We start from the raw sequence: 144,179 nt of genomic DNA, 5'->3' as shown, positions 1-144,179 counted from the left end.
CGGTGCTGGTAGGGGGGGTGGTGGCTGTACCTGTTGATGCGGTGGGCACAGATGGGCCCGCCACCGCAAGAGAGCTCCCATCAGAGGAGTCGCTGTCACCTATCCCCGCCGTGGAGCTCCCCTCGCCCTCCGTCCCACTGGTGGCTTCAGACTCCATTGCTCCACCCTCCAGGGACAAGGGGGATGCAGCTCCCTCCTGCTCCGGTGCCAATGCTCCTCCGCCTGATGATGCTATTGCACACAAGAACATGGAGACCACAAAAAGGGGGCGGGAGACAGGAGAAAGACATGTTCATTGCATACAACACCACTACCGTTGGCGGACACAACAGACACAGCAGCCCTCTGCACTACCAAGATTGCCCTGGCCTAGGGGAACCCACTGCCCACCTCCCCCACCCAGACGCTTCATAATGCGCGCAGAGTCAGCTGAATGAGAGTGTACTCACACCCTTGTGGCTGCTGTGATGCCCTCAAGTGCCCATCCAACTCCTGATACGCCACCGCCAGGATCCAGAACATCAGGGGGGTCATGCTGCGACAGGCACCCCTCCCACATTGGGAGGCCATCCCCAGCTGGGCCTCCGCCGTCTTCTTGCTCCAGCGCCACAGGTCCTCCCATCTTTTATGGCAGTGGGTGCTCCGTCTGTGGTGGACCCCCAGGGTCCGGACGTCCTTGGCGATGGCACGCCAAATAGCCATCTTCTGGTGGGCGCTGACCTATAGGAATAGTACAGGGGGAAAGGAAATTCTTTACCCGTCCGGTCCGTCATACTCATTGGCCCCCGTTCCCACCCTTGCCCTGACGCACATACACTCACCGTCCGCACATGCAGGCCTCAGCCCGACCCCCCATGTATCTTCCATCCACACCACTCAAAACAGGCATTGCCCATGCAGCATGCTCACAGTGTACTCACCTGTTTGTCTGGAGGACCGTACAGTTGCGTGTACTGGGGGAGGACCCCATCCACTAGTTTCTTCAACTCCTCCGAAGTGAAGGCAGGAGCCCTTTCACCACACACTGTAGCCATCGTTGCTTCCAGACACAGGTCACAGCAGCACTTGCAGTGTAGGTCCTCTCCTGTTGAAGGTCAGGTATCAAGTGAGTGTACAGACAGAAAATGGCGGTCACGTCCGCGGCGGTGCGTACCGTCACCGCCGGCGTACATTGTTATTGGCTCCTCGGACCCATAGGGCCCAATGTTAACCAATGCAGAATTGCGTCACGGTCTTCGACCGCCCACCGCGACGGTGTAGAACGCCAGCACAGTTACCTCATATCCCCTTGTACCACCTTACAGGTCAGCCACCATTTCAGGGTGCCACATGGCATAAATAATAACTGCGCCACACCAATGTAGGCCTTGAATACACACAGTTACAGGCACATTGCGGATTAATAATTGTGTGCAAATTACATTTTGTGATACCTCAGTGTTGGATGACTCTCTGCTCGCTGTTCTCCTCCATAGGGCACGTCCACTGGGGCAGGTGATGAGATGGCGGCATCCTCCGGTGTACAGACCGCTGGTGGACCTGTTGACAATGGAAGAGAGACACATCATAGTCACCTACAGACTTGATCGTGCAACAATCCAGGAACTATGTGCCCAGTTGGAGCCAGACCTGATGTCAGCAATCCGCCATCCCACAGGGATACCCCCTCTAGTGCAGGTCCTGTCAGTACTCCATTTCCTGGCAAGTGGTTCCTTTCAAACAACAGTGGCCATTGCATCAGGGATGTCCCAGACAATGTTCTCTAACCGTGTTGTGCAGAGTGTTGTCTGCCCTGCTGAAACACATGCGCAGCTACATAGTGTTCCCTCAAGTGGAGGATTTGCCCACAGTGAAAGGTGACTTCTATGCCCTGGGACATATCCCCAACATCATTGGTGCCATTGATGGGACACATGGGGCATTGGTACCCCCCGCAGGAGTGAACAGGTGTACAGACACCGGAAGAGCTACCATCCTATGAATGTGCAGATGGTGTGTTTGGCAGACCAGTACATCTCCCGTGTGAATGCCAAGTTTCCTGGCTCAGTGCATGACGCTTACATTTTGAGGAATAGCAGCATCCCTTATGTGACGGGGCAACTCCAGAGGCACCGTGTGTGACTAATAGGTGAGGCCAAGCACCCTATACAGTGTCTGGGCATGGGGTTGTCCCTAAGGGTTAGTGTGTGTCTAACAGTTGTCCCTCGATATTTGGAAGTGACTCTGGTTACCCCAACCTGTCATGGCTACTGACCCCAGTGAGGAATCCCAGGACAAGGGCAGAGGAACACTACAATGAGGCACATGGGCGAACAAGGAGGGTGATTGAATGAACCTTCGGCCTCCTGAAGGCCAGATTCCGGTGCCTCCATATGACAGGTGGTTCTCTCTACTACTCACCAAAGAAGGTGTGCCAGATCATCGTGGCCTGCTGTATGCTGCACAACCTGGCTTTGCGACGCCAGGTGCCTTTTCTGCAGGAGGATGGTCCAGCTGGTGGTCTTGTGGCAGCTGTGGAGCCTGTGGACAGTGAAGAAGAGGAGGCAGAAGAAGAGGATATCGACAACAGAAACAACATAATCATGCAATACTTCCAGTGAGACACAGGTAAGAAGATATCACTGCCTCCCATATCTCATACCCTTATTGGAGCTAGCATAAGTCTGTCATTTGCACTGAGTGTATGGACACTGACTTGTCACTTTGCCTTTCCATTTCACAGATGTGGGTCACACTTTGTGCCCTCTGCTATATTTCCTCCAGGCCTACAGCTGTGTTACATCGGTATGTGCACAAGTAAATTGACATTGCTATATTCAATATATCAGTATCAATCATCTCACCTTTGCTTTTCAACATCTACATGATATCTTTACCAGAACTGATCAATGATTTCCATCTCACATGCTACAACTATGCAGATGACACACAAATACTACTTAAATTAGAATGCCCCAAAAACATTGAAAACTCACAAATCTTCAGTTGCCTCAGAGCCATTGATCAGTGGATGACCTGGAGCCATCTCAAACTAAATACCTCCAAAACAGAAATACTCATATGTGGTGACTGGAAAAATTATGACACTCTGTGCGTCTGGCCTGATGATCTCGGACCACCTCCTCAATTATCCAAGGAAGTTAAAAACCTAGGAATCACCATGGATTCCAAGTTAACTATGAATGCCCAAGTGGACAAATTAGCACGAACAAGCTTCATCACCTTGAAGACTTTACGACGCATCTTCCCCCACCTCGGATTTCCACACAAGGTGCAAGCTACTACCTCGCTTGTACTATCCAAACTGGATTATGCCAATGGCCTCTACCACGGATCATCTCTATCTGTTATGAAAAAACTACAACGTATCTAGAATTCCGCAGCCAGGCTACTATTATATGTAAAGCTGCAAGCCCACATCTCCTCTGCCTTGGGAGCACTACACTGGTTACCCGTTGCCAGAAGATGCACTTTCAAGCTGCTTTGTATCACCCACAAAGCTATACATGGAACAGGACCGCTTTTTATCAGAAACAAAATAACCAAATACATCCAACAAAGAAACCTCCGCTGAAGATTGGCACCCCGCCTTAGAACACCACCATACAAGAAAAAGACTATGGGGGTGATTCTAACCCTGGCGGTCGGTGATAAAGCGGCGGCCAACCCGCCAACAGGCCGGCGGTCCAAAAAATGGAATTCTGACCCTGGCGGCAACCGCCAACACAGCCCGCCACATTAACACTCCGACCGCGGTACAGACAAACAGCGCGGCGGTCACCGCCAACAGGCAGGCAGCAGACAATGTACCGCCCACAGTATTACAACTCACCAATCCGCCACCTTTTCCGGGGCGGGAGCCCCGCCGATAAAAACACGGCGGAAACAGACTACGGACGGGAAAACGCTCACCAAAACACACTCCACGAGTACGGAGGACAGCATGGAACCCGAATTAAACATCCTACCTGCACTCGTCTACCTGCTCATCTACCACGAGTACGAACTCCGGCGCAGACGACAACGGTGAGTACTGCACCTACGACACACGGGAGGGGGGAGGAGGAAAGGTTACGGGCACACACATATGCGACCCCCACCCCCCCAAACTACAGGGAGTGCAGAATTATTAGGCAAATGAGTATTTTGACCACATCATCCTCTTTATGCATGTTGTCTTACTCCAAGCTGTATAGGCTCGAAAGCCTACTACCAATTAAGCATATTAGGTGATGTGCATCTCTGTAATGAGAAGGGGTGTGGTCTAATGACATCAACACCCTATATCAGGTGTGCATAATTATTAGGCAACTTCCTTTCCTTTGGCAAAATGGGTCAAAAGAAGGACTTGACAGGCTCAGAAAAGTCAAAAATAGTGAGATATCTTGCAGAGGGATGCAGCACTCTTAAAATTGCAAAGCTTCTGAAGCGTGATCATCGATCAATCAAGCGTTTCATTCAAAATAGTCAACAGGGTCGCAAGAAGCGTGTGGAAAAACCAAGGCGCAAAATAACTGCCCATGAACTGAGAAAAGTCAAGCGTGCAGCTGCCACGATGCCACTTGCCACCAGTTTGGCCATATTTCAGAGCTGCAACATCACTGGAGTGCCCAAAAGCACAAGGTGTGCAATACTCAGAGACCCGGCCAAGGTAAGAAAGGCTGAAAGACGACCACCACTGAACAAGACACACAAGCTGAAACGTCAAGACTGGGCCAAGAAATATCTCAAGACTGATTTTTCTAAGGTTTTATGGACTGATGAAATGAGAGTGAGTCTTGATGGGCCAGATGGATGGGCCCGTGGCTGGATTGGTAAAGGGCAGAGAGCTCCAGTCCGACTCAGACGCCAGCTAGGTGGAGGTGGAGTACTGGTTTGGGCTGGTATCATCAAAGATGAGCTTTTCGGGTTGAGGATGGAGTCAAGCTCAACTACCAGTCCTACTGCCAGTTCCTGGAAGACACCTTCTTCAAGCAGTGGTACAGGAAGAAGTCTGCATCCTTCAAGAAAAACATGATTTTCATGCAGGACAATGCTCCATCACACGCGACCAAGTACTCCACAGCGTGGCTGGCAAGAAAGGGTATAAAAGAAGGAAATCTAATGACATGGCCTCCTTGTTCACCTGATCTGAACCCCATTGAGAACCTGTGGTCCATCATCAAATGTGAGATTTACAAGGAGGGAAAACAGTACACCTCTCTGAACAGTGTCTGGGAGGCTGTGGTTGCTGCTGCACGCAATGTTGATGGTGAACAGATCAAAACACTGACAGAATCCATGGATGGCAGGCTTTTGAGTGTCCTTGCAAAGAAAGGTGGCTATATTGGTCACTGATTTGTTTTTGTTTTGTTTTTGAATGTCAGAAATGTATATTTGTGAATGTTGAGATGTTATATTGGTTTCACTGGTAATAATAAATAATTGAAATGGGTATATATTTTTTTTTGTTAAGTTGCCTAATAATTATGCACAGTGATAGTCACCTGCACACACAGATATCCCCCTAACATAGCTAAAACTAAAAACAAACTAAAAACTACTTCCAAAAATATTCAGCTTTGATATTAATGAGTTTTTTGGGTTCATTGAGAACATGGTTGTTGTTCAATAATAAAATTAATCCTCAAAAATACAACTTGCCTAATAATTCTGCACTCCCTGTATGTACACACCAATGCAGAGCAACAATGCACAGTGACACCACCCAAACCCCCCTGAAAAATGCAAAGACATAATTAAATTGTGAACCAAAATTTTATATAAAAAATAGACTCTGATATGTATCGGCAACTATGCAAAATATCCATAACAAAATAATACTATACACTCTGCCATGGAGAACCGAGGCAATTAGTCCGCTACATCAAAGTCAAATGGAACAGTCCGTGGGCTACAGTGTAGCGACACAAGGGCAAAACCCACACAGGAGACCTGAGTCCTTTGGAGAGAACACTGCAGGGGCATCTGATGAAAATACTACAGGCACCTCAGGGGGAAGGGAAGGGGGGGGGGCACCACAGCCACATGAGTCCACGACGCAAGATCCACGAAGGGGCCACCATGCCCACTGTGCCATCCTGGGGAGTGCAAAGCCACAGTCTCTCAAGTCTCTACAGTGGGTGGGTTGCCCACTGTACCATCCTGGGGAGTGCAAAGCCACAGTCTCTCAAGTCTCTACAGTGGGTGGCATGCCCACTGTACCATCCTGGGGAGTGCAAAGCCACAGTCTCTCATGTCTCTACAGTGTGTGGGTTGCCCACTGTACCATCCTGGGGAGTGCAAAGCCACAGTCTCTCAAGTCTCTACAGTGGGTGGGTTGCCCACTGTGCCATCCTGGGGAGTGCAAAGCCACAGTCTCTCAAGTGGATAACAGTCTCCACTGGTCAAGGAGGAGGCATGGTGGGCACAGTGAACCATAAACAGTGCTTGAGATGAAGGGGCCCAGCGGAGCGGTGCTTGAGACGGCGGGGCCCAGCGGAGCGGTGCTTGAGATGAAGGGGCCCAGCGGAGCGGTGCTTGAGACGGCGGGGCCCAGCGGAGCGGTGCTTGACAGGAAGGGCCCAGCGGAGCGGTGCTTGAGATGAAGGGGCCCAGCGGAGCGGTGCTTGAGACGGCGGGGCCCAGCGGAGCGGTGCTTGACAGGAAGGGCCCAGCGGAGCAGTGCTTGAGATGAAGGGGCCCAGCGGAGCGGTGCTTGTCAGGAAGGGCCCAGCGGAGCGGTGCTTGAGACGGCGGGGCCCAGCGGAGCGGTGCTTGAGACGGCGGCACCCAGCTGAGTGGTGCTTGACAGGAAGGGCCCAGCGGAGCGGTGCTTGAGATGAAGGGGCTCAGCGGAGCGGTGCTTGAGACGGCGGGGCCCAGCGGAGCGGTGCTTGACAGGAAGGGGCCCAGCGGAGCGGTGCTTGAGACGGCGGGGCCCAGCGGAGCGGTGCTTGACAGGAAGGGCCCAGCGGAGCGGTGCTTGAGACGGCGGGGCCCAGCGGAGCGGTGCTTGAGATGAAGGGGCCCAGCGGAGCGGTGCTTGAGACGGCGGGGCCCAGAGGAGCGGTGCTTGACAGGAAGGGCCCAGCGGAGCGGTGCTTGAGATGAAGGGGCCCAGCGGAGCGGTGCTTGAGACGGCGGGGCCCAGCGGAGCGGTGCTTGACAGGAAGGGCCCAGCGGAGCGGTGCTTGAGATGAAGGTGCCCAGCGGAGCGGTGCTTGAGACGGCGGGGCCCAGCGGAGTGGTGCTTGACAGGAAGGGCCCAGCGGAGCGGTGCTTGAGATGAAGGGGCCCAGCGGAGTGGTGCTTGAGACGGCGGGGCCCAGCGGAGCGGTGCTTGACAGGAAGGGCCCAGCGGAGCGGTGCTTGAGATGAAGGGGCCCAGCGGAGCGGTGCTTGACAGGAAGGGCCCAGCGGAGCGGTGCTTGAGACGGCGGGGCCCAGCGGAGCGGTGCTTGACAGGAAGGGCCCAGCGGAGCGGTGCTTGAGATGAAGGGGCCCAGCGGAGCGGTGCTTGAGACGGCGGGGCCCAGCGGAGTGGTGCTTGACAGGAAGGGCCCAGCGGAGCGGTGCTTGAGATGAAGGGGCCCAGCGGAGCGGTGCTTGAGACGGCGGGGCCCAGCGGAGCGGTGCTTGACAGGAAGGGGCCCAGCGGAGCGGTGCTTGAGACGGCGGGGCCCAGCGGAGCGGTGCTTGACAGGAAGGGCCCAGCGGAGCGTGCTTGAGATGAAGGGGCCCAGCGGAGCGGTGCTTGAGACGGCGGGGCCCAGCGGAGCGGTGCTTGACAGGAAGGGCCCAGCGGAGCGGTGCTTGAGACGGCGGGCCCAGCGGAGCGGTGCTTGACAGGAAGGGCCCAGCGGAGCGGTGCTTGAGATGAAGGGGCCCAGCGGAGTGGTGCTTGAGACGGCGGGGCCCAGCGGAGCGGTGCTTGACAGGAAGGGCCCAGCGGAGCGGTGCTTGAGATGAAGGGGCCCAGCGGAGCGGTGCTTGACAGGAAGGGCCCAGCGAAGCGGTGCTTGAGACGGCGGGGCCCAGCGGAGCGGTGCTTGACAGGAAGGGCCCAGCGGAGCGGTGCTTGACAGGAAGGGCCCAGCGGAGCGGTGCTTGAGACGGCGGGGCCCAGCGGAGCGGTGCTTGACAGGAAGGGCCCAGCGGAGCGGTGCTCTTCTGCACGGCGGGCCCTGTTCAGCGGTGCCTATCTTCACGGCGGGCCCTGTTCAGCGGTGCTCTTCTGCACGGCGGGCCCTGTTCAGCGGTGCCTATCTTCACGGCGGGCCCTGTTCAGCGGTGCTCTTCTGCACGGCGGGCCCTGTTCAGCGGTGCTCTTCTGCACGGCGGGCCCTGTTCAGCGGTGCCTATCTTCACGGCGGGCCCTGTTCAGCGGTGCCTATCTTCACGGCGGGCCCTGTTCAGCGGTGCTCTTCTGCACGGCGGGCCCTGTTCAGCGGTGCTCTTTTGCACGGCGGGCCCTGTTCAGCGGTGCCTATCTTCACGGCGGGCCCTGTTCAGCGGTGCTCTTCTGCACGACGGGCCCTGTTCAGCGGTGCTCTTCTGCACAGCGGGCCCTGTTCAGCGGTGCACATCCAGTAGGTTCAAGGGAGCCAGACCTGGCCTGGACTCCGTGCTCAGACGCCCTCCGGCCGTGATGTTCCTGGGCCCTTCGGTGACGGAGTCCTGGGCCCTTTGGTGTCCTCCTTTACAGCTGGGATGTGGCATGTGGGGCCCACCTGCTCCGCGCTCCTGCTGGCTGACGTCTCCGCCCTGCTGCCCTTACGCTCCTTAGATGGGGCTCTCGGGCCCTTGCCTCCCCTAGACGTTGTGGCTGGTGGAGTGGGCGAACTCTGCTCCTTGGGGGCAGCCGTGTCAGTCTTCCCACGGCGGCCCTTGTGTTTCCTAGTCCTCTTGCCGGGGGGGGGGGCTGGATGTGTCCTTGCTGCTGATGGAGGTGTCACTGCTGGCAAAGGGTGGACTCCAGAACCCATGCACAACAGTGACACCCGAAGTTGGGCTGGTGGTGGCTGTGGTGCTCTTGGGACTCTTTGCAGATGGAGGGGGTAGGTCATCAGAGGGGAAGAGGTCAAGATTAGCCAGGAAAACTTTTTTAGGGCCAAGGTAAAAGGTAGGAGAAGTGGAGATGGAAGTGGAGGAAGAGGATGTGGTTGTAGGAGAGTCAGGTGTGCTGTCATTGGGTGAAGGTGCAGGTGCTGTAGGCTGTTGTGAGGTGGATGTCTGTTGGGTGGGTGTCTGCCTGCGTTTGTGTGTCTTGGAAGGGGTGGTGACAGACACAGTGGGAGAGGACACAGGGGACGTGTAAATGGCAGTGGGGGTGGTGACTGCACGCGTGCGGACTGTACAGGAGTGTGTGGTGGTGATGGAAGCACTGGCTGATGTTGGTGTGCATGCAGGTGTGAGTGGAGACGTCACAGGGAGGGAGGAGGGAGACGAGGAGGAGGGGGACACAGGGGTGGTAGTGACTGTTGTGATGTCTGCATCTGTGTGTTGCTTGGGTGAGTGTTTGTGGGATCTGTGGTGCTTGTGTCTGGATGAGCTGCCCTTGGGTGTTGAGGTGTGTGCAGGCTGGTCAGATGGTGTGGATGGGATAGGCTGAGGAACAGGAGACAGAGACAGGGTGGAGGCAGTCAGAAGAGGGAGGCTGGAAACAGGGACAATGGCTGCCGTCAGTGCTGAGGCCAGAGCATTGAACGATCGTTGATGGGCAGCCTGACCCGAATGAATGCCCTCCAGGTAGGCATTGCTCCGATGCACCTCCCTTTCTACCCCCTGGATGGCATTCAAAAGGGTAGTCTGCCCAACAATGAGTGTCCTGAGGAGATCAATGACCTCCTCACTGAGGGCAGCAGGGGTAACAGGGGCAGGGGCTGAGGTGCCTGGGGCGAAGGAGACGCCCGCCTTCCTGGGTGAGCGGGCATGGAGCGTAGGCTTAGGGGCTGCTGGGAGGGCGGGGCTGGTGCGCTGGGTGGCGGCTGTACCTGTAGAGGCGGGGGGCCCGGATGTTGCCGCCACCGCTAGGGAGCTCCCATCCGAGGACGTGTCGCTGCTCTCACCAGCGGTCCCCGTCGTGGTGCTCCCCTCGCCCTCCGGCTCACTTGGGCCCTCGGTGTCTGTTCCTGTGCCCACCGGGGCCTTGTGGCTTGCAGCTCCCTCGTGCTCCGATGCCAAATCTCCTCCGCCTGATGATGCTAATGCACACATGCACAAGAAGATGAAGAAGAAGGGTGGGGGGAGAAAGAGAAGACCTGGTTGAGTGCATGCAATGTCAACACCGTTGGCGGAGAGGACAGACACAGGAGCCGCATGCACTAAGCCGCGCATTCGGGGCACACTACTCAGTACTTCTGACTCGGACAACAGGTCAGGAGACGACAAACGCGCACATGTGTGAGGCTGGACCATCAATAGCTGGACTTGTCACCCTACGGAGGTGGGGGCCGGGAGCACAGGGCCATGCCTAAGGGAGAGGACTACACTACAGAAAGCGCCCTGGCCTAATGTAACCCCCAACCCTCCTCCCCCACCCAGACGCCTCCACTGCGCAGAAAGATAGCTGAATGTGCTGATACTCACCCCCTTGTGTCTGCTGTGATGCTCTCAAGCGCCCATCCAAATCAGGGTAGGCCACCGCCAGGATCCGGGACATCAGGGGGGTCAGGGTACGACTGGCACCCCTCCTAGGTTGGGAGGCCATCCCCAGCAGTGACTCGGCAGTCTTCCTGGTTCCGCGGCGGATGTCCTCCCACCTCTTGCGGCAGTGGGTGCCCCGTCTGACGTGGACCCCCAGGGCCCGGACTTCCTTGGCGATGGCACGCCAAATCCCGACTTTCTGATGGGCGCTGACCTATGTGACATGTACAGGGTGGGAAGGAAACATTCATCAACTTACTGCATGTTAGATGTCATTGGCCCCCCCTCCCCAACCTTGCAATATAGCACATGCTCTCATCTGTCGTGCGTTGCACTCCTCATTCGCCCCCCACCCCACCAACTTACATCCACCCCACTCCACACAGGCATCGCCCATTCCATGTGCACCCGGTGTACTCACCTGTTGGTCTGGAGGACCGTAGAGTAACGCATACTGGGGGAGGACCCCATCCACGAGCTTCTCCAACTCTTCAGACGTGAAGGCAGGGGCCCTTTCCCCAGTCGCAGCAGCCATTGTCACTTCCAGACCGAGTTCACAGCAGCACTTGCAGTATAGGTCCTCTCCTGTGGATGATCAGGTCTCGAGTGATTAAGCAGATAGAAAATGGCAGTCACGCCCGCGGCGGTGCGTACCGCGGCGGTGCGTACCGCGACCGCCGGCGCACATCGTCATTGGCTCCTGAAACCCATAGGCTTCAATGTTATCCAATGCGGCTCCGTATAGCGGTCTTCGACCGCCTACCGCCACGGTGTGCTCCGCCAGCGCAGTGACCTCACATCCCATTGTCCCACTTCACAGGTCAGGCAGCCGCCATTTCAAGGGCCCACATGGCATAATCTCTACTGCGACACACAGGCCTAGGCCTGGCATTGCCACACATACACGCCTTTCAATACCTAGATAACCGTGTGCCATGCAAGCAGTGGTGAACGTACCAGTGATTATCTTGACTCTGTGCTCCATGTTGTCCTTCCTAGGCACCGTCCGCTGGGATTTGCGAGGAGAAGGATGAATCCTCGCGTGTACCGACCGCTGGTGGACCTGTCGACAATGGAAGAATGCCACATCATACTACGATACCGACTTGACCGTGCCACTATCCATGAACTGTGTGCCCAGCTGGAGCCAGCCCTGATGTCCCCCATCCGCCAACCCACAGGAATTCCCCCTCTGGTGCAGGTGCTGTCAGTCCTCCATTTTCTTGCAAGTGGCTCATTCCAGACAACAGTGGCCATGTCATCTGGAATGTCTCAGCCAATGTTTTCTAAGGTTTTGTCTAGAGTGTTGTCTGCCCTGATGAAACACATGCGGAGTTACATTATATTCCCAGAGGAGGTTGATTTGCCCACTGTGAAGGGTGATTTTTATGCCCTTGGACATATTCCCAACATAATTGGTGCCATTGATGGGACCCATGTAGCCTTAGTCCCCCCAAAAGACGATGAGCAGGTGTACAGAAACAGGAAGAGTTACCATTCTATGAACGTCCAGGTGGTCTGTTTGGCTGACCAGTACATCTCCCATGTGAATGCAATGTTCCCTGGTTCAGTGCATGACGCGTATGTGATGCGTAATAGCAGCATCCCTTATGTGATGGAACAGCTACAGAGACAACGTGTGTGGCTAATAGGTGACTCTGGTTACCCCAACCTGCCTTGGCTATTGACCCCAGTGAGGAATCCCCGGACCAGGGCTGAGGAACGGTACAATGAGGCCCATGGGCGAACTAGGAGGATCATAGAAAGGACCTTTGAGGTTCTGAAGGCCAGGTTTAGGTGTCTGCATATGACAGGGGGATCCCTGATGTACTCACCAAAGAAGGTGTGCCAGATCATCGTGGCCTGCTGTATGCTTCACAATCTGGCATTGCGACGTCAGGTGCCTTTCCTGCAGGAGGATGGTCCAGATGGTGGTGTTGAAGCAGCTGTAGAGCCTGTGGAGAGTGAAGAGGAGGAAGACTCAGAGGACGACCCAGAAAACAGGGACAGAGTTATCCAACAGTATTTTCAGTAGCACACAGGTAAGAATCACACACGCCATTTTAATTTTCCTGAATGCCTCGTGCTTCTCAACTTTGTCTATGACCCCCCAGTTATTTGAAACTGATGTTTGATTCTCCCTTCCCTTTTCAGTGCTGTATGACCCACTGCGTGACTTCTGCTTGGTTAGCCCATGGACTAATGCTTATTGATCTCGGTATGTGTTCAGCACAAAGTTTACAGAACATAATTGATCGGTAATGTGTTTTACATTTGTAAATAATACAGCCTGACTCCAGCATGATTTCAGTGCATTGCGTGATTTATTTTTGGTGCTAGATGATGGTACATGATATTCACACGGTGATGGGTGGGGGTGGAGTAATGTCCATGGCAGAGTCCAGTTCTCAGTCTCACAGGTGCATTGTCCATATGCCTGTGGAAGGATGGAGCAGGGGCAGTTCAAGGTTGGACAGGGTGGCAATGTGGGACAGTGGGATGACTTCAGGGGGTATCTCATGCTGGCGGGGGTCTTGACATCCTACTCTGTCTTTTTTTTGGATCTCAGGCTCCTCTTGCGGGGTGGTTGTTCTTCAGCAGGAGGTGGGGTTCTGGTGGCCTGTCGTTGTGGTGGGGCCTCCTGTCCACTAGCGCCGGCGGAGGTGGTAGGCTGTTCCTGGTCCAGGCTAGTGACAGGGGCCCTGTGTGGTGCCACATGGTCCCGCAACGTGTCTTCTATCCGGTGGAGGGCCTGGACTATGCTCCCCATGGCGGTAGAGATGTTGGTGAGATGATTGTTGAACCCCATGTAGCGTTCCTCCTGTTGTGCCTGGATCTCCTGGAACCTGGCCAGTACCGTCGCCATCGTCTCTTGTGAGCGGTGGTAGGCTGCCATGATGGTGGTGAGGGCCTCTTGGAGAGTCGGTTCCCTGGGCCTCTCCTCCCCCCCCCTGTCGCACAGCAGCCCTCCGAGTTGCCCTGTTTCCCCCGGACTCTGTCCCCTGGACGGTGTGCCCACTACCACTGCCCCCAGGTCCCTTTTATTGTTGGGGTGGTGGGTTAGCCTGGGGGCCCTGTAGTGGCAGACACACCGCTGATTGACCTATCCTAGAGACAGAGCCATGGGCCCGCTGGGTGGGAGCTGTGCTGTTGTTCCCAGAGGGGGTTGGGTCTGCTGTGGCCTGTGTGTGGGGAACCGACTGTCCAGAGGTCCCTGATGGTCCGGGCTGGTCGTCAGGTTCCAGGTCGACAGAGCTGCTGTCATCACTGGGTGCCTCTTCCGGGGGGGGGGGGATGGACATTTCTGGACCCTCCTGGCCGGTGTGTTGGCGTTCGGGTCCTGCATGGGGTAAGAGAGTATGGTTATTGTTTCTGTGTGTGCTATTGTGTGCGATTTATGGGTGCCCTTGTCCCCCAGTGCTGTCATCCCCTTGGGGGAGGTGTTGTGGGGGTGTTTGGGGGGGGGGGTATGTGCAGTGGTCATGCTTAGGTGATGGGTGTCCATAGTTTGTGGTGGCATGCAGGGGTTGGTGTTGGGTGGGTTGTGCTGGGGAGACATTCTCAGGGAGGATGTGTGATGGGGGGTTGGGGGTGAGGGTGGTGGTGGGGGTTGGCATGCTGGGGGGGATGAAGTAGTTGAGATTGTACTTACCAGAGTCCATTCCTCCGTGTACTCCAGCGAGGCCATCAGGATGCAGGATGTTTAGTACCTCTTGCTCCCATGCTGTGAATTCGGGTGGTGTGGGTGGGGGTCCCCCGCCAGTCTTCTGCACTGCGATGTTGTGTCGCGAGACCATCGAGCGCACCTTTCCCCGTAAGTCGTTCCAACGTTTGCGGATGTCCTCTCGATTTCTGGGATGCTGTCCCACCGCGTTTACCCTGTCCACGATCCGCTGCCATAGCTCCGCCTTCCTGGCTATAGTGGTGTGCTGCACCTGTGAGCCGAAGAGCTGGGGTTCGACTCTTATGATCTCCTCCACCATGACCCGGAGTTCTTGGTCCGAAAAGCGTGGGTGCCTTTGGGGTGCCATGGGGTGGTGTGGATGAGGTGTGGGGTGGTGTATATGGTGAAGAGTGTGTTGGTGTGTGGTGCTTTGTGCTTCTATGTGGTGTGTGTGATGGTGTAGTGTGCCTCTGTGTGATGTAGCTCTCTATTCTGTGATGTGTCTCTCTCTCCTTCGTCTCTGATTTGTGGTCGTAGGGGTTTGTGGGTGATGTGGGTGTGTGTTTTATAGTTGGTTGGATGTGTGGGAGTGTTGTTTGTATGTGTGTCAGGTGTGTGTATTTCAAATTGTCCAATGTGGCTGTGTTTTGGAGCTGTGTGTGTATTTTGAGCGCGGCGGTGTGTCCCGCCAATGGAATACCGCGGTTGAAAGACCGCCGCGTGGATTCGTGGGTCAGAATGGCATGGGCGTGTTTGTGTTGGCGTGACGGTGGAGGTTTGGTCATCTCCAGTTTTCCGCGGCCCGCTGATGAGGCGGCCTTCCTTGGATGTCGGGATTTTGACGGTTTCGCCGTTGTGGGTCAGAATGACCGTGGCGGTTTACCGCGGCCGCAGCGGTAGAATGGCGGACTTCTGACCGGCGGTAAGGGCCTTTTACCACCGAGTTCAGAATGACCCCCTATAGGTGGTACATCCTTCTCTGTTCAAGCAGCAAAACTATGGAATTCATTACCCCCAACTATAAGAGCCACAGATAACTTTCTTGTCTTCAGAAAACTATTCAAGAGTTAGCTCTTTCCTTCGTTACCACCATATTCAAACAACTATGAACTGCATATGCCTATGTTGATAAATATTTTTTTCAGATTATGTGTATATTTCTAGTTATGTATAGTTTCTTTAGAAAATAAGTACCGCTAATATGTCATAACAATAAAATACACACACACTCTTTAAACCTGTTTGACTAAGTATATTTTACCCATGGTTCTAATTATGTATTGTATTTGCATATGTGTGTGTATTCATGTATGTCTGTGTATGTGTGTATGTATATATGTATATATATGTATGTATGTATGTGTATATGTTGTTTCTGTGCTTGCCATGTTCGTGGGTCATTGCATTGCTCCTGGGTGGGTTGTTATACTAGATATCTATGAAGTGTAGTCATTATTTCCTGATACTAATCCATCATTAATTCTTGTAGAGTTTCCAGAGTAGCGTGCTACTCACCGAAAAGCGCTTCAACGCCTCGTCAGGGGTAGTAAGCGCTATATAAATACGATTACAATACAATATTCCATGGTTATTGCAATTACACGTTTGTGAAAGCACAGACTGACTCCAGATTGTTTTGTGATTTAAGTGTGTTCATTTCTGTGCAAATAAGTGAAGGGGGTTGTTAAATGGGCAGGGAGGATGGTGGAGGAATGTCCATGGCAGAGTCCAGTCTATTTGTTTCACAGGTGCATTGTCCAAAGGGGCATAGGAAGTGAAGCAATGGCAGTTGAAGGATGGACAGGGTGACAAAGTGGGACAGAAGGGTGACATTCAGGGGGGTCTCATTTCCTGGCGGGGGTCTTGGCAATGTTCTCTGTCTTGTTCCTGGATCCCAGGGACCGTTTGCGGGGTGGTTCTCCATCTGCAGGGGGTGGGGTGCTGGTGTCATGTTCCTGTGGCGGTGACTCCTGTCCACTAGTGCCGGCTGGGGTGGAGGGCTGTTCATCATCTAGGCTAGTGTCAGGGGGCCCTTGGTGTGCCACAGCGTCCCTCCTGGTGTTGACAATGTCTTGCAGCACCCCTGCAATGGTGACCAGGGTGTTGTTAATGGACTTCAGGTCCTCCCTGATCCCCAGACAGTGTTCCTCCTGCAGCCGCTGGGTCTCCTGAAACTTGGCCAGTACCGTTGCCATTGTCTCCTGGGAATGATGGTAAGCTCCCATGATGTTGGAGAGTGCCTTGTGGAGAGTGGGTTCCCTGGGCCTGTCCTCCCCCTGTTGCACAGCAGTCCTACTAGTTTCCCTGTTTTCCTGAGCCTCTGTCCCCCGAACCGTGTGCCCACTGCCACTGCCCCCAGGTCCCTGATTTTCTTGGGTTGGTGGGTTTGCCTGGGTTCCCTGTAGTGGTGGACACACTGCTGCGTGACGTGTCCTGGGGACAGAGGTATGGGCCCGCTGGGTGGGTGCTGTGGTGGTTTTTCCTGAGGGGGAGGCTCTGTGGTGGCTTGTGCCAGTGTCAGGGGAACCGACTGACCCGAGGTCCCAGATGGGCCGGGCTGGTCATCTTGATCCAGTAGTGCAGAGCTGCTGTCATCACTGTGGGTCTCTTCTGTGGGGGGACTGGATATGTCTTGTACCTCCTGTCCGGTGACATTGGGTAGGGGTCCTGCAGCGGTGTAAAGGCATGATTATTGCATCTGTGTGTGCCATCATGTACAATGGGTGAGTGACCCTGTACTCCAGTGCCTGCATTCTTGGCTTGGTCCTTGTGTGATATTTGGTTTGGGGTCTGTGTGGGTATCTGTAGTGGGCATGCTTTGGTGTTGCATGCAGGGCTTGGTATTGGGATGGGTGGGTTGTGATAGTGGGGCATATGTGAGGTGTTGGAGTGATGGGGTTAAGGGTGAGGGTGGGAGTATGTGATGGCATGCAGGTAGGGTGGGGGGGATAAGGTAGTAAAGATTTGACTTACCAGAGTCCAGTCCTCCTGCTACACCTGGGAGGTCCTCAGGATGCAGTATTGCCAAGACTTGGTCCTCCTGTGTTGTTAGTTGTGGGGGAGGAGGTGGGGGTCCACCGCCAGTCCTCTGTACAGCAATCTGATGTCTTGAGACCACTGAACGTACCTTCCCCCATAGGTCGTTCCACCTCTTCCTGATGTCATCCCTAGTGCTTGGATGCTGTCCCACTGCGTTGACCCTGTCAACAATTCTTCACCATAGCTCCATCTTCCTTGGAATGGAGGTGTGCTGCACCTGAGATCCGAATAGCTGTGGCTCTACCCGGACAATTTCCTCCACCATGACCCTGAGCTCCTCCTCAGAGAACCTGGGGTGTTGTTGAGGTGCCATGATGTGGTGTGGGTGATGTGTGTGGTGGTGTGTTTTGTGATGTGTGAGGGGATGTGTTGGTGTGTGTTCTTTGAGGTGCGTGGATGTTGTGTAAGTGATGGTGTTGTGTGTCTGTGGATGCTGGTGTTGTTTATGGTGGGCTGCAATTTAAAAAAAATATTGCTTTATTTAAAAGCAGTCACAGACATGGTGGTCTGCTGACCCCAGCAGGACACCATTCCCTGTGATTTTAGCGATTCCCAATGGGTCACAAACCGAGACATACCTCATTGATATTCATGTGGTAGGTCTGTTTGCAACCCTCTGGGAATCGTGAATGAAACTCAAAAGAGTTTCATACATTTCAAATAGCAATTTCTTAATAGCAATTTTCAGGAATCTGCAATTACGAACTCAGTATTTCATGCTTTCGTGTATGTGGCTCTTAATATACTGATTCAAAATGTGCTGTTCAGAAATTGTAAATACAAGTGCATAGTGTCATTTCAATGAATGCTCTTGGAAATAGAGCAATATAGACTAAATAGCAAATTCTAAAAAGGTTTACGCCCTAAATGAGCTGCAAAATCATTAAGAAATAGGGCAGCATCCCAAGTAGAAACGTCACAAGAAAGTTCTGTTTCACCACTAAAATAAAGTGTTTTTATAGGAAATCTTCCCATAGAACATAACTAAAACTGCAAAATCATCATGGTGTGACAAAAGAGTTATAATTTCAGAAAATCAGTGCATGGTTCTATTAACCCCTTAACTGCTTGGCCTCTCTAACTGTGCTGAGCCCTTTGTGGCTATTTGCAGGAGTTTGTACTTAGGTCTCCCATACCTTTTTGTCCAAACAAGGTATCCACACCAAATTTGCATCCATTTTTTCCAATATCCTGGGTATTCTAAAGGTACCCATGGTATGTGGATTCCTCTTGAGAGGGGTTGAAAAAAAAGGCAAAATATGGCTAGATTGTGAGTTTTGGGGGGAAATTGGAAAACAAGTGCTGCGGATAAAAGTGTTTGGTTCTTTTCCTAAAAAATATCACCAACAAACGGTTTGCTGTGCTAAGGTCAATGTCTTTCCAGCTTCCAGGAACATGCAGAGCTGAATCAAAAAACCTTAGTCAGGGCTGGAAAAATCCACTCGATAACTCCCATTGGTGAGTCTTATTTGATCAGGTCGAGCTATTTTTAATTCTTACTCATCCCCTTTTATGGTGAGTTGACACTGAACAGGTGTTGTGTTGAGTTGAGTTGAAAAGTGGAGGGGCAATAAAAGATGCCTTTAAATCTTGTTCTATTTTCACATTTGATCTGTGTTCACAGACAGAGGTCAAAAGTCAGTTTTTCTTACAAATAATTTTCCTTCTGACTGCAGAGTTCCAGGACTTTGTAAGGTGAACTGTGTGACCTGCTGCTTAGAATATAAAATAAAAGGATATAGGGTGCCCAGTTTTTCCTAACACACAACATTTAAATGCCTAAGGCAACTGTGCAAACATTTCAAAATATATTTCAGTAGTTGTGAAACCCTTTTTTAAATTTCTGAGTGACGAAACAAATATTTTAATAGGATGAAAAAAATCAGAATACTTTATGTGATATGTTTTCTGAAACTCAATTTTCAAAGATTGTTAATACATTATAGAGTTTTATCAGTAAAGCTGCAAGTTAGTGGAGAGGTTTTTAGACATTTCTTAGAAAGGTACTGTGTATAGATTACAATATGTTACCACATTATGGTTTAGTAATATATTTATTAAAATTGAGTGTTTCAACAAACTGAGAAACACTCCTGCCCTGATGGCAGAGTTGTTAGTAAATTAAAAGAAGTCCTAGGTTATGTGGACTAGACGTCATGGGTATGTGGGCTAGATTCTTGTGATGCATGGAGCTAACATTAGTCTACTTATTTGAACAAAAGAGTTTTTTTTACTGCAGAAATGCTGAGCTCACATATTTGAAGGTGCAATCAGATGTGAGAATGAAGAAAAAGGTGACTGTGAACTATTTGCTTGGATCACACAATTTGAGACCCGTTTACTGGTCAAGTACAATATAGCCAGGTCGAGTAGATTATTTAAGTTACTCGACCTGCAGGTCTAGTAACATTTTTATGATTTTTCGAGCCCTGTGTTTTTTACCACAGTTATGGCATTTTTCAAATAGGTAGCCCATTTTCTTTTTTTTTGTGCTTTCAACCTACTTCCAGTTTGTGGTGGAAACCAGTGGGAAATCTATGGGTGATCCAAGAAAAGTATAGATTGCTGAAACGTAGACAATATTCCAAATTCTGCATGGTGTCATATGAGTAGATTGCTCAAGGTTTTTCTAAAGAAACTAACTGTTGAAATAAAAAGAAATATTGAAAATGAGTAGGGAAAAAACAGCATTTTTGACAGAATTGTCAACTGTACATTTTTGTCACAATGGCCGATTTACAAAATCAATATACCATTACACCTGTGAAACCCTTCTGGTTGCATGAATATATAGGGTTTTAAAAATCTGAGGTACCTAGTGCCAACAACTAAGCTGCACCATACAGTGGTTTTTCATTGTGTGCAAAGTGTAGACCAATTCATTTGTGGAAAAATGCATATTAAAAAAATGGGCATCAAGGAACCTATGTATTTCTGAAATGGGCACAAGATATGGTGTTTGGGAGCTGTGGTTATTTGTATGACTCTGACTTGGTGAGTACTCATATTAGCATGTGATTTAGAGGGCATTTTTAAAAATATCTTCTTTATACAGTGGCTTACATTTGGAAGGCACAAATGCAGAGAATTCCAATTGGCAATAAAAAATGTTCTACTGTGCTCCCACATGCCTTCTGATCAAAATGGTACCTCACTCGTGTGGGAAGGCCTAGTGCCGTGACACGAAAGGGACAAAATACTATATGGACACATCATAATTCTTAACTGAAACCTGGCCCTTTTTTCCACTGTGGATTTTAGGTCCTAGCACAATTGGCACATAGGGAAACCTAGCAAAACTGTACCTTTTTTACAACTAAACATCTGTGGGAATCCAGGGTGCAGTGACTTGCGTGGCTCAGATTTTGAACACTTTCCTCACATTTCTGTGATGGAAAGTTCTGGAATCCGTGGGGAGCCAAACTTCATTACACTCAGTATTCCCCCAAGTCTCCCAATAAAAGTGGTACCTCACTTGTGGGTGAACCCAGTGCCCGGGAAAGGAAAGGGCCCAAAACATAACATAGACACATAAAATCTTTCCACTGAAAGCTGACCACTTTTTTGCAGTGTGGGTAGCTGTGGATTTTGAGTCCTAGTTTAGCCAGCACCTAGGGAGACCTATTAAATGTACACACTTTTAAAAACGAGACACCAAGGGGAATCCAGGGTGGGGGGACCAGCATGTAGGGTTGTTACCTTTCTAAGAGTAAAATACCGGCCAATTGTTGTTTGAGTCTGCAAATGCCAGGAAATAACTACTAAAGAGGCTTTAAACAAAATTGTATATATTCATTTGTAACATGACTTTTCTGCCTTTGTTTACTTTAATCATTAGTCAGGAATCGATAACACAGCCCTAGAGCACAGGCAAAAGTGCTTCCTATATATATATATATACATATATATATATATGATGTTTAAAGTATGTAGCAATAAGGACTGAAAATGCTGGCTTTAGGTGATTTTGATTATTTTTGTACTGGACAGGACATTAAAATACTAGTGCCACTGGTAGAAAACTGGCCAGATGCCAACCCCATCTGCATGGCTCTCCCAAGGTTTTCTTACACAGAATCCCTTATAAGCCTAAAACTATGACTAGAACACATTTTCCTCACATTCCTGTGACGAAATCTTCTGGAATCTGTGGGAACCACAAATTTCCTACAAACCAGCATTCTCAAAGTCTCCTGATACAAATGCTACCTCACTTGTGTGGTTAAGCGTAGTGCCTGTGAGAGGAAATGGCCCAAAACGAAACATAGACACTCACGTTTTTCCACAGAAAACTAACTGTTTTTCAATGTCTGTAGCTCTGGATTTTGGACCCTAGCTCACGCTGTACCTAGGGAAACCAGCAAACCTATACATTCTTGAAAACTAGAAACCTAGGGAAATCCAGGATGGGGGACTTGCATAGCTCCCACCAGCTATTTTTGTTACCTAGAATCCCTTGCAAACCTCAAAGTATGACCAAGACCACACATCAGATTCCTGTGCTGAAAAATTCAGGAATCTGTGGGAAACCCCAGATTTCTTACCACCTAGCATTTCTCCAAGTCTCATGATAAAAATGGTACCTCACTTGGGTAGGTAGACCTAGTGCTTGTGACAGGAAAAGGCCCCCATGCAACATTGACACATCATATTCTTTCATGGAAAAATTACCCTTTTTTGCAGTGTGGGTAGCTGTTGATTTTGGGCCCTAGCTCTGCTGTCACCTAGGAAATCTAGTAAACCCTTATATTTCTTTAAACCAGACAATCTTGGGAGTTCATGGTAGCATGATTTCACGACTTGCATGGCTCTCACCAGGTACTTTTACCCAGAAGCTGTTGCAAATCTCAAACCTTGACTAAAACACACATTTGCCACATATTCCTTGGAGGAAAAGTTCTGGTATCTGTGGGTAGCCACATATTTACTACCACTCATCATTCTTGCAAGTCTCCTGATAAAAATACTACCTCACTTGTATTGGTAAGCCTAGTGTCTGCGGTACGAAATTGATGGCTTCCTGAAGAGTCCAGACCTTTCTGTCAAAGAAATGTGAGAATGAAATGTATATTTAGCCAAATCCAGGTTTACAAGGGCTTTTTGGTAAAATCACCTAGGAAGATTCATGCAAGTCATGCACCCTTGAAGTCCCCTGGTTGTCTAGTTTTCAGAAATGTGTGGATTTGGTAGGTTTCAGTGGTTGGCAGCACAGATAAGCCCCAAAATCCACAGCTACTCAGAATGCAGAAACTGAGTGGTTTCAGTGAAAATGTTTGATGTGTCTATTTTATATTTTTAACTCTTCTCAATCATGGGTTCTAGGTCCACCCACAAAAGTTGGATTCAGTTTGGATCTGGAGACATGTGGGAATGCTGATTTGTTGTCAATTTGTGATAACAACAGATTACAGAAATTTCCAACACAAAATGTAAATAAATGGGTAATTTTAGTCATAGATGCACTTTCAAGTTTTGTAGGGCATTATGGGAAAGTAAGAAGAATCAATGCAAGTTACACCACTCTGGACAACTCTGGGTGTTTAGTTTAAAAAAAAACAGAGGAGTTGTTACTAAGGGCCATATTTAGATTTTGGGGGACAGAGATAACCTTGTCAGTCTGGCATAGGACATAACGTCTTCCATGTTGAGACTACTCTGCCCACCAAATTAGAAATGACCGCCACATGGTAATTTCAAAAACTTTGGCGGGAGCCACTGTCATGGAAGTTCCTTTCAATGCATTTTTACATTTGATGTACTGCTCAAGAAGCATGATGAGCCGTCCATAATTTGTATTACATTTTCATAAACAAATTCCAAACCTGGATTTTCTTCGCCATGATAGTCACATCCCATGCTGAGTGGGGGGATTAAACAGTTTTCACTGCCCCTTATAGCAAGGGATTTCCAGGAGGTGACAGGGGGTGAAAACTAACATGTATGTAGGAGGCTGGCCTGGCTTATAGTGGCTACCTTATGGTACTTACACCTTGTGCCAGGTCCAGTTATCCCTTATTCGTAGATTAGAGGTGCTCTAGCAGCTTAGGCTGACAGAGGTAGCTATAGCAGAGCAGCTTAGGCTGAACTAGGAGACATGTAAAGCTCCTACTATACCACTTATATCACTTAGCACTATGTCACAAGAAAACACAATACTCAGAGTTACTAAAAAAAAAGGTACTTTATTTTAGTGACAATATGCTAAAAGTATCTTAGAGGATATACTCCCTTAGGAGGTAAGTAAAATACACAAAATATACACACAAACCAAAATCAGGTAAGTAAACAGTTAGAAAAGTAGTGCAAACACTGTAGGACACAATATAATGCAATAGGAGACAATAGGCCTAGGGGCAACACAAACCATATACTCCAAAAGTGGAATGCATACCACGAATGGACCCCAGGCCTAGTATAGTGTGTAGAGGGTCACTGGGAGTGTAAGAAAACACTAAGGGTGTCCACGATACCCCACCCCAAGACCCTGCAAAGTAGGAGTAAAGTTACCCTACTACCCCAGAAAGACAGTAAAGTTGAGATAGGGGATTCTGCAAAGACAACAACTGACTGCAAATCACTGAAGACGGATTCCTGGACCTGAGGACCTGCAAAGGAAGGGACCAAGTGCAAGAGTCACGCAAGTGCCCAGGGGGGGCAGGAGCCCACTAAACCCCGGACGAAGGTGCAAAAGGGCTACCTCCAGGTTGAAGAAGCCAAAGATTCTGCAACAACGGAAGGTGCCAGGAACTTCGTCTTTGGTCAGAAGATGTCCCTCGGCGTGCTGGAGGATGCAGAGTTGTTTCCACGCAGAAAGACCACAAACAAGCCTTGCTAGCTGCAAGGATCGCAGTTGAAAGTTTTGAGTGCTGCCAGGACTCAGGAGGGACTAGGAGTTTGCCCCTTAGAGGAGCAGACAGAGGGGGCGCTCAGCAACACAGAGAGCCCATGCAGAAGCAGGCAGCACCTGCAGAAGCATCTGAAGAGGTGTTCAGAAGATCTGAGCACAACGGTCGACTCAGCACAACAAAAGAGGGTCCCACGAAGTCAGAGTCCAACTCAGCGAGTTGGGCAATGCAGGACAGAGTGCTGAGGACCTGGGCTAGGCTGTGCACAAAGGAAGTCTGGCAAAAGTGCACAGAAGCCCTATCAGCTGCAGTTCACGCAAGTACACAAGATTACTGTCTGGCGTGGGGAGGCAAGGACTTACCTCCACCATATTTGGACAGAAGGGGCACTGGACTTTCGGGGACACTTGGACCCAGCTCCTGTGTTCCAGGGACCACGCTTGTCAGGATGAGAGGGGACCCAGAGGACCGGTGATGTGAAGTTTGGTGTATGCATTGGCAGGGGGAAGATTCCGTCGACCTACGGGAGATTTCTTCTTGGCTTCCAGTGCAGGGTGAAGGCAGACAGCCCTCAGAGCATGCACCACCAGGAAACAGTCGAGAAAGCCGTCAGGATGAGGCGCTACAATGTTGCTGGTAGTCTTCTTGCTACTTTGTTGTGGTTTTGCAGGCGTCCTGGAGCAGCCAGCGGTCGATCCTTGGCAGAAGTCAAAGATATAAGTGCAGAGGAACTCTGGTGAGCTCTTGCATTCGTTATCTGATGATAAACCCAAAGGAGAGACCCTAAATAGCCCTCAGAGGAGGATTGGCTACAGAGAAAGGTAAGCACCTATCAGGAGGGGTCTCTGACGTCACCTACTGGCACTGGCCACTCAGAGGGGTCCATTGTGCCCTCACACATCTGCATCCAAGATGGCAGAGGTCTGGGACACACTGGAGGAGCTCTGGGCACCTCCCCTTGGGAGGTGCTGGTCAGGGGAGTGGCCACTCCCATTTCCTTTGTCCAGTTTCGCGCATGAGCAGGGCTGGGGGGAATCCCTGAACCGGTGTAGACTGGTTTATGCAAGGAGGGCACCATCTGTGCCCTTCAAAGCATTTCCAGAGGCCAGGAGATGCTACTCCTCTCAGGCCCTTCACACCTATTTTCAAAGGGAGAGGGTGTGACACCCTCTCGCAGAGGAAATCCTTTATTCTGCCTTCCTGGGCCAGGGCTGCCCAGGCTCCAGGGGGGCAGAAACCTGCCTGAGGGTTGGCAGCAGCGGTAGCTGCAGAAACAAAAAACAGAGAGTTAGTTTGGCAGTACCTGGGCTCTATACTGGGGCCCCGGGGATGCATGGAATTGTCCCCCCAATACCAGAGTGGTATTGGGGTGACAATTCCATGACCCTAGACATGTTACATGGCCATGTTCGGAGTTACCATTGTGACGCTACATATACTTATTGACCTATATGTAGTGCACATGTCTAATGGTGTCACCGCACTCACAAAGACCGGGGAAATTGCCCTGAACAATGTGGGGGCACCTTGGCTAGTGCCAGGGTGCCCACACACTAAGTAACTTTGCACCTAATTTTCACTAAGTGAGGGTTAGACATATAGGTGACTTATAAGTTACTTAAGTGCAGTGAAAAATGGCTGTGAAATAACTTGGACGTTATTTCAGTCAGGCTGCCGTGGCAGTCCTGTGTAATAATTGTCTGAGCTCCCTATGGGTGGCAAAAGAAATGCTGCAGCCCATAGTAATCTCCTGGAACCCCAATACCCTGGGTACCTAGGTACCATATACTAGGGAAGTATAAGGGTGTTCCAGTGTGCCAATAAGAATTGGTAAAATTAGTGACTAGCCTGCAGTGACAATTGTAAAAGCAGAGAGAGCATAAACACTGAGGTTCTGGTTAGCAGAGCCTCAGTGATACAGTTAGGCACCACACAGGGACCACATACAGGGCACACTTTATGAGCACTGGGGTCCTGGCTAGCAGGATCCCAGTGACACAGGCAAAAACAAACATACATACAGTAAAAATGGGGGTAACATGCCAGGCAAGTTGGTACTTTTCTACAATGTATATCCAACTGTCTAAATTAGATGGGTGGACATAGTGGTCACCTTCAGATAACCCTTACTCAATTGGGCCATAGCCATGCCAGGAACGAGTACTCTTTGTAAATTGGGTGGGCAGACCATTATCTTGGCAGTAAAGATACTGTGTCAGCGATGCAATAGAGCATCCTTATCCCTCACAGATATAAATCTGGCAATACTTTCTTAAAGGTCACCCACCATTTACATTGGTTGGTTTTGGCACCTCTATTAGTGCTAGATTCAAAGAACAGATTAATCACAGCATCAGAATATTGAAACCAAGTCCACCAAAGGTGAGTGATAAACCCACTTCAAGGCACCAACCGCTTTATCGTCTATCAAACTGCCATTCACACACCACACTCAAGACTTCCATACCACCAGCCATGGACCCATTCCAACAGATCAGTGTACTCACAGCAACATACCACTGCCATTCAAGGGCCCATCACATTCATTTGCCACAGGATGGAATCCACATTCAGAACAACCTCTCTGCCAATCACCAATCAACTTGTATACAAACACACCACAAACAAACTTCAATTAACACTTTTGTATTGAAGGTTGGTGCCTCCACAAACATCGCACATTAGTAAAACATTTGGCCACGTTTTTACTACCTGTGAAGTATCTGCTCATGTTGATATTCTGAACATTACTGAACGTGTGCCTAGTGAACCTTTACTAGTGGCTCACATGAAAGCCACATGATGCTCAGGGAGATAAGGCTTTCATGCGCCTTTAGCGACCTCATTTTTTCTAAACCTCTTCCAGTTTGTGGGTGCAAGACTTCCATGCAAGGCCTACAGTCCTTGATCATACCTTTGAAACTAAAGCAAAGTACCCTAAAGGGCTTGTCCTAAACTATGAATATCATTTGTTTTTGACATACAGGTAGTCAGTGACAATGCAGCATATGTCCCGTCCACTGTTATGTGCAGTGCTGTGACTGTAATGTTATATGGCAACCTGAACATCTACTATGTTCTGACACAGGATGAACATGGCAAGCAGATCACCTATGTCACCCATACATATAACGTTAACTGCAGAGTTCTCTGTAATGTATTGTGTGTTTGTGAAGTGTCATACCACTCGGGTGGAGGTATTCTGTTGCCTACCCAGGAGCAGTCAGGGCTGATCCATGGATCATGGCCAAGTGTTCAGCTTTGTGCAAAATGCAGTAATCTTAGAGACAGTGCCGATGTCTAGGGACAGGTCATTACACCCTTTCAGAGGAAGTTATGATGAGTCACTTCTCCCTGCTCTGATGCTGCATATGCATGGAACGTGTGGGAGTATGAGTTAGCTAAGCTAAAAAGTCTGGAAGGTTTCTGAAATCTGAGACGGCCTTCGGTTGCTAGCTACTTGAAGCTCAAGAAAATATATCTTCATAGCACTCACTGGGCCAAATCCAACTCCTTCCAGTTTGTGGATGCAAGTTGCTGTAGTCTGAGACTGCCATGCAAGGCATACAGACCTCAAACTGATTGAGCATATTTACTTGGAAACTAAGGAAAATGTGCTGGGAAAGACTGCCTAAATTCCCTAATGAGCACTTCAGGAACTACTTATGATTTTATGTTTTGCCACACAGGGTACTCCGTGACTATGTGGCTTCTAGGGGAGTTCCATGTATAGTCATAAGCGCTGAATAGTTCCGCCTGCCTGCGGGGACCCCGGAGCACTGTTCTGAAAATGTCTTCTTAAGTGTTGATGTTCGCCTTACACCAGGAAGGCCTTCAAAGTCACTTAAGAATGTCCATATGCAGCCTAAAGGAGAGGCTACAAGGGCCAAAATTCTTAATCTTACTTGGTTGAAAAAAGAGTACTGTAAAGTAGATATGCATTCAACATGCATAAATATTTTTAAGATTTCGCAGATACAATCTTTCACAAACCTTTTTGCAATGTTATATAAGGATGAAGGAATGCAGGGCAGTGTAGCCCATAGGCTGCCATTATACAGAATCAAAATAAAGCTGTGACTTTAAGAGCAGATGGTCCTCCCATATCCCATCATGCTTAGCAAGAGGCAGTTACCTCAGTTCTTTTTTCCGGCTCCTTCTGACAGAACCCTGAAGCATTTAGCTTTTTATAGTTTTTTTCACAAATATTCACAAACATTTCTGATCAAATCATTCTGATTACACTTTTACTTGACACTTTTCATCTTGCTTGACTATTTTCTATCTTTTTTGTAAAATCCTGACAGAAATTTAGGGCATTTTTCCATCTAAAATGCCTTCACTTTTTGACAAGTGTCCTCGCTGTGGCAGAAAGAAGGCCAAAACAGACCCACACGAGGTCTTTATTATCTGCCTTCCAGCTTCACATATACCAGATGCATCTGAGATATGTAAAAACGTCTCCAGACGCACCCTGTGTGTCAGGTAGAAAATTCACCTCCAGGCCAAAGAGGACAGCAGACAAAGAAGACAGTCTACCAGTAGGGCCTTACAGTGAGGAACATTGCTGTCCAGGAGTTTGTCGATGTCAAGTAGGTCACCAAGGAAGAGAAGGAGGATTTACTCCACATCTGAATCCTCTTCCTCTCTTGTGATATTAACATCTTATCCTCAACCATCTCCTCCTCCACTTACGACAATTCCTTTGCCGCTTTCTCCACCTCCACCAGCTCCTCCTGCTCCTTTGGCGCCTCCTTTGATACCGCCTTTTGAACTGGCTCTTAAAACTTCTGTAGGATCCTCAAGACATTCGCATCATCAGTCTTCTAGTCGCTCCTCTAGATCTAGACACCACCACCATCATGACTCTAACAACAGATCAACATCTCGCTCCCATCGTCTGCATTCCTCATCGTCTAACAGAGACTATTCTCCAACTCTGACTCTCCTTCGCCATGAATCTCTCCAATTGATGACGTAAACACTTTTCAGGAAGTCCTTGTCCGAGGTGCTACTAAAGTTAACATCCCTATGGCAGTACCTACGCTGACAACATCAGTTATCTTCAAAACACTACACCAATGGGCTTCTGCAAGACCCTGGCTTCTGCTGGTCCCAGGTCTTCTAGAACCGGTGATGGACCTATTCTTGACACCAGCCACAGCCAAAACTGTGCCTTTTAGACTACAGAAGAAATATCGTCCTACAGAACAGGATCCTTTATTTCTAAGGGCAGACCCAACACCAGATTTGGTAGTTATTGTCGCTGCCAAGAATCTACATTCGACTTCTCCTTCATCCTCCTCTCCGCCAGACAAGGAAAGTGAAAAGCTAGATGCTGCAGGCCGCAAAGTTTGTTCAACATCGGCCACTTCCATTAAGACAGCTAGTGCCACGGCCCTTTTGGGCAGTTATGATCGCACTCTTTGGGACTCTATCATCCAATTCGCTGATCATCTTCCCAAAAATAAGAAAGAGGATTTTCTTGAAATCATTAACAAAGGTGCCATGGTTTCTAATCAGGCTATAAGTGCAGCAGCAAATTCTTCTATTTTAGCTGTGCATGGATATTGTCATGGAATATCCCTGAGAAGGCATTCATGGCTACATCTTACTTCTCTCAAATCAGAAGCACAGCAAAGAATACAGAACGTTTCATATACGGGTTCTGCTCTTTTTGGGTCTCACACGGATGATGAGATGTCTAGAATGAAAGCAGAACTAGACACTTTTAAGGCTGTAGGCATTGAAAAAATGAGAGAGCAGCGAAAGTCTTTCCATCCCTACCTCCGCAGGTTTTTCTTGCAGAGAATCCAAACTCTGCAATGGGTGCCACCTTGATCTCAGCAGCGACAGCACCAGAGACCGTATCAAACTCAACGCAAACAGATATGGGGTCGATACACTCCAGAAACCGCCCAAGGAGGACATCAAACATCTGCGTCTAAACCCTGAATACTTACTTGCCCTTCTTACGTTACCCACTCCAGTAGGGGGAAGTATTTTGCATTATCTGGAAGAGTAACCACACATAACATCAGACACCTGGGTTTTGAATGTTGTGCAGAATGGCTATTGTCTCAGGTTCACCAATCTTCTGCCTTTTATTCCACCAAAGCCATCCAGATTCCATCTCAATGCTCTCAAGGTAGAGGTCAAAATCCTATTACAAAAGAAGGCGATAGAACCAGTTCCCACAGATCAATGGGGAAAAGGAATTTACTCAAGGTACTTCCTAGTGCCAAGAAAGGACAAGCACGAATTCAGACCCATTCTCGATCTAAGAATAGCCAACAAATGGATTTGGAAGGAGAAGTTCAGAATGCTGTCTTTGCATCAGATATACTCCCAGCTTCACCAGCGAGATTGGCTCTGTTCCATAGATCTTCACGATGCTTACTTCCACATTCCCGTTGCCAGGAAGCATTGGAAGTTCATAAGATTTCTTGTGGGGCAAGACCAGTACAAATTTGCAGGTCTCCCTTTCGGCCTCAAGTCAGCACCCAAAACGTTCTCCAGATGCATGGTGGTGGTGCCAGCCCATCTTAGAAAACATTGCCTCTTTGTCTACCCCTATCTAGACGATTGGCTCGTAAGGCATCCACATCTCAAGAGGCCCAACTGCCTTTAAATTGGACCTACCAACTTCTTCCACAATTGAGCCTTCAGGTCAACCTCACCAAGGCAACGCCATCACCTGTCCAGAGATTGCACTACTTAGGTGCCACCATCGACACCGTTCAAGCAAAGGTGTTTCCTTCGGAGGAGCGACGTTCATCGATCCTTCGGAAATGTCAAGCTCTCTCTCTCTCTCTCTCTCTCTCTCTCTCTCTCTCTCTCGCTCCTCATTCAATGGCAAGAATAGTCTTGTCTCTCCTAGGGTCGATGGCGTCTTGCATCTACCTCACTCCCAATGAGTGCCTCCACATGAGGCCCTTGCAGGAGTGCCTGGAAAACCAATGGAATCAACTGATGGGCAAATGGGAGGACAAGATTACTCTCTCTCCACATGCAATTCAATCCCTCAAGTGGTGGTGTTCTCCGAACAATCTTCTGAAAGGGATGCCATTCCACCAAAAGGTTCCCACACAGACGATAGTCACAGAGGCATCATTACTCAGATGGGGTGCCCATATGGATCTTCTACAGATTTAAGGCTCTTGGTCTCGGAAGGAGAGATTGTATCACATCAGTCTCCTAGAGCTACGTGCAGTCCATCTCACACTCAAAGCCTTCTTTCCAGCATTCATCACAAATACTCTGCTTCTTCAAACCGACAATACGGCCACCATGTACTACTTGAACAAGCAGGGGGGAACCAGATCCAGGACTCTATCTCTGGAGGCTCAAACAATCTGGAACTGGCTTCTGGCCAGGAACTTAAGAATAACAGCGACTCACCTCTCTGGCATAGAGAATGTTCAGGCAGACGCTCTCAGCAGAGCGATAGACAAAAACCATGAATGGGTTCTGCACAATGACATTGTATACTACATCTTCTCCATGTGGGGCACCCCTTCTATAGATCTATTCGCAGCAGCGGAAAACAAAAAATGCCTAGACTTCCCCTCCAGGTACTACCATTCAGGGCTCATTCGGGAATGCCCTATGGATAGACTGGTCAGGAAAATTTCTTTATGCTTTTCCGCCACTTCCCCTGATCCCGGCAGTCCTGATCAAACTGTCCAACTCCAAAACCAGGATGATACTCATCGCTCTGGAATGGCCACAGCAGTGGTAGTTTCCGGACCTTCTTCACCGGTCACTCCGTCCACATCTCAGACTGTCAATGCAGGCCAGACCTTCTCACGAAATTCGGAGGTCAGGTGAGATATCCCAACTTCTTGTCATTGAATTTGGCAGCATGGCTCCTGAAGCTAGTGCAGTATGGTCACCTCAACCTTTCATAAGACTGCACAGATGTTCTAAGAGAGGCAAAGCGACCTTCTACCAGATCAGCATATGCCTTAAAAATGGAAAAGATTCTGCATGTGGTGTCTGGACAAGAGCATAGATCCAACAACATGCGGAGAAGATGCTATTCTTTCATATCTATTGCAGCTAGCAAATCACCTGCCAGCTCTTACCGCACACAGGAAAAGTCCTTCACAAACCTCTTTCTTTAAAATTTCAGTCATTAAAGACTTCCTAAAGGGGTTAAAGAAGATTTTTCCTCCTACTAGGCGTCCTTCTCCTCCATGGGAGCTTAATGTAGTTCTCACGTCTAATGCAACATCCTTTTGAGCCATACACAAGGCATCTCTACAACATCTCACTTTGAAAACTGCCTTCCTTGTAGCAATTACTTCAGCTCGCAGGGTTAGTGAGATCCAGGCCCTGTGTGCTCAAGAACCGTACACAATTTTCCATTCCTCCAAGGTTGTAATGAGAACACATCCAAAATTTCTACCCAAAGTTATCTCTGACTTTCATGTAAACAAGATTATCTCTTTATCAACTTTCATTCAAAACCCATCTATTCCTGCAGAGAGAACACTTTACTCTCTAGATGTGAAGAGGGTTTTAAAATGTTATCGAGACAAAACTAAATCATTTCTCAAGTGACACCAGCTGTTCATTAACTAAGGCCCATTTTGACCAGGCCTGGCCACCTCTAAGCAATCTCTGTCCAGATGGATTGTTTCATGTATTTTGCTCTGTTACCAGCTAGCCAATAAGTCACTTGATGCAGACCTAAAGCACATTCCACTAGGGGCAAGGCAGCCACGGCTGCATTAATGAGAAACATTCTGTTAGCAGATATTTGCAAAGCTGCTACATGGGGGCCTGTCCACACCTTTACTAAGCACTACTGTCTTGATTCTGATGCTAGGCCAGATGCTCAAGTAGGACAGGCTTCTATTAGAAATCTCTTTGCATGAATAAATATTACTCTATTGTTCTGTGTACTCCACTGCTGTCAGGGGGATGGGCTTACTAATCTATTCAGCGATTACGATTATACATGGAAATCCCCTACGAGAGAAGGAATAGTTTATTACCTGTAACTCCAGTTCTCTCGTAGGGGTATTTCCATGATAGGCATAAGTGACCCTCCCTCCTACCCGGTAGAATAGACATAATAATCTTAATAATAATAATGATTGATAATTCACAGACTCCTTCATCTCAGCAAGTAAAGCCTAAAAAAAGAACTGGGATAACTGCCTCTTGCTAAGCATGATGGGATATGGGAGGACCATCTGCTCTTAAAGGCAGAGCTTTATTTTGAATCTGTATAATGGCAGCCTATGAGCTACACGGCCCTGCATTCCTTCATCCTTATATAACATTGCAAAAAGATTTGTGAAAGATTTTTTTTGCTAAATCTTTAAAATATTGATGCATTTGTATGCATATCTACTTTACAGTACCCTTTTTTCAACCAAGTAGGATGAAGAATGTTGGTCTTTGTAGCCTCTCCTTTAGGCTGCATATGGACATTCTTAAGAGACTTTGCAGGCCTTCCTGAAGAAAGGCAATCATCAACACAAGAAGAAAATTTCAGAACAGTGCTCTGGGGTCCCCGCAGGTGGGCAGAACTATTCAGTGCTTATGGCTATCATGGAAATACCCCTACAAGAGATCTGGAGTTACAGGTAAGAAACTATTCCTTATGTTCCATCCACTATTATGTGCAATGTGATGTCTATAATGCACTTGCATTTGGCAAACAAAACACCCCCCACACACATTCCGGTAAGTGTTTAAAGATGTTGAGCAGGCATTAAACAAGTCAATAATTTCCTCATATAGAGGAAATAAATTCTACAGCTGCTTGTTTAGTGACCTGTGAAAGTTAGGTATCCATGCACAGCCACACAGCAGCTCCACCTCAGTCAGTTTCCCAATACTTTACTTTTGTATGGTACAACAAAAAGCAAGCAGAAAAACACAGGGCTGGCTAAGATGATCAATGGGGATAGGAACAACAACTCTCCTGCCTCTTTCCTTGCTTAGAGAACAGTTTGCAACAACAACATGGTTGAGTATTTTTAGTTGTTGTAGGAATGAGGTCAACAGTGTCAATCCTGCAGTCTTCTCATGTCCTCTAGAGCGCATGAAGTGGACGCTGCTGCTTCTGTAGCAGTAGGACTTTCAATGACGGTCAACTGAAAGTCAAGGAAAGACATTAGACTTGCAGTGGTGATCTTTCGATAAACAACATACGCATTGTATGTTGCATCTAGATCAGATGGGTAACCAGCTTCTTATACCAAGTGCGAGTTTTACAAATCACATTATATGGATGAAGAACTCGGTCTTACGTAGCCACTGTGCCAATGTACTTGTTGTAATCAAGTATACAGGTGGGCTTTCAAACTTCGGCAGTCTGATTCCAATTCGTGACAGGTGAATTGTAGTGAGTAGGTACACATCACACCAATCGTTTGTTGGAATGCAACGCAGTGATCTGTGATTTTTTTAGTTTCTTACAAACGAGGTCCTGCGGGAATCCTTTGCAGCGACAGCTAACTCTACTACATGCCACAGTACCTGCAATATGCAGCTCACTGAACAGCTCTATTCCTGTATAGAAGTTGTCCACATAAAGTTCATAACCTTTGTAAAGGAGTGGCTGCACAAGCTCCCCTACATTCTTTCGAGGGACTCCTAGCGTGAGAGGGCAACCTACAGGGTTTCAAATGGAATCCTTATACACTCTCAAGATGTATAAATAGCCAGTAGAGCTCTCATACAGCATGTTACAACTTGATGCCTTAGCCAGCTCTTTTGCTCACCATACACTGCCTGAAATTGTTTGGCACGCAAATTTGTTTGCTGCACAATTTGCTCTAGTAAGTCAACATCCAAAAAGAGATGGACTTAGTCAATCGACAAAAAATTCCTTGTTACATCCAGCGTCGTCAGTGAACAGTGGAATTTGGGGATGCACTAAATTGAGAGGCTGCCAAAAGAGCACTACATTTGTGCTTGCTGCTGCCCATGCCTACTCTCTGCGTTGGTCTACACTGCTACGGTCGCTCTGCTGCACAGACTGTGGTTGTGAAGAAACAGCATGACTGCCATTATCAGGTCCCTCAGAAATGTTGGAAAATGAGTCATTGGATGGAAGTTCGCAGACTGGAACATCACTTCCAGATTGTGCTCCATTTTTCTCTCCCTTGGATGCTGCCTCGGTATCTGATCCTGCCTCACATCTGTCTTATATAACCCGAATTATGGCCTGCGCAGCACTGAGACGCCATTTCCGCTAACTGGCTAAAACTTTCCTTCTAAAACACTGACCTATATGGAATGCAGAAGTATTGCTCTAAATCAAGTTAGTGGGTGTGTACATGTGAAATATGTGTGCAACAGTAAATAAACACAAAATTACTTATCTTGTTCACTGATTCTGTAGGTTCTCCAAAGACTCTAAAAAAGGCAAAAAAGGCACATTATTACTTCAGATTGCCGCACACCAAATACCACAGCCTACTTTTGTCATCGCTTATGCAAAACTTTATTTTTGGGCAGTTGCTGCGGCTTTGCCAGTGTAAAACTATTGTCCCAAATTTCAAAATCTACCTTTGATCTCACTGGAACTATGCTTTGGGAGAGTATTGAATTATAGGGCAGTGTTGACTAAATCATACATCACGGGGTCCCTTGCTTGCTGCATCACTGGATTCAAGCTAGCCTGACTGATGAGGGGAGATACCCTGAAACCAGTCTCAGGACGGTTGTTTCCAGTCTAGGGAGGACCTTGCTTGGCAGTTCAGGATGGACTGTTCCCATGGGGAGCATGGTCAAGACTGATTTGCATAGGGCCGGGTCCAAACTGGGGTGGCGAGCAAAATAACAATGGATTAAACCCAGATCTGTGACTGGTGATGAGTGTTTGAAAATGTTCAACACTCCAAAATATATAGCATAATGCAGCACTTTTTTATAGTATTGCTACATTATTTTGCAATTTCAAACATGATAATACTTCCTGGGCAAAGATTTTACCTCATTATCACCAGTAAAGCTACCAAATACAGAAATAAGCAACTCAGAGATGACCAGTCAATCTTTCAGCAGAGCTTTCCACTGCATGTGAACACTTGTCACCACATTTTTAGTAACTTTTGGTCTGTTTGAGATTATTTTTCTGCAAAAATCTCCCTCTTACCTGTTCTAAAATGTTGGCATGTATGTGCACGGTGGCTTTTTTCATATATGTGTTTTCTACTGCGGTGTTGCAATGGCCCCACCAGGGGAAAACACACATTTCTGATGGATACAACTACCTGTGGATTCCTCACCTAATGAATACTCCCATGGCGCCAGCATTCGACGGAAATCTTCTTCCTAGCTTCTGCACGTCGACGAGGACGTCACATTAGCCCACGCGACGCCGTCAGACGTCATACAGGCAATAAGAGGTCCTCGCCGATGTGCCGACGTCAGTTCCCTTTTTTCCGTGCATTCGAAACGGTTATCTTCGAGGGAGCTACTGTTACTTTCGTGGTTACAATATATATTTTCTGCTGTGTGAATTTTCTCTGCGGTTATTATGTCTCAGAGGAAGTCGGGTTTCAAGCCCTGTCGCGAGTGTGGGGGTAAGATGTCCGTTACTGACCCTCACTCCGACTGTTTATGGTGCTTAAGCTCCGATCACGACGTCGCAACATGTGATTCATGTCAACACATGAATCCGAAAGCCCTAAAAGAACGAGAGGCTAAACTCTTCATGGCGAAGTCAAAAAGGAAGGAGAAAAGGCATCATAGGAAGTCCTCCTTGCCGAGGTCTCATCGGCGTCATCGACACTCCCGGCGCCGTAGGGATTCACGGCATCATTCCAGCAAGGAGTCTCGTTCGAGGTCGCCTTCGGCTCGGTGTCGAAAGACTTGGGAGGTCAGTCCCACGGTCACGCCACACCCGTCGACGCCGTTGCCTTCTCCGGCTTCGCTGACTTCACCTGGACAGACTTCGTCAGTGATTGAAGTGATGCAGCCTCAGGTGTTTTCTCCGGCGTCGCAGACGTCGAGGCTGGCGTCGGGGTCGCCTTCCATCCAGGCACCCCAGTATCCGGCTTTTCCTGCCCCTGGAGCCGATAATACCGCATTTTTAGTGCGATGTATACCATCTTTCAGCAGATGGCTCCAGGCGGTGCTCCAGCTGGTCCTTCGGGGCCGTTGGCTTTTACCTTGGGTGCTCCGGCGCCGTTACGGCCGGCACCCTTTATGCCCTTTCTCCCTTTAGGGAATGTGGGCTCGGCGCCGGTGTCGACTCCGGTGTCCGCTCCGGTGGCTCCAGAGGTTTCGGCCCCGGAGGTTTCCATCCCGCCGACTTCGGGATTTCGTCCAGTGACTCCGGCAGGACCATCGGAGACTCCAAGACGTGACTCTCTTCGTCCGGCTCCTACCTCGGTGCCGAAGCTGCCTGTGGCGCCGGACATGGCGTCGGATGGATCCGGAGATCGGCGCCGATCCTCGACTTCGGTGGATGCCATGTCGACGCCGCGTATCGAAGAAAGGCTGCATTCTAGAAGACGTGCTCTCCGTCTTTTGGAGGAGCAAGAATACCAACGAGTCTTGGAGGAAGGAGAGATTGAGGACTCTGGTGAGGGTCTTCATGGTCTGGATACAGCCAGTGGGCTGGATACTTCCCCTGAGTGGGACCTGTCATCTCCAGGGGAGTATACGGAGGAGGCAGCTACCTTTCACGCTGTGGTAAGGAAGGCAGCTAACTTTCTGGAACTGCCTTTGCCGGTGGTGGAGGCAAAACAGAATTTGTTGACTGAAGTTCTACATCCGGCCTCTACTGCAGCGGAGCCTCTTTTACCATTCAATGAGTCTTTGCTTGATCCGGTGTTGGAGGTGTGGAAGAAGCCAGTATCTTCCTCGGCTGTTCATAGGGCTGTGGCCAGGAGGTATTGGGCTGCGCCATCTGACCCTGGCTTTCTGTCCAGACACCCTACGCCGGAGAGCTTGGTGGTCCAGGCCTCCTGTTCTTCTAGATCTGCACCTGGATTCTTTCCGACGGTGCCGGGGGACAGAGACTCCAAGAAGTTGGATTCACAGTCCAAGAAGATATTCTCGTCCTGTAGTATGGCGTTGAAGTCCTCCAATGCGACTTGTATCTTGGGGAGGTACATCTATGCTCTTATGGACGACATAACATCATCATATACGGAGCTTCCCCAAGGACTTTTGAACATTGTTTCGGATGCCCAGGCTGCCGCAACCCAGATCATCCAAACTGGGTTGGATACGACTGACTCAGTGGCTAGGGCGATGGGCACGGCTGTGGTGGCGAGGAGGCAGGCTTGGCTCCGCAACTCAGGGTTCTCTGCGGACGTGCAGTCGACCCTGTTGGACCTCCCGTTTGATGGGGACAAACTGTTTGGAGCCAAAGCGGATTCGGCCTTGGAAAGGTTTAAAGAAAGCAGGGCCACAGCCAGGTCACTAGGACTGCAAGCCCCTTCTTCTGCCTCCTCCAGATTTTTTAGGAGGTTTCGTGGATTTGGACGTGGCTCTTCCTCCTCTTCCTTTCAGGGGAGATTCCAGCAACCTGCCTCTTCTCTCACCTTTGAATCAATTAGAGGGAGGGGCAGGGTCCGCACCAGGGGAGCCTCTCAGCAGCACTCTGCCTCTTCCTCGTCCTCTGGAGGGGTGCAGCAGGGGAAGCAGCCTTAGGCTTCCACCAGTCCCACTCACTCCTCTCCTGTAGGGGGAAGGTTACGACACTTTCTTCACAAGTGGCAGACTATTACATCGGACACTTGGGTTATCAGCATTGTGGGGAAAGGCTACACCCTTCCCTTTCGGGAGTTTCCGCCCCCCATCCCGCCCCGCCCATCGTATTGTTCAAAAGAACATCTCCTGTTGCTAGAACAGGAAGTTCAAGTCCTCCTATTAAAGGGCGCGGTGGAGTTGGTCCCAGAGCAGGAAAGGGGTTGAGGTTGTTACTCGAGATACTTCCTGATTCCCAAGAAGGATGGTCGGTTGAGACCAATCCTGGACCTGAGGATCTTGAATTGGTTCCTCAAGCAGGAAAAGTTCAAGATGCTGACCCTAGCTCAGGTGCTTTTGGCGTTGAACAATGGAGATTGGATGGTGTATGTCGACTTGCAGGATGCTTATTTTCATATCCCGATACTCAAGTCGCACAGGAAGTATCTCCGGTTTGTGGTGGGGTCACGGCACTATCAGTTTGCGGTCCTTCCGTTCGGTCTTACTTCAGCACCCCGAGTCTTCACAAAGGTGATGTCGGTGGTTGCGGCAGTGCTCAGAAGGAAGGGGATAGCAGTATTCCCTTACTTGGACGACTGGTTGATCAAAGCCAAGTCCCCGGGGCTTGTGTCGCATCATCTGCAGTCAACAACCCAGTTGTTGTTCGACCTGGGCTTTTCGGTGAACGTGCCCAAATCTCACCTAGAGCCCTCTCAACGTCTCCTGTTCATAGGGGCAGTACTGGATACAACATTGGATCGAGCCTTTCCTCCGCCTCAGCGGATTCAAGATATTCGGGAGTTGGTTCCAATGTTTCGAAATGGAGCGGTCATTCCAGTCCTCAAGGTCCTTCGTCTGCTCGGTCTGTTTGCCTCCTGCATACTGTTGGTCACGCATGCTCGCTGGCACATGAGGGCTCTTCAGTGGTGCCTCCGAAGGCAGTGGTCTCAACACAAAGGAGATCTCGAAGGTTCTGTCAAAATCTCCAGAGATGCTGCTACGGACTTGAAGTAGTGGATTGCGGGCAACAATCTTTCACAAGGGAAGCCGTTCGTGCAGTCACCACCAGTGACCACGGTAATAACGGATGCTTCCACTCTAGGGTGGGGAGCTCATCTGGGGGATCTGGAGATCAAAGGGCTTTGGTCTCCAGAGGAACAGATTTTTCATATCAATCTGTTGGAGTTGCGGGCTGTAAGTCTGGCTCTCAAGGCCTTCCTCCCATCCCTTCGCGGTCAGTCTGTTCAGGTCCTAACAGACAATACTACCGCGATGTGGTATATAAACAAACAGGGTGGAGTAGGGTCGTACCTTCTCTGCAGAGAAGCTCTTCGACTATGGTCCTGGCCGGAGTCTTGAATGTACGAGCGGACAGTCTCAGTCGCCATTTCTCGGCCGACCACGAGTGGCGTCTCCATCCAGATCAAGTTCGGTTGATCTTCCAGATGTGGGGGTTTCCTCAAATAGATCTGTTTGCCACTCGGGAGAAGGCGCATTGTCCGTTATACTGCAGTCTCTAGTATCCGGTGCAGGGGGCTTTGGGGGACGCGTTTCAGAGAAGCTGGTGCGACCAGTTGCTTTACCCGTTTCCCCCCATACCCTTGATTCCTCGAGTATTGTGGAAGATTCGCCAAGACCGGGCCCTAGTAATTTTAATAGCTCCGGATTGGCCAAGGAGGGTGTGGTATTCCGATCTTCTCCAACTCTCAATGTGCCCTCCGCTCCGTCTCCCTCTCAGGGCAGACCTCCTCTTGCAGTCGCAGGGGCAGGTTTTACACCCCAACCTCCAGAGCCTGCACCTTCATGCCTGGAGATTGAACGGGGCAACCTGAGTTCCTTCTCTCTCCCACCTGATGTAGTGGATGTTATCCTAGCGGCCAGGCGACACTCCACTAAAACTATTTACGCTAATAGGTGGTCTAAATTTGTGGTATGGTGTGGAGAGAGACAGATTGATCCCTTACGTGCTCATTTGTCAGATGTTTTATCTTTTGCTTTGTCTCTAGCGCAGAAAGGTTGTGCATTGGCTACTATTAAAGGTTACTTGTCTGCCTTGTCAGCCTTCATTTGTCTGCCAGACCAACCATCGCTGTTTAGATCCCCTATTGTTCTTAGATTCTTGAAGGGTCTTCTAAATAATATCCTCCAAAACCATTTGTTATGCCTCAATGGGATTTGTCCTTGGTCCTGACTTTCCTTATGGGGTCCCCTTTTGAACCTATGCAATCTTGCCCCTTAAGGTACTTAGTTATTAAAACAGTTTTCCTGGTGGCATAACATCTGCAAGGAGAGTGAGTGAGTTGCAGGCTTTATCTGTAAAACCCCCTTATACAACTTTTTATGCGGATAAGGTAGTGTTGAGGACCAAGGCTGCTTTCCTTCCGAAGGTTGTTTCACCCTTCCATTTGGCTCAGACAATCACTTTGTCCACGTTCTATCCCACCCCTCATCCTTCAAAGGAAGAAGAGAGACTACATCGCTTGGACCCAAAGAGGGCGTTAAGCTTCTACATTGACAGAATGAAGGATTTCAGACTGGAGGATCAGCTGTTTATCGGATACGTGGGCAAGAGGAGAGGAAAGGCAGTCCACAAGAGAACACTCTCCAGGTGGGTTGTTCTTTGCATTAAAATCTGTTACTCTTTAGCAAAGAAGGATCCTCCTGATGGTATTAGAGCTCATTCCACCAGGGCTAAGTCTGCCACTTCGGCTTTGGCTAGGGGTGTTCCTGTGGTCGACATCTGTAAGGCCGCAACTTGGTCGTCCCTTCACACTTTTGTGAAGCACTACTGCTTGGACTCTGAGGTCAGAAGGGACGGCCATTTTGCGCGGTCAGTGCTGCAGGATTTCTTGGTTTGACCATACAGGCACCCACCACTGAGTGCGGTACTGCTTTGGGACTCTATTCATTAGGTGAGGAATCCACAGGTAGTTGTATCCATCAGAAGAACGAGTTACTTACCTTCGGTAACGACTTTTCTGGTGGATACATTAGCTACCTGTGGATTCCTCAAAGTAAAATGGCCCAATAGGAGAGCAGGCCGCATATCATGGAAAACCATCTCCTAGACAATTTCACTATTTTTTTGTCTTTTTTTCATTTTCCATATGGGTGCAATTGTGGACCCCTAGGGGAAAAAAAACAGTTTACTTTTTTTTTTTAAATGTTCCCCCCCAGGGTGGTCGGCCTGTAGACTTCGAGGGCTGACTCTTCCCCCGCCCCCCCATAAACACTGGTCTGTTATGGACTAGTGATTTTCCTGGCTGTGGATTGCAGCTCAACAGCAATTCACAGCTAGGAAACAGTTTTCGGAAGGCCTCATTGGCAAGTGGAGACTCTTCCCTTTCCACCGAGGCCTTCCACAAATGTGGGGAGGCCGTTTTGCCAATTTTCACTACCAGAGCAGGAGACAGCACTTACCCGTTTCTGGTAACTACTCTGGTGGGGAATCTGTGATATCATCATACTTTTTGACGCTCTGTGTCACAGACAAGCAAGAAGGGGCACAAGGGGCTGATTCTGAAGCAGTTATGTACCCTGTCCGGACCTTTGTTAAAAAAAAGGAATCCTTGGTGCAAGCAACTGACCTGTGTCGACCAATGGCTGGCAGCCACAGTGGTGAGGATTAGTGTTATATTGCCTTATCAGCTAAGCACTCTTCCACTACATAAATTAAACCCCTATATGCTAATGTCATCCGGGGGCACTAGTTATGAAACAACAGTGAACTGTTGTGAATGAATATAATACATTGAACCAGTGGAAGGGACCTTAAGTGATCACAACATTACTGAGCCCAGATTGGAAAGTTTCCTTCCAGAACAGCAACACCAACAACAATGGAAATAAACAAACATGATTTTGTTTGACTGTGTGTTTCAGAAATATAAACAGTGAACTGCATGAGTGGGCACTGGGACACCCACCTGTGGGCCTAGAGAGATTGGGTCACCGGGACCTGTGGTTATCTCTCGCCGGGGGGCCCAGTGACCAACATGCCCCTCCTGGCCAAGCACGGCCAAAGGCTGTGCACAGCGTGGGGCTAGCAGCCTGTGGTAGGTTGAACACAGGGCCTGGTTGCAGGCTTGGCCATCCAGGAAACACCCCACCATGCACCAGTCCATGAGGGCGGAAGTTGGCTTTACATATGATAACAAAATATTACTTTATGTTTAAAAAAAAAACTAGAAATTCACTGAACAAGCCACACATTAAAGTAATAGTATAGTTAGATGAGAATTTCAACAACATAAAGTTCGAAACCACTGAAATATACCAGTCATAGTTGCCTCTGGTAACTGTAACTCATGCCCTAAAGTAACTATAACTCACACCCTCCCCATTCGCAGCTAATTATCAACTCATGATATATTCTATGACATCATAGATAATATCACTGCAACATTTACAATTGAATTATTGATAAGAAAACTGTGCATGCAAAAGATGGCGCCTGAATGAAGGCTGCCTAGATTGATATATGCTAAGGATGCCTCTGTGAAATAGCCATTAATGAAGGATGCAAAGGATTTTGCTCTATTGAAGATAGTTTGACATAAGGTATGCTTAGAATGATGCTATGATAGAGAAAGGCCATGATAAGTTATGCAAAAGATTGAGCCTCAGTGAAAAAACCTGGAATGAGGTATTGAAAGAATGGTGCATAATTGAAGATAACCTACAGTGGGGAATACAAAGAATAGTGCATCATTGAAGATAACCTAGATGAGGTTATGCAAAGGATGATAATTTAATGAAGATAGCCTGTTTACACTGGTTTTGGCAGACAGAACTGCCTTTGGGCATATAGTAAGCACTGACAGTATAATGATGCATTTTCATCTATTATAACAATTAGTGTGTCAGACCTCAAAGGAAGTGGCTACTTCAGATTGTTAAGGAAGCGAATCCTTCATCTTTTCTGAGTTTGAAGAGAGAGATTTGTAATAAGTGCTCTCTGCAGTAAAAAAAGCTCCACTGACTAGCTTGCAGAGGTATGGAGCAGACTTTAACAGCATGAAGGTGACTTGTCTCAACCCTGTCAGTGATCTTTAGCTAGATGAATGATTCCAACACTAGCTGATACCCCATTTTCATAGCCCCATCCTGGAGCATCACCCATCTTAAAGTGATTCCATCAGTCACCAAAGTAACAAGAATAGTCTCCTGTCTATGACCACTTTTATCGCTTTGATATTCGTTAGTCCTCTCTTCTGGAGGCAGTGCTGAGCAGTCTCTACACAGGATGCACATGTGGCTATTGCGAAAAGGGTCCAAGAAGAGGAACAGCACCATAGCTAGCTGTTCTTGCTCAATTTTCTTGTTTTTCTAAATTGATTCAGTTTGTGTTTTGTCCTCTTTGCGGCACTGACTCCACCAGTGGTTGTGTAGCTGACGATTTGTTTCGAACCACGTTAAGGATGCAAGAATCCTTCTTTTCTGTTTCTCAGTAATCATCCTTGAAGCAAACTATGGGACACTACTGAAATATCTTAGGTGTCTGACGAGCCTTCCAAGTTTTGCCTTTGATGTGAGTAGAACAGAACCTACCGGATACCCTGAACACTGTTTACGGGGTTCACTATTGCCTCTGTTGCTTTGAACAGCTATTTAAAAGAAATCTAAGGAATGGCCTTCATGGCATGTTAGGTTGTGTGGACTATACACTGAAGACACTTAGATGACTGTGTTACTACAAATTGTTAAGTCCTTGATTAATGGGGCTTAGTTGACTGAACATCAAACCTGAAAAGACTTTTGTGATGACTGTTGGGATGGAGAAAAGGGAGTCTGGATCATTGCATGGTTGTTTTGTGTGACCCTTATTAATTGGATCCAACTAATTGTTGAATCAGAGGTGAACAACTAAGGGGTCTTGATTAACTGTAAAGTTAATGTGAAACCAGCAAAGTTAATTTAAGGAGCCTGGGCACAGTTGTTGTATTGTATGTTGCTTCCCTATGAATTGTGCTGGATTCCTCTGCCTCGACCTGAGATAAAACATCTGCTTACATTGCCTCGTCTGGGCTATGTGAAAACCCCACATGCTGAAGATCCACTTTTGCATGTTTAAAGCATGTGTAAAAATACGGGTTTCTGATGGATACACCTAACTGTGGATTCCTCACCTAAAGAATTCTCCCCTCGCGCCAGCCCTCGACGGAAATTTCTTCTAGCTCTGCACGTCGACGATGACGTCACAATCGCCCGACTCCACGCGACGCCACATGACATCATCCAGGCAATAAGAAGCCCTCGTCGACGTGCAGACGTCAGTTCCCTTTTTTCCGTGCCCGAGTAACGTTTAATTCTTCGAGGCTAACAGGGAGCTACTGTTTCCAACGACGGTTACGATGTCGCAGCCAAGAAAATCCAGCTTCAAACCTTGTAGCCAGTGCGGGGGTCGAATGTCGATTACCGACCCCCACGAAAATTGCCTCTGGTGCCTTAGTTCCGACCATGAGGTCGAGTCATGCGGCTCATGTCAGCGCATGAATCCTAAGGCACTTAAAGAGAGGGAGGCGAAATTGTTCTTGGCTCGGTCCAAGAAGAAGAAGGAGAGGCGTCATCGGAGGGAGTCTTCTTCGAGATCCTCGAGGTCTCGTCACCATCATAGTGACTCTCGGCGCCGTCACGGATCTCGGCGCAGATGGAGCAAGGGACGGTCCAGGTCAAGATCGGCTTCTCCGTCAGCTCGGCGTCGTCCGACGTGGGAGATAAGACCGACCGTCACCCCTCTGCCTCCTATGACCCCGAGGTCACCCGGGTCGGTCTTTGAGGTCGAGCCTCCCCAGAGGCCAGAAGGTTCTCCTGGCCAGGAGTTACCTGGACCTTCCTCAGCATCTATGCCGGCGCCGGTGCAGCAGCAGCAATATCCGGCTTTCCCGGCTCCGGGAACGGATCCTGCAGCGTTTTTAAACGCAATGTTTAAAATTTTTGCTTCCATGACGCCGGGTGGAAGTCATGCAGGTCCGTCTGGCCCTCTGGCTTATGATTTGGGTGTTCCGGCGTCTTATAGTTTGACGCCTTTCACCCCATTTTTATCTGCTGCACCTGAAGCGGCGCCGATGCCTATGACGTCGCCCAGGCTGACTACACCTGCTACGGCGCCATTGGATTCGCCTCGGATCAGATCGACGTCTAAGAATCCTATGGAGTTGGAGCTTCCGGTTTCAGACGGATCCGAGGTTCGGCGCCAACGAAGATCTTCGGCGTCGGCCGACGCCTTATCGACTCCAGGCTTGGAGTCAAGGCTTAAATCAAGACGTCTGGCTCTTCGACTTTTGGAGGAAGAAGAGTACGCAAGACAACACCTGGAGGAAGGTGAAGTTTTGGAGCCCTCTGGTGACTTCCAGGGACTGGATACAGCCAGTGGCTTGGACACTATCCCGGAATGGGATCTAGCTTACCCTGGAGAGATCACGGAGGAAGCTGTTTCATTCCACGCAGTCATTCGGAAGGCTGCAGACTTTTTGGACCTTCGCCTTCCTACTGCAGAGGTCAAAAGAAATTTATTGACAGAGGTTTTACACCCGGCTTCTGCTTCTGCTGAGCCTCTTTTGCCCTTCAATGAGGCTCTGCTGGACCCCATTAAGGACATCTGGTTGAAACCTGTGTCCACCGCTGCGGTCAACAGGACGGTGGCTCGTCGCTATAGGGCGGCGCCTGGTGATCCGGTGTTTCTCTCTAGACAGCCAACTCCGGAGAGTCTAGTGGTGCAAGCCTCTTGTTCGTCCAGATCCTCTCCTGGCTCGTTTCCTGGGACACCTGCGGACAGGGAGTCAAAAAAGATGGACCATACTGCAAAAAAGATCTTTTCATCTTGCAGTATGGCCTTAAAATCTTCCAATGCAACTTGCATACTGGGGCGTTACATCCATGCCCTTATGGAAGAGGCGAAGGGCCACCCTACTTTGTCTCAGGAGATGTTGCATCTGTTGGCGGATGCTCAGGCTGCTGCGACTCAGGTGATCCAGTCGGGATTGGATACTTCGGACTCGGTGGCTAGGGCTATGGGCACGACCATAGTTTCTAGACGGCAGTCTTGGCTACGGTCATCTGGCTTCTCGTCGGACGTGCAGGCCACACTTCTTGATCTTCCTTTTGATGTGGAGAGGCTCTACGGCACAAAGGCTGACTCTGCCCTGGAACGTTTTAAGGAAAGCAGAGCGACTGCAAGATCTTTGGGACTCCAGTAGACAGCCTCATCCTCCTTTAGAGGTTTTCGGAGGTTTAAAGGATTTGGACGTGGTTCCTTTCATGGAAGATTGCAAGGACCACAACAATCTGCTTCTACCCTGCCATACAGATCCTTCAGGGGCAGGGGCAGAGTCCGTACGAGAGGAGCCACCTTGCAGCACTCTGCCTCTTCCTCTTCCTCGGGAGGGGTGCAGCAAGGAAAGCAGCCGTAGTCCTCCTCCACTCCCTGTCCACTTGTCTCAGGTAGGGGGGAGACTTGCCCATTTTCTTCCAATGTGGGAGATTATAACATCGGACTCCTGGGTCATCGACATTGTGAAGAAGGGGTGCGCTCTTCCCTTTCGGGAATTCCCTCCTACCTTCCCTCCCCGCCCATCCTTCTGTTCGGAAGACCATCTTCTCCTATTACAGCAGGAGGTATTATCCCTATTGGAAAAAGGTGTGCTAGAGTTGGTTCCTGAGCAAGAGAGGGGTCAGGGTTGTTATTCAAGATACTTCCTGATTCCCAAAAAGGATGGTCGGGTGAGACCGATTTTGGACTTGAGGATTTTGAATTGGTTCCTCAAGCAGGAAAAATTCAAAATGCTGACCCTCTCACAGGTTCTTTTGGCGTTGAACGAAGGAGACTGGATGGTGTCGGTCGATTTGCAGGACGCGTATTTTCATATTCCGATCCTCAAATCGCACAGGAAGTATCTCCGGTATGTGGTGGGATCGCAGCATTATCAGTTTGCGGTCCTCCCTTTTGGTCTTACTTCAGCACCTCGAGTCTTCACAAAGGAGATGGCGGTGGTAGCAGCAGAGCTCAGAAGCTGGTGCGTCCACAGGCAGTGGTTTCAGCACAAAGGGGATCTCGAGGATTTGATAAAGATCTCCAGAGACACTGCAGTGGATCTTCGATGGTGGGCAGCGGTTGACAACCTGTCTCAAGGAAGGCCGTTCTCGCTGCCACCTCCAGTGGCCACGGTGGTAACGGATGCTTCCACTCTAGGGTGGGGAGCTCATCTGGGGGACCTGGAGATCAAGGGCCTTTGGTCTTCAGGGGAACAGAGGTTACACATCAATCTGTTAGAGTTGCGGGCAGTACGTCTGGCTCTCAAGGCCCTCCTCCCTTCCATTCGCGGTCAGTCAATCCAAGTTCTGACGGACAACACGACTGCGTTGTGGTATATAAACAAACAGGGAGGAGTGGGGTCGTATCTTCTCTGCAGAGAAGCTCTTCGTCTCTGGTCCTGGCTTCAGGAACACAAGATCTGCTTGATTGCACATCATTTGGCCGGAGTCCTGAACGTGCGTGCAGACATTCTCAGTCGACGCAGCTCGGTCGATCACGAGTGGCGTCTTCATCCAGATCTAGTTCTGGGTATCTTCCGGATGTGGGGATATCCACATATAGATCTGTTTGCAACTCAAGAGAATGCGCAGTGTCCGCTATTTTGCAGCCTCCAGTATCTGGTGCAAGGAGCTTTGGGGGACGCGTTTCAGATGTCCTGGAAGGGTCAGTTGCTTTACGCGTTTCCCCCCATACCCTTGATTCCTCGAGTTCTCAGGAAGATCCGCCAAGACCGAGCTCAAGTCATCTTAATAGCTCTGGATTGGCCGAGAAGGGTGCGGTATTCGGACCTACTCCAACTCTCTCAGTGCTCTCCGCTCCGTCTCCCTTGCAGGGTGGACCTCCTCTCGCAGTCGCAGAGGCAGATTCTACACCCCCACCTCCAGAGCCTACATCTTCATGCCTGGAGATTGAACGGGGCAATCTGAGTTCCTTTTCTCTCCCTCCAGATGTGGTGGAAGTTATTTTATCAGCCAGGCGACACTCCACCAAGTCAATCTATGCTAATCGTTGGGCTAAATTTACAAGCTGGTGTGGAGAGAATAGTTTAGATCCCTTAAAAGCTGGTTATCTGACATTTTGTCATTTGCACTCCATCTGGCACAGAGAGGTTGTGCGATTGCTACTGTTAAAGGTTATCTGTCTGCACTATCTGCTTTTCTGTGCCTTCCTGATCAACCATCCTTCTTTAAATCACCAATTGTTTTAAAGTTTCTAACGGGACTCACTAATAAGTATTCACCCACACCATTCATTATGCCTCAGTGGGACCTTAACTTAGTCTTAACTTTTCTTATGGGGGGCCCCGTTTGAACCTATGCACTCTTGTTCTTTACGGTTCCTAGTATTCAAAACTGTTTTCCTGGTGGCCATAACATCTGCCAGAAGGGTTAGCGAGCTTTAGGCTCTCACTGTGGAAACCCCATACCTTTCTTTCTTTAAGGACAAAGTGGTGTTGAGGACCAAGGCGGCTTTCCTACCGAAGGTTGTTACACCCTTTCACCTGGGGCAGTCAATTACTCTCTCTTCCTTTTACCCTCCACCTCACCCATCCAAGGAGGAAGAGAGGCTCCACCGGCTGGATCCGCGAAGAGCACTGAGCTTCTACGTCGCCAGGACGAAAGAGTTCAGACACGATGAACAGCTCTTCGTTGGATACGTGGGGAAGAGGAAAGGTAGAGCGGTCCACAAGAGAACGCTATCCAGGTGGGTCATTCTATGTATTAAGATCTGCTATTCTTTGGCGAAGAGAGAGCCACCTGTGGGGCTTTGTGACCATTCCACCAGAGCCAAAGCAACTTCATCGGCTTTGGCTAGAGGTGTTCCTGTGGCTGACATCTGCAGGGCAGCGACCTGGGCATCCCTCCATACTTTTGCCAAACATTACTGTTTGGACTCTGAGGTTAGGAGGGATGGCCATTTTGCTCGCTTGGTGCTGCAAGATTTCTTGGTTTGACCATTCGGGCACCCATCACTGGAGGTTATACTGCTTGGGGACTCTATTCTTTAGGTGAGGAATCCACAGGTAGGTGTATCCATCAGAAGAATAAGTTACTTACCTTTGATAACGCTTTTTCTGGTGGATACAGTAACTACCTGTGGATTCCTCACGGTCCCACCCGCCTCCCCGTTGCCTGACAGGTCAAGCCAAGATCTCTTTGGGTGTGCATCCTTGATCTTGTATATATATGTATATAGCTGTTTCATGTATATAGTTGTGATGACTGTATATACTTTTCCTCTGCAAATTAACATAGTTGAAGAGGACATTTTGGACTTGGATTATACATACATATATATATTTCTCTCTCGAATTGAGCATTCATAACTGTTATTTATAATGAGTTTTATAATAAATGTTCTATTTTCATTCATTCTGGATGAATGTGTACTCTTTAGGTTTAACCTGTTTGCCTCTATGGCACGTAACACATGGTGATAACTGACGTCTGCACGTCGACGAGGGCTTCTTATTGCCTGGATGACGTCATGTGGCGTCGCGTGGAGTCAGGCGATTGTGACGTCATCGTCGACGTGCAGAGCTAGAAGAAATTTCCGTCGAGGGCTGGCGCGAGGGGAGAATTCTTTAGGTGAGGAATTCACAGGTAGGTGGATCCATCAGAAACCCGTATTTTTACACATGCTTTAAACATGCAAAAGTGGATCTTCAGCATGTGGGGTTTTCACATAGCCCAGACGAGGCAATGTAAGCAGATGTTTTATCTCAGGTCGAGGCAGAGGAATCCAGCACAATTCATAGGGAAGCAACATACAATACAACAACTGTGCCCAGGCTCCTTACATTAACTTTGCAGGTTTCACATTAACTTTACAGTTAATCAAGACCCCTTATTTGTTCATCTCTGATTCAACAATTAGTTGGATCCAATTAATAAGGGTCACACAAAACAACCATCTGGGGATCCAGACTCCCTTTTCTCCATCCCAACAGTCATCACAAAAGTCTTTTCAGGTTTGATGTTCAGTCAACTAAGCCCCATTAATCAAGGACTTAACAATTTGTAGTAACACAGTCATCTAAGTGTCTTCAGTGTTTAGTCCACACAACATAACATGCCATGAAAGGCCATTCCTTAGATTTCTTTTAAATAGCTGTTCAAAGCAACAGAGGCAATAGTGAATCCCGTGAACAGTGTTGAGGGTATCCGGTAGGTTCTGTTCTGTTCTACTCACATCAAAGGCAAAACTTGGAAGGCTCGTCAGACACCTAAGATATTTCAGTAGTGTCCCATAGTTTGCTTCAAGGATGATTACTGAGAAACAGAAAAGAAGGATTCTTGCATCCCTAATGTGGTTCGAAGCAAATCGTCAGCTACACAACCACTGGTGGAGTCAGTGCCGCAAAGAGGACAAAACACAAACTGAATCAATTCAGAAAAACAAGAAAATTGAGCATGAACAGCTAGCTATGGTGCTGTTCCTCTTCTTGGACCCTTTTCGCAATAGCCACATGTGCATCCTGTGTAGAGACAGTTCAGCACTGCCTCCAGAAGAGAGGACTAACGAATATCAGAGCGATAAAAGTGGTCATAGACAGGAGACTATTCTTGTTACTTTGGTGACTGGTGGAATCACTTTAAGATGGGTGATGCTCCAGGATGGGGCTATGAAAATGGGGTATCAGCTAGTGTTGGAATCATTCATCTAGGTAAAGATCACTGACAGGGTTGAGACAAGTCACCTTCATGCTGTTAAAGTCTGCTCCATCCCTCTGCAAGCTAGTCAGTGGAGCTTTTTTTACTGCAGAGAGCACTTATTACAAATCTCTCTCTTCAAACTCAGAAAAGATGAAGGATTCGCTTCCTTAACAATCTGAAGTAGCCACTTCCTTTGAGGTCTGACACACTAATTGTTATAATAGATGAAAATGCATCATTATACTGTCAGTGCTTACTATATGCCCAAAGGCAGTTCTGTCTGCCAAAACCAGTGTAAACAGGCTCTCTTCATTAAATTATCATCCTTTGCATAACCTCATCTAGGTTATCTTCAATGATGCACTATTCTTTGTATTCCCCACTGTAGGTTATCTTCAATTATGCACCATTCTTTCAATACCTCATTCCAGGTTTTTTCACTGAGGCTCAATCTTTTTCATAACTTATCATGGCCTTTCTCTATCATAGCATCATTCTAAGCATACCTTATGTCAAACTATCTTCAATAGAGCAAAATCCTTTGCATCCTCATTAATGGCTATTTCACAGAGGCATCCTTAGCATATATCAATCTAAGTAGCCTTCATTCAGGCGCAATCTTTTGCATGCACAGTTTTCTTATCAATAATTAAATTGTAAATGTTGCAGTGATATTATCTATGATGTCATAGAATATATCATGAGTGGATAATTAGCTGTGAATGGGGAAGGGTGTGAGTTATAGTTACTTTAGGGCATGAGTTACAGTTACCAGAGGCAAGTATGACTGGTATATTTCAGTGGTTTTGAACTTTATGTTGTTGAAATTCTCATCTAACTATACTGTTACTTTAATGTGTGGCTTGTTCAGTGAATTTCTAGGTTTTTTTTAAACATAAAGTAATATTTTGTTATCATATGTAAAGCCAACTTCCGCCCTCATGGACTGGTGCATGGTGGGGTGTTTCCTGGATGGCCAAGCCTGCAACCAGGCCCTGTGTTCAACCTACCACAGGCTGCTAGCCCCACGCTGTTCACAGCCTTTGGCCGTGCTTGGCCAGGAGGGGCATGTTGGTCACTGGGCCCCCCGGCGAGAGATAACCACAGGTCCCGGTGACACAATCTCTCTAGGCCCACAGGTGGGTGTCCCAGTGCCCACTCATGCAGTTCACTGTTTATATTTCTGAAACACACAGTCAAACAAAATCATGTTTGTTTATTTCCATTGTTGTTGGTGTTGCTGTTCTGGAAGGAAACTTTCCAATCTGGGCTCAGTAATGTTGTGATCACTTAAGGTCCCTTCCACTGGCTCAATGTATTATATTCATTCACAACAGTTCACTGTTGTTTCATAACTAGTGCCCCCGGATGACATTAGCATATAGGGGTTTAATTTATGTAGTGGAAGAGTGCTTAGCTGGTAAGGCAATATAACACTAATCCTCACCACTGTGGCTGCCAGCCATTGGTCGACACAGGTCAGTTGCTTGCACCAAGGATTCCTTTTTTTTAATAAAGGTCCGGACAGGGTACATAACTGCTTCAGAGTCAGCCCCTTGTGCCCCTTCTTGCTTGTCTGTGACACAGAGCGTCAAAAAGTATGATGATATCACAGATTCCCCACCAGAGTAGTTACCAGAAACGGGTAAGTGCTGTCTCCTGCTCTGGTAGTGAAACTTGTCAAAACGGCCTCCCCACGTTTGTGGAAGGCCTCGGTGGAAAGGGGAGAGTCTCCACTTGCCAATGAGGCCTTCCGAAAACTGTTTCCTAGCTGTGAATTGCTGTTGAGCTGCAATCCACAGCCAGGAAAATCACTAGTCCATAACGGACCAGTGTTTATGGGGGGGGGGGAAGAGTCAGCCCTCAAAGTCTACAGGCCGACCACCCTGGGGGAAAACATTTTTTTTAAAAAAGTAAACTGTTTTTTTTCCCTAGGGGTCCACAATTGCACCCATATGGAAAATGAAAAAAAGACAAAAAAATAGTGAAATTGTCTAGGAGATGGTTTTCCATGATATGCGGGCTGCTCTCCTATTGGGCCTTTTTTCTTTGAGAATGTATGTTTTCCCTTGGGGGGGTAATTGTGCACTGCCTACTGGAGAAAACACACATTTCCAAAAAAGTATAAAAGAACTTTAGATGAGGGTTGGCCCTGAGGACAAGGGTCAACCCCCTTGGGGACTCACCTTTAAAAAAAAAAAAAAATGTGACGTCATCGTCGACGTGCAGAGCTAGAAGAAATTTCCGTCGAGGGCTGGCGCGAGGGGAGAATTCTTTAGGTGAGGAATCCACAGGTAGTTACTGTATCCACCAGAAAAAGCGTTACCGAAGGTAAGTAACTTATTCATCTTGACACGGATTAACAGATGTTTGGAGTTATCCAGTGGTATTTATAATATCAATCTTGTGAGGACAAAAAACTGCATGGACATTCTGAAATCCAGACCTGTGATCATGGGGTTAAACAGAGGTCTGTACTAATTCCATTGGTTCACTGAGCTGAATCTCTCGCATAATATTCATTTATACAATATTGATTCCCCAAAAATGTCTGAAAACAAATAATGTTTACAAAAATATAATTTTCCTATACTTAACTAACAAACACATAAATATCGGTAACCAAAGCAACACCGTCAGAAATATCTATTTTTACTTATATTGATAACGCAATTACCGGAAACAAAAATATTGCCATCATTAAATAAAGATATAAAAGCATAAAAACATTGGAACATTAAATGGCGACTATATAAATATTGTTAAACATCAATGCTTTTAAAGCAAAAGCATACATATAGCAATATTTTACATACAAATTTAAGAATAGGCATATAAATGTCGATCAGTATACTAACAACATTATAACAATTAAACATTATAAAAATAAACATATTTACCCAAAAATAAAAACAAATTTTAAATAAATACAGAAATATATTTCTAACATTTAATAACATTTAAACAAAAAATTAATGTATTTTTATTTTTAAAAATAAACAATATATCGACAGTAAAACAAATATACTAACTACTGTATAATTTAAGAACTTTATAAAATAAACACTAATTAGAGTTTACCATATAAGGCAATAACTGGAAAAAATCAACCTATAAGAACACTAACCAACAAAAGCACAGTACAAACAAAATTAACCAATAATATTAGGCATCCAATTTAGCTAACAATATAAAAGGCACACAATATATAACTAATTACTATGCCAACATCTATCATCTGCAAAAGCTGCAAGAATATGAGCCTCTGCCAAATGTTTCAAAGAAAATTGACTATGAGATGAGGAAAACAATACACAACTACCTTTAAAAGTAAGTAAAATATAAAATAATAATAACTTATAGACCAGTTATTGCTAGTAGTAAAATAAAACATTATCTCACTACTAAACACTGTACTACTTTTATGTCCCTTAATATAGATACCACATAACCAGTTACTGCATGTCGAGAAAATACCAAACTGCACACAAACAACATAACTTATACACCCAAACAAAGACTAGCAAAATGTAAATTTTAAAACTTTACTAAACAAAAACTCACCAGAAAACACTTTAAAATGAAACCGACTACCTCTGTCAATTAGCTGCCAGCCAACAAGTCTGTAAAATAAAACTAAATTTTCTCCAACAGAAAAGGACGCACCTGAATCACATTACAGAAACCCCAACAGAAAAACATAAAATATAAATAGCAATTTCCAGCATAGGTAGACATGTAAGTATAAATAAGCAAACAAAAGAGATACTTTTACATGTTAATGATAAACCTATTTATTTTTTTACACATATAACCATTTATATTACACTATTTTCAAACAAAATGAGACAAAGAGCAAGATACATCACCTCAGAGAAAGGGAAACAACCGCTCTCTCACATGGGCTGCACTTGCAGTGAAGAAATTACAAGCACAGAAACAGTGAACTGCAAATGTAGTAAACATTACACTAATGCATAGTATGGGCCACAACAAAAGATGATGATGTTACTAATGTAACGGAACACAACCATCCTCCAAATGTCACAGAAATCAAAGTAAGGTATGTACTACAAGATATAAAAGAAGCAAGTACCAGTGCTCAAGAGCCCCCAACTAAAATATAAAAGATGTACTACCTAAAGTCCTTGAGCACACAAGAGGCCAGCTACCACTTTTACCCACCTTAAAATGGTTAGTAGCATGAATTAAAAAGCCACCACTGACACCTCTTTCCTACCCCTAGAACATAGCAAGACATCCAAATTCCTGAATACTGAACTATCACACACAATGAGGAACTCTTCCTTTTTTATGATAACCTAAACAACAAATAGTGTATCATAATATTTTCTACCACAGATAATTCACTAAAATTAACCCAGTGTCACACATGGATGATGGATGGTACATTCAAAATGTATCCCAAACTTTTCACCCAAATTTACACCATCAATGATTAGCACCAAAATACTAAGGTACCATTTCTATATGCCCTACTACCTAATAAACAAGGTTTCAACTCTTAACCCTAAATAAAAAATAAAACAAACTACACCCCACATTAAATAATGACAGGTTTCAAACAAGCCATGATTCAATCTGTTCTAAACTTTTAGCCGCCATACAAGGCTGTAGACATCACTTTAATCAAAGTATTTGGAGATACCTCCAACACTCTAGAGTAAACAACAAACAACCAATTTGTATATGAAATTAAAATAATTATAGCGTATGTCTCTGTCACAGACGTAGCTAACCAACACAATTTACTGACAGAAAGTACTTTCGACCAACAAAACCAACACAAACTAAGTACACTAAAGGACTATTTTGAAGACACTTTGATTGGCAGACTGCATCCGTGAGGATGCTGATGCCAACCCAAATTCTAAATACCATGGTAAAATGTCTTCGACAGCACAATGGCACAGGAAGCCAAAACTAACAACACAGTGGAAGGATGACATAATGCCTTCAAATCCACACTAGGCAGAACCCAACCTACACTACACAAATTAATTGAAACCCTGCAAAAAGAACAAACAAAGCTACCAAGAACTATGAATGGAACAATCAGTAGCCCAAATTAAAACTAACCAAACAAACCAGTAGAATATATAACGTGCTACAATGTAAAGTAAACGTTTTGTCAACATCAAAGGACTAAGTTAGCTAGAATCAATAGGCAGTACTCTGTTGTAAACAATGAACTTAACTACACAACACCCAAAATACCAACATAAAAATCCAAGCCAAGACCAAAACAATAACTTTTAACTAATTAATAAACAAATTATGTTTTACACATCAGTATTAAAAATAAAACAGAAATAACAAATTAAACTGATGAGTAAAATAAATGTGTATATTAACAAATAAAAAAAATAAAAAAATACCAAGTACCACAATGCATATTACCAACAAAATTGCATAAATCCAAATAAATAAACCATATAAAATATAAATTAATATGCAACAATCACCAATTACACAGAAAGCATCAATTACAATTTCTTAAATAAATGTCATTTCCTACCCAACAATAAATGACTTCAAAATACTTGCACTTCAGTAGCTGCAGATCTTTCTTCATAGCAGTGTATTTAAAAATATAATCCACCAAAAAATGAGAAAGTAAATGTAGATAAACTCCCTCAAAGAATGCAGAAATTACAGATGCCTTCTAGTAATAAACTGAAGCATTAAAACCTTGAAAGTTATAAAAAGAAAAAAACACTCTAGGAAAACCTAAAAATAAAAGGAAATCAAAAATAAAAATATTGGTTTCCTAGACACCAAAAATATTTTCTTCAACAACGAAAGGGAAAAACCAAATGTCCATAAAACAATTTCTGATCCGTAAATGTGTAAAAAGAAGACAAAGTACCCACCCACAAGGAACAGTACATTCAGACATCAAAATTACATATTAATTAAGGTAAACAATGCACATCATATAACAAATATACAATAGATGAGAATGATATCTCAACATATACAACCTATAACTAATGAAAGTAGCAAATAAAACACGGAAACTACTAATAAACTTAACAAAAACACAAAACATCACTTTAGCTACTAATTACTACTACTCCCTATATCTTGCTTGCCCTCAAAACCGAAAAAAAAACATTCTGCTCTGAAAAATGGTAGCACCTTACCACAACTTTCTTCCTGGAAAATGAGCCAAAATCTAGACAAATAAACTAGAAAAATGAAGTTAGCAGGGAAAAAGTGACTACTAAGTGAAATAAAATAAAACATTATTCTAGAAACCAATGGGGATTAAATATAAAAACATGTATGAATTGTATTGAAAATGCTAGACTATATTAAAAATGTTAAACATGTTCAAATATTTTATAAAATACATGCACCACTTATGTAAACATTGAAATAAAAAATATTACTACAACAATAGTATTGTTTAAAACATGTTTAAAAATTATAAAAAATTATTTCTAAAAATGTATGTGTAACAGCTTTGTCATTGTAAAAAACGTTAACAAATAAAAACATTTTAATAATGTTTAACTGCACAACACTGTCTATATATAATTCACATTATTTTTTGTATTAAACAAGTGAAATGTTTGTACTATATAGTAGTAGTAGTACAAAAACTTTATTCGACTTTCCACAAGTCATAAAAGTATCAAATATTCTACATTTCAATATACAATAAATACAATAAATAAGCTAAAAATATTTAATAATTTACAATAATAAAAAGATCCATAAATGAGAAATGTTTAAAATTCTTTAAGGAAAATGGCCTAAAAACTAACCATTGGGTGGACTAGATAAAATTACATTGCTGCCCCCATGCGCTTTCTTGTGTTTAATACAGAGCATAGAAAATTGGCCAGGATTCCGCACATCTCAATTGAGGATAGCACCTGGAGGCTGGCATACGCGGTGCGACACTGGGGGAGATTGATTAACCTTAGAAGAGGGGCTACTAAGCGCTTTCTTTGCTTGGCATAGAATTTACTAAATAAAACCACGTGAATTGTGGTTTGGAGTGCCATTGCATCGCATGGACAAGGCTTCAGGGTGGTACTCCAGTCATTCATAGTTGGAAAGGTCACTAGACGATGGAATATGTCTAGCCTCAATCTGGTGAGAACAAAACGATGGCGGGGGATTATCACATTCGTCAAATAAGGCTGAATGGCCTCTGTTGACAAAATTATTTGATTATAAATGACGGTAGGCTTTTTTGATTCGACTTCCCATCGTAGATCTTCTAGATGTTTTAATGCCAAAGCAGTCAAGTCCTTCCTAGAGATTTCCCCCAGCGAGGCTGGGTTTGTGTAATAGGCTTTATTGCCCATGTTATCAAAGAAGGTCATAATGTATCGTAGCCAGGGCACCCTTGCTGCGTATATGGACTCCATACAGTCAGTCAGAATGGCCTTATTTAGTTCAGTATGTTCCGAGGTCCAAACTTTGTGCCATAGCAATAAGGGTTGGATCTTTATCAAGTCAGTAATAAAGGGGAGCCCCAGTTCTGAGTGGATAATGTATGATGATGTACCTTTTGGTACCATCAATAGATGTCTCATAAAATCGTTTTCAGCCATCTGCACCAGATTACAATTGGTGTATCCCCAAATTCCAGACCCATACATGGCAGCTGGGGTGCACTTGGCTTTATAAATTTTTATCATATTTGGCGGGGTGATGCCCCCTATCCTTTTGGAGAAAAGCCTTAAAGCCACCGTTGTTTTAATAAGCTGAGCTTTTTTCATCTTCCTGCAGTTAGCCCACGAACCCTGTTTGTCAAACATTATGCCCAGGTAAGAAAAGGTTTGCGCAATTTCTACTCTCCCATCTGCGGTAGTAATATTATAGGACTTGCCGCGTTTCCCGCCACAGTTCATAATGAACGTTTTTGAGCGATTGACAGTGAGACCCAGTTGTGACATGAATGTGATACAGGTAGTTAGGAGTTTTTGTAGGGCTAACGGGGTCCTGGCCATTAAAACTGCATCATCTGCGTAGAGTAAAACCGGAACAGCACGTTTGCCTATTTGGGGTAGGTCTTTACAGTTACTAGCCAATACGTTTTCTAAATTATTTATATACATTGAAAACAAAAACGGGGCAAGAACGCAACCTTGGCGCACGCCTCTATGTATGCCGAAAGGGCGAGTACTTTCCCCCTTCTGATGGATACAACTACCTGTGGATTCCTCACCTAATGAATTCTCCCATGGCACCAGCATTCGACGGAAATCTTCTTCCTAGTCTCTGCACGTCGACGAGGACGTCACTCTAGCCCACGCGACGCCGTCTGACGTCATACAGGCAATAAGAGGTCCTCGACGACGTGCCGACGTCAGTTCCCTTTTTTCCGTGCATTCGAAACGGTTATCTTCGAGGGAGCAACTGTTACTTTTGTGGTTACAGTGTATTTTTGCTACGTAGTCTTTCGCTGTGGTAATAATGTCGCAGAGAAAGTCTGGATTCAAGCCTTGTCGTGAGTGTGGAGGCAAGATGTCAGTGACGGATCCTCATTCCGACTGCCTTTGGTGTTTGAGCTCCGACCACGACGTCTCGACTTGTGATTCATGCCAGCACATTAATCCAAAGGCCCTCAAGGAACGTGAGGCGAAGCTGTTTATGGCGAAATCGAAAAAAGAGAAGCATCACAAGAAGTCTTCTTCGCCAAGACATCGGCGTCATCGAGACTCCCGGCGCCGTAGAGAATCTCGGCGTCATTCAAGCAAGGAGACTCGTTCCAGGTCTTCGGATCGGCGCCGAAGGACATGGGAGATCAGTCCCACGGTTACGCCTCATCCTTCGACGCCATTGCCCTCTCCGGCGTCTCCGACTTCACCTGGACAGGCATCGGTGATTGAGGTATTGGAGCCTCAGGTGTTATCTCCCGCGTCGCAGACGTCGAGGCCGGCGTCGGGGTCGCCTCCGAGACAGGCACCCCAGTATCCGGCTTTTCCCACCCCTGGAGCCGATAGTTCCGCATTCTTGAATGCGATGTATGCCATCTTCCAACAGATGGCTCCAGGGGGTGCTCCGGCTGGGCCTTTGGCCTTTTCATTGGGTGATCCTGCGCCTCTTCGGCCGGCACCCTTTATGCCCTTTCTCCCTTTTGGGAACGTGGGCTCGGCGCCGGTGTCGGCGCCGGCGGCCGCTCCGGTGGCTTCAGAGGGAATCCCGTCGACGTCGGTATTTCGGCCTGTGACTCCGGTGGGTCCATCTGCTTCGACTGCTCTTTCGTCGGCGCCGAAGTTACCTGTGGCGCCGGACGCGGCGTCGGTGGCTTCTGAAGATCGGCGCCGATCTTCGACTTCGGCGGAGGCATTGTCGACTCTGCGTATTGAGCAACGGCTTCATTCGAGGAGACGTGCTCTCCGTGTATTAGAAGAGCAGGAGTACCAACGAGCCCTGGAAGAAGGAGAGCTAGAGGACTCGGGTGATGGGCTGCGTGGTCTGGAGTCGGCCAGTGGGCTGGACACTTCCCCTGAGTGGGATCTTTCGTCCCCGGGAGAATATACTGAGGAGGCTGCTTCCTTTCACGCAGTGGTACGGAAGGCAGCTAGTTTTTTGGACCTGCCTTTGCCGGTGGTGGAGGCAAAACAAAACCTTCTAACAGAGGTGTTACATCCGGCCTCAGCTGCGGCAGAGCCTCTTTTGCCATTTAATGACACTCTGCTGGATCCGGTGTTAGAGGTGTGGAAGAGGCCGGCATCTTCCCCAGCAGTTCACAGGGCCGTGGCCAGGAGGTATCGGGCGGCTCCAACTGACCCTGGTTTTCTGTCTAGGCACCCTACGCCGGAGAGCTTGGTGGTGCAGGCCTCCTGTTCATCCAAGTCAGCGCCTGGTTCTTTCCCGACGGTGCCTGGGGACAGAGATTCAAAGAAACTGGAGGCGCAGTCCAAGAAGATTTTTTTGTCCTGCAGTCTGGCGTTGAAGGCCACCAACGCAACCTGTATCCTGGGGAGGTATATTCATGCTCTGATGGATGACATTTCCTCATCATTTACAGAGCTTCCCCAGGGTCTTTTGGACGTTGTTTCAAATGCCCAGGCTGCTGCGACCCAGATTATCCAGACTGGACTGGATACGACCGACTCGGTGGCCAGAGCAATGGGCACAACTGTGGTGGCAAGGAGGCAGGCCTGGCTCCGTAACTCGGGCTTTTCCGCGGATGTACAGTCCACATTGTTGGATCTCCCGTTTGATGGGGACAAACTGTTTGGAGCCAAGGCTGATTTGGCCTTGGAACGTTTTAAGGAGAGCAGGGCCACGGCTAAGTCGTTAGGGCTCCAAGCTCCTTCTTCCACGGCCTCTTCCAGATTTTTCAGGAGGTTTCGTGGATTTGGGCGTGGCTCTTCCTCCTCTTCCTTTCGGGGAAGATATCAGCAACCTGCCTCTTCCCATCCCTATAGATCTTTTAGAGGGAGAGGGAGGGTCCGCACCAGAGGAGCCTCTCAGCAGCACTCTGCCTCTTCCTCATCCTCTGGCGGGGTGCAGCAGGGGAAGCAGCCTTAGGCTTCCACCATTTCCCACTCACTCCTCTCCTGTAGGGGGAAGATTACGGCATTTTCTCACCAAATGGAAGACTGTTACAACGGACACCTGGGTTCTCAGTATTGTGGGAAAAGGCTACACCCTTCCCTTTCGGGAGTTCCCGCCCCTCATCCCGCCCCGCCCTTCTTATTGTTCAGAAGAACACCTCCTGTTGCTAAAACAGGAGGTACAAGCCCTCCTTTCAAAGGGCGCGGTGGAGTTGGTCCCAGAGCAGGAAAGGGGTCGAGGATGTTACTCAAGGTATTTCGTGATTCCCAAGAAGGATGGTCGTTTGAGACCAATCCTGGACCTGAGGATCTTGAATTGGTTCCTCAAGCAGGAAAAGTTCAAGATGCTGACCCTAGCACAGGTGCTTTTGGCGTTGAACAAGGAAGACTGGATGGTGTCTGTCGACTTGCAGGATGCTTACTTTCATATCCCGATACTCAAGTCACACAGGAAGTATCTCCGGTTTGTGGTGGGATCGCAGCACTATCAGTTTGCGGTCCTTCCGTTTGGTCTTACTTCAGCACCTCGAGTCTTCACGAAGGTGATGTCGGTGGTTGCGGCAGAACTCAGAAGGAAGGGGATAGCAGTATTCCCTTACTTGGACGACTGGTTGATCAAAGCCAAGTCCCCGGAGCTTGTGTCGCATCATCTGCAGTCAACAACCCAGTTGTTGTTCGACCTGGGTTTTTCGGATGAACGAGCCCAAATCTCACCTAGAGCCCTCTCAGCGCCTCCTGTTCATAGGGGCAGTACTGGATACAACATTGGGTCGGGCCTTTCCTCCGCCTCAGCGGATTCAAGATATTCAGGATTTGGTTCCAATGTTTCAAAATGGAGCGGTAGTTCCAGTCCTCAAGGTCCTTCGTCTGCTCGGTCTGTTTGCCTCCTGCATTCTGTTGGTCACGCATGCTCGCTGGCACATGAGGGCTCTTCAGTGGTGCCTCCGAAGGCAGTGGTCTCAACACAAAGGGGATCTAGAGAGTACTGTCAAGATCTCCAGAGATGCTGCTGTGGATTTGAAGTGGTGGATTGCAAGCAACAATCTTTCACAAGGAAAGCCGTTCGAGCAGTCGCCACCAGTGGCCACAGTCATAAGGGATGCTTCCACTCTAGGGTGGGGAGCTCATCTGGGGGATCTGGAGATCAAAGGCCTTTGGTCTCCAGAGGAACAGATGTTTCACATCAATCTGTTAGAGTTACGGGCTGTACGTCTGGCTCTCAAGGCCTTCCTCCCTTCCCTTCGTGGTCAGTCGGTACAGGTTCTAACGGACAATACTACCACGATGTGGTACATAAACAAGCAGGGAGGAGTAGGGTCGTACCTTCTCTGCAGAGAAGCTCTTCGACTATGGTCCTGGACAAAGGACCATCAGATTTGCTTGATAGCAAACCATCTGGCCGGAGTCTTAAACGTGCGTGCGGACAGTCTCAGTCGCCAATTCTCGGCAGACCACGAGTGGCGTCTCCATCCAGATCAAGTCCGTTTAATCTTCCAGAGGTGGGGGTTTCCTCGGGTAGATCTGTTTGCCACTCGAGAGAACGCGCATTGTCCGTTATTCTGCAGTCTCCAGTATCCGATGCAGGGAGCGTTGGGGGACGCGTTTCAAATAACCTGGTGCGGCCAGTTGCTTTACGCGTTTCCTCCCATACCCTTGATTCCTCGAGTATTGAGGAAGATTCGCCAGGACCGGGCTCTAGTCATCCTAATAGCTCCGGATTGGCCAAGGAGGGTATGGTACTCCGACCTTCTCCAACTCTCAATGTGCCCTCCGCTCCGTCTCCCTCTCAGGGCAGACCTCCTCTCGCAGTCGCAGGGGCAGGTTTTACACCCCAACCTCCAGAGTTTGCACCTACATGCCTGGAGATTGAACGGGGCAACCTGAGTTCCTTCTCTCTCCCGCCTGAGGTAGTGGATGTTATATTAGCGGCCAGGCGACACTCCACTAAATCTATCTACGCTAATAGATGGTCTAAATTTGTTGCGTGGTGTGGAGAGAGGCAGATTGATCCCTTACATGCTCATCTATCGGACGTTTTGTCTTTTGCTCTGTCTCTAGCGCAGAAAGGTTGTGCAGTGGCTACCATTAAGGGTTATTTATCGGCCTTGTCAGCCTTCATATGTCTTCCAGACCAACCATCCTTATTTAAATCCCCTATTGTTATCAGATTCTTGAAAGGTCTTCTAAATAAATATCCTCCAAAACCATTCGTTATGCCGCAATGGGATTTGTCCTTGGTCCTGACTTTCCTTATGGGGTCCCCTTTTGAACCTATGCATTCTTGCCCCTTAAGGTATTTGTTTTTAAAAACAGTCTTCCTGATAGCTATAACATCAGCAAGGAGAGTGAGTGAGTTGCAGGCCTTATCAGTAAAACCTCCTTATGCAACTTTTTATGGGGATAAGGTGGTGTTGAGGACCAAGGCTGCTTTCCTCCCGAAGGTTGTTTCACCTTTCCATTTGGCTCAGGCAATTACTTTGTCCACGTTCTATCCTCCGCCTCATCCTTCCAAAGAGGAAGAAAGACTGCACCGTCTGGACCCAAAGAGGGCGTTGAGCTTCTTTATTGATAGAACAAAGGATTTCAGGCTGGAGGATCAGCTGTTTATTGGATACGTGGGCAAGAGGAGAGGAATGGCAGTCCACAAAAGAACACTATCCAGGTGGGTTGTTCTTTGCATTAAAATCTGTTACTCTTTGGCAAAGAAGGATCCTCCTGAGGGCATTAGAGCTCATTCCACCAGAGCTAAGTCGGCCACTTCGGCCTTGGCCAGAGGTGTTCCTGTGGTCGACATCTGCAAGGCCGCAACTTGGTCGTCCCTTCACACTTTTGCAAAACATTACTGTTTGGATTCTGAGGTTAGAAGGGACGGCCATTTTGCACGGTCAGTGCTGCAGGATTTCTTGGTTTGACCATTTAGGCACCCACCGCCAGGCGTGGTACTGCTTTGGGACTCTATTCATTAGGTGAGGAATCCACAGGTAGTTGTATCCATCAGAAGAACGAGTTACTTACCTTCGGTAACGACTTTTCTGGTGGATACATTAGCTACCTGTGGATTCCTCACTGTCCCACCCGCCTCCCCGTTGCCTTTCTGGTCTTACCAAGTAATCCTTGAGTGCGCTCCTCTTGGTCTTCGAGGGTGCAATAGATGTTGTATATAATATATTTATATATATGTATATATCTTTGTGTATATACTTGATGTGTATATATATTTTTAAAAAAAAAATTACAAAAAAGAGAGAGTTATATATATATATAAAAGATTTACAGCTATTCATGCAAATGTTGTGTATTTTACAATGTTAAGGGATGTTGCCTTGCTCTTTCATTGCATTGCCTGGTTGTTCTCATGCACGTAAAAAATGATTGGTACTGACGTCGGCACGTCGTCAAGGACCTCTTATTGCCTGTATGACGTCAGACGGCGTCGCGTGGGCTAGAGTGACGTCCTCGTTGACGTGCAGAGACTAGGAAGAAGATTTCCGTCGAATGCTGGCGCCATGGGAGAATTCATTAGGTGAGGAATCCACAGGTAGCTAATGTATCCACCAGAAAAGTTGTTACCGAAGGTAAGTAACTCGTTCTTTAGGCCATATCTCACTCTTGCACTGCATCCTGTATACATTTCTCGTATAAACTGAATTATAGCTGGTTCTACCCCCATGGTACTTAAAATATCCCATAGTTTGTCATGTAAAACACAATCAAATGCTGATGATAGGTCGATGAAGGCCAGATGCAGGTTACCTTCTCTAATCCTTGTATACTTTCCTATAATAATACTTAGATTCAGGCTTTGTTCTACTGTCCCAATTCCTTTGCGGAATCCATATTGGACAGGAGATAACACACTCTTTTCTTCCGCCCAAGTTTGTAACCTGTTCAAGATAATTCTCCCTGTTAATTTAGCCGTTGAATCCAACAAAGAGATTGGTCTGTAACAGGCTGGATTGAGGCGGTCACCTTTTTTATATATTGGGACTATATTAGAGTCTCGCCAAGATGGTAGGGGACCTTGTATGCAAATGGCTCTCAATGACTGCGTCAGTACGGGCCCCCATAACTGGATATTGGCCTTGTATATATCGATCGGAACACCATCGGGGCCCGGAGCTTTCCCTGATTTACTTAAGGTTATGGCTTCCTCTACCTCCTCAAGGCTAAATTGTGGGGTTATTAACAGGCGTGTATCTTCCTGGAGGGGTTGATCATATACAGAAAACGTAAGGTTCGCGTCGCTAACCCGGGAATATATTTTAGAAAAATATGCAATCCAGTCTTCTTCAGAAAAAGCTCTGTTTCCATCCTGGGGGAGCTTCTATCCCCAAGCACAGGAGAATTGATTGTTTTCCAAAAAAGAATGTTATCTTTCGTTTGGCTGGCTGTGTGTAGAGTTTCCCATAGCGTTCTTTTTAATGTCAATTTCCTTCCCTTCATTGCTGCTTTATATTCTTGTCTACGCTTACGAATCTCAGTTGTAGATCTTTTTGGGGCTCTTAGAGCCTTTTTCAATTTCCTATGTGCTTGTGAACAGTTATGATCGAACCATCCAGTGGCCCTTTTTTTTCCCGGCTTACCACTTCTGGTTATAAGGGCTTTCTTTATAGATTGCATAATCAGTGTGAAGGCACTTAAACATCGCCCTGGGTCTGGGTTCTCACTTAAACAGTCTGCAAAGGCATACTTGCAATCACTTAGTAACTGTTTCAGCAGGGATTCGGGGTCAATCTGTGGCCATTTCAAAGTATATCCATTACGCGGCATTAGTTCAATATCATCTATCAGGGTGGCCCTGTCAACTCTATCTGCTGTAGGGGGGGTTATTAGGAGATTCAAACTCTGAGGATAATGGTCACTGATTGCAATGTCATGCAAAGTATAATTCTCAAGGTGGTGAGCGAAGTGGGTTGACATTAGAACGTAATCGATCACAGTATTCGCGCCCCTTCCGTTGTATGTTGGTTTAAACTGGGATTCAGCAGAATATAATTCGTTTACAAAGGATAAATTATGGGTTTGAGCCAGTAAGTTCAATGCGTCTCCTTGGGTGTTATGTGTAAAATGTAGACTTAAGCCACTGCCTTCGGGATCCCAACCACATACCTTATCTGAGATTTCTTTACAGGGATGGACATTAAAGTCTCCACCCCAAATCATAAAGATCTCACGGTTATTATTGATACTTGTTATTTTTTTTAAATCGTTTCCCATCTCCATTAGGATATTAGCAAACTCTCCTGGGGTTGCATTGTTATAAAGGTTAATGATGACTAGGTGAGTCTTATGATCCAAGTTACCCTCTATCATTTGGTAGTATGAGGTTGTAAATTTCATCTCTAGGTTTTTTAGTCGCAACTTGTTAGAGATATATGTACATAGACCCCCTTTTGGTCTGCCGTGCCTGGACTGAACAGCTGGTATGTGAAATGTTTTATAACCATTAATGTGAAGAGGACTCAATAGCCATGTCTCTTGAAGACATATACATGAATATTCTTCTATAAAGTTCACCCAATTCTCATTATCTATCTTATTGGTTAGACCTGCAATATTCCAGAACAGTAGAGCAAACTCCACTTTCTGTTTAGGGATGGCATATTGGTCCATTGGTGTACAGAGAGGTAAGACATCGCCAGATGGCTGTGATATATTTCTGGGGGCACTGCTCTGGGTTGGATGGAATTGGGACCTATTTACTATAAGATCTATTGTATAAGATGTATATTCTTTGTTTGAAGCCTGCCCTGGTTTGTGTTCTGTCTGGGCTAGTTCATCTGGAGGGACTGTCTGATTCTTATTGAGTCAATCTATGTCTTCTAAGGCCGTGAGGGGGTGAAATCTGTTGCGCCCTATAGGGAAATCTGATGTTTTTAAGGTTACTCTTACTGGTTGTGGGCTTTTGGGGTTATTTCCTGCTGATCTTTGATAGAAAAAACCTAAGGGTAGTAGTGAAATTCCTTGGGGAGTGGCTTGTGTGGCTCCTATTTCGTGGATAAGTTTGTCCACTAAATTTGGTGACCTAAATGAGAGGACCACGCAGTCACCTTCCAGCACTTTCTTACTGCTGCCTATCCACTTAACTCTCCTGACCATTTTTATACTGTCAAAAAGGGGCCCAGCCATACCTGAGCCCAGACGGACTCCTATCCAATTGAGGGCCTTATTTCTCAGAGTCGTCCATGATTCTATCTGCTGATTGCCTAACGATGGGACGTTAGCCAAGACCACTACGTAGGGTGTGACCTCTGGAGGGAGATGTAATAAATCACTTGGACAATGTAATATATTTGGGGGTTTGGTCCTATTAAATGTGTTCCTCACTGAGTTTACGTAGGGTTGAGTAGTCATAGTCCTCGATGAGCTGTTGCCTACTCTCTTAGCTAATCTAGAGTTTGAATCTAATTGATCAGAGAGAGGGTCATGAGCTGTAGCAGCAGGGGGTAAAGGCCGGGAAGTTTGATTCGAGTCAAAAACTGGTGGCTGCAATTATGTCTTTCTCAGGGGATCTACATTCGGGCATATATTGTTTGACCCGTTTTGCAAGAGAATTGGGAGTTGTTTTCCTGGTTTTTCCTGGTCTAAGATCTGAGATGGTATATTAGAATCCTTTATTACGTGGTGTGAATCTTTCTGTTGTATGACCTTTATTAGTTCTAGACCTTCCTCAAGTTTATTCTCCACTCCCTTTAGGCGCTCCAGAATAGAATCCAGAGTGAGGCCTATAGATGATTTCAGAGTGTTTATTAACTCATGTAGATTAATAAGGAGTGATCTAGTCGTGTGTCCTACGTTATTTGACGGTTTCTTTCGGGATGGTTTCTTGGATTGTTTTAAAATTGGAGTAGTTGTTGTGCCTAAAACTGGGAGTTTATTAGGATTCTTATCATCCAAACCCACCTCCAGTTTCCTTGGTCGTTTGGCCTCAGGGGAAATTTCGTCCAAGGAGTAGATTAAATTAGAGGTGTCTTTAATACATCCGTTAGTATACCTTGGTTCTAAGCTCTTATCGCCTTGTTCACTCTGTAAGGAGTTGTTATGCGGTTCTACGGGTTCTATTGGTTCAGGGGAGTGGTCTCTAGACCTCATAATTTTTTCTTCAACAGTAGCAATTTGTTTATCTAACATTCCCATCGCCCGTGAGATATATTTTAATATAGATGTACTATCTTTTAAGTTATTTGATTTGGAGTGCTTCCTCTTACCCATATTTTTGTATGGAGACGGAGATCCCTGTCTAAGTAATGAGGGAGAGGGAAAAATTAGATAGGTTAATCCGCTTCAAATGACTTCGCTGCGCTATCCTAGTTCTACTGATCTTCGCAGGGCGGGGGGAACCCTAGGCTGCTGTTTTTGAAATAAGACTACTTTCGGGCTCTTATCCCCTGATTTTGGACTGCTAAACTAGACCAAAACCAAAAGGCAGTGAGCCCTGGGGGGCAAGAACCAAAATTAAAGAGGGGTGGCCCAGCCCAGCCTCTTCCTGGCGATGACGGGCGAAGGACGGGCCCGCCCTTGGCCCGGGCTTTGCCCGCAGCGCGGGACTGTATTGTTAAAGGGCCTCCCGCCCAATGAGAAGAGTCCCGCGATTGTTAAAGGGCTCCTGCCCCTGTCAGTATCACTCTGCGCGTCCCGCGGCTGCGGGCGCGCTGCTGTATTGTTAAAGGGCCTCCCGCCCAATGAGAAGAGTCCCGCGATTGTTAAAGGGCTCCTGCCCCTGTCAGTATCACTCTGCGCGTCCCGCGGCTGCGGGCGCGCTGCTGTATTGTTAAAGGGCCTCCCGCCCAATGAGAAGAGTCCCGCGATTGTTAAAGGGCTCCTGCCCCTGTCAGTATCACTCTGCGCGTCCCGCGGCTGCGGGCGCGCTGCTGTATTGTTAAATGGCCTCCCGCCCAATCAGAAGAGTCCCGCGATTGTTAAAGGGCTCCTGCCCCTGTCAGTATCACTCTGCGCGTCCCGCGGCTGCGGGCGCGCTGCTGTATTGTTAAAGGGCCTCCCGCCCAATGAGAAGAGTCCCGCGATTGTTAAAGGGCTCCTGCCCCTGTCAGTATCACTCTGCGCGTCCCGCGCTGCGGGCGCGCTGCTGTATTATTAAAGGGCCTCCCGCCCAATGAGAAGAGTCCCGCGATTGTTAAAGGACTCCTGCCCCTGTCAGTATCACTCTGCGCGTCTATATGTAAAAAAATGTATGCCATAAAAACATATACATGTACATAAAATTAAAAAGGTTAATAATCAACTTGTACCTTTATTATAATAAAAAATATAAACTATAGCCATGCATATTCAAATAATGCTAACTTGAATGGACACATTCTGGGAGATACTAATGGGGTTGGACTTACCATTGCCACACCAGTTTAAACCATTTTGGCAAAGCTGTTGGACAATAATATCCTTACATTTCCTATTCCCACTCCACTCTACACTATTTTGAGGAAGATGTGCATTAGAGGGGTTACATTTACTATTTCTACTCCAGTCTAAACCGTTTTGGAGGAGGTGTTGGACAATAAAGGAGTTACAGTTACTATTCCCCCTCCACTTTAAACCATTTTGTGGAAGGTGTTGAACACTAAGGGCCTCATTATGGGTTTGCATTCTTAGGACTGCCATGTTGGTGGTGGCAGTCATACCACCAATAGGCTGGTGGAGAAAACTGCCAAATTATGACCTTGGCGTTATTCACAACTGAATACAGTCAAAGCACCACCGGCACCGCCACTGCGGTCTGGCCACCACGGATGATGGTAGCCACCTGCAGGCCGGTAGAGGCCATGTTTCCACCGGACAGAGTACAAGGTTGCACACCGCCAAGGTTTCTGCCGCGGTCGCTGTAGAAGGCTGGCCTGATTTGTAGTGGGTATCTAAGGTATCTATACACCTTATCTCATGTCCAATTATCCCTTATTAGTGAAATGTAGGCAGTGTTCTAGCAGCTCAGTCTGTCGAGAGGTAGCTTTAGCAGAGCAGCTTAGGCTGAACTAGGAGAAATGCAAAGCTCCTGCAATACCGCTATAGTTACACAGTACTTATACACAATAAAAGACAATACTCAGTGTTACCAAAACTAAAGGTACTTTATTTTAGTGACACAAGGCCAAAAATATCTTAGAGGAAATACTCCTTCTGGAGGTAAGTATTATACACATTATGGGCCTGATTCTAACTTTGGAGGACGGTGTTAAACCGTCCCAAAAGTGGCTGATATACCACCTACCGTATTACGAGTCCATTATATCCTATGGAACTCGTAATACGGTAGGTGGTATATCCACCACTTTTGGGACGGTTTAACACCGTCCTCCAAAGTTAGAATCAGGCCCTATATTCGCTAGTAACCAAGATCAGTTAAGTAAACACTCATAGAATAGTGCAAACAGTAAAAAATACAATAGAATGCAATGGGCCTAGGGGCAACACAAACCATATACTAAAATAGTAAAATGTGAATCACAAATTCTCCCCTAGGCAAGTGTAGTGTGTAGAGGGGCGCTGGGAGTGTAAGAAAACACCAAAGGTAAGTAATGTACCCAACCCCAGAGGCCAGGAAAGTAGGAGTAAAGTACCGCAAGTTGTGATAAGGGATTTTGCAAGAACCAAGCAAGACTGCAATCAACAAATGGTGGATTCCTGGACCTGAAGGCCTGTGAAGAGATGTTGCAGGAGATTCCAGGAAGGGCAGGAGCCCGTGCCAACCTAGAAGATGGTGCAAAAGTGGATTCTCCGGCAAGAAGAACAGTACAGAAGAGCACCAAAGAAGATGGTTGCGGGTTCCTGCGTGGTGCAGGAGATGTCCCACGTCGAGTTGTTGGATGCAAGCTGTTTGCGTCGCTGGATTCCGCCAACAAGCCTTGGTTCATGCAAGTATGCGGTTTGCATCAAAATGGAGCTGCCTGGACTCAGGAGGAACCTGGGGGTCTCAACTCGGACTAAGGAGACAGAGAGAGCTCTCAGCACTTCAGAGAGGCCACAGAAGACCAGGCAGTACCCACGGGAGTCCCAGGACACGGGCACAAAGAAGATGCAAAGTGTGGTCGTCGCAGCACAACAAAGGAAGGTCCCATGCCGCCGGAGAACAACTCAGTGAATTGTGCGTCGCAGGATGGAGTGCTGGGGACCTAGGCTACGCTGTGCATGAAGGATTCTTGGAAGAAGTGCACAGGAGCCCAAGGAGCTGGAGATGATGCGGTGCCCAGGGGTACTGTCGCAGCACGGGGAGGCAAGCTTTACCTCCACCAAATTTGGAAACTGGACCTTAGGACAGTCTGGGTCATGTCGGTCCACCACCTGTGTTCCAGGGAGCATGCTCATCATCAGGAGAGGAGTCCCATAGTACCGGTCGTCATCGTAGAATGGTGCCTGCAGAAGCAGGGAAGTGACTCCGTCACTCCACGGGAGATTCCTTCAGTTCTTCTGGTGCAGAATGAAGACAGGAAGTCCTCAGAGCATGCACACCTTGGACACTGTTGCAAATGATGGCTGGAGCTGAAGTTACAGGTCACAGGAGTTGTCCTGGATACTTTGTTGCAGTTACAGCGGTTTCTGGAGCAGTCTGCGGTTGATCTGACTGTCAGAAGCTGAAGCAGAAGATGGAGAGGATTCCTGGAGGAGTCTTGCAAGCTGAATCTGAGGAAACACACAGAGGAGAGACCCTAAATAGCCTTGAGCAGGGGATTGGCTACCTACTCAGGTATACATCTATCAAGAGGGGTCTCTGATGTCACCTGCTGGCACTGGCCACTCAGAGGTCTCCAGAGTGTCCCCACACCTTGGAATCCAAGATGGCTAATGCCAGGGAACACTGGAGGAGCTCTGGGCACCACCCCAGGGGTAATGATGGACAGGAGAGTGGTCACTCCCCTTTCCTTTGTCCAGTTTCACGCCAGAGCAGGGACTGGGGGTCGCTGAATCGGTGTAAACTGGCTTATGCATGGAGGGCATCATCTGTGCCCTTCAAAGCATTTCCAGAGGCTCTGGGAGGCTACCCCTCCCAAGCCTGTAACACCTATTTCCGAAGGGAGAGGGTGTAACACCTTCCTCCCGAAGGAAATGCATTGTTCTTCCTTCCTGGGATTGAGCTGCTCAGTCCCCAGGAGGGCAGAAACCTGTCTGCGAGGTAGCAGCAGCTGAGGCTGCAGTGGAAACCCCACAGAGCTGGTTTAGCAGTACTGGGAGTCCATGATGGAGCCCCCAGCATGCATGGGATTGCCCCCAATACCAGATTTGGAGTGGGGGGGGCAATTCTATGGTTTTAGACACCTCACACAGAGTTACCTTTGTGAAGCTACATACATGTATTGACATAAATGTAGTGCACGCATGTAATGGTATCCCCGCACTCACGAAGTCCAGGGAATTAGCCCTGGACAGCGTGTGGACACCTTTGCTAGTGCAAGGGTGCCCTCACACTTTGCACCTAGCCTTCAGTAAATGAAGGTTAGACATATAGGTGACTTATAAGTTACTCAAGTGCAGTGAAAATGGCTGTGAAATAGTGTGGGCACTGTTTCACTCAGGCTGCAGTGGCAGTCCTGAAGAAAGTTTGTCTGAGCTCCTTATGGGTGGCAAAAGAAATGCTGCAGCCCATAAGGATCTCCTGGAACCCCAGTGCCGCGGTACCTAGGTACCATATACTAGGGACTTATAAGGGGGGGTCGAGTGTGCCCATTAGAATTGGAATATGGAGTCACTAAACTATAGTGACAAATTTGGTAAGTAGAGAGAGCATAAGCACTGGAGTTCGGGTTAGCAGAACTTCAGTGACACAGTTAAGCATACTTACAACACACATATAGGCCACAAACTATGAGCACTGGGGTCCTGGCTAGCAGGATCCTAGTGAGACAGTAAAAACACACTGACAGACACTCACAAACAGGCCAAAAATGGGGGGAACCATGCTAGAAAGAGGCTACTTTCTCACAGTAGCACCACCACGGAAACCCAGGCAGAAACGAACTGCAGAAAAGGAGACACCCACCTTCAGGAAGCCATACTCATGCCGAGCCACCATGAAATCAGAACTACACATCATCCCGCTGCTGCTGCTGCTTGCCCAAAGACTCCGGATTCGTCGATGACGATAGCAACCGTAAGTATACACACTCACCTGTTATTGTTGTATATTGTCATTTTATGTACACCCACACAACATACAATCGGGAACGGGGAGCGAGGGTGACACTCACATATAACAACACACTGACACGCACACTTACATACAGCCACACACACAACCGCACATACACAATACCCACGCTATGGCTAACATACACACACATCACAAACTCACACAGGTATGCACGGAAGAACTGCACAGGCCCACTCCCTCACAGTACCACACAACACCACACCACGTCACAACTACAACACAGCCGCACCATCCCCAATCTATAGGCAGGGATCCACATTGGACACTACCCAGGGACTCATCACACATACAACACAACGTACAACCAACAGGGAACGAACACACACATTTACACAACCATATACTTACTGATCGACATACACAGGACATTGTATCTCACATACCATGCACAAAACCCCCAATACTCACCCAGTTAAAGCACACAAAGCCACACAACACAGCAACAAACACATGTCAACACAAACCACTCAATACCATCACAACAAAATGTATTGAACATACACATGTCCATCACACAACATACACCCTAGCACTGTGAGACAAAACATTGCACACAACCTCATAAACTGGCCAAAGAACACTGGTAGCACAAGCACCACACACACACACAAATACAGACACACAACTAATGTTAGCCAGGAACAACTCCATACTAAGGAAAGAAAAGCATGACAAAGATTTAACCACCAACCCAAAAACAGGTTGGTTGAAATATATTAAAAGTAAGTGGAAATGTGCAAGTCAAAGGCCATAGGCCAGTCCAGATAAAAAGTGTCTATGCACACAGTGCACATATTTGGGCCCCGAACTTGACAACTGACTGCCATGTAACCTCCACAGGCAGGGGCATTCAGGGGACAGGCAGGCACCCTTACTGGGGGGAAGGGGTGGTGGCAAACAGGGTATTTGGACTTAGGCTTGGGGGTGTTGGGATTTAGCTTTGGAGGTGCAGTTTAGGTTTAAGGTTTCGAGGAGGGTTGAGTCTTGTTGGGAGGGGTAGACTCCTTGGCGGGGGTCATGGCCACTGGCGGGAGTAGGGGGGGCCTTGGAGGTAGAAGGGATAGACTTGGGAAGGGAAACAGAATGTGTAGGGGTTTCACAGGGAAAGGAGTAGAGAAAAGGGTGAACTCCGCAAGGAAAGATTTCTTTGACACACGGAGATGGTCATAGCAAAGGGGATTGGGTGTGGAGGGAGAAAGAGTGGTTGTATGAGGTGTCGGTGTGCATGTCTTGGGTGCATGTTTGTGGGAGGTATGCTTGTGGGTGGTGGGTGTCTTTTGGTTGTGTGAGTGAGGGCATTCATGTGTTGTGGGCTGAGGGGGGTGGAGGTGCTGAGACATGCCATGGTGGGTGGGTGGTCGGTCACATGTCTCTTGGGGTGGTGACTGCAGGTATGGTGGATGTGCTGCATGTAGGAGTGTCAGTGGTTGTGGTGTCTGTGGGTGTGGTGACTGCGGTGGATGTGTGAGGGTCTTCTGTGGTGCTGTCGTGGTTAGGATAGCTGTGGTGGCTAGATCTGTGAATGTTGGTGTGGTGTCTGCAGGTGTGTCAGGTCTGCTGTGTGTGATGCTGGGAGTGTGGGGGTGTCAGGGCAGGTTGTGACTGTTGCTGTATCTGCAGGTGGGTGTTGCTTGTGTGCATGCCTGCGGTGTGTCTTGTGGTGCTTATGCATGTCTGAGCTACCCTTGGATGTTGAGGTGGATGCATGCCTGTCTGTTTGTGTGTTTTGGCTGAGTCGGAGAAGAGGGGTTTGGGATTGGGAAGAGGAAGGTGGAGGGAGGACGGGAGACATTGGGTGACTGGCTGCCATCAGTGTGGCGGTCAGAGCCTGAAAGGATCTCTGTAGGCCAGCCAGTGCACAGTGAATACCCTCCAGGAATGCATTACTCTGTTGTATCTGAGTTGCCAGACCCTGGATGGCATTCACAATGGTCGACTGACCCACAGAGGTGGACCCAGCAGGTCAATAGCCTCCTCACTGACGGCAGCAGGGCTAATAAGAGCTGGGGCAGAGGTGCCTGTGGCAAAGGAGATACCTACCCTCTTGAATGACAGGGCATGGCCAAATGGATGGGGAGCTACAGGAAAGGCGGTGGTAGTAAGGGGGGTGGCGGACAGAGATGGTGCTGGGGTGGTCGCAGATGGGTCCGCCGCTGCCAGGCGGACCCATTTGCAGGCAGATGAAGATGTGGATCCTGTCTCCCTTGTGGCACTCCACTCGCTGTCTGGCCCACTGGGTTCCTCGGTGTTGATAGTATCATGACTTCCGGTCCCGTGGCCAGCAGCTTTTCCACTTGGCTGTGCCCCGTCTCCTTGACCTGCCAATTCTGATGCTGAGAAACAAAGAGAGAGTTAGGGTCATCACATTCTTTTCATACACTTACATAACACTATACACAACACTAACTTCACATAAATGTGTGATACGCCCCAGGTAGAAACTGTTTTGAGCCAACATCATGTCAAAACAACATACATTCCACAGCCCTATTTGACAACAATGTCACCCACCACATAAGCCACCTATCTGACAACACAATCACCATCCCATCAGTACAGCTGTGACACAAACAATTCCTGCACAAAATTAATTGATAACATGAAAATGAGTCCATGTACACAGTATCACTGTCAAAAAACAAACCAGCCATGGGAATGACTGTGAACATTGATTTCCACATTACACATACTCCAAACCTACACATGCGCAGTGCATTACTAGATGTCATGTTACATGAAAGTTAGCTCATCAAATGCCAATAACAAGACTGCATGTTGCATAGACATCACATACATCACATGTCACTGTGTTGATTACCTTCACAATGGAAAGTAGCTCAGATACTCCTGCTCCATTTGGCATATCCAAATATGGAGTATAATAGACTCCAAACACATTTGATCCACACATGCATCACCTGTTTTGTTGCAAAGGTTGATAAAGACTTTGTAGACCTACTCATTTCAGTCTTTCTCACCTAGCAAACAGAGTCAAGTACACTTATGGGGTCTACTTAGCACACACGAATCAGCCACAGACAACCCAAGAGAGCATACCAACATCTCAAATACAATGGATACCTGTCATGTGCATGAAGGCCACATAGAGTTCAAATTATCATGATGAGTGGCTACATCAAAATAACATTATCTAAGTGCCAACATCACTATACACACTTCAGACATGAGTAACGTTACATCTTTAGTGACATAAAACAACATCGAAGGTAATCATGATTGAAACATACACGTAGAGCCGAGCCAATTGACTGACAACATATATCATTCCACCAACGGGATTGTCAACTACAACACCTGCAACACAATGAAGGCAGTGCAATATTAGGTTTGCCGTACTAAAAACCCGCAAAACAGAGTCTGAATAGGAAATTTAAGTATGCCAAAGTTGAATCACAAAGCTGAAAACCAGCAAAAATTACCAATCTACACATGATGTTGGCTAAAAACAGTGTTTGTTGTACCAATATAGAGGATGTCCTGCCCTATGTAGCATGCTCACAAAGCACTGGAAAGGGAATAGCAGGGTAGCCTCTTACCTTCACAGTAACTTGTACATGGTACAAATAGTCTAGACTCCCATTTTAATGATATGTCTCGCACTAGGAATGTAGTAATACCACTATGCTTTTCAGCATGTTGGATGTCCATACTGACTACACATCAGAGGTGCCGAGATACAGTCCACACTAAACAATAGGGGACACCTCCGAGTAAGTTTTGCAAGTATGACATGTGAAATCTCAGAAAGAGATCACACCCTCACATGAACTTGATATTTATTACACAACTCAGAGATATTTGGACTGATACTCACCTGCCAGACCCGATGTTTCACATAGAGCTAAATCGAGGGGCATTGGAATGGACAGAGGCCAAATATCTGGACAACTTACCAACAGGATATTTGAAGTATGGATCAGTAGGTGGGAAGGACGAACCAGCAGGGTATATATAGAGCAGTATAGTGGTACACATATGACACAGTCCCATGTGCATCACCACATGCTTTTATACAATAGGGTCAACATAGGTGAGTATCATGTCCCTATACATAAAAGAATGTCTACAACTGTGTATCAATGTTATAAACTGCACAGCTGGGTGTTCCTAGGAGACCCTTTACTTTTAGCACTTACCACATTGTCAGAGCTTAAATATTTACACATCATACACTGAACTGGCAGAGGGATGCACATGTGTCTAGTCAGTACTTACCCCCTTGTGGCTGCTGTGCTGCCCTCAAACGCCCATTTAATTCAGGGTATGCCACTGCCAAAATGCGGGCCATTAGGGGGGTCATGGTCTGAAAGGCACCCCTCCCTCCTTAGGAGGACATCCCCAGCTGGGCCTCTGCGGTCTTCCAGGCACAGCATCTAGGGTCCTCCCAGCACTTCCTACAGTGGGTGCTCCTCCAGCTATGGACCCCCCAGGGTCTGGACTTGCTTGGTAATGACACGCCAGATCCCTTTTTTCGATGAGCGTTGACCTGCATGGCTGACACAGACAAGAGGAGAAAGTTATGCCCACATGCACCATCCCAACACAAGCGGTGAAAAGAATTTCAGTCATAGCAAGTAAGCAAACATATCCTTCCTCACAGTTCAAACGCCTTACCAAATTACCATCAGCAGCCAAGCCATCTGTGAAGTGGAGTCAGCCATACAACATGCATGACCAGGCCGCAAGATTGTTCATTACAAGCTATGGGTCTACAATTTTTTGTCACACCATTATTGATGTTCATGTTGCAAAATATATTGTGGATCAAGGAAGATAGATCACACACTACTATGTATTAGTGCTGAATATCTGTCTATGCACATGTACACATGTCCAAACATCCACACATGATGACTCAATCCTTCAGTTCTGCCCATTTCATGTACTCCATCATACACTCCACCTTTCACACATTGGTATACCATTGCACTCACATGCTTCTCTGGAGCACTATATAGCTGTTCATACAGGGGTAGGACCTCATCCACAAGCTTGTCCAGCTCTTCTGGAGTGAAGGCTGGGGCCCTAGCACCTGCAGGACGTGGCATGATTGTTCCCAGAGGCTGTACACAGCAGGTCGTGGAGGACTTGCTGGCAGCAGTGTTAGGAGTCAAGTGAGGAATACTGATGAAGATGGTGGTCACAATCACCACATACAGGACCGTCACCACTGGCGGATGTTGCCATTGGCCCAAGTCCACCAAAGGCAGCAATATGTTCCAATGGCAGTGTCTACTGCGGTTGTAACTGCCTACCACCATGCTGACATATGCCCACAGAGTTAGGTCACTTCCTCATGTCCAGTACAGTAAGTCAGGAAGCTGCCCTTTTGTGGCAATTATATGTATGGAAAAGTAATAGAAGGTGCATCATTAACTTTAACTAGTCTCTACGAACATGTTTTAAGTGTTGCCTTCATGTTTACTAGTATCAACGTGCATGTGAGTTGTAAAGGCTGTGTACAAGAGGTATGGCTGTTATGGACATGAAAATCTATTGTCAACATCCTATTGTCAGCATAAATGGAGTATAGGTGCAACAACTATGTCTCATATGTAAACTAGGTAGATATGTCAACTCCTGCCTTTCACATATTTATGCATGTAAAGTACATTTGAGGGTTTAGGGGATCTGATTGAAGAAAATAGTCATAGAATGCATAGCTATGTGCTGTAAACTAAATTTCATAGGTTTCATCTGACATCATATCGAGATATGTGTGACATGTATGTGAATTTAGTAAAGATGTATAAATTGAATCCTTCACCTAGAATATGATTTTGTCCCACATAGTTATCCTTGCATGAGGCGAGGAAGACAACCTCCAGTGTACGGCCCACTAATAGACCTGCGCACCATGGAGGAGAGACACATAATACAAATCTATTGCCTGACTAGGCATACAATCATGGATCTGTGTTGTTAGTTGGGGCCAGATCTGATGCTTGCCATGCGCAATCCCTGTAGCATACTTCCCATCTTTCAAGTCATGTCAGTGATACACTCCCTGGCCCCTAATTCCTTTCAAAATACAGTGGCCCTAACCGATCCCACGGTCTGGTTTTGAATGCTGTACCGTCTGCATTTTTTAAACACCTGGACAACTACATCAGGTTTCCCCAACATGAGGATTTGCCCTATGTGAATGCAGAGTATTATGCTTTGGGACACATTCCACATGTGGTTGGAGCCATAGATGGTACACATGTAGCGATAGTTCCCCCAAGTGCCAATGAACAGGTAAATAGGAACAAAAAGATCTACCACTCCATCAACGTCCAGGTAGTCTGTTTGGCTGACCTGTACATTTCACAAGTATATGCAAAGTATTCTGTATCAGTCCATGATTCCTTCATCATGCGGAATAGCAATATCCCACTGCAGATGACACAACTGTACACAGAGATGGCCTGGCTGGTTGGTAACTCATAGATGTCATGTGTGTCTGTAAAGTTTTCTTATGCTACCACAAATTTGCATGTCCAAGATATATGTGTGTGTTGTTGTACCTATTCCTTGCAGGTGACTCTGGCTATCCAAACTGTACTTGGTTGTTGACACCTGTGAAGTCCCCAACCACGCCTGGGGAAGTGCGCTTCAATGAGGCCCACGGAAGAAAAGCTTATAGTTTGAGCAGACTTTTGGGATCCTGAAGGCAAGATTTTGCAGTCTCAAGAAATCTGGAAGAGCCCTTCTCAATTCACCCAACAAGGTATGTCAAATAATTGCCTGCTGCATGCTCCACATCCTTGCCCTGTGACATCAGATACCATTCATACCAGATGAGGGTTAGCCAGCAAATCTTGTGGGTGGGAATGCAGATTTGCCAAGTGAGGATGAACATGATGAATATGGAGCTAGAGAGATCAGGGCAGATCTCATCAATCAGTACTTCAACTGATTAATGTTATGTGATGTGCTTTTACAAATGAGAGTCCATGGTGTATTGTATAATGTATGCCTTACATGACATCTCCTGTTTACCACCATCTGTGAGGTCTTGGGTTGCTCCACTGCCAATGACTCTGATACCCATGCAGATTGTTACTGAGTAATGTGTAAAGAACAGTTAGGTATACATTGCAATGATTTGTAAAAACACAAGCAAAGTCACACTTGTCCTAATGAACTATCAAAGTGATGTATGTGTACAAATGTGTCGTATCCCTTACCTTTGACAATCACAGATTAGCTGAGTTTCTCTTTGGCTCATCCCCATTTGGAGATCTCTGACAGTGTCACAAGCAGATGGGATTTGCAGGCAGACATGAGAAGTGGGCATGGATGAAACCAGGTACTTTTTAGCATGAGTGTGTGCAATGTGACTTATACGGCCAGGCTGTCAGGACAGTAGGATGGTGTTGGACCTGGTCGATTTTGCAGGGTCACCCCGAGACTTTTTGGTTCCTTCCTCCTATTTTTTCTGACCTGTTTTTGTTGGTGTTAGGACTTTGGCCACTTTACCACTGCTAACCAGTGCTAAAGTGGGTATGCTCTCTGTGTAAGTTGTATTGGTGACTGGTTTATCCCTGATTGGCATATTTGATTTAATAGTAAGTCCCTAGTAAAGTGCACTAGAGGTGGCTAGGGCCTGTAAATCAAATGCTACCAGTGGGCCTGCAGCACTGATTGTGCCACCCACATGAGTAGCCCTGTAAACATGGCTAAGACCTGCCACCGCAGTGTCTGTGTGTGCAGTTTTTAAAACTGCCTGTTTGACTAGGCAAGTGCACTCACTCGCCAAGCCTAAACTTTCCCTTTTCATATATGTAAGGCACACCTATGGTAGGCCCTAGGTAGCCCTATGGGCAGGGGCAGTGTATGTTAAAAGTAGAACATGTACTGGTGTGTTTTTACATGTCCTAACAGTGAAATAATGCCAAATGCGTTTTTCACTGTTGCAAGACCTATCTCTCTCATATGCTAACATGGGGGCTGCCTTTAAGTATCCTTAAAGTGCAATTTCCCTTTGAGAGCAGATGGAAATATGATGTTTGGGGTCTCTGAACTCACAATTTAAAAATACATCTTTTAGTGAAGGTGGTTTTTAGATTGTTAGTTTGAAAATGTAACTTTTAGAAAGTGAGCATTTTCTTGCTTAAGCCATTCTGTGAATCTGCCTGCTTGTGTATTCCCTGTCTGGGTCAGACTGACAGTTGGGCTGTTTGTGCATCTCCCCTAGGCAGTGACACAAAGGGTGCTGGGGTGTAACCTGCATATCCTGATGGGCCATCAGGGTTAAGCTAGAGAGAGGAGTGGTCAATAACACCTGAAAGGACTATGCCTGCCCTCACGCAAAGCAGTCTCCGAACCCGCTGGTGTGCATCTGGAGCCAGGCCTGGGCAAGGCAGGATCCTGTACACGACAGAGACTTTTCTTTGAATTTGCGCAACTTCAAAAGCAGAAAGGGGTAAAAGTAATGGACCCAAAACCCCAGACTTTAGATCACTTCATGGATTCGAGAGGACCCTCTGCCAGGAGAATCGCTGAAGGAGAAGTGCTGCCCTGCCTGTGCTTTGTTGGGCTATCCTGCAGCTACTGCCTGTGAGAGGGGACAAAGACTGGCATTTGTTGTGCATTCCTGCTTGAGAGGTATCGCAAAGGCCTTGGACTGAGCTTGCCTCCTGTTTTTGAAGCCTCAGGGACAGTAAAGGCTTCACCAACCAGTTTCTGAGTCTGCATGCAGTGGACTCTAGCTTGCTAGAGGGTGCCATTTCCGTTCCTAGGCCCCTGGAAGTGAATTTCTGGTGAAATCCTGTGAAACAATGCAGGATGACTCTGAATAACTTCGCAAAAGATGCCTCTGCACAAAGCCTGCAACGCCATCTACACCTGGATCCGTGGACCTCACCGAGGCTCAACGGCCACACCATCAACATAGACCCAACATTGCTGCAGCTGCTGAGGTCCGCACAAACTCATGAGTCAGAGTGTTGTACACCCGACGTTCGTGACACCAGATTTCGTCGCAGCGCCTGTGACCCTGTGACGTGATCATGACCCCGTGAGGTCGCCCCACAGCATCATGACTTCACCGGACTTTTACTTTTCCAGGGGTGTCAAGGGACTGACTCCTCACAACCAACGCCGCCTCACCTCCACCACTCTGCAGCAAGGACCTGACGCCTCTTCGTGACGCCTTCGCTGTGCAGCACCGGAACCAACGCCACATCGGATCCATTGACGCCTTGCTCCCCGACTCCATGCACCGCCTGTTCTTCCACACTTTTGGTAAGGTACTGTACCTGAGGGTCCCTGTGACTCTGTAGCCGGCGTCAGTGGCGTCGCATTATGGGAAACGACTCCGTCACATTGCCAATTTAACATCAGATTGCACCATTTGAGCCTCTAGGCACTATTTTTGTGTTGTTTAATTGCTGAAGTCATATTTTAAATTATGTATTGTGGATTTTTATTGTATATGGTCTTGTTTGATTTAGATAAATATTGGCTATTTTCCTAAACCTGTGTGGTGTCCATTTTGCAGTGTTTCTCTGCATTACTATGGTGGTCATTCTAACCCTGGCGGTAAAAACCGCCAGGGCGAATGACCGCGGTAGCACCGCCAACAGGCTGGCGGTGCACCGCTGGGCATTCTGACCGCGGCGGTTCAGCCGCGGCCAGAAACGGAAAGTCAGCAGTGTACCGCCGACTTTCCGCTGCCCTTGAGAATCCTCCATGGCGGCGGAGCGCGCTCCGCCGCCATGGGGATTCTGACATCCCCTACCGCCATCCTGTTCCTGGCGGGTCTCCCGCCAGGAACAGGATGGCGGTAGGGGGTGCCGCGGGGCCCTTGGGGGGCCCTGCAGTGCCCATGCTAATGGCATGGGCACTGCAGGGCCCCTCGTAAGAGGGCCCCAAAAAGAATTTCAGTGTCTGCCTAGCAGACACTGAAATTCGCGACGGGTGCTACTGCACCCGTCGCACTCCAGCAACTCCGCCGGGTCCATTCGGAGCCGGCTTCATCGTTGCTGGGTCTTTCCCGCTGTGCTGGCGGGCGGCCTTTTGGCGGTCGCCCGCCAGCACAGCGGGAAAGCCAGAATGGCCGCCGCAGTCATTTGGCGGTAACTGCATGGCGGGTGGCGGGCGGCGACCGCCGCCCGCCGCGGTTAGAATCACCGCCTATGTGTGTTGGTACAAATACTTAACAAATTGCCTCTTTCTGCTCGTGCTAAGCTACCAATGGGGTGAATAGGGTTAACCGGGTGTGTTTCTCCTTTACCCTGGCAAGAGTGAGGGTCCTTGCTTGGACATGGGGCAACCTGACTGCCAACCAAAGAACTCTCTGAACTGCCTTGGAATTTTGCACTTTTAATTACTTGCCAAAATGTCTCAATCTGGAGATGTACCAGGTGTAGCTGTTGTTGAGTTGGAGAAACTGGAGAGTTACACAGTTGCCGAACTGAAACAGTTCTGTAAGGATCTTGCCCGTCCCATCAGGAGCTTCACCAGGAAGGCGGATCTGCAAAAGACATTGAGGGCTTGGGTGGCAGCCAAGGAGGGTGGGGGGCACACAGAGGATGGGATTGAGGGTGAGGATGAGCAGAGTAATCCATGTGGTGTAGTGAATGTACCTGTTCTGCCTGGTGGAGGGTCTCCAGGGCTAGTAGCAGTGTATCATGTAACGGTCTGACTCCTTAGGAGTTACATGACAGAAAGGCAGAGAGGGTGCACCAGTTTGAGCTAGAGAAGCTTAGGATGAATCTTGGAGGAGAGAAGGCTGGCCTTAGAGGAGAAAAAGATGCTCTTGGCTCATGAGCCAAGGTTGAGAAGGCTGGAAGCCATGAGGGCTGAGTCCAGTTCAGATGGTGGCAGCAAAAGTCTTATGTCCAGTATGGAAGACGTGCACATGCCCAGACACTTGGTGCCCAACTTAAAGGAGGGGGTTAACATACACCAGGAAGTTCAGGGGTATGAGGTAGCTCCAGTGGTGAGTAGGGTACCTGAGGTGGATTGGGAAACTGGCATGAGGGGTCCTACTCCTTGTGGTGGGAGGAACACACTACTGGCGAGAGTGCCAGGGAGAGGGGTTCTCCCCAGGTAGAGGTCCTGGTTGTGAAGTATGGAGACACACAAAAGGGTGTGGGTTGAGCGTCAGGGACAGTCCGATACTGTCCCTAACACTCAAGCACTCAGGAGGCTGATGTGGAGTACTTTTTCAAGGTTGAGGCACTGGAGGGTTGGGTGAAGGGTAGTTTCAGTTAACTCATGTGAGGGGCTGTGTGATGTGATTGATGGAGAGCATATATCCAATTCTTGTTTTCCAGAGCTAGGCCAAACCCAGGTGTAGTTGGGGTTCTCTGGCCCTAGGGAACTTGGACTGGAGGCAGACCTCTGGGTGAGTACCAGAGGGTCTGAAGAGGCATTTGGGGGTGCTCCTAAAGGGAGTGATCTAGGTATTTCCCAACCAGGTGAGGTGGGAAAGGCTTGCAGTGTCCCAAGTAGGTCCCAGGGCAGTGGGATGGGTGAGGAATCCCATGTCCTGTCTCAGAGGAGGAGGAATGGGGGTGGACCGAGTCCGAGGATGCCCGAGATCCAGTCCCAAAGCCTGGAGGGTCCCATGAGTGCACCCCAGGAGGAGAACCTAGCCTGTACCATAGGACCATCTGCTGAGGGGGACTCAATAATGTCAGGAAAACTTGGGGGTGGGGGCGGCTGTTGCCAGCGTCCCACCAGTTCAGGTGTTTGGCATACCACTGCTAGTGGGGGGGATTCAGAAGTCCAGACAGAGGGTTGAGAGGGGGTTGAGAGCCCGAGTGGAGAACCTGTAGGGTCAAGGGTCAGCTCTGAGGTCAGAGCTACCCAGAATGACCTTGGTGATACCATTCCTGGGCTGGGGGAATCCAGGCTCTGCCAGATGGGCTTGTGGTCAGGAGATCGGCGCCAGCCAGACTCGCTTGCAGCCCTTGGGGAAGGTGTTTCCCTTGTAAGGGGTAGGTGTGCTCCCCAGGAAGTCCTGGATTGCGAGACAGTGGTCCAGTCTGAGGATACAGACCCTAGGCTGGATGATCAGGTGCAGGGGGTAAACCCTAACCTGATGGATGGGGCGGTTTGCCCAATCAACCCTTCTGGTGTAACTTCTAGGGGTGCTCTCTGTGGTGGGGGGGGTGGCAGGACCCTGGGAGTAGGGGCAGGGGAGGGAGAGACTCACCTCTAACCCAGGTTCAGGTTCCAGACCCTGGGTTGAAGGGCCAGGTTCAGGGTATCCACCCTGACCAGGAGGGAGGGGTAACTGCTAACAGTGCCTCTACTATATTGTCTTCTGGAGGTACTGCTCCAGGCGGAAGGGTGCAGAGCCCCAGAAGGAGGTGCTGGGGGAGTGCTGCCTCGCCACTGACCCCTACCCAGCCTAAGGGTGCTGACAATGGGCATGGGGACCAGTGCCAGGCAGCCATCCCTTCACTGGTGGGAGAATTGTGCAGGACTGTTTCCTTAAGCAACCTGACAATTCTGGATTTGGGGGGACACTCCTAGTTGGGGGGTGCAGAAACCCAGAAGGAGGGGCAGGGAAGGGAATCCTCGCCCCTGATCCCCGGTCCAGCTACAGGGTACAGACTCTAGGTTGGAAAACCAGTGTCAGGCTGCCATACCTGACCTGGTGGAAGGGAGAGTGGACAAAGGGTGCCAGGTACCAGGGGCTACTGTCCCCCCACTTCCCACAGTCACAGTGGTTGGAGATCCCTGAAAGGCCTGGCTCTTATCCCTGTCAGCTGTCATTGGCCACTGTGGATTGCTGTCATAGTGGACAGAGTTGCTCGGGAGGGAGTCATACCCTGGGGGTAGAGTGGGCCACACCACTGTGTTAGCCATGGCAGTACTGTCTGCCCCCTGGGATACATCTGTGGGCAAAGTAAGGTTAGGTGCTGCACAGATGGTATCTGCAGGTGAGGAAAGGGTTCCCCCATGGCTTATCTTAGTGGGCCCTGAGAGCGTGGACAGAGGGATCCAAATGTGTTCCAGGAATGTGTAGAACTGGAACATGCCCCTGCTGTTGCGGGCTAGGGTCCATGTTCTATCGCCCCAATCAGGGAAGTCCATCAATGTACTTATTGGTCTCCCCTGGCTTTAGGCTGTTGGGGGGTTGTGTTGGACCTAGCCCTTTTTACATTGTCATTCCCAAACTTTTTGGCTCCTTCCTCCTATTTTTTCTGACCTGGTTATGTTGGATTTAGGCCACTGGGCCCTTCACCACTGCTAACCAGTGCTAAAGTGCATATGCTCTTTTTGTAAATTGTATTGGTGATTGGTTTATCACTGATTGGCATACTTGATTTACTAATAAGCCCCTAGTAAAGCGCACTAGAGATGCCTTGGCCTGTAAATCAAATGCTACTAGTGTGTCTGCAGCATTGATTGTGCAAGCCACATAAGTAGCCCTGTAAACATGGCTCAGACCTGCTGCTGCAGTGTCTGTGTGTGCTGTTTTTAAAACTGCCAATTCTACTAGGCAAGTGCACTCACTCACCAAGCCTAAACCTTCCCTTTTTATACATGTAAGGCACCCCTAAGGTAGGCCCTAGGTAGGGGCTGGGTGCAGTGTGTGTTAAAGGTAGGACATATACTGGTGTGTTTTTACATGTCCCAACAGTGAAATACTGCCAAATGCGTTTTTCACTGTTGCACAGCCTATCTCTTTCACAAGGGCTGCCTTTAAATATCCTTAAAGTGCAGTTTCCCTTTGAGAGCAGATGGAAATATGGAGTTTGGGGTCTCTGAACTCACAATTTAAAAATACCTCTTTTAGTTAAAGTGGTTTTTAGATTGTTAGTTTGAAAATGCCACTTTCTAGAAAGTGAGCATTTTCTTGCTTAAACCATTCTGTGACTCTGCCTGCTTGAGTATTCCCTGTCTGGGTCAGACTGACAGTTGAGCTGTTTGTGCATCTCCACTACACAGTGACACAAAGGGTTCTGGGTGTAACCTGCATATCCTGATGGGCCATCTGGGCTAGGCTGGAGAGAGGAGTGGTCACTTACACCTGAAAGGGCTCTGCCTGACCTCACACAAAGCAGTCTCCGACTCCCTGGTGTGCGCCTGGAGCCAGGCCTGGGTAAGGAAGGATCCTGTAAACAGAGCCTTTTCTTTGAAGTTGGGCAACTTCAAAGGCATAAAGGGGTATAAGTAGTGGACCCAAAACCCCAGACTTTAGATCACTTCATGGATTTGAGAGGAACCTCTGCCAGGAGCAAGTGTTGCCCCACCTGTGACTGTTTGGCTATCCTGAGGCTGCTGCTTCTCCCTGTGAAATGGACAAAGACTGGACTTTTGTGTGCATTCCTGCTTGAGAGGTGACTCCAAGGGCTTGGACTGAGCTTGCCTCCTGTTTTTGAAGCCTCAGGGACAGCAATGCCTTCACCAACCAGTTTCTGAGTCTGCAGACGGTGGACTCTAGGTTACCAGAGGGTGCCATTGCAGTTCCTGGGCCCCTGGAAGTGAATTATTTCTGGTACAATCCTGTGAAATGACGCCGGACAACTCCAAGCGACTTTGCAAATGACGCCGCTGCACAAAGCCTGTGACATAACCTACACTTGGATCCGTGGATTTCGCAGAGGCATGACAACTGCACCGTGAACATAGACCCAACGTTGCTGCAGTCGCTGGCATCCACACAACTCATGAGTTGGAGTGTTGTATGCCCAACGTTCGTGACACCCGACTATGTCATAGAGCGCCTGTGATGTGATCGGGACCCGGTTAGGTCATCCTGTAGCATTGTGACTTTGCCGGACTTCGACTTTGCTGGAGGTGCCAAGGGACTGACTCCTCACAACTGACGCAGCATCACCTCCACCTCTCCGTAGCAAGGACCTGACACAGCTTTGTGACGCCTCCGCTCCTTCGCCCCACAGCACAGGAACCAAAGCTGCATTGGATTCAGCGATGCCTCGCTCCCCAACTATGTGCACCGGCCTGTTCTTTTTACACTTTTGCTAAGGTACTGTGCTTGGCGGTCTGTGTGATTCTGTAGCCATTGCCAGTGGCGTTGCATAGTGGAAAATGACTTTGTCACGCTGCCGCTCTGACATCAGATTGCAGCATTTGTGCCTCTAGGCACTATTTTTGTATTTTTATTTGCTAAAGTCATATTTTTATTTGCATATTGTGGATTTTTATCGTATTTAGTCTTGTTTGATTCAGATAAATATTGGCTATTTTCCTAAACCTGTGTGGTGTCCATTTCGTAGTGTTTCTCTGCATTTCTGTGTGTGTTGGTACAAATCCTTTACACATTGCCTCTGTATTAAGCCTTTCTGCTCATGCCAAGCTACCAAGGGGGTGTGCAGGGGTTAACCGAGTGTGTTTCTCGTTTACCCTGACTAGAGTAAGGGTCCTTGCATGGACAGGGGGCAAACTAACTGCCAACAAAAGACCCCATTTCTAACAGATGTCAGTGTGCTTTTCCACCAAGAAGACCTGTATAGTACTGGAGGGGGACAAATGCTGCCATGTATGTGTCCACTTGTATCTGACACATCATAATGTGGAATCCAGGGTCTCTTCCATCACATTGGTTTCTGTTGTCTTTGACCTATCTTGTACATAGCTGTCAGTGTGTTACTACTTTGTAGACCAATGTGCATATCTCTGAGGACTGACATAGGTGAGTGGCAAGCCTACAGTTACCTGACCATGGTAACTGAAAGGTTTCAGGACTGGGGACATCAGTATTGATCTCTGTCTGTACCATGGGGTATGATTATTAGAAAGCAAAGGTATGGGTATGTGATAAGGCGTTGCCTGGTGATACATGGAACCTATCTATTTGCCTCCTGGGTTGTAGTAAGACTAACATGTCCCTAACTTCAGTATCCTGTGGGTTAGTAGACATTCTGAAGTCACCAGCAGTGCTCCTCTATCTGCTGATTGAAAATCTACAAATAAATATGTGGAGATGTACGTTACAGCTGCATTTTGTCATGTCGATGTTACAATCCCAACATCAAATGTATCCTGGTTACACAGTACACGTGTGATGACTCAACCAAATGTTGTACATTAGCGTTGAACATTTTGGTACAGGAGTTGTAATACATGACAGTTGTACATGGTGGATACATCACAGTTACACAGGACCAGTGTCTAAGTGGTATTTATTGGAAGACTGTACAGCTACATGAGTGACTGAAAAACAAAAGAACACATTGAAAACAGTGAAGGGGTCAGCCGTGGTGGAAAAAATCATCTGGGTAGCTGCTACACCTTTTGGAGACAGAAGTCCAGTGTCCTTGAACCATTGGAAATGGAGTTAGGTTTCAGAACAGTCAACAGGGTGTATTTGTTGCACACAGGGGGAATCAATGAGGAGAGGTTCACTTCCTGGCAGTGGGTTTTGTCTTGGCATCTGCTCCTCCTGGATGGCTGGGTGGACGTTTACGTTTGTGGGGGTTTCTTGAGCTACAGATGGTTGGCTGTCTGAGGCATGACCTTCCTCTGATGGGGCGTCTATTCTACTAGCATCCGCAGATGTTGAAGGGCCTGATAAATCATTGATAGTGGAAGAGGCCTAATGTTGGGTGCCAGACCTACTTAGGGTAATGTTGATGTCCCTCAGCACTGCATCATCGGAAGTCAGGATGATATTTTGGGCCTGCCACTGCTGCATGGCTTCCTTGTGGTTGTCCCGTTGCAGCTGTTGGATTTCCCCGATCATGGTGAGTACCTGTCCCATCATGTTTGGGAAGTTCGGTAGGCTCCCAAAACTTGGGAGATGGTGCCTGGTCAGTACTGTCCTTTTGAGCCCCATCATCTGGCCCACACCATCTCTCCCATGCTCCCTACCCCCATGTGCCTGTGCCCCTGGCACAGTGGGCCCACTCCCACTGGTGGCACGACCATCATTGTCAGGGGTGACAAGAGGTGACTCGGATACCTCTATTGGGGGGCACACAATGGTAGAGACTGTCCTTGGGACACAGGTTTGGGGGTGATTGGTTGTCTGTGATGTTGATGCAACAGGGCTGGGAGGATTCAATGTGGTGAGGGTGAGGCTAACAGTTGTAGACCGACCAGGCTTTGTCGTCAGTGTCCAAACATCCAGGGGTGTTGTCCTCACTGGGGCCTTCATCCAGAGGGGTTGTAGCAGTCTCTGGTGTCATCTCCATGGTGACTTTGGCAAGGTTATCTGTGAGATAAGTGGAACACACAGTTTGTGTGAGTGATGCAACAAGTGATGTTTAAGTTTGAGTACTATTGATGTTGTGTGAGATGCACACACTGCCTTTACATGATCACCTGAAATGACAATGAAAGCTGCTACCAATTCTTAGTTAAAACAAAGCGAGACTCAGATTGTTCATTTCCATACACCATGCTGTAAGCTGTTTGACTATATTGGTAGTTCGATGACAGCTGAAACCCTCTTATGTTGTATGACTAATGACATGAGTGGTTACACTTATTGCCTAGTAAAGTGTATGCCATCATATATCCAAATTTAAACTGAACAATGCACAATGGTGTCAGAGTTGGCACACAGTATAGGAGTTAGCAGTTGACATTGGCCTCTATCTGGATGTACTGCAAATGCATCCAGTTTGGCATTTAGTTTTCCACCCCGGTGAGCCAATGTCAATCTTAGGAAACTTTCTCTAAGGGCAGTTTGATAGGGCACTCAGCTGTAGCTGTGTTTTGCTATTAACTGTAGTGGAACTGGCCCATTGCATTGCTGTCATTGCCATAAACTGTTTCATAGTGGAACATTCATGATGGGTTACATTACTTGTTAGTTTCACCTGCAAGGCATCTCAAATGTAGTGCACTGTACTGGTTTTCTTTATGGTGGAATAGTGCATTCTGTGAGTTGTAGTGCTGTCAGTTCCCAGTACTTCACATGCCATTTCCAAGTACTTTGGACCCAGGTGAGTTAAGAATATATGTGGCATGTCAGAGAGTGGTATGTGTACATTTGGCATAGAGGGTTGGTGGGTGGTTTGGTAATTGAGGTAGGGAAAGGTGGTGAGAGACCATGCAAGTCAAAGCTTTTTGATGACAAGAATGTTGTGGGGACTGACCAGACTCCACTTCCCCAGGTATTCCTATCAGGCCCTCAGGATGCAGGATGTCCAAGACCTTCTCCTCCCATGATGTGAACTGCGTGGGAGGAAGTGGGGACCACCGCCAGTCTTGAGCACCTCCAGCTGGTGCCTGGATGCCATGGAATATACCTTCCTGACGTCGTTCCACCACTTCCTGATGTCCTCACTTGTGCGTGGATAGCTGCCTACAGAATTCACCCTGTCAACTATTCTTTGCCAAAACTCAATTTTCCTGGCTATTGATGTTTGCTGGACCTGTGCTCTGAAAAGGTGTGGCTCACGTGGTTCCCAGTGGCAATAGTTTTCTGCCATGGAAAAAAGAACCGTTGTTGTGAATTGTGGATTGTAATCTGATGGAAAGACTTTTTTTGGGCTGGCGGTGCTGGTGGTGGGACACCCTCTTTTTCGTCCTCCAGTGTCCTGGGGGTTTTGGCATTCTGGGGGTCATTTTGACCTCGGTGGTCTTTTTTAAAGACCGCAGAGGGACCGCCGAGGGACCGCCGTGCGGAAGACCGCCAGTGGTGGCGGTTTGCCGCTCGGCCTATTATGAACGTTGGCAGCTCTCCGTCCTTTTACGGACAGAGAGCCGCCAACAGCCATACTGGCGGGAGGCGGGGGAAGTGGAGGATGCTCCACCTCCACCGCCACGCCAACAGAACACCGCCCAGCGAATCACGTCCTGTGATTCGCCGTGGCGGTGTTCTGTTGGCGATGTGGGGTCGGCAGAGCTGCCCCATGGCTCCCGTCCCCTCCCGGAGGATCGTCGGACCAGGTAAGTCGATCGTCCGTGAGGGGAGGGGGGTGGGGGGGTGTTGTGTGGGTGCATGGGGGTGTGCATGTGTGTATGTAGAGGGGGTGTGTGAGTGCGTGTATGCTTGCGGGGGTGTTGTGTGTATGGGAATGAGTGTGTGTATGTCTGTGGGTATGTCTGTATGCATGTGTGCGTGTATGTTTGAATGTGGGTGTGCGTGTCTGACTGTGTGTGTGGATGTAGGCATGTATGTCGGCGTGTGTGCGTGTAAGTGTGTAGGTGGTGCCTGCGTGCGTGTCGTGTGAGTATGGGTGATGTGATGTTGGGGGTCGGGGTGGGGAGGGGGGCCCTGCCACCTTTGGGGGGTGGCGGGGGTCGGGGGGCCCTGCCACCTTTGAAGGGTGGCAGGGGTGGTGGGGGGGGTAGGGGAGGGAGTCGGGGTTGGGGTGGGGGGGTGTGAGACGCCTATCAGTGCCAGGGAAGAAATTCCCTGGCACTGATAGTGCTTACTGCCATGGATTTCATGGCGGTTCAAACCGCTGGAAATCCACGGCAGTAAGCCGGGTCAAAATACCGCTGGCGGTATAGTGACGGCCGCCGGGCTGGAGATCCAGGTCGTTTCCGCCCTGACGGTCGTAACGGAGAACCGGTGGATGACCATGGCGGTAACCGCCATGGTCATAATTCCACAAAGTAAGACCGCCAGCCTGTTGGCGGTCTTACCGCCGGTTCTCCGCCTTCCGCCAGGGTACATAATGATACATTAAAGATTTATAATATCTACCCACAAAACCCCAAATAAATACTAATATTTAACAAAATAACAACATAAAATTATGATTTCTAATATATCTTAATAATTACACATTAAAACTTAAGTATTAGTATAGGTAATTAACTAGAACATTAATTAATAATTAATTATCTCTGCATATCAACAAACCAACATAAAAACACATAAATGAATATATAAATACATCAATACAAAAAAAAAATAAAAAATTATAGACATCTGTAAATATTTTTTCATTTATTAAACACATTACACATTTTCATAAAACATTAATAATGTATTCAATATTTTTCCAAATATAAACAAATTTATATATATTTTCTAAATCTGAAAAATAAAATTACAATCTTATATTAAAAAATAATAATAATTACTAATAACAAGAAGTATAAATACATTACAAAATTAGTTTTTTTAAATAGTTATCAAACCTAAATACACGTTTTATTATATACACACAAATATACAAATGTTTACTACTAAATCAAAGTGACTTCAAATACATTTAAATATTATATTTCAGAATTAAAAAATAAAAATTGTATACAATTATTCAACATAAAAAAGGCCATTGATGTATAAATGATCATTTAAATAAAATAATAAGCACATATATTTGAGCATTACATATTTTAAAAATCTATCCATTTTCCCCTAAAAGCAGACCATTCCACTCATATACAAATAAAATATTTTCAAATCAATTTAAGTTTTAAATAAACTACAATACAATATGGATTTTTAGAGCGCATGGCTGCCTCCGAGGAAGCGTCTCAGCGCTATTGGCCATACCATGCCCAGAAACTGACAGCATAAGTACCTAGATATGAAAGAGATAGGTCTTCAGGAGTTTCCAGAAGACAGATTCACAAGGAGCAAAGTGGAGATAGGAAGGCAAAGAAATTCCACAATTTGGCAGTCAGATAAGAGAAAGAAGGGCTGCCTCTTCTTGCCCTGCAAATCCTAGACACAAGTAGAATTTTTTGTCCATTGGACCAAAGTGATCTCTCCTGATGATGAGGCAGCAGTGGCTTCCTCAGGTAGCCAGGGCATCTCTGTTCACAGGCTCTGAAGGCGAAGGTCAGGACTTTAAATTTAATATGACTACTAATAGGTAGCCAGTGTGGACTGCGTAGGGAAGCTGTAGCTGAGGCGTGTGTGGGAATCTTCAAGATCAGCCATGCTGCTGCAACATGAATAATATGTAAATAATAGAGACGATTGTGTGGTAAGCCAAAACATAGGCTACTCGCATAGTCTAGTTTCAATGTTACCAAGGCATGAACTACAGATTTGCGGCAATACTCCAGAATCAGATGGACCAATTTTCTGACAGATTTCAGCTTAAGGAAGCAGCTGGCAGACACTGCTCTGACCAGGGGTTCAAACGATAAATTGGAATCAAATTTAACATCTAAGGGGCATATTTATACTTTCTGATGCAAAACTGAACTAACGCAGTTTTGCATGAAAAAGTTTAGCAGAGGCTTGCGCCATTCCTGAGTGCCAGCCGGGTGCCATATTTATGGAATTGTGCAAACCGGTGCAAAGGGTGGGCTAGCGTAAAAAAAATTACGTTAGCCGGGTGGGGGTGTCGGTATGGCAGAAGAGGGTTTTGCAACAAAAAAATGACGTTAGGCTGGTTAGAGGAAAAAAAATGCCTCTAAGCAGCCTAACATTATTTTCTGACACAAAACCATCCATACCACATGACTCCTGTCTTAGAAAAGACAAGAGTCATTCCCACCATCCCAATGGCCAGCACAGGGGATCAGTGTCCCCTGCATGGCCAATGCACCCTGTGCCATGAAGGGGGCCCCAAGTTGGCCCCCGGATGCCACTTTAATTTTTAAAAAAATTACTTACCTATACTTACCCTACGTACCTGGGATGGGGTCCCTCATCCTCCGGTATCCCTCTGGTGTGGGTGGGTGGGGGTGTCCCTGGAGCTTGAGGAAGGCACCTGTGGACCCATTCCATGGTATTTAACCGTGGAAATGGGTCCACAGGTCCCCTAATGACTGGTCTGACCCAGGCGTTAATTTGCACCATTATTTGGCCCCGCCTCCCACCCGTGCATCATTTTAGCATGGGGGGATAAATATGGGGCTATGGGGTTAGCACCATTTTTTTAGATGGGAACGCCTACCTTACATCTCATTGACGCACGGTAGGTTCATGCATCTAAAAAATGGTGCAAACTCCAATATTTATTTTGACATTAGACAGGTCTAACAGCAAAATATAAATATGGAGTTAGTTTTGCTCCAAATTTGCGTAAATAAAAATGACGCAAATTCTGCTCAAATGGGGTATAAATATGCCCCTAAGTTTCTTACCACCAAAGCAGGGGAGGTGGAAGAACCTAGTTTAGAAGGCCACCAATTGCAAGCATCAAGATCAGGATTAGTCCCGAAAAAAAACACTAGTTTGGCCAAAGGAGCAAGGTAGATGTTAAAAAGCATTGGGTTCAAGGCAGAGCCCTGAGAAACCCCACAGTCAAAAGGTTTACCTGAAGATGTAAAGGAAGGAAGAAACACCCTTTGAGAATGGTCCTCCAGGTAGGCTTTCAGTCACGACCATACTCTGCCTTGGTTACCCACTTCCCAGAGTCTGTCCAAAAGGACAGAAGGGGAGACCGTATTGAAGGCCACTCACAGATCAAGAAGGACAACCAAAGCCACCAAGCCCTTGTTAAGACTGCGGGACGCGGAGCCGGGCAGCAGGAGGAGGGGCTGCACACAGGAGGCCCTTTAAATTCAATCTTTCGTGCTCCCGCTCGCGGGACGCGCATTTTTTTTTTTTTTTTGCACCAGCAGCAGTGACTGGAGCCGGGCAGCAGGAGGAGGGGCTGCACACAGGAGGCCCTTTAAATTTAATCTTTCGCGCTCCCGCTCGCGGGACACGCGTTTTTTTTTTTTTTGCACCAGCAGCAGTGACCGGAGCCGGGCAGCAGGAGGAGGGGCTGCACACAGGAGGCCCTTTAAATTCAATCTTTCGCGCTCCCGCTCGCGGGACGCGCGGGCGGCGCCCGGGCAAAGCCCGGGCCAAGGGCAGGCCCGTCCTGTGCCCGTCCGTGACCGGCTGATGCCGGGCCCCCCCTCTGAGATTCACGGTTCAGGAGGTCCCGAGTAACCGGCACTCAAGTAAGACTTGCTAACTGAGCAGCTTTACTTATTTATATATCTTATATCGCCATAGTTTGTTTGTGCATTACTCTTATTGGTTTGGATTGGGCCAAATCCTGGCGCTTTGCCCCATTATCATCTGAGAGACGATGGGTAAAAGAAATAGAACACCACACTTGGGGCTGAAGGAGTACATGCTGCGCCTGTTCAATCGTCATTAACTAGCTATTTATCTTCAGTTATTGGGGCCATTGAAACTGAAATTGTTCAAGTAGAAGAAAGGATTGGGGTGGCTAATAACTTGACTCAAAGAACCTTTTTAGAACCTACGACCCATATACAGTCTGTAGACTCTTTAATCGCGCCCCATAACTCTGATTTGCCTTAATCTGAAGACAATGTTAATGTTTTGCCCTCCTTACAGCCCTCTAACGTAGTTAACACTGAACACTTAGTTGACATTCCCCCTCCTTCAAAAAAAAAGGAAAGCTGGAGGACATCGCAAGTGTACCAAGTTGTTAAAAGATTCGTCGAAGGCCAAAGAATTTATTTCTCCATCATCGGGCGACCCGGCTGATCTTTTTTCCAAGGCAGGTCTATCATTTGGTGAACTAGGCTCAGACTGTAGGAATTTAAGAGATAACCACTTGACTAATTTGGACTCAATCCTCAAACCCCTTTTTGTGGTTTTAGAGGAGAAATTAACATTATTAATTCATTCTAAATTTGAGCAGTTACAAGAAACTGTTTTAAATTTTTTGTCTCAGCAGTCTACTATAAAAACTGGTATAAATTCCACTTCTTCTATTCAGGAATTGGCGTCTGATCCCAAAGACTCACAGCAAGCTAATTGCTTAACGGATCACAATCAATTCCCGTCCCACTGTATATCCACCCGTGGCTTTTATGATGATTCATTAATCGATTCTTCGCCTACTTTGACTGGTGGTGTGACTGCCTTGTCGAAGCCTGATACAGCTTCCAAGCCTAGATCTCTTACCAGTACAAAGGAGGTTCTACAGCTTCCGCCGGATAGCTTGCCATATGTTTTAGTCTTAGCTAACGTGCCACCTCTTGATCATACCCAGAAGGAAGATACTCACGCTCTAATAAGGAAATGTGCACACTGGATGAGGCGAAAACTTAGATATCAAGATGATCTAAATAATAGAATAATTATGGCAAGAAGGGTAAAGTGGGTAGATCTGTCTAAAAAAGTATATGAAGGTGATTGTATAGTGATTAACTTTGTAAATTCTCATTTTGTTAATTACTTGCTGGCGACTCTACTATTGTGTGCGAAAGGGGATGGTGGGATCAAAATTCACTCATTAAGCTTTTTCTATGGGCCGACCACTTAATCACTTCCTTTTATGAAGGCTTCCCACGGACTAAATATATCTCTGCCAAAGGCACCTTCACGGTACCCCACCCTTGACCTTGAGGGCAACCAAAATCTGTCCTCCCTTGATGCAAATGATTGACAAATGGAGGGGTTGGGGTTTCCAAATGATACTACACAGGAAATTGAGCTGGTGGGAGGGCATATACTTTTGGAATCGTCTATAGGGTTTGATGAACCAGTTAGCTTATCACAGAATATAATAGATATTGCCATAATTAAGGAGCCTGGGATAATGTCCCAGCAAAGTAATGAACTTTTATCCTTAATTAGTTGAAATATCGCTGGGCTTCGATCCAAAGCTGAAAATTCAGAATGGTTGGAGTTTGTATCTACATTTGATATCATTTGTTTTCAAGAAACTTGGCATACGGCACCCTTTTATTTAGATGGTTACTATTCTGTGTCCCAGCCAGCTCTTCCATCTAGAGGGGGCAGAGCAAGTGGTGGGCTCCTGGTACTTGTGTCATTATTACTTCCAAAAATTGAGGTTTCTTTGATTTGGTCCTCTGCCTTTTTCTTGGTGGTCTTATTATCAATGACCGGGCGGAAAGATATCTTGCTCTTAAATTTTTATAATAATATTCCGAGCATCGCCCTGTCAGGAAGCCTCGAAGAGCTTACAGATTTTTTAGAGTCTGCTGGAAAACTCCAGGACAGGGAATTTGATATGATTTGGGTTGGAGATTTTAATGTTCAATTGTGTAATCATGAGTTACCTTATTTATGTGGTGCTTCCACAGAAGGTAGAGAGTCACTTACTCACTTTATCCACTCTAATTTAGGTAATGCCTTGAATACCCTTATCTATAAATTTGATCTTGTTTTTGCAAGGGATATGACAAATAGTCGGACAAGGGAAATACCCACCTATACAGGGAGCACGAATGGTAGCATTATTGATTTTATCCTTATCTGCTCTTCACTTTCACGCTCAATTGTGGATTTTGAAATTAAATTCCACTGTGCCAGTGACCACAACCCCTTGAGCATAAAATGAGCTCTCAAAACTAGGGTAATTTTACCTAGGATAGTACGTAAGGGGAATGTGGCTTCTAAAAGAAACTCTGGCCCCCGTATGACATGGGAGAGTATAAACCCTAACACTTTTCATGAGGACCTTATAACACAAAATAAGGTTCACATTAATACTTGTTTGTCCCTGCAATCCACTTGCGTCCATCTTATAACTGCTTTTGAGTCTTTAAGCTATGCTATTTCTGAGGAACTGACGTGTGCCGAACATCCCAAAGGCGTAACACCTCAACGTTGGTTTAATTCGGCCTGTATGGCTGCCCATAGAGACTTAAAAACAGCTATTAAAACTATTCCATTTAGTCGTGATTTAGGTAAACAGGCTAGGGGCCGATATAAGTCAGTCCTTGAGGAGAGGAAGAATGAAGTACGCACTAGCGCATAGGAAGATCTCATGGCAGCCACGGAATTGCGGGACCCCTCTCAATTTTGGAAAGTGGTTAATCACCCATATTTTTCAGGACAGGCAAATAGAGAGGATGACTGTCTGATACCAGAGGGGGTCTGGGTAGAACACTTCTCATCTGTATTTCAGTCCGCAAATAACCCTAATTATGGTGTGGATGTATGTGGCCTCCTACGTTTGGCTACTTCCATTCCAATCAAGAGTGGAATTTTACTTAAGACATATGAGATCAGCGCAACAATAAATAAAATGAAATTAAGGAAAGCCCCTGGCCCCGACGGGGTTCCAGTGGACTTATTTAAATCCTTACCTGATTTGTGGGTTCCACTAATCACAAATGCTCTGAATAGTGCTATTCAAAGTTCTATCCCTTCCTCAAAAGGGTAATAGGCTTGACCCCTTTTGCTATAGACCCATTTCTCTCATTGACTCCACGGCAAAGATTCTGGGGAGCGTTATTTTGAACCGGCTTGAGGAGTGGGTGGCAGGGACAAACATTTTATCGCCAATTCAATATGGGTTTAGGCCTGGATTAGGCACAGTGGATCAGGCCCTAAACTTACATCTTATCCTTGGCAAATATGTTATTGCAAAAAGGGAATCTATCCACTTAGCCTTTATAGATCTGTCCAGTGCATGTGATATGGTGAATAGAGTAAAATTGTGGGAAATAATGGACACAATGGGGATTGAGCAAGATTTGTTGGATCTGATTAAACGTTTATACTCTGACCTTACTATTAAATTTCAGTTTGGACAACACGGCGAAAGATCCCATCCCCTTGCATTCAATCGGGGTGTTAGACAGGGCTGCACTTTGGCACCTTTTTTATTTATGTTGTATATAAATGGCTTGTATAGCTATTTAGTTCAAAATGGTAAGGATTTCCCAAGGATGAGTTTTAGACAATTGCCGATTTTATTGTATGCCGTCGATGCCGTTTTAATTGCCCGCACGGCCAATGGTCTACAGACCCTTTTGGATCTTTTTTTAACGCACACACAAGAGCTTGATTTGAAAGTCAATTTTAAAAAGTCACATGTCATGACTTGTGGTCCTAAAAACACACGCACCAAATGTTTTATAATGGGGGGGAACACCTTAACAAAGGTAAAAGACTTTTGCTATTTAGGTCTGTACCTAACTTCCACTCTGTCATTGAAATTTCATTTGAATTTTAAGCACCAACAAATGGAAAGAAATGTTGAAGCAATCTTTCGCTTTGCCCGTAGATTAGGGCATAGACCGGTTCACCAGATCATCACGCTTTATAAATCCAAATGTGTCTCGGTGGCGATTTATGGGGGTGGCCTTTGGGGATATACCAGTTCAAGCATATTACAACTGGCAGAGAATACATTTCTCCATTGGCTACTTATGGTACCCAAGAACGTAGCGAATATTATATGCCATGAGGAGTTGGGAATCTGCTACATTACATATTTGATAGATATTGCCCCCCTTCTGTTATGGATAAAAGTATGGTCAAATCCGGCGGCTACTTTAACACATGATTGTGTAAAAGACTGTATTTCGTTAGCAAACCACAACAAAATTCCATGGTTAAATTTTGTTCACAACTGTTTTCGAAATTTGGACTTGGAGTTTGTGTATTTCAAACCAGAGCTCTTGCCCGCCAATGCGAAAGAAATTGTTAAATTCCGATATAAAGAGTACGTTATGAATCTTAGATATCAAGTGGCAGAGAAATTGAGTTCTTTTAATTTATATGTACAAATTTCATCATCAAATTCGATAGAACCTTATTTTGTATGGTTTCCGATCCGTTCTCTATAGTCTTTACTTGTACTTTTTAGATTTAATATGATCCATTTTAGAGTGGCGTTTCCGACAAAATGTGTGTGGGAAAAAACATTACTGTGATGCCCTTGCGAAAAATTTTCAAAACAAAGTACTTGTCACTTTATTTTATTTTGTGCACTCTACTCAGTTCCTAGGGAAACTTTTTTATTACCTATTTTGCGTAATTTGCACACCCTTTCTTATAAAGAAGGATTGATTGGCATTCAAAGCCTTTCATCCAAACAAATGTGCAGCTCTATTTTAAGTTTTATCAAATCCGCTATCACCATTAAGAATCGATATGAATTAGCAACGTGACTATTTATTAAGGGAATTCAGATATTGTTTTATTGTTGTATACGATTTTATAAGTATTTATTATTCTATATTGATTCAGTAGGCTTAAGTGGTATGCTTAGATTTTATAGACTTGTAGATCGAAGAGTCTTGCCTTTGGATAATGCAATAAGTACTGTATTTTATGATGATTTATATGTATGTACGTGTACTTTTATGGCAATACGCCGAATAAAGTTATTCTGACTGACTGACTGACTGACTGCCCTTAATGAAATCATCAGCCTCCAGAAGAGTGGATCCTGTGCCATAAACTGCACAGAAACCAGACTGGGGGTTGTAGAGTAAGCTGTTAGTCTCCAAAAAAACTGATAGATAGAAATTTGGAGGCAGAAAATAGCGGGAACGTTGCTGAGCACATGGGGGTCTGTGTTAGCTTTCTTCAGTAGTGGGAGAAGCATAGCTGTCTTCCATCTTTGAGGCATCATTGCTGCTTCCAGGAAGGCATTCATCAATTCAAGAAAGATGGACGTAATTAAAGGTGCACCCCAATTTAGAAAGCAGGCCAAAACCAACTTAAACAAAACTAGAAAGTGATCTTTGAGGGTCCTATCCATCTAGATATTCAGGGAATGCGAGAAGATCAGGTCGATAGTATAGCCAGCATTATGGTCGGTCCAACCACATGTTGGATAAAAATGAAAAACCCCTATGGTATCCAAAAAAAGCTTAGCTGCAGAGCAGCTAGGGTCGTCGATATGTAGATTGAAATCCCCCAACAAGAAATTTGAGTGAAGAATGGAAAGCTGACCTAGAAGATAACACAAAAGGTTAAGTGAATCTGTCTTACAGTTGGGGGGGTCTGTACACTAAGGGCCTCATTATGAGCCTGGTGGTCTTAAGACCACCAGTCCTGCAGTGGTGAGGACCGCCGCTGCTGTGGCAGTCCTACCGCCACATAAAGACCCTGGCAATCAGACAGCCAGAGTTTTGCTGTCCCCGCCAGATCAGTGTCCCGATGGGTTGACTGCGGGTGGAGGTCGTAATCCACCAGAGCCCTGTGGATTACGGCCACGTACTTTGCCAGCCTTTTTCCTGTCCCATGCACAGCCCAGGCACTCGGCATGGGCACTGCAGGTGTCCCCCTGGCCAGCACCCTTGCAATGCTCACTGTCTGCTTTGCAGACAATGAACCTCGGTTTCCACCCTTCAGCCTAGTGGGAAATACCTAATAGGTCCAGCTGGGGGGGGTCGCCACTACTGCAGCGACCACTCTGTTGGGAGTTTGGCGGGCTTTTTCCATCTGCAAAACTCAAAATGAGGACCTTAGAGCCCTGATACCGAAAAGAAAGGATTAAGGGTGATTGTAAAGGAGAGGCTCTCAATGGCCTCCAAGTTGGGAGGCTTGGATATTGAAGATTTATATGAGTCTCTGTACACGATTGCCAGCCACTCTGCCTGCTTGTCCAATCCATCTATATTTTGGATTCTAAAGCCAGCCGGCATTGAGAGGGCTATGTCAGGAGCGTAAAGGCAGAAAGCCATGTTTTTGTCAAGAAAAGCACATCACACTTATTTTCGGATAGTAGCTCATTAATTTCAGATGAATGTTTGGGAAGGAAACGGCAGTTGATCAACTTGGTTGAAATCCCCGACCCTTCCAAGGTATTACACGAAGGAGCGTACCTAATCTAAGAAGAATTGTTGGCAGACACCTGTTGTTCAGTTTGTGTGTTAAAAGCAAGCCTCATGCTCAACATGGTTTTATTGCTGCCACATTTGAGAAGGTCTCTAAATTACATTTTTCATAGCAACCACTCATGGTGGCGGTTTAATGCAAGTAGCGCATCTTTAGTGTTTGCAAATGAAGAAGATAAAATGCCAACCTCACCAGCAGCATGGCTGCAGCTGGACACAATCCGTACGTGGACAGGGGCAAATAGGCTTGCCTTTGGCACACCAGAAGCAGGTCTGAGTCATCTTCCGCTTTTATTTGTAAAATGAGCCCGCCCTTCCAACCCTTGGAGCTCGATCTGTCCAATATAGCGCCTCTGTGGTGGGATCAAAAATGGCCATGAACTTGCCTCTCCATTATTGCACAAGCCCAAGTAGGAAAAGGCTTTACCTGCTCCCAACCAGATACCCAATTCAAATTCAGTGTCAAATGTTAAAGTGCATAGTTTCAACAGTTGAAGAAAAACAATTCAAGCAATTAAAAAAGTGTTGGTTTACATGCAAGGAGACCGCTGCACGTCCACCTCATCTCCCACTTTTATTTGTAACTTAAGCCTGCACTTCCAACCAATTGAGCGTGACCTGTCCAAAATGGCACCTCTGTGGAGGAACCAAAAATTACCAGGAACTCACTCCCCCCAGTATTGCACAAGCCCAAGTAGAACATGTTTTTATCTGCTCCCAACCAGATACCCAGTTCAAATTCAGTTCCAAGAGTTAAAGTTCAAAGTTTCAACAGTTTTTAAATCTTATAACATTTTTAACTAATTTACCATACAAATTCACTAAACATATTAACACAAAAAATTACAGAGAAATATAATGAAACAGAAATAAACACATATAAATGAATACTTTAAAATGATATTTTTCAACGATGTTTAAATAAACGATATTTTTAACAACAAAATATAAGACAACACTTAAAATCATTACCTTCGATATATATCTAGATTATATTTTTGACAACACATTATTCTTTATAGGAAATGCATGTTACACAATATTTTAATCAGTATTCTGCCCATACCTCACTGGGCCATCAGGCCTGGTTCAAGAAAACATATTTTAGAGTGCAAAAAGCAGTGGTTTGACTGCTGTGGTTTCTTACTTGCTTGTTCTTTGCGAATTGCACTGATGACCTTTGAGATTTTGGATGCAATTTAAATAGCCTCAGTAGGATACAACGTTTTGTTGGTTTGTGGGTCTCATTAATATCCATTAGTGGAAGCCAGGAGTATCAGCTGCCACATCCACAAATGCACTTTTTACCCCTCGTCTCAGGCCACGTATGCAGTGGCAGAAACAGAAAGTAACCAGGACCCTGCTTCCTAATTCACTAATTCTTTCCCTAGTCCTTTATGTGGCTGTCCCAGTGCACCTTTCTCCAGATAGGAGTGCCTTATTGAAGGAGTCTTGAAATTACATCAAAGAACAAGAGTTGGGGCCACCAAGACTCACCTAAAACTCTTATTAGAAAATTACCACATGCCATCACTACCTACCTTAACATTGCTTTTTAAGATGACTAGGAAGCTCTTAGTTTAAACAAATATGAAATCAGTATCTTATGAGAGCGCTATTGATGCCAAAATGAAATATAAGTATTTTCATTACACGTGCAACACATTTTCAAACAGAAGATAATCTTATTTAGAGTCTAACTTAGATCCTTGGATAAAAATGGCCTTGTTGCGTTTCGGACTATTATAAATCCTTTTTCTACAGTTTGAAGATTCTTCGTCAAACCCTGTAAATAAGAACAGACTGTCGATTTTGTAAGTTGTCCTTAGAAACTAAAGACCGTGGCCCTCATTATGAGTTTGGCGGTTTTCAGGCAAGACCGCAAAATGGCGCCACCATACCAGCAGCGGTAGCGGTATATTGATCGCTGGATTATGAGTCACAAAACACAAACCGCCCAAACACAGATACAAAACCAACACCAGCAGCCCAAACCATGACGAAAGAGTGTCTGATCAATCGCTAGACCCGCCATGCCGACTCCATTCCTACCGTCATTATGAATCAACCTCCAGCACAGTGGAACATGCACGGCTGACACCGTAGGCGGTTCGCACTGTGGCGGAACAAAAAGGCACAGAGGAAAGCAGTCAACACTACGTTGGCCAGTTCAAATACCTCACACCTGATAACCATACACACACCACGCACACCTGACCAAGCCACCATATAAACCCAACCCCCCTCTACAAGCTGTTGCTACAAATACGAGCAAACACAGCTACACTTGAGACTAAGCACACCCCAAACACAGCAAACAAATATCACACAACACACATTTCACAAATCAACACCACAGTCCACCAGCACACACGCTGTACTACGGGACACTCTTCTGATTGATGGGTCCCTGGGGCACAGGTTTGGGGTTCAGGGTCTGGCTGTGGTGTTGTTGCCACATGGGTAGGGTCTTCCGGTGTGTCCAGCCTTGGTGTGCCGTTGGTGGACTATCCAGTGGCCTCAGATGACCCAGGCAAGTCGTCCTCATCCAGACATCCAGTACACCACCACACCCCCGTACTGCACCCGACACACACAACACATACCCACTCCACAACATATCATGCCAGAAGCACCCACAGGTCACCGACAATGAGTTGCGGGCCATGGTGGACGAGATCATCAGAGTAGAGCCACAGCTCATGGGAGTCCAAGTACAACAAACATCCATAGCCAAGAAGACGGAGTTATGGTAGAGGATCGTCGACAGGGTCAACGCAGTTGGCACATACCCACGTACATGGGAGGACCTCAGAAAGAGGTGGAACGACCTCAGGGTGAAGGTCCGTTCCAATGCATCCAGGCAGAGGATAGCCAGTAACAAGACCAGCGGTCGCCCGTCCTTGCTCCCCTTCAGTTGACAACTTAGGAGGAGAAGGTCCTGGACATCATGTATCCCAGGGGCCTGATTGGCATCAACAGAGGGCTTGACACAGGTGAGTCAGCAATACCACCCTAGCACAAACCACCCATGCCCAGCATGCCTCCCCACCACTCTCTAACCCATTGCAACCCACCCCACTGACCCCGTCCCAAACACCCCACGCCCCTCCTCTGCATGCCACACCACCCCACTCCAACCATCCCTACTCTACTCATAAGCCCTGAATGCACGGATATCTACCACCATGACAAGAACCACAGCTCCCACAATCCAAACTAAACCAATGTCTGCAGGGCAGCAGCTGTCATTGCTATCACTGGGAAGCAAGTTGAGCCCTTGCAAGCATCAGAATAGGAACACAACAACAACAGTCTCACAACTAACATCTACCGTATCCATGCACAGGTACCCCTGCCACTGACACCCTGCAGAGCATGCCAGGCGCAGACACCCCTCTCCAGCATGAAGGCCCTACTGGATGTCTGGATGAGGACGTCTTGCCTGGGTCATCTGGGGCCACTGGGTAGTCCACCAACGGCACACCAAGCCTGGACACACCGGAAGACCCTTCCCATGTGGCAACAACACCACAGCCAGACCCTAAACCCCAAACCTGTGCCCGAGGGACCCATCAATCAGAGGTGTGCCCCGTAGTACAGCAGCCAGAGTCAAGGGCACTCACCCCAGACAATGATAGCCCTGCTGCTACTGGGAGTGGGCACACTGTGCCAGGGGCACAGGGGGCCAGGCGTAGTGGGAGGGGAACTGTGGCGCAACGGTCAGGACAGCCACACCAACTGACTGCCCAAGAGGGCCTCAACCAAGTCCTGGGTGTATACCAGCACTCCCAGGACATAGTGGGACAGATCCTCGCTACCGTGCAGGAGGCCCAGTGGCTGCAGGTGCAATACCATCAGGAGGCCATGCAACAGTGGCAGGCACACAATACCACCATGGCCTCCATAGTAGGGATGTTCAAGGACCTGAACACTGTCATGCGTGAGTCCACCACCCACTAGCAGGCCCAACCACTGCCCACATCCCATCACAGACCTCCAAGTCAGCTGCAGCCAGTGGCATGGAGGCCCCGCCACAGGATTCGCAGTACACCAGCACCCCGACCCCTGTAGCTGAGGAACCTCCATGCAAGCGAGGACGTCCAAGTAGACATCCAGCCGGACATGATGCCCAGACCACAACCACCGCCAGGAAGTGACCCTCACCTGAACATTTTCCCTTGTGTGCAACTGTGACACCCTCTCGACTGTCCATTCCTATATCTCCGTCTACCCATGGCCAGCAGACTGGACCTGGACTGCCTACAGCTGGCCTTAGCATTCTGATGATCTCCGCCTCCATGAGCCCACTCATCACCCCCTCACACTTGTACATCGCAAATAAACGACAATTGAGCACAATCCATGTCTACGTGTTTTCTTGAGTATGAATGGAACTGCCAATACGTGTACAAGTGGCAACCTATCGCTCAGCACATTCGTGGGAGGGTGACAGAGGGGGGGGGGGGCGAAATGCCGGGATGTGAATGTGGAGCAGGCAGTGGCTGGAGATATATTTCAATGTAGGCAACAGCCCAGGCAGGGAGCACAGAACACCACAGCATTACTTGAAAGGAGAGCAAGACAGGGACAACAATCACTGTAGAAGTCACAGATGCCAAATCCATGCAAATGCACTGTAGGAACAGGTATCCAGGGCAGATTTGCCAGTCAGGTCCACAACCATATGGCCAGTACCAACACACATACACAACACATACCAACCCTATAGTCCCACCTGACAGCACCCAGTGCCAGACCGGGCACCATATCCACTGCCACCAACAACAATGTAGCACTGCCACCCAATGTTGACTCCCGGGATGGATGCTGCACTGATGCAACAGCCCTGTGTGGCACACATAAAGCACTTGTACTGGCAACTCAGGGAACATTCTACATACACATTGATGGCACTAGTGCACCAGCACAGCACCTGCCTGACCATAGGCCTGACCTGTACACTGTGACCACCTCAGTCATGGCCACATGTGATACCCCACCAAGCCACCTAGAGTCAGAGCTGCAACCAATACCATCATTGGTCAGTGACAACAGGTGGCTTCAGGGACAAGGCAGACAGTTGTAGTGGACACATACCACACAGTGTTCACATACCTGCATCTCAGCTGAAGTAATGTCGAATCAGCTTCGCCCTGGAGTCAGCTGCATCTTCATCACCATCCTCTTCATCACTCCCCATGCACCCCTTCATCAGCCACTGGCACAACTACCCCCTCCTCTGCATCCAGCAATGGGATGTGACACCTCAGGGCCAGATTGTGCAGCATGCAGCAGGCCACAATGATCTAGCACACCTTCTGTGGGTTGTAGAGCAGGACACCCCTTGAGACATGCAAACAGCGGAACCTGGCCTTCAGCAGGCCAAAACATTTCTCAATGACCTGTCTGGTACGACCGTGGGCCTCATTGTAATGGTCCTCTGCAGCTGAGGTTGGACGCCTCACGGGTGTCAGGAGCCAGGGCAGGTTGGGATAGCCAGAGTCGCCTGTGTGCATAGAGGGAAGAGGCATGTGAAGACTGGGAGGCCAAAAGGGCAGGGACACAAGTGTGCAGTGAGCTGAGAGGCACACATATGCAGGTGTACATACGATGAGCCAGGCAGGTCCCTCTGGAGTGGTGCCATCATGTGTGGGATGCTGCTGTGCCACAGGATGTAGGAATTATGCACAGAGCCTGGTTACTTGGCCATCACCTGGGAGATGTACTGGTCCGCGAGACACACCACCTGCACATTGACCGAATGAAAGTTTTTGCAGTTTCTGTATACCTGTTCATTCCTCCTAGATGGCACAAGGGCTATGTGGGTGCCATCAACGGCCCCAATCACATGTGGGATGTGTGCCACATCGTAGAACGCAGCCTTGACAGTGGGCAAATCTGCGCGTTAGCGGAACCCGATGTAGCTGTTTTATCAGAGCACACAGTACATGCCTCAGGACGTTGCTGAACATGGGCTGCAACATCCCACTTGTGAGGCCCACTGTGACCTGGAAGGAGTCTGAGGCAAGGTAGTGGAGGAATTACAACACCTGCACTGTGGGAGGGATGGCATTGGCAGGCAACAGATCCGGCTCCATCTGGGTCACTAGTTCCATGTGGTCACACGGCTCAGGCCATAGGTCTGGATGACGTGACGCTCCTCCACGGTGGCAAGCTCAACTAGGGGCCTGTACAGTAGTGTATTCCTCATCCTCAACCTTACAACGTACTTGGGAACAGGAGAGAGTTGGATCAATGTCGTGCACCATAGACTGTGTCGATGGTGTTGATGTGGCCGCAAGGCAGCTTTTCACCTATGACGCACAAACGTTCACACACAATACACATTGGACATGTAAAATGGTAGCTGCCTGTCTGAATGCATGGGACAGGTGAAAGTGGGATCATCCCGCCAGCGTAACACATCATGGCAGTAGGCGGTCACGAACACCGTGCAGCTCACCATTAGTTAACACTGTTGCCTATGGGAGGCAGGAGCCAATGGTGACTGCCGCTGGCGGGGACAGTGATGTCCGCGGTGGCTGTGACCGCCATTTCATTTTCTCATGCTCACTTGACTGCTGAACCTCGTGCACTGAAGACCTCCACTGCATGTGCTGCTGTGCTCTGACTCTGGTAGCCAAGATGCCATGTCCTGCAGGAGACATGGCCCCAGCCTTCACCCAGGAAGAGTTGGAGCAGCTCGTGGAGGGGGTCCTGCCCCTGTATGGACAGTTGTATGGAGCACCAGAGCAACAGGTGATCCCAATGTAATTGTCCTGTATGTGATTTGTACACATGTGGATGGGGACTTTGGTAGGTGGCAGTGTGGATGGAACATGGACATGGGTGAGGGGCTTAAGGCTACGTTGGCTGACGACGTGTGGGTGTGGAAGTGTATTGTATTCTGTCCACTACTGTCCCATGGATGCCACTCTACATGACTGTGTCTTTCTGTCTGTGTCACCCATACATGTCAGTGCCCATCAGAAGAGGGGTATTTGGTGTGCCATCGCCAAGCAAGTGCGGACCCTACGGGTCCATGTCAAGAGGAGCACCCACTGCAGAAAGAGGTGGCAGGACCTGCAACGCTGGGCCCGGAAGCCCACAGAGGCCCAGCTGGGGACATCCTCCCAATGAGGGAGGGGTGCCCATCGGACCCTGATCCTCATAATGGCCTGCATATTGGCGTTGGCCTACCCTGATGTGGATGGGCACTTGAGGGCAGCCCAGCAACCACATGGGTGTAACTACTCACTCTCACTGGGTGAGTGGGCACGGGCAACTGGGTGGGGAGCTACAGGGAGGGCAGTGCTGGTAAGGGGGGTGGCAGATAAGGATAGTGCTGGGATGGTCCCAGTAGGAAAGCAAATTATGCCATTTGTCACATAGAAAAGTGAGTGAACATGCCTTTCACAGTTGTAGAGAGTCTACCGACAATATGCCTTGTACATGGCATCATCAATCTGCCCATTACCACGTTTCCTGTTTCCAACTTAATTAAACATCTTGCAGTATGCAGAGAGCAGTGACTAGGAGATAGCTACATGAAAGTAGAGTGGGATTTGCCATTTCAACATAAATGGTGGTGTGGCAAAACAGAGGTCTCCCACAGCGGAAGTGACAGTGAGCCTACTGTTAGTCATTCCATGATATGCAAAAAGGTGTCCCTTCATGGCCTTTGCAATGTAGGGGTTGCGAACTTGGCCTGTTGTCGGAAGGGTACTCCAGACCATTTGATACATTCAGCGTCCCATACACTTACAATGGTAGTTATGTGGGAGCTGCGTACGCGATGAGTCTCAAAGATTGTAACGTGTTGCCGGCAAGTTACAACCCCCTTCCCCACACAACAAATCAAAGTAGCAGAAAGTTGGTCCCACATTGATAGCACAAATGTAACCAATGATAAGCTGAGCAGACTGAATGCACTACTATTCCAGTATCAATTCGCGTTGACCTTGGCTAGAGAGTCATGTACTCTCCAGATAGCAGGATCTTCGGCCAAGACACAATCCCCATCACATTCCAACTCCGCAAAGCACTCTGGAGAGCTGCTATCCAGTACAACCTACGCTGCAAGCACTACAGGGATTGTGCAGTGCTGGAGGTCTGTCTGGTCTGGATTTGTGTCCCTCTTTCTTACTGTTTTCAGACTCATTCCTACAGCCATCCATAACTTCCATGAAGTGTGTTTTGCAGCTACCGTGTGACTTTGGCACCAATAGGCGGGATACTACTGCTGTTGTACCTGATACGCAGTGGTTGTGGTTTTCAAGCAATGCAGAGTAATGGAGCCACTACCATCAGCCCAGCTGTGCCCTGATCGCATGGTACAGCTCTTTGAAGCCCTGTTTAGGGAGGAACTGGAGCGCGACTTGTCATTCCGACCACTCCTATGGTGTGTGCAGCCTGTCCTTCGCTGCACATGGTGCCACTTTGAAAATCTACCTACGGTATGCCTTGCTGTTCCGTCAGTGCCTCCTGTGGACCAAGAGCTGCTGATGTCCTCACTGAGGCTCCATTTACGATTGTGCCCCTTGCGACTCTGGCTGATTTGCGAGACCACTTATGAGCTGCCTTTGGTGGATGTCTGGGCCCACTTTGGCACTGTGGATGTTGCTGGTCCTGTAGATGTGTGTACGCATTAAGCTGCTGTGCACTACTGCACTGTGGATGTGTCTGCCATTCCTATCATTGATTTGACATCTGATGGGGTGGCCTGTATCCTGAGTTCAATTCTGTTTGATGGCATGGAAGACCAGGGAGGGGTCCAACCAGACATCCTGACGGTCAGCGCCCATCAGATGAAGGGGATATGTCATGCCATCGCCAAGCAAGTGCAGACCTTGGGGGTCTATGCCCGGCGGAGCATCCACTGCAGAAAGAGGTGGGAGGACCTGAGTAGTTGGGCCCGGAAGACCACGCTGACCCAGCTGGGGACGTCCTCCCAAAGTGGGAGGGGTACCCGTCGGACCCTGACCCCCCTAATGGCCCACATATTGGTGGTGGCCTACCCTGAGGTAGATGGGTGCTTGAGGGCAGCACAGCAGCCACAAGGGGGTGAGTACACACTCTCACTTACAACATGTATTGCCATGGTGGCTCGGAGTCAGCACTATTGGGTAACTGTAGTGTGGGTACTAGGTGGATTCATGTCCACTATGGGTGTTAGACAACTGGGCAGGATTGGCATCATAGATGTGTGGCCATGCCATGCAGTCAGTGAATAGAGGGGCAATTGCCTCCAAAGTGGTATCTGTACTGTCACCTACTACCAAGAAAGGGTTATGCAGCTCATGCCAACAGATAATTGCATCTGGGGTATCAGGCCATTACAATCAGTTTTTGCCAATCAGTGTGCCAGGGGTGAATGTAGGGTCCTCAATCTGCTGGCAGGTACTGTGTGCTGTGAGGTAAGGTGGGGCAAGATGTCACTGTGTAATTGTTCAATGGCCTAGTAGGCATGCCAACTACCCATGCAGTAGGTTTGGTTGTCCAGGAATTGTGTGTCTCAATGGGCATGGGAAGTGGGCAGGTACTGGACAGGTGTAATGGGTATGCCTCTCATCATGTACACAATTGCATCTGTATCAGCGTCTGCAGTTCACATGTGCATGGCTTTGCATTCCCCCATGGTGTTCAATTGTTGTATCATGTGTAGGTGAGGGTATGACGTGTCATGGCATGACATCAGAAGTTGATGTAGTTACTCTGTGTGACTGTTGTGCAGTCATTGACCGATTGCACCGTGTCTCTCTCTCTCCCACCCACCCTCCCTCCCTCTCCTCCTCTGTTTTTGTGTGCATCAGCATCATCTGGCAAAGGAGAAGGGGCACCAGCGAGTGGGAAGCTGCAGCCCATGGGACCCAGGAGGCTGATACCAGCCGAGCCGAGGGGACCAGTGGACCGAGGGGAGTGCCACAGGGGAGACTGGATCGACCAATCCTTCTTCAGATTCCTCCTCCAATGGCAGCCCCTGGCGGTGGCAGACCCATCTGGGTTCATGCCTGCATCATCCTTGTCCGCCACCCCCCTTACCAGCACCGTCCTCCCTTTAGGTCCCCACCCAGTTGCCTGTGTCCCCTCACCAAAGAGGGTGGGCATCTCCTTCACATCAGGCACCTCTGCCCCAGTCAGCCCTGCTGTCCTCAAGTGAGGAGGCTGTTGACCTCCTGTAGTCCATCTCTGTGTGTCACACAACTATTGTGAATGCCATCCAGGGACTGGCATCCCAGATGCAACAGTGCAATGTGTTCCTGGAAGGCATTCACGTTGCCTTGTCTGGCCTGCAGAGATCGTTTCTGGCTCTGGCCTCCTTCTTGACGGCAGCCAGTGTCACTTCTACTTCCGTCCCCCCTACAACTACCTGTTCCCATACCCACATCCCACTCCCCTCACTCATCCAAGGCACACTTACTGACACACATGCATCCACATCAACAGACACGGTACACAAGAACAGACATAAGCACCAAAGACACCACCACCACCATGCACACACTCAACTGGCACATGCAGACATGACAACATCCATACCCTGCATTGAGCCCCCACCTCCACGTCCTCCCTCAACGTCGGCACACCACTCACACCTGCAGTCTGCACCACATCAATCACTGTTCCTCCCACATGTGCCCTCACTGCCCCAGTCACCACATCCTCTGACACACAATCATGCAACCCATACACCACTCGCGCAGACACCACAATTGTCAACACACCCACATGCAGCACATATACCCTACTTGCAGACACCACCCCAACATACACTCACACGTCCCCCAGCCATCTCCCTGCATCTCCTCCTCACCTCCTCCCAGTACATCTAAAAGCCTGCACTTACCCACCCACCCAACAGTCCCCCAGCACACTCATATCATCCACCCACGCACCTGCACCCAAGGCACCTCCACGTACACACCTCACCACCCTAACCACTCCCTCCACTCCCAATCGTCCTTTCCTTGACCTCCCAGGGGGACCCAAAAAATGTTTTCTTCGTGAGTTTCCATGTGGACCACTGACCCTGTCCCTGTTCCCCCCAAGTGCACTGCTATCCTTCCAATGCCCCTGCCTTCTGCCTCCAAATCTCCCACTGACCCACCCATGCATCTCTGCCACCTGCCACTTACGCCCCTATCACGTCCACTGCTCCTGCTGCCAAACCTAAGCCTAAGCCCACTCCCTCCACTTCCAAGGCCAGGCTCAGGGTCCCCGGCTAAACCCTCCCCTTCCAAGGGGAAGCCCAAGGACCCCCATCCAAGTACACCCCTAAGGATCCCCCCCTCCGAGCCCAGATGAAAGGACTTCCCTCCAAGCCCAAGGCCCCTGACCCCGCAGCCATCCTCACCCCTGAGGTGCCTGCATTCCCCATTGATGCCCCTGCCCTGTGGAGGCCTGCACTTTGCAGTCTGGAGTCAAGTTGGGGCATCACCTTGTGCCCAGTTTGCTCGGGGCACCTATTGGACTGGGCCTTGGGCCTGTGTATGAATGGATACATTCACAATGTTGACTTTTTTACTATATCTGTGCCACAACACCGTTGGTGTTGAAGGCACCTACCTTGTCCTGGCTTTCCTTGCACATGTATTTGTGGTGGTTGTGGGTATTGGCGCGTATGCGTGTGTGTATGTGTGTGTGTGTCTGTGTGTGTGTGTGTAGGTACTGCTGTTTGTTTGCATGAGTGGGTGGACATGGCTTCCTGTGTTGTGTGTGTGTACTGACATCGTTCCCTCCAGTGTGTGCTAGGCTGGTGTACTTATGGTTGGTGTTGTGGTTGCCGTTGCTGGTCTGGGAGTTGCAGGGCCAGGTGGAGGATTGGGAGAAGTTGCAATTCACATGCCATAGAGCCTACAGACGTGCCTGTGTTCCTGAAGGTAGGTGTTCCCGTTTATATTGTTTGTTTCCGCCAGGTTTTTGGTTGCGGTGGCGGTGGTTCCGCCCTGGAAATCCCAGCCGTGTGCTACCTTGTAATATGATTGTGGTTTCCTGCCTGACCGCCAGGCTGACGATAGCTGCCGTCTGACGTGCCAGCCCTTCCGCTGTGGTGGGCCGAACAGTAACTTGGCTGTGTTCTGCAGGTGCCTTCCCAGTACTTGTGATATGGCGGTCTTCACCGCCAGGCCCGCAGCGGTGTGTGTGCCAACTCCACCGTGGCGGGACGGTCACTGCCAAACTCGTAATGAGGACCCATATTCTTTGCTTATATCCACTAGTACAGGATTTGAGTCTCAACTCCCTAAAAACACCTTTAGGAGAAACAGGGGTAAGAACACTTAAAGCCACAATAATAGTATGCGTTTCTGGGGCCACAGACAAACAAAGAATTGGGTATGCAACAAAATGTCATTCAGTCACAGTGTTACATCTAAAGGAGCAGCTGAAATTAAGTCAGACCAGTCAAAGTGAATTTAAAAATTTGAAATAATGATACATGTATTCACTCATTAATTCATTTCTTGTTAGTTGATCATCAATATGTATCCCTTTTAATATATTTAGTATTTATTATTTTACTCCAGTATTGGAACTTTCATAGATTCACATGCTTGAATCATTCCCCATCGTTGAGATGGGAGTCCCCGGTACCTTAAAAAAGACAATGTCCCAAAGACACAACATGTATAACAAACAAATTCTTTTCATTTTAGTAACCCATCCAAGTCTTTATGTAAAAAGGACCAAACTTGAACCTTAGCCAATCAGAGAGTACCACCCTTTAGAACCCTCCTGAGAGAAGCTCCAGCACCTCAGATTTTCTACTGCACGTCTCCTCTGAGCTCTGCTCAGTTTGTTTCTGTGAGAGAAGATTTCTCAATATATCTGAAGTCCTGTTGCTTGTTGGGTGTCTCTGATTTACACCTATATCTTCTAGAGTCTGTTATACCAGCAGGATGTCGGACAGGGAGAGGAAAAGTCTCTTTAGAGCCTGCAGCACTTGTGGAAAGAAAATGCTCCATTCAGAAGACCCTCATACAGAGTGTATATATTGCCTCTACCCTGAACACTCTGCTGCTGATTGTAAGGTATGTCGTACCTTTTCATTAAAGACTTTGAAAGATAGGGAGGGAAGGCTGTTGATTTGGCTCCAAAAGCTTAAAACAAGAAAGAACCCTGTCTCAAAGACTTTTAAAAATACCTCACAGGGGTCTGGTGAAGGCCACAGTCTCTCATCTTCACCTCAGGAAAAAAGATCCTCCTCAAAATCCAGCCATCGGCCTCCAAATTCGAAGGAGGTCCCAAAATCCTCCTCAGAGCCTTCTACACCTCCTCCAAAGGTGTTGACGACATTTAGAAAGCCTACTTCAGCCTCTGATGATAGACCGTTGATGATGACGTACATGGCAGCTACATCGGCAGTGCCGATGACGATGGTATCCTGCCTGGCGATGGTAACTTCCTGCTCATCTACGACGTCCACAACGACGGTGACAAAATCTAGACCGTCGACGCTAAAGATCAAAACATCGTCGACGATGGTTCTGAAAACGACTCCGTCAACGACACCGTCAACGGTGAGGATCCCTCTGTCGCCGACGACATCGTCGATGGGAGCACCTGGATTACCGGAGACGACCCCGTCGACGACCTCGTCGACGGTACCATCGTCGACACCATCGACGAAGAAAAAGAAAATGCAGTCTACGTCTGTAAGAGGAAATATCACTCCGGAGGCTACATCCCCAAGTAAGAATACTCCGTTGATCCCGACTCATCTTCTAGAAGAAGATTCAGATGATGATGGGCCATTTGGGGCAACCCATAGCCCTTTGCAGCTTCATGTGAAGTGCAAAGAGGATGATATTATCAACAGTATTATTCACCTCAGCAACAGCAGACTTATATTCCAGAGGAGATGGTGTGTGTTCTGAGTTCCCTTATATCTGACCTGCAGTCTGTGTTGTCAGATTACAAGAGGAGATTGCCGTCAGTGCTGTAGCCGGATATACAGATGGCGCCTCCTCCTTCCATGCCTGCTACTCCAGTGCCACAACCTAGAGCATCCCCTAGATCGACCAGAAGTACCCCACATGGTCCTTCATACAGGTTACGGACTCTTCGGATGAAGAGAGAGAAGAAGGGGAATTGCAGGACAATTCGGAATGGGACAATTATATATTGCCGACACCCTCTTCTCCGTTGCCTACCCCTATGGATTCTCCCCCTGGAGATATTGGGGGTTTCCATAATTTGCTTGGAAGGGCGGCAAAGAGATTTGGAATACCCTTGCCATCTAAACAGATGGATTGTTTTTTATACGACTTCAAGGAGCCCTATCAAAAGAGTGTTTGCTCTATACGTATAGTTGGATGCATCTGGGAGGAAGGTCTCAAAGTAGTGAGAAATCCAGCTGTGGTAATGTCAGTCTTGCCCAGGCTGGACTAAAAGTATAAGGCCCCAGAGGACGCCCTGGCGTGTCTTGCTAGTCACCCGAAACCAGACTCTGTTATAACCCAGGCAGCGCAGGGGCGTTCTAAAAGTCCATCAATGCCACTTTCAGCCCCTCTGGACAAAGAGGGTAGAAGACTAGACAACATTGGGAAGCATTTCTCTTCCATGTCTGGCCTCATAGTGAGGGCAGCAAATTCGCTGGCAATCCTGGGGAGGTACGACAGACAGCTGTGGGCTGATATTGCCCGTATCTGGATCACATCTCGGAAAACTCTAAGGCGGAAATAAAGAAGATTCTCTTGGAGGGTGAGCGAACCTCGGCTGGGGTGATTGACTGCGCAATGGATATAGCAACAACAGCTTTTCGGCAACTAGATGGTGGAGCAGTGCTGCGGCATTAGGGTTGGTTAAGAGCAACAACCTTCTGCCCAGAGGTTCAGAACAAGGTGTTGGACCTCCCTTTTGATGGAGAAGCATTGTTCAGCAAGCATGTGGATGAAGCCTTGCAGGCTATAAAAACAGATACGGACACCGCAAGGTCCTTAGGGCCACTCCAATTTAAGAAAGTTCCTTTTTGTGCTTCCAGAGGTCAGGGAGTCTCAACATATCGAGGGGCCTACCAGAGATTTCATTACCCCTCCTATACTACGCAGCAGTTTCGGCCTCAGTATACCCAAAGGCAACCACCTCAGGCGTCATATTCCAGACCCCCTCCTAGGGGAAGGCCGCACCAGGGTTAAGAGGCATCCAGACGTCAGTGACAACTTTCAGGCTCCAGCTACAGCTTTGCCACAGAGCAGGAAGATAGGAGGAAGGATATCACAATTCTACAAGAAGTGGGAGCAAATTACATCAGACCAGTGGGTCTTAAACATTGTTCGATTTGGACATACTTTAGAGTTCATTCAGTGCCCACCTTCTTGTCCTCCTTATACCTTCGTGCAGAGGCATCTCAAACAACTTCGGCTGGAGGTTGTAACCATGCTCAGGAAGGGAGCAATAGAGAGAGTTCAGTCTTCGGAGAAAGGCAAGGGTTTTTACTCCCGCTTCCTCCTGATACGCAAAAATTGGGAATCGTGGCATCCCATTCTAGATCTCAGGGGCCTAAACAAGTACCTCAAACACCAAACCTTTTGCACGGTCACATTACAAGATATTCTTCTCCGCATGAACCATGGAGAATATATGACGTCTCTGGACCTGCAGGATGCATACTTTCATATTCCAATTTCACTTGCCCACAGGAAGTATCTCCGTTTCGTGGCAGCCGGCAGCCATTTCCAATTCAAAGTCCTTCCATTCGGCTTGAAGTCTGCCCCCAGGATTTTTACAAAGTGCCTAGCTCCGGTGGCGGCTTTCCTAAGAAAGAAGAAAATACACATTTTTCCCTACTTAGACAATTGCCTCATCAAGGCGCAGTCATCTCAAGCAGCTCACGACTCAACAACGGCTTGCATAGCATTATTCGGCTAGCTGGGTCTCACTCTGAATCACAACAAGTCAAACATCTTACCTACAAGGGTAACAACCTTCCTAGGAGCAAAAATCGACACCATCAGAGACAGAGCTTTCCCGTCGATGGAGAGACAAGAGAAACTCATTTCCTTGGCAAACAGAGTGCAATAAGAAAAGTCTCTTTCTGTACGCACTTACAAATCGCTTCTGAGGATGATGTCTTCTTGCATACAGTTAGTCCCCTTTTGTCGCCTAAGAATGCGTCCCCTGCAGAAGGAATTAGATCTCCAGTGGATACAGAGAGACAACTCGTTCGACGATCTTATCATTGTCACTCCTCGGATGGTCCAGGCTCTACACTGGTGGAAAATCAGCAGAACCAAGAAGTAGTTCTTCCTTTCCTGCCACCTCGACCTCCATTGGTCATCACCACGGACGCTTCCCTAGAGGGGTGGGGAGCACATCTTCAGGATCTTTAAATCAGTGGGAAGTGGAGAAATTCCTTCCAAAAGTATCATATCACCTTTCTAGAGTTGAGAGCGATCTTCTTAGCCCTACAGGCTTTCCTTCCGAGGACAGAGCACACAACAGTTCTCATAAGGACCGACAATACTGCAGCGATGCATTACTTAAACAAACAAGGGGGAACAAAATCTCTCCTCCTGTCTCGGGAATCGCAGGCGATTTGGGATTGGGCCATTCGCAATGACATCAGTCTACGAGCAGAACATTTACCAGGAAAGCAGAACGAGACAGCAGACACTCTCAGCAGACTAACGTCCTCCTGTCACGAATGGGAATTGAATCAGGGCGTGCTCGACCAGGTCTTCAGAATGTGGGGGAAACCCAAACTGGATCTGTTTGTAAACCCGCAGAACACCAAATACTGCTATTACGCAAGTTGGATTCACCATCCGGGCTCTTGCGGGAATGTGTTTTTGATGGCATGGTGCGGAATACTTGCGTGCGCTTTTCCACCCATTCCTCTGATATCAAGGGTGCTTGCAAAGATCAAACAGTAGCATTGCAGACTCATCCTGATAGCTCAGTTTTGGCCCCGCCAACATTGGTTTTCGGGGCTCCTCCTGTTCTCGGAGGCGGATCACATTGCTCTGAAAGTGTCACTACAGCTCTTGACGAGTAACGAGGGCCAGATTTTACACCCAGACCCCACTTCACTCAAGTTATCGGCCTGGCTCTTGAACACAATGAATTCGCCCATTTAGACATTCTCCCTGAGTGTCGGGATATTTTGGCAAAGACCAGAGCTGAGAGCACCAACAAATCGTACTCACTGAAATGGAAGAGATTTTGTTTGTGGTGGTCAAAAAAAGCGAATTGATCCACTATTAGCACCGCCGGAGCGAATACTACCCTATCTCCTCCATCTGGCATCTACAGGCTTGGCACATGCATCCATTAGGGTGCACTTGGTGTCGATATCTCCCTACAGGCGTTCGCCTACGGCTCCATCTCTGTGGTCATCTAGATTATTTAAGCAGTTTCTCAAAGGGCTCTTTTGAGTTTTCCCACCAGTAAGGCCTCCTCCACCGTCCTGGCAACTCAACACGGTTCTTTCTCAACTTATGAAACACCCATTTGAACAGATACACAGAGCGGATCTGAAGCATTTATCGTGGAAGGTGGCTCTGCTTCTAGCCCTTACTTCTTCCAGGTGGATCAGTGAGATCCAGGCATTCACTATTCAGGAGCCTTTCCTCCAATTTAAACAAGATAAAGTCATACTTCGTACAAACCCCAAGTTTGTACCAAAGGTGCCATCAGACTTTCATATTAACCAACCGGTGGTTCTAAAATCTTTCTTTCCGAACCCAACGTCTCCAGCGGAGAGAGCTCTCCATTCGTTGGACATCAAAAGGAACCTCAAATTTTACTTGGAAAGAACCAAGGGCCAGATGTAGGAACATTCCGAATTGCGACCCGCAAATTGCATGCCAGAGCCACTTGCAATTTGCGAGTCGCAATTCGGAATGTTGGATGGTGTCCCTGACACCATCTGCGACTCGCAAGGGGGTCGCAAAGGCCCACCTCATGAATAATCATAAGGCGGGTCGCAATTTGCGACCCCCTTGCGAATGGCGGCCCTCACAGGGATGGTGGCCTGCTGCAGACAGCAGACCACCATGTCTGTGACTGCTTTTTATTAAAGCAGTTTTTTTTTTTGTAACGCATCTTGTTTTCCTTTAAGGAAAACGAGATGCATTACAAAAACGAAAAATTAAACATTTTCGTCTAATTTTTTCAGAGCAGGCAGTGGCCCATAGGACCACTGCCTGCTCTGAAAAAATGTTTGTAGTGCCATTCACAACAGGGAGGGGGTCCCATGGGGACCCCTTGCCTTTTGCGAATGGGTTACCACCCTTTTTAAAAGGGTGTAAACTGCGATTGGTTTGCGACCGCGTTCGCGGTCACAAACCAATCCTGCATTGCACTGCGACTCACAATTAGGAAGGGAACACCCCTTCCTAATTGCGACTCGCAAACCCGTTTTGCGATTCGGTAACCAGGTTACCTAATCGGAAAAAGAGGTTTGCAAGAGCATTGCAAAGTGCTTTTTGCATGTAATTTGCGACGTGCAAACTGCTTTGTAAATCTGGCCCCAAGAGTTTTAGAAGGTCTACTCAATTGTTTGTGGCATATAGTGCCCCTAGGAAAGGACAGGCCCTTTCTAAGATAAGTATAGCCAGATGGATAGTAGCGGCTATAAAATATTGCCACCAAGCAGCTGGAAAGCCTTTACAATCCTCAGTAAGGGTGCATTCTACGAGAACTGTCTCAACGTCCATGGCACTGTTTGCAGGTGTACCCCTGCAGGTCATTTGTAGAGCAGCCACCTGGAAGACGACTCACACCTTTATGAGGCACTATTGTCTAGATGCCATTCCTAAAGGAGAGGCAGCGATTGGTCAGGTGGTCCTGCAACATCTGTTCCAGTAACTGTGAGCTCACATTGCCTTCCTCCATCCTTTTTCTTCTTCGCACATTGCATGGTTTTAAGTTTGCTTTGTGGTCTTTGCATGTACTCCTTTGCCATAGTGTATAAATATCAGGGAAAAATTTAGAATGTTGTACATACGGAGCATAATGTGTTTCATGCTATTAATTATAGCTCGACAATCCCTGATTGAGGGATTGAAATGTACAAATAATGCAAGGTGCTCTTAATACTGCTTTTTAGTCTGATTGAAGCATGTGAATCTATGAAATTTCCAATACTGGAGTAAGAAAATAAGTTACTTACCTGTAACTATACAGTAGTTCTCCAGTATTGGAATCTTTCATAGATTCACATGCAACCCACCCGCCTCCCGGCAGAAGCTCACCTTTGCATATCATATGTTTAATTGTCAATTAGTGCACTATTGCTTAGAAAATCTGAGGTGCTGGAGCTTCTCTCAGGAGGGTTCTAAAGGGTGGTACTCTCTGATTGGCTAAGGTTCAAGTTTGGTCCTTTTTTACATAAAGACTTGGAAGGGTTATTAAAATGAAGAGAATTTGTTTGTTATACATGTTGTGCCTTTGGGACGTTGTCTTTTTTAAGGTACCGGGGACTCACATCTCGACGACGGGGAATGATTCAAGCATGTGAATCTATGAAACATTCCAATACTGGAGAACTATAGTTACAGGTAAGTAACTTATTTTCTTACTTGATATTTACTGCATATTATTGTATTGATTTTTATTATAAATCACACAATAAATATTTACTACTACTACTACTACTACTATTAGTCCTCAACACCATAGAAGGAGTTGTTAGGGGCTATGGGTGGGTCAATGGGCCCGGAATGTAGTTCATCCTGTATTGTCATCAAGGGTGAAAGGGTACATGATACAACTTTTGCCATTACTGACATTTTGGTAAATTGATGTCCATGTCGTCAGCATGACCGGCATGATTGTTTTAATCATGTCCCATCATTACGGTGCCTGCCTGAAAGACTTTCTGTTTTTTTAAGATGACCTGCCATTTAGAGCCTCAGCGCTCCATTTCCCATAACATATGACTCTGCCTTTATTGTATTTGTCTTGTTGAGAATTGAACATCCTTGTGCTTCAGCTTCCCTTGACCAGGCAAGTAAGTTACTTGAATCATGAAAGTATGGTATAATTGGGCTTTTTAACCTTCTTCCATATACACAGGCATTTTTAGGACAGACACCTCCATCTTGTTTTTTTGTAAACGCGTAGCCGTGGGTGCCATTAACTCTTCTATGATGAATTACACCACTCCAAAGGGACATTAGAAAACTGAACGTGTGTTTTCTGATGTGAGAAATGTCGGTGCGGATATCGTCCTACAGTTAAGATTTGCTTTAAGACACTTTTTCCTCACAACATTCTGGAGAATGTGCACTGATTTTTATTCTCTATAGCTTTCAGGAGGGAATTCTCCCCCAGGGAGGGAGGAACATGAGATTCTTAACATGACAAAGTGCCAATTCGCTTATTCCGCAGAGAGAAGTTGATTGTAAAGTGACATCTTACTGGATTGTTATTTTAAAAAGTGTTAATAGATTTGGCTTCAGAGAAACAGTGACGAGACAGGCGATGTGAGAATGATTGCTATGTGGGATGCACAATGTTATCACTCTGCCTTACTCTGGAGCAGAAACAGAGAAAACAAGCAAGTGAGTCTATGATCAGGAAAACATCACAACAAAACAAAATGAAACAAACATCAATGCCTGTCAGCATATACATTTATCCATGTAATGCTCCACACAAACCAATAACAAAATCTAGTCGACCATTATATTCCATAACTAAACAATACATTCGTCTTCACAACCTTTTCAGCCACTCTCTACTAAAACTTGGATCGAAACAGTGTGAAATGCAGCCAACTAAAGTATCAACAGACCAGCTTCACTACAATTGAGAGAACCCCATATCTGTGCGTTGGGGTTATCTAGCTGGTGGTGGTAATGTATGGTACAAATGCTGTTACAATACCATAAAACGTCTGCAAACCCGCTCAGTGGTTCAGCCACCAGGAAGGGTGCGGTTTAGATAGTACAATGACCTTTTGTCCCTTTACTGGGATTCTTTTTGTGCCAAAGGGAAAATATCGGTAGCACAGTTTCTAATTTGGGGGTTTCCTGCATACACTGACAAATCTCATAATGAGAAGTAAGCTCACTGGACACATTTCTGTAACAGGGAAGATCACAGAATGGCTACTGTCTGAGCTTGGATCAAAGAGGGAATCAGAAAGGGCACTTCTGCTGTCCTGAGGGTATATATTGGGAGACAAGGGAATTGCACTTTGGGACGTCTTCTATCCGCATCCTCTTAGACAGAAGCTGACAAGAGATCAGCATCAAGACCAGTCTTTAGATCACTGATTCTGTAAATGTGGATTTCCTAACCCTTTTGAATGGTTCATTGAAAGTACTGATAAGTCATTAAATGGACAGTGTAAACTGTCCTTTTGTTCAGTCTTTGAGAACCCTTCGGCTTTTCTTAGATTTGTCAGGTTGTGTCTAAAAATTAATATATTAGTTTACTCGAAAATTAATCTTGCATTTGACCGAAAATAAATGGTATGTTGTTTAATGTACCTAGATGCCTATAAACCATACCACTACTGAAGATCTACAGTGACTCCTCTTTGGGGTGTATAGTCATGAAAGGAAGGATCTGTTGGGTTCATCATTGGGATGGTAGAAACAACTAATATTCCCACGGATCAGACTACTGGCATCAGAAGTGGATTGCAGAGATACATAGCACTCAGCAGCTATCCAAGGGTCCAAGAGTGGGACAACCTCTGGCATCATGGAAGAATGCACTGAATTGTCACTTGGGAGTACATGGAGTGACTAAATTGTTTTAAAAAACACACACAAGTTCAGGGGCCTAAAGAAGCTCTCAGCCGGAGCTATTGAATGTTTTGGTGCTGAATTCTGAAGCTGTGTCATCTTGATTCCACCTTAAACCGCTTTCATCCACCAGTAGGCACTCCCCGCCCCTTTATGTCACTCTTTCAGATAATTTTTCATCCCTGTTTACTTTCTCTGTTTTTCCGCCTTTCTCTTCCTCCTTTCCCCATTTTGTGTTTATCTCTCTCTTGCTCCGAGTCAAAGTCTGATGAGAAAAACAAGAGCCTGTCCCCAAACATGAGTGCTGGTGGGCCCCACCTGCAACCACCAGCTCAAATTAAGCACGGAATACGTGACTCCAGCATATATAGGCTGATCTGCCTTTCCATATCCTCGTTTTTACCCCTTCCTATTCTCATAAATCCCGTTTTCCTCTCTTAGTCGAATACAGCTTCCTGCAAGTTCTTCTTTCTTATTCTCTTAGACAAAAACTCCGCCTTGAAAAGTCTCATTATTCCAGTTCTATCTAACGTTAAATAAAATGGATCCATTATTGTTTGCATGGATTGCTGTTGTTCTTGACAACTTTCTGTTTACTGTAAAGTGTTCTCGATCGCAGTTTGGTGCAACGCCAAGTGCAGACTCTCGGAAATAATGAGTAAATATAAAAGCAAAACATTAAACTAACAATAAAAGGATGAATTAGAAACAGAAAATGGAACACTGACAAGCCAGACAAAGCTGAAATCCCAACCGGCTCTGATTGCGGAAGAAATCTGCAGGGCTTTGAGTTTCAATAATAAAAAGAAGCAGCAGCGACGCAGTCGCAGCTCCGCGGGACCGAGGCTATGCTTTATGGCGAGTTCCACCATGGTTTTCTGAAAGCAATGGAAGAAAAGAGCTACACAAACTTTAGCCGGCAGGTGGTCGCGGTGCCAAGAGCCCATCGCACTCAAGACTCTGGCATTGAGACCAACCTTTGGCGCGAAGCTTTCTTCCAGCGGGAACCGCGGCACCGCCGCACGGAGGGAGCCATTTTACACCGAGGCCTACAATGCGGGCTCTTTGTGAGCCGCTCAGCTGCATAACGAGTGGCGACAATTCCCATCACAAACATCTCTTGACAGGAAATATCAAGGGAGCCAATTATGCCTGAGTAATTGACGATTTCAGGGTTATTGTGGCAACCCTGATTGTGACAGAATAAATGAAGAAACATGGTAATTGTTTTATTTTTGAAGGGAATTAAATATTTGTTTGTCAGGGGGAGGAGGGTTGCGTTGCTTTCGTGCATTAGCAGGCAAAAAGGATGAGCATGTTTTGCAGGCTGTTCATCATGCACCAAAAGCCTGATCATTAGAATGCAAATGAGAACCGAGGCGAGGACAGGAGTGTAGGGTCTAGGAGAATCAGGGAGAAGGGCTGGTGTGAGCAGATCGGGAGGAGAAAAGCAGCACTGGAAACTTTTCAAACCACAGTAACTACAATTATAATTCCTTTAGGCTCCTAGATTTAATTTCGGAATACATTGTTTGTCAGGGATAGCGAGAGATATACCGTCTAATTACAGAAACTGTGAAAGTGGAACTGACTAGCATATGTTGTTTTGAATCCTAACGAGCTAAAATCCTCTCGCCATCGCCCAACATTTGTGGTTTTCAGAATGTAAAGTCTCGGGCAGCTTTGAAAATAGCCCCGCTTTACAGTAGATCAGTGGCCTTGTCAGAAGTAATGTACATACTTTCGTTTGTCACCTAAGCCCACCAGTACCTATGACAGCGGCGAATTCTTTATGCACCATGCATGTGTAAATGAATATATGCATCCAGATGACAGAAACTGCAGTGTTTCTCTACTCTGTGATGGACTAGCATGGCCACAAATCTCCTAGTTATGTAGATTATTTCCTGCTAACCACAGAGGCGAGAAACGATGGAGATATGTTTTTTTTCTGATTAAATAGGTTTAAAGCATGTCAAGAGACATTTAACTATATTTTAATGATAAAATAAAAGAAACAGGTTCTATTACATCATTTATATATTAACATTGAAGTACACGGCCTAGCCACCACCTTTTTAAATTGGTTCTTATTATGCAGATGTCTTTCAGTTTCTCAAAATGCACCCGACTTCATACGTAGAGATAGCTTCTTATTGGAGATCAACACCTGAATGCTAAAATTGATGTGGCTTCAAGGAGTGCAAGCACCTCAATAGACCGGGAGGTCTCTGGGGAACAGCATCTGAACGCAACAAATGCTGAAGCTCTCTTATCTGACTACGACCACACATTTTCTTCAAACACTCATTCATAGACAGGACCCTTAATCTTACATCTCAGTTCCAAAAATCTCACAATGACCTATAACATCAATCATTCAACCAATCAGGATTTGTAAAGGGCTGTTAATCACCTGACAGGGTATCCAGGCACTTGCAGGTCCTGGAGGTTCATTCGAACAGCCAGGTCTTGAACATCATTTGGAATTCTGAAAGTGAGGTGATGGTTCAGATTTGCTTGGGGAAATGGTGGGTGGAAAAATGGAGGGAAAAGCAAGGAGAAAGCAGTGAAAACTAGTGAAAAGCAAGGAGACGCGCACAAAAAATGGTGGAAAAAGCAGTGAAAATGAAGGAAAAGCATGGCAAAGACACACAAAGAAGGGGAAAAAAACAAGGAAAAAACAGTCAGAATGAGATAAAATCAAGGAGAAGGCACTCAAGAAATGTAGGAAAGTGCAAGTGGGAGAACAGGAGCAGGAGCGATGCAGCCGCATGGGGAGAGATGGGCCTGGGATCTGCTCTCAGACCCTTTGGGCCTGGAAACATCTATTACTCTTTTCCTGTCTTGCATATTCTCATTCTCATTTAAGACATTTAAAGTCATGCTTCTGTACACTAGAATTTCATTTTATATTTCCCACTTTCTTGTCCAACCTACCTACATTGCCCAGGTGTCCTCATCTTATAAAGTCACTGGCTTGTTTTTAGATTTAAGATAACATTTAGTTTCCTTCATAGGATTTGAGGTGTATTCATAGTCTGATTTAAAGCTATACCTTTTTTTGCGAGACAGTTGTAAAATTCCATGTCTAAAATATTTGAAGTGGAGTACCTTTTTTCAAGTCTAAATACTTTGGTGACTTTGGGGCTAAGTGACTTCCACAATGGAAATAGTGGAAATCATAAGTTAAGTGAGATGCCAGTTGGAATACAGCTGGTTTAGGTTTTTTTATTTCAAAAGGCAAATTGTAGGAAAAGCAGGCAATCGGAAATGTAGGAGTTCCATTTCGGACACTCAGGGCCTTGCTACGAGTTTGGTGGTCTCTGGCCCGCCATGGTGGTTTTGTTGGTCCGACCTCCTTTGAGTTTGCGGTCGATCCACCGTATTATGAGTAGGGCTCCCTGTTTTTCCTTTTTTCTGATTTTATAGATAAATACATACAGAAAACATTATTTTTCCTGACTGTATTTATTTTTAAAAGCAGAAAAATACATATAATTTGGCTTCTTTTGAGTGATTCTCCGTGCTACGATTAATGACTTTTAGACCAGTAATTGTACATATTGGCAGCATGGGGAGTTAAAACGAGAATGAGATTTACTTAAATTACTGCAAATCTCAACATATATATATATATATGGATGTGTCACGAACACAAACACCACTCCCATGAAGCAGCCCTGCAATGGACACGTACATCAGCCACATTGCAGCACAATGGAAGGACAATGGGATGCACATTCGTCAGAGAGACAAATATCCCAAGCTCACTATGCAACAAAATACCTGCACAAAAGGGATGTGGGCATCAGGAGCACTCAGGGAAGGATGCTGCACTGGAACACATATCACTTTGCATGCTCCTTAAACAACATTTGCATAGGAACTGGCTCTTCAGGTATGCAAGGGACAAATATTACTAGAGTCAAGTGACATGCCAATCTGCACAGCGTGGAAGTGCAAGTAAAAAAAACAATACAAATTCAACTGCATGGGACATACATCTACATGAAGTAGCTGCAAGGTACACACAGCTAAATGGATACATGCACAATCAAATGAAACAAAGGGAGCACAGTTGAACACAATCCATGTCTGCACAAATAAAACTCAAGCTGCCACACATTAGATGAATCTACAATCCCTATCAGGGGGACAAGTCTAACACCATACCTGCTCACATCAGACAACGCAAGAAGAAATACTTACCATACCAAACAGAACACAATGCAGTGACGCCACAATTGCATTAACAAATGCATATCCATGGAGACAACATATACCTTTGTCTTGGAGAACACCAGCACTTCCCACAAAGTCCGATATTGCAAACAACAACAAATGAATCAGCAAGCAGTCTGAAACACACACAACTGTAGGTAGACAACACAAGTTTCTCTAGATCAGCATAAATATAGAAAAGGAATTGCAGGACAAATGAGTACCCAAAAAACCCCAATTGTTTGGGTTTATTTTAAACAATATGAAAATGAGCAAAGGCCATTGACCCGTCCATACTCCATTTTCCATGCACATCACTGTGCTCCCACTTGAATTCTTTACTGCAAGGGAACCTCCACAGAAAGTGGCATCAAATGCACAGGCAGACACCTCAGGGATCATCATTGGGGGAAGGAGTTAGAGGGGTTGGATTTAGGATGGGTGGGTTTGGGAGGGGGGACTGGTTCTTTGGAAGGGTGGGCTACTCCTTGGGGGAAGGGTTATAAGGTGCTTTCAGAGGGGGCAGGTGTGATGGGGAGGACTTGGAGGTGGAAGGGATGGGTTGGGATGTGAGTCAGGTCCTCTTGGATTTGGGACGGGTTGGAGGGAACATGGGAAAGGGCAAGATCAAACAAAAAGCTTTCCTTAGAAACACAAGGATGGTCACCAGAAGGGGGTGTGGATTTGGAGCTTGAGGTAGTAGTTGCCTGGTGTGTCGGTGTGGATGGCTTGGGTGTGTGCATGTGTGAGGTATGTTTATGTTTGAGTGGTGCCTGTTGTGTGTGTGAGTGTGGGAATTTGCATGTCTGGGAGGTAGAGGTGCTGGATGATGGAGTGGTGAATGTGTGTGTGTGTGTCTGTTGGGGTGGTGTCTGCGGGTATGCTTGTAGTAGTGGATGTATGTGTGTCTGTTGGGGTGGTGTCTGCAGGTGGATGTGGTGGATGTCTGTGTCTGTTGGGGTGGTGTCTGTGGGTATGGCAGATGTGGTGGAGGTCTGTGTGTCTGTTGGGGTGGTGTCTGTGGGTATGGTGGTTGTGTCACTGCCTGTTGTGGTGCCTATGGGTATGCTTGATGTGGTGTGTGGGCCGGTGGTAGTGGTGGGGATGTCTGGAGAAGTGGTGGCTGATGTTGTGTGTGTGGGTGTATGTTGAGTGCTTACGTGCTGGTGTGTCTTGTGGTGTTCGTGTTTATGTGTGCTCTTTTGTGTGCTGAGATGGGTGCGTCCGGATCTGTCTGTGTGCTTGGGATAGGTTGGGGATTGGATTGGGAAGAGTGAGGTGGAGGAGGGACGGAAGGTGGGGGGTGACTGGCTGCCATCAGAGAGGAGGCCAGAGCATGAAAGGATCTCTGTAGGCCAGATATGACACTATGAATGCCTTCCAGGAATGCATCTGTCTGCTGCAGTTGGGCGGGCATTCACAATGGCAGTCTGACCCACAGAGATACTCCTTAGGAGGTAAATAGCCTCCTCACTCAGGGCAGCAGGGGTAAGAGAGGCTGAGGCAGAGATGCCTGCTGCAAAGGAGATGCCCACCCTCTTGTGTGAGTGGGCACAGCCAACTGGGTGGGAATCAACAGGAAGGGTGGCGATAGAACTGGGGGTGATGGACAAAGATGGTACAGGGCTACATCCCGATGGGTCTGCCACCACTAGGAAGTGGCCACTGGAAGAAGAATCCGAAAATGATAAGGATGTAGATACAATCTCATCCGTAGTACTCCCCTCAACCTCCTGGCAACTGGGTTCCTCTGTGTCAGTGGCGTCTTGACCCGAGGTCCCGTGGTCAGATGCTTCCCCCCTCGGCTGTGCCCAGTCTCCTTCACATCTCTTGACTGATGCTGCTTATACAAAGTGAAATAGGGTCATCACATGCCCATCATCACACTTGACAGCTCTGATTAGCAAACATTACCATAATGTCAAGTAGGCTCCACCTAAGTGGCCCCTACATGTACCAAACCATATGCATGATTGGCCTTATGAACTGTCAGCAGTTGCCCACAGGAAAATCAAGATTTCAGACAACTACAATTGCATGGCTGAAATTGTGCAATCACAGTAACCATTGAAGAAGTAGGAGACAACACCTTTAATGCTTTGACTCAAGGAGCATACATCAGTTGCCTGTTGTCATCCAACTGCATTCCACAGATCCCACACAAGGGCATGTAGACATCTATTTGTCACATACACAATAACCCAACAATAAGAAATGATGCTCCCAGTACCTGCTATGTTGCTGAAGACAGTGCAATAGCCTGGAAAAGGTGACATGAAAATACTCTTGTCACACACTGGAAACATCAACAATGCACATTTCACCAAGTGAAATATGTCCCAGTGGAGTCATGGAGGTAGTAGTAATGTTGCTCAGATATGCCACATATTTGGCATGGAAATGTACACTGTAGACAAAATGTGCAAAATGTCAGGGCGATATGTCTCTAAAATCCATAACAAAATGAATCAGCAAGTCCCAAGGAAATAACCACTAATGTCTGGCACCCCTTACAATGACACCCTCTGAGTGCATCATTAGACGCTACTAGCTATTTGGATGTTGGAGAGGCCCAGAGATTTACAAGTACTTGTAGAAGCTCCTCAGCATGTTGCCCAATGGGAAGATACATCACTGTCTCCATGTTGGTCATGCAAAACCAGATGTCTGTGGATGATTGGTTGCCCGCAACCACATGTGATCTTAACATAACCGCAAGTCACTCCATGATGCATGCCAACAGTCAGATTACAAACTTTTCCCATTTCACATGTGCAAAGCACTTTGCTACCTGATTCTACTTCAATGGCCTAGAAATTCAGATTGTGGGTAAAAACTCTAGGCCTACCGGTCATTGCCCTCATTGCTACTGCAGTAGTACATGCCAAATGATATGCTATGACGGGTGAGGGTATGTGTCAGACATTAATCAATGGTGACAAACTCCTGCCTGTGGCACCACATTAAATTTACCCTCATTGCAAATTTCCTATTCCACACACAGGTTGGCATGCACAAATATGAGAGGGAATACAGTAATTATCCCATCAACACAGGTAGACCATGCATGAAGTAGCAGTTTACAAATTATTTTCAAAAAAGAAAGGACACTTGCTGACATGTAGGCGCAAGGAATGTTGGGAACAGTGACAGCACATAAATCATGTCACTGGACATTCCCCACCTACCAAGGGTAAGTTTTGACCTATTGTTGAACTCCCAAAAAAAGATGTATGCACTGTCACATGTATGATAACCATCTTCGCATTACAGATAGTAGTGAGACACCAGCACCCATACGCTGAAGACAAATAGCCTCTGGGTGGCAGATCACTCATTTCACCAGACACATGGCTGAGGACAGTGATCTATCACTACCTTTCATTTAGCCTGTAACACTGAAGAGTAGTGGTCTGTTGCATAGAATTCACAACCACTACAACAACAAACAATTGATTGATAAATGTACACAGCCAAATGTTGTCCCTGGAGAACAGATTGTTTGTGGTTTGTACCCAGTTGCGTGCTAGGTCCCTGGGCCAATAGATAAGGCCCATTAGTATGCACACATGATATGTCTACACAAACAATCACTCATCTACTGTGTTACACATGGCTCATCCCTAATCGTCAGGGGGAAATGCTAGAACCTAACACATTCACTTGGCAATGTGACAGGCAGTAATATGTCCTGTATTCACCCCCTTGTGGCTGCTGTGCTGTCCTCAAATGCCCATCAAGGTCTGGCTAGGCCACCGCCAGAGTGCCGGTCATTAGGGTAGTCATGGTCTAAAGTGCGCTCTGTCCACATGGGGAGGACAACCCCGGCTGGACCTCTGTGATCTTTCAGGCCCACCGTCTCATGTCCTCCCACCACTTCCAACAGTGGGCGCTCCACCAGCTGTGGACCCCGAGGGTCCGCAACTTCCTGGCGATGGCTCTCAATAGCTCCTTGTTCTGATGTGCATTTACCTGCATGGATACAAAAGACAAATCAAGAGATTACAATCACAAGTTTTGCCACAAATGGTTCAGTCACATACATGTCAGAAACACCAAGGTAGAAGTTTTCAATTTGTTAACACTCCACAAGTGTGAAACACTCATAACTACAGACATATGTATTTCCATCTGCAGACCCTGCTCAGGGTCTACAATGACTAAGCAAGCTTACTGACATCAGGTAGCCCATGCTTCAGCAACATGTACTGTGATGTGATCCACAATGAAACACTACACACCTATGTGGCTTCTAAAGGGTAAACTCCTTAGGCCTGATTGGACCAACACATTCACACTCTGTCAGATTGACTCACCATATACAGTCTCTATAGGCAACTGCCATAGCACAAACCTCACCATTACACTTGAGTGACAACCAAGGGGCTGGCATGGTGGGTACAGGAAGTGTATTTCTTGTCCATGTGTGGACATGTGGCTTACCAAATGCCGACTCATGCCACATCAGGGGGTGAGTTCTGTGGTATGTACCTATACCACAAAACAGTCCTTTGGACATTTGTGTCTATCCTACAGAGATGACATCCAACATTCAAAGGCATGCATTGTACAATTTCTGCTATGTGACCAAGCTAATGACTCACATGTCATGGCCTCCCAGCAATCAACACACTGCACTGTGGCACTGTCCTTTGTGCAATAAGCCTGCACAGTTCAAATATGATCTGTGTGAAGGTGATAACAGAGCTGTGGGAGTAAGGGACCGGTCATAAGTCAAAGACAAACACATTGACCATGACGCAAAATGCATATATGGGCTAGTTTAATGATTTACCTCTGTACCCATTCCCAATGTAGTCAAAGGACCGAGGCATTAAGGGCAGGTTTTGTACCTAGAGCATCATATTGTCCACATTCCAGGATCTGCTGGTGCACAGGGAGTGCGCACAGTGCCACAGTTGCATAGCCACAGTGACTATCCCACAGCCTGGACTAGGTCCCATACTAGGAGATACATTTGACATGCCCTGGTCTCTGCAAGCTGAGCAGACAGAATCTACACGACACTCCATTTCCATCACTTCCATGCATGACAGTACATCATGTGCCCATCTGCAATTTGGCATGTGGTTTGTGTGTCGACCTGAAGGGCAGAGTGAATCATGTAATGACTTCCACACAACAGTTTTGCAAGGCCAGGTGTGGGTTCAAAGATCTGTGGCACTATACACATTGCTTACACGATTCTCAAATGAATCATACAAGATACATACACAGCTCATGCTGTCATGCACATACATGTTGTCTAACAGTTACAACATTTATGGATAAAGAGATGTCATTGGATGGCAGAAATGTCTCCTCACCTAGCTATGTGCATCCATCAGAAGGAGGATCTAGGTTCCTAAAAACCTTACAAAACACAATGTGACTGAACTTAACATATGGTACTGGCCACCAATACCTGTACATTGTACATCCCATTGATGCCAGACAGACTGCAACAATAGGCACACTAGAAGTCTATCTGGCCCACAGAGACACATTTCAGCCTGTGAGGAGGTAAAGGATGGTGGAATACAGAGAAAATTGTGCACATGAGGCACTTACCTGCTCCTCTGGTGAGCCATTGAGCTATCCATACAGGGGTAGGACCTCATTAATAAGCATCACCAGCTTCTCTAGAGAGAAAACAGAGGCCCTATCACCTGCTGGACGTGGCATGATTGCTCCCAGAGGCAGCATACAGGTGCTCAGGTGGTGGAGGTTTTACTGGCAGCAGTGTCAGAAGTCAAATGAGTGAATCGGCACAGCATGGCGGTCACGTCCGCCATGCATGCGGTCATCACCGCCAGTGGACATACCCATTGGGCCACCACTAGCAACAACGTTAGCCTATGGCTGTGTCCGCAGAGGTTGCAACCGCCTACCACCATGATGACTTCCGCCGGCGGTTGAGGGCGGTTCCTAATGTCCAGTGCAGTAGGTCAGGCATCTGACATTTTGGCAGGCTGAATTGCTGTACTGGGCTTTATAAACTGTGTCATACCTACAAAACATGTTTTGTTACCTCACAAACATCCTTATCCTGTCTTGTCATGTATGTTCTTCTACTCAACCACCATTGTAGTATGTTGCAGGGCACAGAAGGCATTTAAAATCAGTGACTCATTGTTACACATATGTCCCATTCCTTAACAGGAGACTCCACGTATCCAAACCGTCCTTGGTTGTTGATGCCACTACGCAAGGGGAAACGCTACACACAATGAGGCCCATGGAAGAACGCCCATTGAATAACGCAGCGGGTAGTGGAGCGGGCTTTTGGGCTCCTGAAGACCAGATTTAGGTGTCTGGACAGGACTGCTGGAGCCCTCCTCTACTCCCCCAGGAAGGTGTGTCAGATCACTGTGGCATGCTCCATGCTCTTCAACATCTCCCTCCGGAGGAATATTCTGTACATTCCAGAGAAGGAGGAGCCTGCAGTGCCACTGGTGGAGACTCCTGAAATGCCAAGTGAAGAGGACAGTGGTGAAGAGGAAGGAGCTGACTTGCGGGAAGAGCTAATCAACAGCTACTTTTCATGATTGTAAGTATGTCATGCGATGTAATGTCTGTGACTATACAGTTATCTGTAGTTGTGAGAATGTGTGGACTTTATTGTTTTAGGAACAACTAGGGAGCTGATACTCTGCAATATTCAGCCAAAGGCTGCTTGAGGAGATAGCTTTTGACACATCCCCCCCTTGATGATGTTGCTTTGTTTTTGTTATTTTCCTTGCAATGTAATATCTTTTCCAGATGCTTGCTATATGATTTGTATAATAGGTATGTTTTCAAGCCCATTCTCCTTGTTTTGTCTTTTTACAGTACCTTCACCATTACATCATCATGTGGGCATTTCAGAGTTTGTAACATTGGCAGGTATCTGATGCTGTTCTGACATACAAAGTGGACATGGATTGTTCTAGGTAATGTGGGTCACGCAGTTTGGGTGTATGAGACCTGTGCCAAGACAGCTTGCACAGTGTTTGGGTGGAAGGTCAGAAGTGCCAATTGGACTTGTTTTGTGTGCTGCGGTGGGCTGATTGCATTGTGTGTCATCATATAAGAATGAATACGTAGTTATAGATTGCGACTAAGTCATTTTGCCTTCACATTGGCTAAACACTTTTTGTATGACCTGTATGTAGCTGTTCATGTGTTTCATCATTGCAGGCTACAGTGCCTGTGCAACAACACTGACATATGTTTGTGTCATACCTCCAAATTCATGGTCATTGAATTAGGATGGCCCTGTGATCAGGGACTGTTGTACTGCCATCTGTCTATATCTTGGATTATGTGATGTTGGATTACTTTGGTGTGGTATGTGATAAGGCTCAAGCTGGTGGCATCATCCACGCTAATGTTTGCTATTGTATAGGACAATGTCTGACAAATCCTTTCCTTCCATGGTCTGGGGGGGCTGTACCTTGGAATATGTACTTTAACTCAGTATGAGTCACACATTCTTGTTTCTACTAGTCCAGACATATAGACAGCCTATGTGCTGTACACTGGAATAACATTTTTGGTGTGACCAGACATTGTACTAATGGGTTGGTGTGTAATGGCTCTAATCCTGAGCAGGACACAGTATACCTGTAACATATCCCTCCTTGCACAAGTAGCTTCCTCAAATGGTTCCCATGGTCATACATCTCTACATAGCAAATTAGGTTTACTCACCTGAGGGGGCGGGGAATAACATTTGTATAGTGTGTGTAGTAAAGGGAGTGACATGACTGCTAAGGCCAGGAGGCTCTGTTAATGTTACTCCACTCACCAGCCCAGTGTCCTCTTCTCCAAAGGCTCTTGTTTGGTAACTCACGCATGAATTGTACTCACCTGGGGGGGTAATACTTGTACAGTGAATGAAGTAGAGGGAGTGACACGACTGCTAAGGTCAGCCAATGAGGGAAGGCAGAAGTCCCAACCCTCCTGGGACCTGGAGGCTGAAGGTAAGTGTGTGTTTGTGTGTGTGTGTTTGTGATGTTTGAAATTGAATGTTTGGTGCACGCGTGCATGTCTGAGTGTTATGAGTGTTGTTAATGGATGTGCGTGTGTGTGTGAAAGAATGAGTGTGTGATCTTTTAAAATGAATGTTTGGAGCGTGCGTGCCTGTTTGAATGTTATGAGTGTTAATGGCTGTGCGTGCGTGTGTGAAAGAATGAGTGTGTGTGATGTTTTAAAATTAATGTTTGGTTCGTGCGTGCATGTTTGGTATGAGTGTTGTTGATGGATGTGCGTGCGTGCGTGTCTGTGAAAGTATGAGTGTGTGTGTGTCTGTCTGTGCTTAATGCCCGCCCCCCTCCCTCCTGAGCTTTTGATATGGAAATTAATACTGAAACACAGTGCAGTCCTGGATTCATAGATAGTTGGGTATTTTCTGTGTTTTTATCAACATAAAAACTTCTAAAAGCTCTTAACTGGCACACTGGACAGATTCCACTGTACCAATCTCACATTATCATTCTCGATGTTTCTTCTTGTTCACCTGACTCTTCCTCTCACTAGGAGTCATGAAGTTGCAAACATTTTCCATTGGAAACTTCATGATCTTACTTCATAGCTTTGCAAGCTTTAAAAAGTTCCATGTTTAAATTGTTAGAAAGAAAATGCTTCAAAAATAGGTATCTGTGGAAAAAAATGTCAGCATAAACCAGTAGTAAAAAAATCTCACAAAAATATACTTTTACAAGACAAAAATGATGCAAATCACAGTTTGCAAACTTAGAAACTGAAAATGTCTACACCTCTGCCTTTTACCTACAACTTGCCTCCCTACAGTGCCCCATTATGCTTTTGTCCTTCTCATCCAATGCCCAGAAATCTGGAATAACTCCCCTTTGTTCTTACCATGTTTCAACTTTCCTGACCATTTTAGTCATTAGTTTGAAATTGCATGTCCTGTTTATTTCATTGCAGCCAAATCTTTCTAAACAGAAATATTTATCAACATTTTTAATAATTTGCAGTCATGTTGTACAATCCACGCATACATAAATCATGCAACACGAACATGAAGTGAAACAACAGTACATTTACATACTGTAGAGCTGTGCTGTACTATTCCATACCACAGCCTGAGTTTGCATAAGGGGCAGAACTTTAGGGACACGCTGGAGTCACTAGTACTCTTGTGACCCCAAGCGAGGCATATGCCGGGGTCACCTGTTGTATCCACCCATGACACACTGTGCTGAACCTAAATCACTTACCCCTGGGTGTCATTCAGTGACCAATACTTGTTATTTTATGATTCGATAAATCAATGATATCATTGAATTTACTTGTAACAATTCCTGCCATGATTTATTTGACACATTTGTAAGAGTTTTAGGCCCAGATTTATGAAAAAGTGGCGCATCAGCTGTGATGCGCCACTTTTTCTGCCCTCCCCTCCTGGTACCAAAGACACCATGGTTGCGACGTATTCAACATACAGTGCACCATGGCGGTAGTTAGAACAATAGCGTAATCATTTTTTATGCTATTGTGGCGCTTTGTTACACTAGCGTCAAAAAGTTTGATGCTAGTGTAGCAAAGTGCAAGGAGGCTTATTGATAAATGGGTGTGTCAAAGCACGCGTTAAAAATGACAGAAAAAATGGCACAGTGAAATCTGATAAATTTCACTGCACCATTTTTTCAGACCTCCTTGTGCTGGAATGCCCCCCTCGCATACATTATGCCTGGCGCAGGCATAATGTGGTGCAAGTGGTTACAAAGTAGCGGAATTCATGCATTGCACCACTTTGCAAATATGGTGTGGAGAAATGCCACCTTAATGCCACATTTACGTAAAAATTACGCAAAGGTGGGGCAAGGTGGCACTAGGAGCTTCTTACATCTGGCCCTTAGTCTCTCTCTGATAGGTGAAGCAAAGGAAGTTTCTACGTTAGACATTTACTAGTGCTGATAATGAAGAAAAATGTTAGGGCCATATTTATACTTTTTGACGCAAAACTGCGCTAACGCAGTTTTGCGTCAAAAAAATTAGCGACGGCTAACGCCATTTCGATGCACCGTGCGGGCGTAAAATTTATACTTTGACGTACGGCGGCGCAACCAACAGGTGGGAGTCATTATTTCGTGACGCACACAGCGGCGTTACGTCGTAAAGGAAACCAACGTTAACGCGACGCAAATCACTGTGGGTCGATTTACGACAGCGCAAACCGGAAAGCGTTGTTTTTCTTGACGCTATTGCGTCAAATTTTTGCGCGAAAACTGCCCTTTCAGCAGAGGAGAGCCAAAATGGATCCCAGATGCCAGTACAGACCCCAGGAGGATGACAGCAGACCAGGAACCAGCCAGGAGGATCCATACCGGAACCAGGACATTTTTAGAAAAAAAAGAAAGTGTTGCTTCAGTGCAGAGGAGCAGGAAATCCTGGTGAAAGAGGTGACGGAACACCAGCACCAATTGTTCATCACCTCTAAATTGGCACTCAGTAGGAGAGAGGCCATATGGAAACAAATTGTGGACAAGATCAACAGTGTGGCTGAAGAACGCCGCACAGTCACCGAGTGTAAGAAACGCTGGCATGACTACAAACGTAGGACAAAAGAAAAAATGGCCAGGAACAGGAAGGCAGCAATGCAGACTGGAGGGGGGAGTCCAGCACAACAGGAGGCCCTGGACCACATGGAGGAGATGGTCGCAGCCGTCATCTCGGAGGAGATCGTCACAGGGATTCAAGGACAGGACAGCGCAGACTACCACGACACAACGCACATGCAGGGTAAGTCGCATGGGGAATTAAAATGCAATAATGGGGACTGTAAGCAGGGGGGGGATACCTACTACACAATGCATGTAAGTCAGCACATATATGAAGTGGCATGGGTAAAGGGGCACAGCAGGGGGGCATGGCCAGCACAGACTGAATCTGGGGCATGACAAAATACAGCACCAACAACAGTCCCATGGGGCCATCCTGTAAGTACAACAATAGAGCCAAGGGAAAGCAGCGACAGGTGGGAAGGCCACTACGTCAAACTCACATCCAGGCACTTGTCTTGCAAAATCTATCCTACATCAACTAGGTCCCTATCATTAATGCAGTAGCCAAAACAACAACTGCAATATAACTGCCACAACAGTTGACAATAACACCTCTCATCTCTGTGCAGCTATAGTACCAAATGGCAGGAACCTCCCCATGGAACATACATACCTAAATTAGGGGGTGAGGATGACATCTGCAACTATTCATAGAAATAAGACAAAGGCACCAGTACACTCAAATGCCGAATGTCCATACATGACACATACATAAGCCAAAGTAAACAGCAATATGAGCCACACAGCACTAAGGACACACACATGCTGCATACGTCAGGGTCTCTCACGTGCGTGGCTAACAAGGCTACATCACTAATGTCATACTGCTCAGACAACAACATTGAGGAGGGGACACAGGCAACTGGTCACTGAAACACACCTGCACAGTCTGACAACCAAATCGAACCTTCATACGATAAACAGGCCAATCCAATTAAACACGGATGACCCTACATCATCTTCAAACATCAACAATGTTTACATCCATACCACATCCTAACATTGACATGCATAGGATATGCCACGTCACATGTACATTTCGGGCAATGTAAATATAAAGTGTTTGGGGCAGGTCCTGAGAGGCAAGGGTGCTGCCAGGGCATTCACAACACCCACAGTCAGTCAAAGTGTAGTGTTGTAAGTGTAACGTATACTTTGCGCATTAGCTTCAGGCTTTAGGCCTTTGTGCACCTTGCCCTGAATGTACTTTTACTCATTTGCTCACATCTAAGAGCTTCAGAGCACTTTGCACTAAATGCTTTTTATTGGCCTTCCTATCAGTTAATTTAGCAAATAGCCAGTCCTACGGTGTTGTTAATTAGTCAAATCACACTGTTTTGCCTACTTCTGCACTGGAGTTTGCCAGAACATATTCACTCTGTGACCCAGTCAAGGATACAGTCTGGTACATTGCCGATAGACGTGGTAGGGGTTAAGATTTGGCATTCCTGCTTAGGGACACTTTGTCATCACGATGACATATGACTTATAAAATCACTTCCTTGTCCCAAGACACGCAAGAGGGAGTTTCCAAACAGAGAACCACAACTAGACGCTGCCTGCCTTGCTGCAGATGCAGAACCAGATCACAGGCCATTGCTCTGATATGAGGGATGATGTCTCCCCAGTGATTCAGACAGGCAAGCTCCAAGCTTAACATGCTGTGCTATAATAGAACAAGCAGAGGGATAGTAGAAACAGTTAGGCTGCATGATAGCTTTGTACAAATGTTTTACTCTCCTGCTGACTATTTCAATTCTAACAGTTTGTATTGTTTGGGTTATTGTGGCTCACACCTAAATACGTACAAGTCAGTTGTACAATGAAATCATCATATTAAACAAATACTGTCTTTGTCATTTGTGTATGAGAACATACTGGAAAAGAGAGAATTGTGTAGGATCTGAGTGACCACGACTTCCCTGAGAAGTTCCAAAGATGTCATGCGCTCGGATGTCTAAACATTCCTTTGCTGTGGGAGACCAGAGGCACTGCTAGTTAGCCAGAGCAAAAAGAAAGAATCAGGGTGACAGAGTTAATTACAAGTGTGTCAGACTTAGTCCCCCACACCATTAGCTATCCTGCTGCCTAGAAAGCCAGTAATCTCATGAAGGATAATGAGAGCCCACCCAACAAAATGTCCCTCCGTAAGAATAGTTAAACACGGAGGGAGGAGTAGGACAAAAACATGCCTATTCCTAAATTTTGACAAAGCAACACCTAGAGGCGATCAGGCAGACAAGTCTGATAGCTCCATATCATACATGTGACACACAGGTGGGCCATAGGCCTACAACAATGCCCATATGAAGGACAGCAGATACCAAGACAAAAACAGAGCACACAGTTAAGGCATCCAAAGGCTTGTATCTTAGTGCAAAATTGTCACAACACAGACACACTAATTGTACCCTGTTTCATTGCAGAGGAACATGGATCTCCTGCCGATATGCCTGTCCCTGATTTCCCTGATGACATGGATGACGAGCCCATAAACATTCCACAGGAGACCATCCAAATGGTCCTTGAAAGCCTCCAAACCCCACCTTCAGTCACAAGGAGGAGCACAGAAGAAGCAGCCACCACAGGAGAACCACCCGCCACCCCAATTGTAAGACCTGCCAGCTCCAACACAGCTGAGGACTCTGACGACACTGGCACCAGCTTCGAAAGAACCGTCGTTGGGGTACAGCGGGAGCTGGCCAAGGAGGTGCGGGTGGGGATGCAAACTATGGCAGCCAGCCTTGAGGGGGTGCGTTCGTGCATGATGTCTTCTGCTGATCAGGCAGCTGCTATGCAAGGCCGAACATCTCTCTTGCAGGAACTTGTCAAAACACAGAAGGAAATCTGCACAGCTGTCATCCAGTTGACATAACAACTACAACTGCAATCCAGTCAACGTGTGCACGAATGCAACATAGAACCCCTCAGGGCCGACCTGGCTGCCTACCATCGTGATGTGGCTGCCATTCTCAAAAACCAGCAGGCCCTCCTTGCTGCAGTACTGCCCTTCATAACTCCACAGGGAGCAGCCCCCGGGATGTCTGCCTCCATGTCTTCTAACACTGAGGTGTGTGTTGCCCCTTCACAACCAACAACAACAAGGACAAACCAGGCAACACACACATCAGAAGAAGAAGACATGGAACAGATAACATTCTCACGGAAGAGTACCCGGAAGCACTAGTCCCTGCACCATGGCCTACTTTGACCAAGGTCCTACGTTTTGTCGAATGCCAGTCTCACTACAACTACACTCAATGACTGTTCGGCAATCCACTGTATGACTTGTCCCCATTGCCAGTGAATGTCTCTCTCCTACTATTTGCCAATTCCTGTCCCTCTGCACTGTCTGTGACATCACCCCAGCATGTCAGGAGCATCATCCACACCCCTTCTGTAGGATCACCATGTAAGAATGCACCAGAACGGACTCAGCAAACATGGTGAATGGACATTTTGCACTACAGCACCTATAAATAAATAGCACTTGCACAACTATTATGTCTCTGTGTTATTTCACACTTCAACTGTGCAGTACCTAACTCCAAAGTGCCTGTGTGGCAACCATGTAGATTCTCAATACTACTGTCCTGATTTAATGTATTCTGAAACATCTGTGCAGTGGCCAGGATTGCATCATAGCCTTACCATACTTAGGAAAATAACTGATGAAGGGACTAACCCCACACAATCATGCTGTGTTGGACAGAATGATGCACCATCTATAGCTATTCTAGACAACTAATGATGGCTGAGAAATGTAGGCACCATGCAATACTAAAATAAGAAATAATGCCGCAAAATGTAAGGAAACATTAACAAATTACACTGCATCATTCACCCTTACGGAGTACAGTATACTTCCATGAAGGAAAGTCATGCAGAATCAGTACACACATGATGTAGGTCAGCAATGAAAGCAACAAGACAAGAGTGTGAACAACTCCTCATCTACAAAGATCTCCCTGAACTTCACACTGCTGTCCGACCTATCAATTTACCCACAATAACAAGTCTGGAAGCACTCTTTGTGAAGTAGGATACATACCAACACAAAACCTTGGTGATC

The sequence above is a fragment of the Pleurodeles waltl genome, chromosome 9 (assembly GCF_031143425.1).
Source record: "Pleurodeles waltl isolate 20211129_DDA chromosome 9, aPleWal1.hap1.20221129, whole genome shotgun sequence".
Taxonomy (NCBI): Eukaryota; Metazoa; Chordata; class Amphibia; order Caudata; family Salamandridae; genus Pleurodeles; species Pleurodeles waltl.
The sequence above is the reverse complement of the archived record's forward strand: the minus strand, read 5'-3'. Positions refer to the sequence as shown.